Below are 144,179 nucleotides of genomic sequence, written 5' to 3'. Positions count from 1 at the left end.
CACAGAGCCCTCTGCAGCTGCTTCTCAGGGGGTTGAGAGTTCAAGATTTTCAAATCCTTGTAAGAGTATAGCATCCTTTGTCGTTTTCTTCTTTTTTTTTTTTTTTTTTGCCTTGAACACTGATTCCGTAATGGGATGAACAGGACTACACATGTAAAATAGACAGAATAATCTTGGACTGGATGTGCTACTCTGCGGGAGGCCCGCGGTCCCTGCAGGGGACCCCATAGGAGGGCAAACCCCGTAGTAGTGCGCAGGGAACCGCAGGCCCGCCTTGGGGAGGGTGGGTGGGCGGGGCCGGACATCCAGGCCACCCCCCCCTTCTGGCTGGGATTATAGGGGCGCACTTCCTCCTTGGCGCCCTCTTTGCTGCTGCCCCCTTGTCCCCGTCGGTCGCTCCTGGCTGTCCTCGCCAGCCTAGTACAGGCCCCCGAGCCCCCTCCTTCTCCCTCACTTCCCCCCGACAAGCTGGACGCGAGGCCCGCAATTTCTCTCCGAGTTAGAGGTAAGGGATCATTTAAGCCTCCCCCCTGAGCCCAGTCCTCGGAACTATCCGAGTCGACAGGGCTCCGTGGTTTTGCCACGGGGGAGTCCATGATCCGCGTTTGTTGTAAGGTCGGGCTTGCGTCGTGTAAGGCGCCGGATTGGTGCCTTTGCGGGGGAAGTGTTGTTGTTTTGGGCTCGAGGCAGGGGAAGGCGTCTGCAGTGGCGGGGATCGGCTTGTGGGTCCGCCGCCACTGGCTACGGTTGGGAAAATAGTTGTAAATTGTGTAAATTAAGTCACCACTGGTTGTAAATTGTGTAAATTAAGTCACCACGTGGCGCTTCCACGTGGGTGTCTCCGGAGCGAAGCAGCAGCAAGAAGGGCGGCAGTGGCGGGGATCGGCGTGTGGATCCGCCGCCATTGGCCATAGAGTGACGATTTTACGAAATAAGTATGGGGAAAGATTGAAAACGGTAAAGTCAGCCCAGCGCTTAATATGCGCGAACAATGGTTAATTTTGACCATCCGGCGCTAAAGAAACGAGGTGGTCTAATAAGGCCAATGAATTGATTATGTTTGTTTGTATAATGTCCCGGGCCTTCCATCGCGTCGGCCGTGCCCCGCCCCCCGGCCGTGTAAAGCCGCCGCACCCCACCATGCAGGGTAGTTTACGGGTGCCGCCTTAAGGCGCCAGCGCTTGGCCTGGGGAGCGGGTAATGTTAATGTCGATATAAATTGATCACCATGCAGGGTAGCTTACGGGTGCCGCCTTTAGGCGCCAGCGCTTGGCCTTGGGGGCGGGTAATGTTAATGTCGACGTTAATGTCGTATTTTGGTATAATGTCCCGGGCCTTCCATCGCCCGCTCTCCCCCCCCCCCTCCCCCGGCCGTGTAAAGGCGCCACTTCAGGTGCCTTCACCCCCCCCATGTCGGGTAGTTACGGGGCCCCTTTGTGCGTTCAGTGCTTGCAAGTTGCCGCCTTGGGCGCCATCGCCTACTCGCCTCGGCCGTGTGGTGCGCCGCTTTCGGGCGCCGTCACCCCGGCGCTATCTTCAAGGCGGGGCTGATTAGCCCCGGATAGGTAGACACGCAGTGTGGCGCGCCGCTTTTCAGGCGCCACCACACCGACAATGCGGCTCGGCGCTAGCAGCCCGGTGGTGCGCAGCTTTCAGGCGCCATCTTCAAGGCGGGGCAGATTAGCCCCGGATAAGTAAACACGCAGTGTGACGCGCCGCTTTTCAGGCGCCACCACACCGACGATGCGGCTCGGCGCTAGCAGCCCGGTGGTGCGCCGCTTTCAGGCGCCATCTTCAAGGCGGGGCAGATTAGCCCCGGATATGTGAACACGCAGTGTAACGCGCCGCTTTTCAGGCGCCACCACACCGACAATGCGGCTCAGCGTTGGCAGCACTGGTGGCAGTCTGTACCGCACCCACGAACGGAGTGGCAGTGTATGTGCCGTTTGCAGGCGCCACAGCCCCACGCGGCCCTAGATGCGGGCAGGGTGGTGGCCGCTTTCACGCCGCTATCGCCTGCTGTCATGGGGCGAACAAGGGGGCAATCGCGTGTGAATCACGGGCAGGGCACGGAGTGGCATGGGGGGGAGCCGCGGGAAAGGTGGGCAAAGGGCCGGTTTGGCCTGTGTAAATTACAGGCGGGGCACAGAGCAGGCGTGGATTGCGTGCAGGCATAGAGGAATGCAAAGGGTTTGAAATAAGTGGCACTCGCACTAGCAGAGGCCCCCCCCCCCCAACCCTAGCAGAGGCTCCCACCTACCAAGGTAGTCATGTAGGCACTGCTCTCCGTGCACTAGCAATCTTCACGGTACAAGGTCGCAATAGGTTGTAGAAATAAGTGCAAGGTGCTCTCCATGTCATGCTACGTCATGTAGTGTCAACACAGTCAATAGGTAAGGACGTAGATTGTTTAGTCTTGTGGCAGAGGGCGCACGTCAAGTTAATTACTTCAAAATGTGTGCGGAAAAGGAAGTAATGTCATGATAAATTGTATATTCCCGCTGGAAAGGGAAGGAAGTCATGATTAAATTGTATATTCCTGCTGCATGTCATAATTGCGTGTTCCCTAATTCCAGGCAACTAAAGAGCGTCACATACCGCGACGGGAGTACAGTGCCCCCCCCCGCCCCCCTCAAGCGGAAGGTAAGAGTCACATCGGGGGTTGGCCATTGCAGGGGTAGGGATATGCATCCTAGGGGGCCGGTGTTCATTGTCCGGACCTCCTAGTCTTGTGTAACTGTGGCGTGCCGGGACCGGTGCGTTGGCCTTACCGACAGGCTCCCAGCTCCAAACAAAGTTTGGGCTAACGTAAATGGTTTATATTCAATATTTACAGGGCCAGGACACCTACCTGACAGAGATCACATCGCTGCGTCGCATTCAAAGAACAGCGGGGCCCTCCTCTTTGTTTAACAGTTCTAACTGAAGTAAATATTGGAAGGTGATGAGAGGTTAATTTTCAAGCTTGTGCCTTCTAACGTTAGGAGACATATGAGGTTAGGTCCATTAGTCACGACGTTTTTCTTTGCAGGAAGCGGCACGATGTCGGGAGCAGGGACGGCCGTTACCGAAGCGCAGGCGGCACACGCGGCGATTTTCCTTCAGTTAGTTGAGACGAACGGGGTGGCGTGGGCCACCAATTTACTGAAGGCCAACCCGGCAAATTCATGTGTGAACAATGACATTATTGACATTATTGCTGTCGGAGACGAGGATACCAATAGTGCAGGACACGTTAGAGCGTCCAAAAGAGCTAAGGTGCCCACGAATAAAGACTTCCCGCCACCGCCTAAAAAGAAGGGCACTGTTAGCTCCGCAGTCGCTGTGGTGCATGACGTACCGAGCACCTCGTACGTGACAACCAGGGCCCAGGAGTCCCCTGGCCCATCAAGCTTGCCTTCTAACGTTTCCCCGGCGGCGGAATATGCTACCAGAAGCGATCTGGGTAAGATGATGTCCACACTGGAAATATTCATGAAAGAAATGAGGGAAAGTGTGAGGCCTGGCCCTAGCGGGGGAGGGGGTCTACCATCCAATGTGTGGGGAGTCGGTGCTGTTGAACATAATGCATCAGGAGACACTGGGGGGGGGGGCGAGAGGGCACCGGCATACCCAGCTTCTCACCCGCTCCTCCGACATACCCTGTTGACCCTCCGGGTCCGCTAGTCACGCCAGCAACTCCGGCAGTGCCCGCGACCCTGCCACCACAGGTACCAGACCCGTTAGCCCCACCACCAGCTGCACCAGCCCCCCTTGCGAATACAGCGACACCTGATTCCACGCCAACACCCCCCTCCCCAGCCTTGCCTGATGACGATGAGGTGCAATTCGACGCCCCCTTACTATCAGGGCGCTCTTGCTTGTCCTGGGAAGTACCACAGGCAGCAAAGGAATTAATATGGAGGCGAGAATTTTTAGATATCTTCTCTTTACTGATGCTGGGTCAGCAGGGGGCAGATGCGCGCAAGGCAGGTGTGAAAGAAGATGAGAAGAAAGTGAGATACCAGCCATGGCCAGAAAAGAGCATTGATAATTGGTTGGAGGCCTTTGCAATATTGTCCTCGGTCATCATGGAGAAGTTTAGCGAACAAGGACCAGCGCTGGTACAGTATGGGAGGCTCATACACAACGAGGCAAAAAAGTGGGGAGGTGTAGGCTGGTTAGAGTATGATAGGGAGTTCAGAAAAAAGATGTCTAGATCCCCCAACATGCGTTGGGACCATAAAGAGGTCCAGTTGTGGATGGACCATATGGGGTCCAGGGCGCTCCAAGGGGTGACGACTAACAGTAAGACACAGGAAAGCCAGGCGTCACCCACTGACAAAACCAGCTACTCAACCCAGCAGGAACACAAGTTACCGCCCTTTCGAGGGGGCCACAGGGGGAGAGGTCAGAGGAGGGGAAGCGGGAAACCTCCATCAGGGTCATCCACAGGGTCATTCACAGGGTCATCCACAGGGTCATGTAGATTATTCAACGGTGGACACTGCCATTGGGGGAGTTCATGTAGATTCACGCACACGTGTAGCAATTGCGGAGGGCAGCACCAGGCGGGGTCATGTAGGTCCAACAAAGGGCAGAGACAAGGCAATCACCACGGGGGCAGGGGTGGGCAACGCAAGTAATCCCCTCCCAACCCCAGCGCGCCCATCTTCCTCCCCTGGCACCCCCCCTCTCCCCCCCCCCTTCCGTCAGTCTGCGGCGTAACGAAACACCCACGGCAAGCGCATCCCTAGGATGTCCGCTAGTTTTACCAGAATTAAGCGCTGCGAAAGGCCCCTCACCGATCAAACTGGAGCGAATGATGCCCTTACTGAACAGATACCCCAACAAAATTGATGGGAGATTGCTCCTGGGGGGTTTTGCTGAAGGTTTCATTATCCCATACGTAGGTCCCCCGGCCGCCAGAGATGCAGACAACTTGAAGTCGGCCAGGGACAACCCGGAGGTAGTAAGAGCCAAAGTTAGCAAGGAACTGGAGCTGGGGAGGGTTGCTGGCCCGTTCCCGCTACCTCCACTAGACAACTTCGTGGTATCACCGCTGGGGATAGTCCCAAAGAAAGAGCCAGGAGCATTCAGGCTGATCCACCACCTGTCATACCCAGAGGGGGAGTCAATTAATCACAACCTGGAGGAAGGGGTATGCTCTGTATCATATTGTTCATTCGATGTGGCCATGGACCTTGTGCGTAGGGCCGGGAAAGGGGCCTGGTTAGCAAAGGCTGATATTGAATCTGCGTTCCGGCTCCTGCCAGTGCACCCCAGCAGCCAGAACTTACTGGGCTTCCGGCTGGGCAATGAGTACTATTACGACAGATGCATGCCTATGGGTTGCTCTATTTCATGCGCTTTCTTTGAGGCCTTCAGCACGTTCTTACAATGGGTACTGCAAAGCGTGGAAGGTGTACTTGGCGTCACCCATTACCTGGATGACTTCCTGTTTGTAGGCGAGGCAGAGTCAGAGGATTGCGCAGAGGCATTGGCGAAATTCCAGAGAATGACTAGGTATCTGGGAGTGCCCTTGGCTCCAGGGAAGACAGTGGGTCCAGCGCAGGCCTTAGTGTTTCTGGGGATAGAAATTGACACGCTATCAGGCGAGGCCAGGCTCCCAGCAGATAAGGTCACAGAGCTAGCGGCCCAAATTAAACAGGTGCTAGGGCAGGACAAGGTATCACTAGACGACATCCAGAGCCTGCACGGGAGATTAAGCTTCGCTACAAAAGTGATACCTGCGGCCAGGGCCTTCGCGCGCAGGTTGGCTAGGACAGCAGCAAAGATCAAGCGCAGGCCCCACCAAGTGAGGTTGAGTTTTGGGGTCAGGGAGGACCTTAAGGTTTGGGGGGATTTCCTCGACAACTTCAACGGATCAGTGATATGGAGGGAACCATGGACTAGCAGCCAGGAACTGACGTTGTTTACTGACGCGTCAGGAAGGGAAGGCTTCGGGGCAATACTGGACACAGAATGGTGCGCGGCGGGGTGGCCTAATGCTTGGAGGAAGAAGAAGATTACCTCTAACATAACAGTTTTAGAACTATTCCCGATTGTGGTGGCCTTTCACCTTTGGCCGGCCTTACTGTCTGCGAAAAGAGTGGTTTTATGGTCAGATAATATGGCGGTAGTGCAAGCCATCAATACTCAGTCAGCATCTTGTGCACTCGTCTTATGTCTATTAAGGGAACTGGTCAAAGTGTGTCTATATAACAATGTGGAATGCAAGGCTAAGCACATTCCGGGAGCCTTAAACACGGCTGCTGACGCACTTTCCCGTTTCCATTGGCAGAGGTTCCGAGAGGCGTGGCCCAGGGCGAGGGAAGAGATGACGCCTTTCCCGGCTCGGCTATGGTTCCTGCTGCAGTGGCGCAGCGCATCAGAGAACTAGGCGAGATGTCAGTAGCACCTAGAACGATGAGGAGATACCAAAGTTGTGTGAGGACATTCTGCAAAGTCATGGGCCCTTGGGAGCGGGAGGAATCTAGGCAGTTTGAAAAAGTGCAGGCGTTCATGGTCTGGGCAAAAGATGAGGGGAAGAGCCACTCATGGATGGCGGGGCATTTGTCCGCCATCGGGCACCATGCTCGATTGTCAGGTCAGAGGGACCCCACGACAGAGTTCACAACAAGGGCGGCACTCAGAGGCTGGGCGAGAGTGATGCCCACATTGGCAGACCAGAGGGCTCCCATTGATTATGACACCCTGAAGGGCATGATAGACGCCTTAACGGCAGTTACGAGCTCCGCTTATGAGGCAGCCCTCTTTGCAGTAACGTTTAGTCTAGCATTCTTCGGAGCATTTAGGATTAGCGAATTAGTGGCATGGTCTAAAAAAGATTCCAACTCCAGGGCCATCTCGTTCAGGAACACCCGCGCATCAGCAGAATCAGTTGAGATCTTCCTACAGTCCTCCAAGACAGACCAATCAGGCAAGGGCAGGACCATCACTTTACAGCGTTTGGGGAATGACAGTTATTGCCCGGTGGCGCTGCTGGCCGCGTTCCTGCCTCGGCGCCCTCAGGCAGATGGCTTGCTACTTATCCACTCTGATTGTTCCCCAGTCACAAAGTATCAAGTAGACCACGTGATGCAGGGGTGCTTGTTTTTGGCAGGATACATAATTGAAGGGGCCAAGTTTAGCACGCACTCCTTCAGGATAGGCGCAGCCACCACGGCTTTCAGGGCAGGCCTCCCTGATGAAACAATTAAAAAAGTGGGTCGTTGGGACTCCAACTGCTACAGGAGGTATGTCAGACCACTGAGTGTGATACTCCCGGTGAGCAGACAGTCGGTCAATAATGTGTAAATAATGTAAATAATAATAATTATGCCAAGTAACATGGTGGTTCACAATTTGGTAGCCACGTGATGTGTGTTTGTCAGTGCAGTGCCTTTTAAGTATGTCAATAAAATACAATTTACAACACACTGTGTTTTATTGCAGGGAAAGAGGTGTGGGTGTTGGGGCACTCTTATGTCACGAGACTGGCGAGATGGGTGAATGCCACCACATGGAAACACGGGCTTACCAACACCAAGATATCATGGTTCGGCTTCCCGGGGATGCACTGGGTTGCAATGTTAGGGACGCTGCGTAGATTAGTGAGGGAACAGAAGCAGAGGCCAAGCATCCTAGTGGTGCACTTGGGAGGGAACGACCTGGTCGCATTAGGCAAAAGGCGTCTGTTAGATGCAATGAGGAAAGACTTGAGCACCTTGAGCGGCGAGCTAGGACAGTGTAACATCTACTGGTCAGAGATTTCCCCCAGACCAATTTGGCATGGGGCTATATCACGGGAAGCAATAGAAATATCCCGCAGGCGCGTAAACGCGGCAATGCGCAAATTCAGCGAACAAAGAGGCATAGGTTTTATTAGGCATGGCTTGCTGCATGCCAAGTCTATTGGTTGCTGGGAATCCGATGGGGTGCATTTGTCCAAAGTTGGGATGGCGATTTTCCTCTTAGACTTGGGGGAAGCGCTAGATAGAGCCGGATGTAGATAAGGAAGGGAACTGTAGGCTAGGTAGTGGGGGTTCTGGGCGCAGCGGGTGCCACACCCAGGGCTGTGGAAAAAGAGAAGGCGACCCCCATACAGGACAGGCGCAGGAACAGGACCTGAAGCCACAGTGCGAGAGGCACAATACTGAGTCATACATAGCCAAGGGGCCCTTCTTGGGGACTTGGTTCAACGGCACCCCGTTAGTCCTTCGGGCGGTTGAAACTTGAGCAACCGGGGGTTTGCTAATAACGCCCCTCCTAGCTGGGCAAGGTGTGAGTTGACTCTCCCTTGTTCAGAGGTGGGCGGGGCAGATGGACGATAGGTCCATCGGGAGGCGTGCCTCCCCGGTCGACACGTGGCCAGGGCCACTAGTGTCTGCTTCTTTGGCTCAACTTCAGGCGCCCTGCAACAAGGGGTTGCGGGGTGGAGGGGTCGCCTGTCAGTTAACCCGTTTGTTATTTGTACCACAAATAAACCTGCAACTTTTTATTCCCAACATACTTGTCTGTGTATCATTTGGGTAGAGGGTTGTGGGGCAAGGGTACCGATGCAACTACTATGCGGGAGGCCCGCGGTCCCTGCAGGGGACCCCATAGGAGGGCAAACCCCGTAGTAGTGCGCAGGGAACCGCAGGCCCGCCTTGGGGAGGGTGGGTGGGCGGGGCCGGACATCCAGGCCACCCCCCCCCTTCTGGCTGGGATTATAGGGGCGCACTTCCTCCTTGGCGCCCTCTTTGCTGCTGCCCCCTTGTCCCCGTCGGTCGCTCCTGGCTGTCCTCGCCAGCCTAGTACAGGCCCCCGAGCCCCCTCCTTCTCCCTCACTTCCCCCCGACAAGCTGGACGCGAGGCCCGCAATTTTTCTCCCCTCCCTACCGCTCACCCGATGGAAGGGGGGAAGTCGGGAGGGGGGAATAGTAATGATGTTTTTGTCTTCCAGGTTGCAGGAGGCGTTACAGGGCGACCCCCATACAGGACAGGCGCAGGAACAGGACCTGAAGCCACAGTGCGAGAGGCACAATACTGAGTCATACATAGCCAAGGGGCCCTTCTTGGGGACTTGGTTCAACGGCACCCCGTTAGTCCTTCGGGCGGTTGAAACCTGAGCAACCGGGGGTTTGCTAATAACGCCCCTCCTAGCTGGGCAAGGTGTGAGTTGACTCTCCCTTGTTCAGAGGTGGGCGGGGCAGATGGACGATAGGTCCATCGGGAGGCGTGCCTCCCCGGTCGACACGTGGCCAGGGCCACTAGTGTCTGCTTCTTTGGCTCAACTTCAGGCGCCCTGCAACAAGGGGTTGCGGGGTGGAGGGGTCGCCTGTCAGTTAACCCGTTTGTTATTTGTACCACAAATAAACCTGCAACTTTTTATTCCCAAACATACTTGTCTGTGTATCATTTGGGTAGAGGGTTGTGGGGCAAGGGTACCGATGCAACTACTATGCACCTTGCAAGGAGTGTCAGCACAGAGGCCTAGGTTTTTTTTGCCTGCCTGAGTGGGGTACCACATGGGGGGTTGGCAGTGGCGGTTCGTCCATTGGGGGCATTGGGGCGTTGCCCCACTAGCCATGGACGACCGTCACTGCAATGTCAAGCATTCGTTCACCACTGTCAAAGATAAAATTATGAGCGCAGTGCGCACTCACATCACACAGTCTATAAATCTTAATCTACATACAAAAGCCCGACGACAGAATCATGAGTGGACGTCATCGCCGCGTTTGCGCGGGGGGCGGTCCTGCGGCAGTGTGAGTGGCAGCCAGCTGAGCATAAGAAATAGCAGCGCGGCAGGCATGGCAGCAGCAGTGTGCGCATTTTGGACAAGTCATTTTTATGACTTGCCCACGCATGCGCACACACGCAGTAGCCCCTTCCCTCCTCCTCCTCCCCTAGCACTGACACAGGCAGGGACCCGGGTCCCTCGGGTCTCATAATGGGCAGCATTAGCCCTGCTCTTAGCCAATCTTAGCGCAGTGGCGCTGTTAATGCTGTGCCAGGATTGGCTGACTTAGCGCGCAGACTGTGTTCATGATGGTGGTGCCGCCGCGCGTGGGTGGTGGCTGTGCTCAGTGCTACCGAACTAGGGCCAATCACATGTGGCCATTGGCAAAGCCATGTAGTGGTGATTGGCCGCTGTTGGGACGTCACCGCGCCTGGCGTGCCAGTGGTGCCACAACAACTACGAGACCAGTCAGAGTCACGAGGAGAGTGAGTGGACCTCGCGACTCACACCTCATGACTCGTCGTGCCAGACTGTCTTCTTGTGTCTATCGAGTGAATCTCTTCCTCATAAGTTAAAACGTAAGTTTTCTAGTCAGTGACTGATGTCTGACTCACTGTGTACAGTTAGAATGCGTGTGTGGGTGGCTCGTGGCTGGCATCAGTACTGGGTGCAGTAACTGACTGGGTGGCATCAATCATGCATGTCATGTCAGGAGGATAAATAAACATAAACTGCAAAGTGCAAACTTAACTGATGATCGATCGAAATGACTTTTAAATTATTTTACGTGCACTGTGTTACTAGGCCTCGGCTCGGAGCCTAGGCGCTGGGCGGCATTGATTTGAAATGCGATGGGGAGGCTCAGGCGAGGCGGCGCGGTGGCAGGACTCCATCTGGTTAAGCGCGCCGCCAAACGACACTTAGACAGTAATGCCGTCATAAATAACATGTTGGAGGCGAGGCGCACAGGTAGGTGAAATACAAAAGTACTTACTGCAGAACAGGTGCCGCCGCCGGCGCCGGCCGCAACATGCATCAAATGTCGATGCCCGTGATATAACCATAACAATCAAATATGTCAAAGTTACTAAAGATAAAGGGGCCCTATAGTAACATGATGTAAGTTAAAAAGCACACCAACACGTAGCAACAAAGAGATGCAGGCTAGCGGGACCTTATGTGACCTGTGTGGCGCAGTCCACGCTGTGCGATGAACCACATGAACAGAGAGTGCAGTGGAACTGGAGTGAGGGCACTACAGGAAGAGATGGCAAACTGAGGGTGCACCGCGTGCAGCTGCATTGAAGGAAGAAAAATGTCAGCATTTTGAACATTTAATTGAAACTTAGTTCATGTTTACATTGTATGTGTTAATATTGCATAGTTGCATTCCCTAAAAGTGTTAGCTATTTTAAGGATTCTGTTCATGTATTATTTTTCATGTCTCACATTACTCTTGTACAATGCATACCTTGAACTGAGTGGCACCACTTGAGAGCGCTGGAGCTTAGGCTGAGGGCACTGCGAGTTTCTCACAGTGCCTGTCAAATAGTGAAAAAGATGTTCAGAAATCTTGATGGACATCAAATCCTGGCCTCTCAGCAGAGCGCACAGGGCAGTGGTCATGTGTTCCAGTTGCAATGTGATTCTGTGCATATGGGTTTGATGGAGGTATACTTTTTTCAAAATAATGATGTAAAAGAACATTTAGTGAATGCTTGCTACTCGTAACAAGTCATCCTTAACTTTTATGCCCTACCACTTTCAAATGTCACCAGCCGCCACTTGTGGTTGGTTATGCATGAATACTGCGCTCCAAGACGCAGCAAACTCCAGAGATACCAGTAGTGTGCAGTGCCAAAGGAGCATCAGGGCAGGAAGGAAGAAGATTGGACCCTGTGCCTAGACTTGAAGTAAACAGGACTGGGCCTGAGAGTACAAGAAACATGTATTATTAATACAAGCAAAAGTGAGAATGACTACTTAAAAGGTAAGTGAAACTGATAATTTCAAACCAGGCCACATTACCCTCTTCCCTTAATTCTCTGACGCTTTCTCTTCCACCTCTCACTTGCATAGCTCAAAAGTATGTTTGCCTTTACCAAATGTGATAACTTTAAAACTAAAAAACTGCATGGTAGCAGTTATGAGGCATACATGGAAATTAGTTGCCCGTTCAACATTTGTAGGGAGCACTGTACTTGACATATTCAAGGACGCTAACATGCAGCATTCTCTAAAATATGCAGTGGCTCATTTATAGTACACAAGATGACTTGCTTTATTTTCCACTCTTACCATATTTGGTATGTAGTGGCATATGCATCAAAACTTAAGTTTGCGATTCCCAAATATCGATTATTACTGAATCGCTATTTGGTAATCGCAAATGTCAATGCACCAAAAAATTCGCAATTTGTTTGCGATTCGGTATAATTCACAATCGCTATTAGCGATTTCGAAAATGCGATTTGTATTTTTTGCGAATCCGCTATTAGAGAATCGCTAATAGCGAATCCGATGCAGCATGATGACTTCACAATCAGGATGTGAGCCATCCCATGCTGTTAACTGTGTACTGAGAGTGAGGAGGAGGAGGAGGCAGACTGAAAGAGCACAGCACTAGGAAGCCTTTTGGGACAGCTGAACTTGTTCAATTAGCCAGCATGGCATCAGGAACACCTAGAAGGAGTGCAAAAGAAAGCTGAAGTTCAGTGAAAATATGTTGGAAATCCTCATAGAGGAAATTGTGACGAGCCATGAAAAACGTTTTTGCAAACAGTCACCGCAGGTCCCAGAGTCAGAAAAAAGAAAAATATGGCTGGGAATACAATCCAAAACCAGCGCAGTGAGGGTCACACAATGCTCCTTTCCTGGATCTGCGCAAGTGGTGGTATGACTTGCAGAGCCGGGCCAAGGAAAGGGTTGCTGCAAGGCTAGCTGGTTCAAAAAAGACTGGAGGAGGACCTTCCACACAAACAGCCCCCACAGCCTTAGAAGACCTGGTGGAGTCCACCCTTCAGCCTCATGCTGTCATTGGAGTGACGTCGATTGATTTCTCTGCACTGTCCAGTACTTCCCATGGTAAGATGCATGCAAAAGACCATACAAAGCTAGAATTACAAAACATACTCCATAAGTCTGATCCGCCTTAGTGTAGCGAATAGTACTCCAGACAATATTTTACTTGTAACACACAAATGCAGTCAGCAGCTCAAATTGGAAAGGCAAGTGGGTAGCAAACCAGCATAGGTACAATCAATTGTGACAAGCAAGTTTAATATCTACACACATTGTGTTGATAAATAACTTTAATTAACAATACGATGTGCAAGATTATATAAATGTCAAGACATGCAAACTGAAATTGCACTGTTGCACCTGTGCAGGAGTCAGATGACAGTGAAGGCCATGCCCCCCCGGAGACTCAGCCACAGTCAGGAGAAGACATCGCAGTGTCACCATTGCCTGCACTAGAAATGGAAGGGGAGAGCTAACCTGACCCTCCAACAGCACAGTCTGGACAGACACCCGCATCTGGACCACGTGTTCAAGTGCAACGTAGGAATGTCAACATCAGGAAAGCGCAGGGCAGGTGCACAAATGAGAGCTGAGGAAGGCGACAGTTCAACGTCCTTTGGTGGGCTGAAGAACGCAATGTTCAGGGTACTGCGCCTGCAATGCAAACACATGCGTTCAATGCAGGCACACCTTTCATCTTTTGCTAGGAACATGGGAGAGATGAGTGACAGCTCACAACAGCAGTGCAGGAAGGTCGGAGGGAAACCAATTAACACTTTGGTGACATGACACAAGCACTCAAGGAGTTATGCAAGGTGATGCAGGAAGAGCAAGTGTCCCACCGCAAAAGACACCATCAATTTCTTGGCCGCTTAGATGACTACACTAGGGCCATCAAACGCCTGAGCACTACAACAGCACAACAGCACAACTGTCTCGACGTGCTGTAGGCATGCAGGTGAAAATGACACATTCCTGCAATGATGTGGCCAGGGGACTGATACAGATCACCAATGCTGTGGAGCAATTGCAAACTACTTCAGTTCCTGCCAGTAGTTTCATGGGTGGAGGGGACAGTGAGGATTCCTCCAGCCTCAGTAGCAACATGGCCCCGGGGAACGAATGCAGGAGGCACAGCACAAGGAATACTTCAGCATGAGAGGACTCAAACAGAGATGTGTCAGAGCACCCAGAACGGGCAACGGGAGTGCGTGGCCGCCGAAAATAGTATGGTATAGGGCACAGGAATGTCATTTGGTGAGGTAACCATTATCCACATTTGTCTGGGCTGATGTACAAGTACCATGGAAAAGTTATCTTATTGCGTTCTGACTTACACATTGCACATCTTATGTTTGGTATGTGTGCATTAACACAACCTGAATTCTTTTTCTTTAAATAAATCATAAGGGCAATAAAGCCATGTAGTGTCTCGTATCATCATTACCCACCTTAAAAATAATTCTGTGTTATTTCTGCACGTCCATGTTTTCCTTCTGCTGCACTTGATGTGCATGCTGCTTGTTGAGGTTGTAATGGCTCATCGTCTTCGTCGGGTTCACTATCCGAGAGCTCCAGGGGTATGCCTCTAGCAGTTGAAATGTTGTGCAACATGGCACAAGTGGAAGCAATTTTACTAGTGTCTGGCCTGAACTGCAATGCCCCGCCAGTTTTATGTAGGCACTGGAAGCAACTTTTCAGTAGGCCAAAGGTCCTCTCAATCATATTGCGCATTGATATGTGCTCTGCATTGTACCACTGTTCACATGGTGTATTTGGATTCAGGTACGGTGCCAGTACGAATGAGCGCACAGCATATGCGCTGTCACCTATGGGGTAGAAGGCAATAGATTACTCACTGCTATGTCTCACAATGACCATAGAATCAGCAAAACAGAGTTACATTTGTTTATCAAGCAGGTATCCTTTACCAAATGTACCCCCAAGGAGACATGTATGTAAGCCACTGTGTCCGAAGATGTAGCAATCAGGCGTAATACCTGGGAATCTTGCCAGTATGTCTGTGATGATGTTGTTTGCATTGCAGATGACTCATATATTCAGTGAATGATATAACTTCCTATTCCTGTAAATGTACTCATTCACTGAGGGGGGCATACAGCTACGTTTGTCCCATCAATGCAACCAATTACATGGGGTATGTAGGCTATCTGGAAAAAGTCAAATTTGGTTTCCTGCAATTCCTGTGTTGTTGAGGGAAATCTTATGTGGTGGTGCATCCAGAGCAACATAGCGTCCAGGAATCCGTTAAAGAAACGTGAGAGTACTTTGGGAAACCCCTCCTGCTGCAGCTATTACCCCTGGAAGCTACCTGAGGCTAGGAGGTGCAGTGAAAACAGGACCTGCATATGGGTGGGGATGGCATGTGTTCTGCGAGTCTTCCACTGCAGTAATGGATCTAATTCAGCTATCAGATCATAGATCATTGAAGAATTCAACCTATATTTCTTAATAATCTCTTCTTCTGTCTGACCCAACAATGTAATGCTCAATCTAAAAATGCGTTCCTGTATCATCCTCCTCCTCTGTGCTGCTGCTTGTATCCTCATTCTCCTCGCCATGACGTACAGCACTGCCATTGTGAAACATTCTGAGGCCTTCTGGGGCTGTTTAGTTTTCACCTAGTTAACACCTGATTTGAATTGGGGCTATTTTGCATGTGCAAAATTGTGAATTCTAGCGTAATCGCGATTTGTGAATGTTTGATGCATAGTTTTGCGATTACCTTATTGCGAATTCGCAAATACGGATCAGCTATTTTAGGTTCGCAAATTTGGAAATTGCAAATTTAGCGTATTTCCAAAATATTCTGTGCTTATCAATGATGCATTGCTTGGTGCTAATTTGCGATCACAAACAGTAGATTTTTGCGAATCGCACTGTTTCCGATCGCAAAATTGCTTGATGCTCTGATAGTATTCCTGTAGTACTAATAAGTTATTTAGATTTCCTGAAAAAGGAAACGTGTTAATGGATAGATTATGGCTAACATCTTTTTTTGGTGCTAACCATCTGATTTGGTTCACTGTTATACATGCTCCGTATAGATGTCAAATCACCATCCACGACCACTGCTGTTATTTTTTTTACAGTGTTTACACATAACGGTGTATGATAATACTATGTGTTGTTATATGCAGACTGATCTGCAGCACTGACTTAAGGACTCTAATGGACCACCAAGAGTACCAAATCCCCTATTCCTGAAGAGAGCATTGCACAAGGATAAACTAGAGACAATCATTCAGGTGAAAGGTATTGTATTGTTTGCATAAAAATAGAAATATACATGATATATTTGTGTTGAGCTCAATAACCGCTTGGTATATGTTATCCGCTAGAAAATCACATTGGTAAAGGATTCCATCATTACTGCTTTGTATTATCTCCCTCCACTCATCCAACCACTTGTTTCCAAAGCAAGTCTTTCCTGGTCTCAAGAAAAGGACTCAAACCATAAATCTACATTAGAAGGAACTTCAGTGATGGCACACTCTGTTCCCAGCTTGATATCAGACTATGCCTGGTAGACTGTGTAATAGTGCTGTATGAAGACTTCTATTTGCCACATGATACTGGTCGCCACAGCAATTTCCTAACTTTTTTCTAGACAGACATGATGCAAACACAGTTCAATATCAAATCTCCCTCAGTGCCCATCTGGAAGAATCCGTAACTTGAGACTGTGACTGTTTATCCTGTGTGTGCACAGGTGGCAACTGTTGACCGTGATTGCGAGTACTGGGAAAACATTCTATTGGGTTTCACTTTTCTACTTTTGTACTTTAGCCTGTATCTCTTCTTTCCTGCTATGATCTCTACATTCAAAATCCAGAGAGACAGTGTCTAAAGATGCTACCATGTAAAACTATGGCATCCCATGGGGCAGAGCCAAAAACCTCCACTTTCCTCTTCACTTGAACACCAGAACAAAAATTAAAGAGCACATTCACAGATGGACATTTTTAGGTCGCAGGCTACCAGACAGCACATCTGTCTGGTTTGCTAAAGACATCTCTGGGACATTCAGAAAGTTGACCTAGGAACACATTCCGCCTGTTGCTTACCAGTGGCTTTGTGGTTTGTAACTCAAATTTTCTTCCTTTACATTTTCAGACTTTACTTGCTTGAGGCTGTTCAGTTCGAGTTCGTCCCTTGCCTTGCCCAAACCTTGTTCACTGTATTCTTCCACAAACTTGCTTTCTATAAACAGTCCTTTAAATCTTGTTTGTATCTTGTCACATTTGCTGTGCATTCAAAGACAGAGGTCAAATGTCAGGCTGTGTCTTCCTGGGAGCTTGGTGTTTGTTTTTCTTTCTCTGACTTCAAAGTGGGAGGATTTAAGTGACAATCATGCTGACTAGTGGGGGTCTACTTGAGGAAAGCTCTACAGATGTTGGTTGTTTTTCCTAGCTGTAGGATGGTAGGATCCTTCTAGCATGGTTACCCCCACATTTTGCCTGGTGTCAGTGTGTTTTTGACCTAGTCTGCTGGATCCTGCTAATAAGGACCCCAGCAACTGTGCTTTCTCCCCTAAATTGACATGGTATGTATTTCTGTACCTCCACAATTGGCTACTGGTTTACCCTTGTAAGTCCCTAGTATATGGTGCTAGGGAACCCAGGGCATAGGTACACCAGGGGTCTCCCATGGGCTGCAGCATGTATTGTGCCACCCGTGGGATTCCACTTAAACTGAGGCTACAGGACTGCCATTGTAGCCTGTGTGAGTTTGTGCTTGCACCTCTCACGATAGATATACGTTTCCTTATATCTGAGGTCACCGCAGTTAAAACCTGTAAGTCACCCCTATGGCAGTCCCTGCAGTCCTGAGGGCAGGGTGCTTAGTTACAAGTGTGAGGGTGCCCCTGCATGAGCAGGACACCCCAAGAAACCCCAGAGTCGATTCTCCAGGCTTTGTAAGTGCGGTCTGCTATTTTTAGACATATAGTGGACACCAGTCATTACGAGATGTCTAACTATATAGTAGCTGCACCGAACCCGGTCATGTTTGGTATCAAGCATGTTGGAATCATACCCCAGCACTGATTCCAGTGTTGGACAAATGATCCCATGTCCTGGGGGGACTCCTTTGTGGACCCCCTATACTCCTGGTGTCAGCCTTTCAGGGTCTGCAAGCAAGCTAGAGCTGCTTCTGAACACAGACACAATTCTGCCCTCCTGCTGCTGAGCCAGCTCGAGCAGGTTACGGTAGGACAATAGGTTTCCTGTCACAGGGAGGTATGACCACCTCCAAACATGAGTTAGTGTATTGGGTGGACTAGCAGACTGCTATAAAGGGCACATTTGGTGCCGTCCTTGCTTACTGTAGTTTGAGTCAGTTCAGGAACCCTTGGTTCCCACTCTGCCGTGAAACTGGACAAAGGACTTTTGAGTATCCTCCCTTCTGTCAAACCCCTTCTCTGGGAAGGACCCCCAAGTTAGTCCAATTCTTTCCTTAGGGTACTTAAGGGCGTACCTGTTGGTGGGTCTCTAGAGTCTCGTGAGACAAGGCTCCACCTTAGAACTACGTCACTCTTCAATCGCCTGCACACTTGGACTTCTTTGGACTTTGACTGGAACTGAGACTCCTCCAATGAAGACACCTGCTACTCCTGGACTCGCTGTTCTTAAAGTCTTCTTCATTGTCTGTGCTTCATTCAGGTTTTTTAACAGACCTGTGGGCATTAAGGACACCCGAAGAAATCTCCCTTGGAGTGAAGGAGTTACTCCCCTGCATCTGCATGCACCGCAACAAAGTTGACTGGTCTGCTGCTTCTGTCACCCTATGGACACTCCGAGGCTCAGCAACACAGGTGGTAGTTCTGTAACTCCTTCAAGGCTAGACCTGTCCTCTCAGCAATTTTGGGGCCAGTATCCCTCGTCAGAACCACTTGGACCAAACCCCTGTGCACTGTGTCGACTTGCCATTGATAAGGCTTGTTGGCTCTGCACTCTAGAGATCCTTGGGCTGCAAGAAGCTCCAGCCTCCAGCACTTTTTTCCCTCTAACGTCAGAATCCTCACTGTATCCATGGGCCCCCGTCTTTGGTGAGCTGCTCGAGGTCCTCTAGCGACTCCTGTGCCTTTGGCCTGTGGGTCCTTATGAGGGTCTTCTCTTGCTCCAGTGGGCTCCCCTGCTTGCTCAGGTCCTGCTCTGACACTCCTGCTGTTGGTGAATCCCTTGGATCTTGCTGGTCCCCACATTTTCTCCTCTTCTCTTTCCATGCCAGTTGCAGCTACCAAGGCTTGTTGGTGCTCCCGCCGGAAACCCAACCACCTATGGTGCAGGTAACCTGGTTACTGGGGCATCCACTGGTGGAGTGGCTCTCCAACCTTCTGTCTTTCAAAGGGTTTCTTCAGGGCCCTCCAGGAAGGGTCCTTCTTTAAAACTGCAGCCTCAACATCTCCATTGACTTCCATTGGGCAGGCGGCTGTGTTTGCACTCTGCACACAGCCTCTCTGGGGTTCCTGGGTACTTACCTTGGGTGGTTCCTTGTGAACCCAGCTCCTCTGGGTCTCCTGGGCCAATTCCCATTCTCCTTTGCAGTTCACATTCCACTTTATTAGTATATAGTTTGGTCCCCCTCTGGAGACCACTGTATTTTGTGCTACTTAGCTGATTGCGTTTGAAGTATTCTTGTGCATTGTATTCATACCTCTGGGTAGGTGATATACCAATGTGGCAGTGATATAGTGTTGTAATAAATAGACTTTTCATCTAAGGCAAAATACAAAACAGTATCTCCTGTTGCCAAAGTAAAATAGTAATGGTACATAGTATGTTTACTGATAGCTTCTAGAATCCTCTGTGAAGAAGTACGTTCACTATACCCCAACTTGAGCACTGTCGTTTTGGTTTTAGTAATGAACCCCTTCGCTGCTAGACCTTTCCCCCCGTGCTAAGCCTTTTTTTGGCTATTTGGGGCAGTTCGCGCTTGGGCCCCTGCAACATTTTGACCATATAAGTAAGCGTGGGCGTAAAATCCGCTTCGTTCGCGAATTTGTGGATTTTTGGCAAATTCGCGGTCCGTGAATCGCGCAAATTTGCCCAAAAATCCGCAAATTCGCAAGCTGCGGATTTTTTTGCTTGGTCGCGCTTGAAAAATACAATATCGCGCGCGCGGCGTTGACTTACTTACCGTGATTCTGAGTCTGCAGAGTTGTTTTTCTCCCGGTTTGCGTGTGCTGCTCCATTTTGGATCTTGCTGCGCCATCGTGCGAGAGTTTTTCGAACGCAATTACGTCATCGCGGCTCGCCATCTTGCACAGCGAGAGTTTGACAACGCGAGTACGTCATAAGGGCCAGCGATTACGCATTGCGGGAGTAAACAATGCCGAACGCGTAGATGCGGCGCGCAGCTGACTTCCGGCGGGAGATTTGAGCAGCTCGCTTTCCCAAAATTGCAAAAATTGCAATTCTGCACAAGAAATCCACCGCAGGAAGCATAAACATTCTGAAAATGATGATTTTGATCAGAATAACTCCTCAGATTGACATTTGGCAAGGAGGCCATCTGGGGGGCGGGGGGGGGGAAGGAAGTGCCCCAGAGTCTCCAACTTCCTGTTCCTGTCCAGCAGGCTCCTCCCGGTGCTTTGTCCATGTTCTGGTCACTTTTGATTTGGATCTGGAGCTGGAAGGATTACTTTTTGTGGCTGCTGCTGGATATTTGTATTTGAGGACTTTTTGTACTTTGGAGTTTGGATCACTTTTGGACTTGAGATTTTACAAGTAAGTTGGTGTTGTTTGTTTGGGGGATTGCAGTTGCTGTAACTACAGTTTTAAAACTTTTTTTACAAGTTTAAAACAATATATATTGTGGGTAGCCACAGTATCCAGTAGGCCCAGGGTTAGTCATGGGTGCATGATACAACTGTTTCTGTGATTTGTTTTTTAACTTAATTCTCATTTATGTCATGGAATTTTAGCTCACTGTTATATGTTGATTTTTTATTTTTTATTTTGGGGTGCCTGTAAAGCCTCACTAGCCAGTAGGCCCAGGGGTAGTGAGTGGTGCATGGACCAAGACTTTCTGTGGGGTGTCTTGAATTTAAACATCATTGAGGGCATGGATGGCATTGGATTGTGGTGATTTTTGTGTGTTTTTCGACTTTTTGGGGTGTTGTTGGGGCCTGGCCATGTGGGTGGGGGCCATTTTGAGGCCTGGTATAGGCAGGGCCTGGCCATGTGGTGGGGGCCAAGGGGCCATTTTGAAGCCAGGCAGTGTGCTCAGGCCTGCACCCAGTTTGCCATGCTTTCTTCCATTAGGCCCAGGGGTAGTGAGTGGTGCATGGACCAAGTCTTTCTGTGGGGTGTCTTGAATTTAAACATCATTGAGGGCATGGATGGCATTGGATTGTGGTGATTTTTGTGTGTTTTCCGACTTTTTGGGGTGTTGATGGGGCCTGGCCATGTGGGTGGGGGCCATTTTGAGGCCTGGTACAGGCAGGGCCTGGCCATGTGGCTGGGGGTCAAGGGGCCATTTTGAAGCCAGGCAGTGTGCTCAGGCCTGCACCCAGTTTGCCATGCTTTCTTCCATTAGGCCCAGGGGTAGTGAGTGGTGCATGGACCTAGTCTTTCTGTGGGGTGTCTTGAATTTAAACATCATTGAGGGCATGGATGGCATTGGATTGTGGTGATTTGTGTGTGTTTTCCGACTTTTTGGGGTGTTGATGGGGCCTGGCCATGTGGGTGGGGGCCATTTTGAGGCCTGGTACAGGCAGGGCCTGGCCATGTGGCTGGGGGTCAAGGGGCCATTTTGAAGCCAGGCAGTGTGCTCAGGCCTGCACCCAGTTTGCCATGCTTTCTTCCATTAGGCCCAGGGGTAGTGAGTGGTGCATGGACCAAGTCTTTCTGTGGGGTGTCTTGAATTTAAACATCATTGAGGGCATGGATGGCATTGGATTGTGGTGATTTTTGTGTGTTTTTTTACTTTTTGGGTGCTGTTGAGGCCTGGCCATGTGGGTGGGGGCCATTTCGAGGCCTGGTGATTTTTGTGTGTTTTTTGACTTTTTGGGTGTTTAAATGATGTTCCTCTGGCTTTCATTGCTGTTAGGTGCACAAGAGAACCACCAGTGCCAGGAAGAAGTCCTGCAGCGGTGTGTGCAGCACAACGTCACGTGACGTCACGTGTGGCCACAGACAAGACAACTCTGCAACTCGTGCAACTGCGGCCTGCTGTTCTGACATCTGAAGAAGATGGGCCCAAAGAAAGGTGGCCGTAGCGCCTCAGCGAAAAAAGTTGCCAGTGCCACTGCCAGTAAGAAGGAGCAGAAGAAGCAAGTGGCACCACCTACCAAGGAGACTGGTGTGCCCACCGACACCTTTTTTGGGAGAAAAAAAAACTACGCCTGCAGCAGCAGCGGTGTCCGCCGGGGACCAAGCTGGAAGCAGCACCTCCGCTTCATTGGGCTCAGTGCGACCACGCCAAGTTAGGTCCAAGACCATTAGTGCTGCTGCGGCAGCCACTTTGGTTGTTCAATCACCATCGACCAGTGATGTTGGCTCATCACAAGAAAGTACCATCCAATCAAAGCCGACGAGTGTTCAACAACCACAGCCGCAACGACAACCACAGGTGCAACTAGTACAATCGCAAGTACATTGGCAAGGAGAGGCGCAAGGAGAGGCGCAAGCAGAGGCGCAAGGAGAGGTGCATGGAGAGGTGCATGGAGAGGTGCATGGAGAGGTGCAACTAGAGGTTCATGGAGCGGCACAACTGCCTACAACGCTTGTTCCTCCAGAAGTAGGGGCACATCAGGAAATTGATATTCAAGCGGAGGTATCATCCGAGGAAGCCACTCCTCCTGAGGATGATCCATTGTCTTCCAGATCCCCAGCAAGAAAAAGGTCAAGGAGGGCTACTACTACTACTACAAGTTCTTCTTCAAGCCCCCTTCATTCTGATGACCTTGATCCTGATTGGAACCCATAAATGCAGTCTGAGAGTGAGGCACGCCATGAGCCGACAAAGGTCGCTAAGCCTAAAAGGAAGGTTCCCGCAAGGCTTCGACTTATGTGTGATGACGACAAACAAGAAGTGGTGTCTTCTGCTGCTGATGAACAGTCTGACGACGACCCAGTCATCACAGACGTCACTCCAGCCCCAGCGGGCATGCAGCAGACAGACATTTTCACCCTATCCCGAATGGCTGCTGAGCCGGATGTGGGCGGCGTGGCACTGGTACCACCACCACCACGCAGCTAACTACAACACCAACACCAGAAGGGCCGGCAGGGACCTCCATCCAGCTCGACCTCCATTACCTCAAGTAGTGGTGCTGTAAGTGAACAACAGAAATAAATTCAGCCACGCCCATCCTCCACTTCATCTGGCATTAAAAGTCAAAGTAGCACCTCCACCACCAGCAGACATCTCCAGCCCCAGTTTGGGACTTCTTTACTGTTAGCGAAAAGGCGGAAAACATGGTCGTTTGTTCGATTTGTAAAGTATTAGTTAGTTGGGGTAAGCTTGGTACCAACTATGGTACCGGAGGCCAGAGAGGTCATCTCAAAAAACACCACCCTATCCAGTGGTATGCACACCTAAGTAAGATCCAGGAAGTCCAAAATAGAACTGATCCAAATGTATCCATTCACATTGCATCTGATGCTGACGAGGGGCTGATTGTGCAGGGGGGAAGTCAAGAACCGACCAACATTTTTTCTGGTACACCCAGTACCCCTGGCAGCAGCACTGCAGTGGTAGCGCCCACACCCTCTACCCCTGCAACATGTATGAGGCACACTAAGAGTCTGGGACAGACACCAATGCAAAAAAGTACATCAATGAGCCTAACTGGTTTGAAGTCTGCATCATCATCATCATCATCATCACGTAAAACGGTCCAGCCCACCATTAGAAGCATATTTTGGTCTGAGGCGCCATTTGAACGCAACCACCCAACGGTACATTTGTATAACGCAAAGCTAGCTAAAATGCTAGCGCTGGACCTTCTGCCTTTTTCTTTCGTGGAAGGGGTGGGTTTTCTAGAATTTGTGGCAACAGTCTGCCCTAAATGGAAGTTTCCTAGCCGGTCCTATTTTGCCAGAGCTGCGGTTCCAGCACTACATCAAAATGTGCTGGAGGTGATTGGGGCAGCTTTGCAGAAGAGTGCTGTTCACACTATCCACCTTACAACAGACATGTGGACCAGTTGCCAAACCCTTGATTACATGTGCATCACTGCACACTGGGTCTCTTTTGCAGGGGTTAAAAAGAAGCTATCTGCAGGTGTTGACACAGATACAGTTTTTCAAGCTACTCGGAAACATGCAACAGTAGCCATGTTTGCCATGGAGAAAAGTCATACTGCACCTAACCTTTTGGAGGAGTTTGATAGGAAGGTCTATGAATGGCTGCATCCAAGAAATCGCATAGTTGGTTATGTTTCCACGGATAATGGCAGTAATATAGTTAAGGCCATGCAGGATGGTAACTACTTCAGAGTGCCGTGTTTGGCGCACAGTATTAACATCGTGGTGCAAGATTTCTTGAAAAAAGAAAACACAGTCATCAAGTTACTGACCACCTGCCGAAGAATCTGCACACATTTCAGCCATTCTTTTAAGGCCCGGAAGCAGCTGTGGAGCATTCAACATGAACGTAGACTGCCAGTCAAAGGACTCATCCAGGAGGTGGCAACACGTTGGAACTCAACTTTTTACGTGCTTGAGCATCTGTCTGAGCAGTGGGGGGTAATAAATGATTATGTCTATAAACTGGGTTCTACTATGAAAGACATGAGGCTAGAGTTGGAGGAATGGAAGCTAATTGCAAGCCTGACAGACATGCTTCGTCCTTTTGAGGTCTTCACACGTTAAGTCAGCATGGAGGACTGTTCTTTGGGCAAAGCTATTCCATTGTTGGTCATGCTAGAGCACCAACTGAAGGCGGTGTGTTCAACGTTCCGAGATGATGCTGTAAAGCAAGACGCATATCAGTTGGCGGAGAGGTTATTAAGCCGCCTAGTTGACTATGAAAGGCTTAACAACATACATACAGAACAACATTACATTTGTGCCACTATTCTGGATCCACGGTACAAAAAGGCAGTGGCCAGCAAAGCATTCATTCCTTTTGATGAAGCAGATGTTTCAAAGTACAAACATTGGCTAGCTGTGTCAGCCACTCGGTTCGAAAAAGAGCGGCAGAAAATTCAAAGGAGCCGGCAGAAGTACAACTGAATCAGCAGGCCATCCGGCGTCAAGTTCCACTTCCGAATCTGTGACCGAAGGGAGTCACTTTCCCTCACAGCCGTTAACGAAACCAACAGCAACCGTATCATCACCCTCACCTGCACCAGGCCCAGCCATAATATTGTCGGAAGCGGATTGGCTACTCATCAAGGGTTTGCTCGTTCCAGTGCTGCAAAGGCCACAGATGGTACGCAAAGTGGAGCAACCATGGAGAACCTTGAGTCGATGGTGCAGGCCTATCTGGATGACCCAACAGAGGTCTTTGTTAATCAGAACCCATTGCTGTATTGGTATAGGAAAAGGCCTCTATGGTCACTGATCACCAACCTGGCTCTAAATTATTTGTCTTGCACACTCGCAAGTGTGTCTTCTGAACGTGTTTTCAGTGCTGCTGGTGCCATTGTAACTTCAAAAAGGACCCGCCTCTCGCCCAAAAATGTGGAGAGGTTAACACTGATCAAGATGAATCAGCACTTCATACTCGTCGTCCGAGGAGAGAGTGGCGTGTTCGCCGTTTTCGTCGTTTTCAGCGTTTTCCTTATCGTTTGTGCAGTGAGTCAGAAGCCGTGTGCTTCGTTTTTTGCTTCCTTTGCTTCCTGTGGCTTATTCTCATGATTGTGAGAGAATTCTTGTTTGTTTATTCCGAGTTGTATCAGATAATAAAAGCAACTCGCTCTTCCCTTTAGTGAAGTTTTCTTGGTGCAGACTGTTAGGTGTTATTGTATGGTTGTCCTTGTGATATTAAACAAGGTCTTAGTACCGAGTAAATGCTGCTGGCAATTATATTAGTTCCAGACTACCTACTAGGTTTATTAGGTGAGCTTATATACCTAGGTCATTAGTTCAGCCTTATCGATAGCCAATAGATTTCTTATGGTTTCTTCTTCCTTCATACAGGAACTAAATAAGAAACGCTTTACAGCTCATTTGTACCCTCTCTGCATCCAGATATTACAGTCTACTGCTTATACCCTGCAATTTGAAAGGTATTCTATTAGGGCATCAATAATCCTTTGAATATAGCTCAGGGAAGGGACTATAATAACCTTCTGCTTTCTCTTACTATAGTTCCGGACAGAGAGAAGTAAAGTCTGAATACTGCTCCCGGTGAAGATTGCAGAGTGCGGTTTCTTTCCCTACAACCCTTGTTTTGTTCCCCTGTTTTCCCCCTCATTACCATTTGGGGGGTAGCGTTATATCCTGACCCCCGGGGGTGATAGGGGTACAGCAGGGTGTCTAGTATCGAGACTCCACGACACTCCTGAGACAATAAGGTGCGTGCATGACAGTATCCTTTGCCTTCATAATATTTCTTATAGTAGCCATAGTCCACGAAACTAGTACTTATATTTAGAATACTTTAGCACTGCTTAGGCTACAATTTATGGCACTGTTCTGTAGCGTACTATCTATCGTACTGTTTCTAATGCTACGCTCAGGCCACTCAATGTTTCATTTCCTTTTTTTTCATATGCTGTTACTGCCAGTGTGTACCACTACTACTACCAGCACAACAATGATATTACATCCGTCGAGGATTCAAGTCAACAACCAACCTTAATCACCATTTGCCATGCAGGCAGCCCTGTGGCTACCCCTATGCTCAAACACGAATCACAGGTAAGATAAGCATTTTGGAGAGGTAGAATAATGGGCTCGGACTGGGAGGAGAGCAGAGACCGCCAGTACTACTAGTAAAGTACTAGTAGGGCTACTGAATTCACTAACTCGGTTACTGGCACTTTGGTACATTTCGGGACTAGATGTTTCATTCATGCTGGTAAGTTGGAAGAAACCAAACGTCCAGTAACCACCGCCCACCCCCACACAAAATAATATGAACGTGTATACTATGTTTGGTATGAAAAATAATTATTAAGAAATATATTCATGTAGTCCAAAAATAAAATTAATTAACCCAACTCACCCCCCTGCCTAACCCCAACCAATGTCCAAAAGTCCAAAAGTCCCCTTTCCCAAACACCCAATTCCCACCCCCTACAGTCTTTAGAAAAGGGGCAAGGGACAGTCACTTCCTCCGGTGGCGTAGTGTGGACAGCTGTTGCTGCACGTCCCGCAGCTCTTTGCGGAGGTCCCGGAGCTGGCGCTGATGTTTTTCGGGCAACCGCTGCAGGTACTCCACTCTTTTACGGAGGCGGCGCTGACGTACCATCCAGGCTGTGGGGGGGGGGGGGGGGCAGCTGATTGTGTTGCTGCTGTGCGGCGGTGGCGGGAGGCTGTCGGGCCACGGCTCCGTTTGGCTGGAGGCTTCTGGCTGGTGGACACGGGGGCACTGGAGGAGTATGCAGTGGTTGCTGTCTCCTCCTCCTGCTCCCGAGCCCACAGCCGCCGATACTCGGCACAAATAGCCTCCAGCTTACGGGCCCTGGCCCGGACAGCCATCTCCTTTCGGGTGGGCTTTTTTGGAGTAGCATCTATATGAAGAAAGAAAGAAAAATACTGTAGCTAATAGTCTTTAACATAAAGTCAAAATAATTCAACGGAAAGTTGACTCTCAGTAACACCAGCAAGTAGCAAACACAGTATACCATTTTGGCATGTATCTTTCTGCCGTCTTTGTAGGCCTGTGACATTACTGGGAGTTTCAGGAATTCCACTAGCATGACTAGGGATGGACTCACTAATACATACATAGTCAGAGAGTACTAAAAAAAGTCTTCTGTTTTTTTCTCTTGTTTTGCAAAAGAAATTACTGGTACGTGAACTTGTGGTAGCCGGCATGGCAGCTCACTCAGCTTGCACCCAAGAAAAACAGACACAATCCATTATGACGCAGACTCGCAGTACTTTAAGCAGTACATGCAGGTGGGGATAGGAAGCTCTTACTTTTCTATAGGGGTGGCTCTGCCACTGGCCATACTCGGTTACATCAAGGGCTACTGTTCAATGTAATTATATCTTTCGCACTGCCCCCCCGGGCCTTGACTACTACAAAAGAAGAATGAAGATTATTCAATTCTGGTCATATATCTTTATCCTGCCGATCACATGATCTTTGGTTATATGATGGATGCCTTTAGGTGCTTTGTTTTGATAGATTGAGTGAACTACAGCGATAGTCCACCCATGACACAGCTGAAATAAAATTATTAACATAGGGAGTGAGTGTGGTACCCATAATTGGCTGAGGAAGGGACTTGAATTGATATAATGTTGTCAACTATACAATCCATACACAATAGATGCTGTGCTTGAAAAGTAAAGTACTGTACTGTTAGTCAAGGCAGGGAGTATTTGTGAACAATCACAAATTCTAGTATTTGGATTTCTTTAGCTTTGCTACTCTGGCACGGACATGCTGTTCAAAGTAACAATCTTCATCCACTCAGCGTCTGCTCTTCTACATCATACACCTCTGCTATCGATGAGGAAAGAGAAGATAACATCCAGGCTTCCAAAGTAAGTCTATCATTCTTCTTAATGTCTCAAATGTACCAAGTTTTCTTTTTCTCAACAACCAACTAACACCCTTTTCATTATAATTTGGAAACCACCGCCTTCTTCTCTTGACTTGCATTCAAAAACACCATTCTTTACAGTCATAAATGTTAAGACTCGCTCGTCCTTCGTTTCACCCTTCTTTCAATTTTCGTCCTTCACATTCCTAAAGTACATCTGATATGACTTGGCTTCACGATAAAAGTTTGCCAGCTGAGTTGAGTCAAATAGAGGGGGCCATTTCTTACCCGAGAAGTACCGCCGCTAATGCTATTACAAGTCAAGGTTGGAACAATAAGATTCCAACCCCACTGTTTTCTTTCAAAAGAGGAAAGAACTTACGAGACTGGTTAGTACATACACGACCTCGAGGTTCCTCTAATACTGCACATAAAACCCTCTAGAATATGCCAGCAGTACAGGCACATTTCCCCTGTGGCAGCTGTTCCGTGTGCCTACAAACAAAACACACGACTGAAATTGACATCGGCACCTCTCGCCCATGGAGACAGTGCAAACACACCAATTGCAACAGCGAGAGAGTGATCTATTTGATCACTTGCCCATGCCAAAAGCGCTACGTAGGGATGACGACACGTAAGATCAAACAGCGTATAATGGAACACAAGAGCACCATCCGTTGCAAGAAACAGGCTACACGCCTGACAAACCATTTCTTGGAACAGAAGCATAAACCTGAGGAAATGTGCTGGACAGTCCTTGAACAGCCGTATATACCCTCACACATCAGTGACATTGCCACCTTCCTATTTAAAAAGGAACAACGTTGGATTTTTAAATTAACAAGTGACATCAATGGTCTGAATGACGCGATTTTATGGACCACTCTTTGACTGTTGTGATCATTGTCACTGTATCTCGACATTGGGTTTAATATTGGTCTCCTATATCTCAGACATAATTATTTCTATATTTTACAACTAAGTATAAGTATGGCTTTATGGTTAATGATCCAGATATAGAGACCCGAGTGTCCATCTTGCTAGTTCCAGATATTCTTCTCTTCTTTACATCAGTTCAAGTACGATCTCATAATACAAAACTTGGGAGGTCTTTTTTGATTATCGATATTGTATTAGAATGAAATATACACAACACGATACAATATTCTTAAGCCATCTCGCTCCATGCATCTAAATAAGGAGTAGCTCTGGCTCAATAGGTAGTGACTCGAGCTCTGAGCATTAAGTCCTAACTTTTGCCGGTTCGAGCTAGCTATCAGCTTACATTTTCGACTAATATTTTAATACTTTGTATTTTGCTGAATTATTTCTACTAGGGGTGTCCTAGCATCAGTCACAATGAGTTGTTACAATTTTCGAAGGTATACATATGATATTATTCTCCATTCACATATACGCTCTCATTCACATGAGGTTCATAAACTACACTTCCCAAGAGTACTAGCGCCGCCTTGTGCAAACTTGCGCTTCTTGAGAAACACGATTGGTGGATGTGAGGAGTACACCAATCTTTCTATCTGTCACCTATAACCATTGGTGGCCCTTGAGCCACGTGATTCCGTTACAACTTCGAAACCACAGCTGTGATGTATTTTCCAATTTACATCAGTATTTAAACCGCTACCCCGACCGGAACCTCACCGCCGGTGATTCTCAGGTTCCGGTCCGGGGTAACAACGGAATAGGTAAGACAAAGCCGCTCGAGTGAGGAGTTTGTGTTGTTCTCGGTTTCTGCTCGCCACAGGAGTGGTTGGGAGCCAACGCCCTGCTGGGGATTCATTTGCTGCAAGTCCGGCCGCAGTGGAGGTGAGAGGCGGAGGCGAGCGGGACTGCGAGGACCAGCAGTCCATCTGGCAGCGCCAGCTGGTTCCTCTTCCCGCTGCGCCTCGCGCCCCCTCCCAGTGCCACGCCCCCCCGCCTGAGTGAACTTAACTCCTCGCGGCCCCCGCTTCGCGGGTGCCGCTCGAGTGAGGAGTTTGTGTTGTTGTAAGACAAAGCTGCCTCTCCCTCTTTTTGTGGTTCCCCTTATTTTGGTACTCGTTTATATGATTCATTAGTCATGAATCTCGATACTGCCAGATACAACTTGTCAACGCTGGAGGTATCGCTGTAATGCATGTCCTTTGTAAATTAGATAACTATTTACTTGCCACAATGTCATAATGTTCTGCATAAAGTAAAGATCCTTTTTTCTATCTAAACAACACATTTTCGATTCCCTCTGCATTGATATGTGATATTTTTAAAACATGAAAGGGTCATTATAGGTGGCAGCTTCATTTTATTTTTTCTCTGCAGAGCGTTGCCTCACGCCCTGAGCTGTTGCCAGGAGCGGTTATCATCTTCCCGATTTTCAACGGGTAAGGTTCACTCTCTTTAAAAATTAAAACCTAAGCTCAGTAATTTACTAATATTTTTGTACACATATCAAGAGGAATGCGTTCTGTGTGTGTGTTTTCACTGTTGAAACAATGTGTTTGCATTTCACCTTCATACATCTCTCCTATTTTTTTCAGGAGTCTATACCTAAATCAAGGCTGACAATCTGCAGCTATATAAAGATATAAGGTTGTATTTATTTTTATTTACTTCTCACTATACGTGCAGTAGTCTTTACTATCTGGTCCTGAAGAAAGCCTTAGTTTGGCTGAAACATGTCGACCGCAACAGTGCGTCCACACATCCATTAAGGGCGTCTATGCACTTTGTTTTATTTTTGAGACCAAAGGATATCTAATAAACATATTTTTCCTTTTGGTCATCAAATTTTAATATCCCTATCACCACACTGCACTATCACATGCACCATATCATGTTTTATTCACAGATTGTATCACTAGATCTGTGAGTACCTTCTCTCTTCCAACTAGAGGGTACGGTTGAGGTTCCCAAAGGATGACAAATATCACTTCGGTGACTGATGGGAATCTACTTCTCTTTGAGACACTTTTATCATTTTGGTGTTGACTCCTGTCTGGTGTTATTTATTCCTTGTTTTCAACTTTGACAAACACACACTTTCAGTTTTCCAGACCCACGGATTTTGGTTGTTATTACGTATTGACAGGGGATTTATCCGTGCAGGTCTTTAAATGTCCCTTGGACCCTCTTCCCTACTCGGTATCTTACACCTAGGGAAACCTAGCAAACCTATACATTTTTTAAAACTAGACAATTAGGGGAATCCAGGATGGGGTGACTTGTCTGGCTCTCACCAGGTTCAGTAACCCAGAATCCCTTGCAAACCTCAAATTTGTAAAAAAAAACACATTTCCTCCCATTTCTATGATGGAAAGTTCTGGAATCTGCCTGGATCCACAAAATTTCACCGATCCCACTTTCCCCAAAATATTCCAATAGAAATGGTACCTCACTTGTGTGGGTGGGCTTAGTGCCCGCGACAGGAAATGGCCCAAAATGCAACATGGACAACTCACATTTTTACAGTGAAAACTGACCCTTTTTTGCAAAGTGCCTAGCTGTAGATTTTGAACCCTAGCAATGCCAGCACCTAGGGACACAAAGCAAACCTATGCATGTGTGAAAACTATACACCCAGGGAAATCCAGAATGGGGTGACTTATCTGGCTCTCACCAGGTTCTGTTACCCAGAATCCTTTGCAATCCTCAAACTTTATTAAACAAATTACATTTTCCTCACATTTCTGTTATGGAAAGTTCTGGAATCTGTGTGGATCCACAAAATTCTACCCACCCAGCATTCCCCAAAGACTTCCGATAAAAATGGTACCTCTCTTGTCCGGATAGGCCTAGTGCCCGCGACAGGAAATGGCCCAAAATGCAATGTGGACACACCATATTTTTACAGTGAAAACTGACCCTTTTTTTGCAAAGTGCCTAGCTGTAGATTTCGAACCCTAGCTCTGCCAGTCCCTAGGGAAACATAGCAAACCTATACATTTTTAAAAAGTAGACACCCAGGGGAATCTAGGATGGGGTAACTTGTCTAGCTCTCACCATGGTCTGTTATCCAGAATCCCTTGCAAACCTCAAACTCTGGGGGAAAAACACATTTTCCTCACATTTCTGTAATGGAAAGTGCTGGAATCTTCGTGGATCCACAAAATTCTACCCACCCCGTATACCCCAAAGTCTTCAGATAAAAGTGGTACCTCACTTGTGTGGGTAGGCCTAGTGCCCGTCACAGGAAACGGCCCAAAACACAATGTGGACACACCACATTTTTACAGTGAAAACTGATTTTTTTTTCAAAGTGCCTAGTTATGCATTTTGAACCCTAGCTTTGCCGACACCTAGGGAAACCTAGCAAACCTATACATTTTTTTAAAACTAAACACCCAAAGGAATCTAGGAGGGGGTGACTTGAGTGGCTGTCACCAGTTTCAGTAACCCAGAATCCCTTGCAAACCTCAAACCTTGTAAAATAAACACATTTTCCTCACATTTCTGTGATGTAAAGTTCTGGAATCTGCATGGATCCACAAAATTCCACCCTTGTCGCATTCCCCAAAGTGTCCCGATAAAAATGGGACCTCACTCGTGTAGATGGGCCAAGTGCCAATGGCAGGGAAGGGCCCAAAATATATTGAGGAGACATCAAAATTACCCATCACAAAACGACCTGGTTTTGCAAGGGGTTTTTGGCCCCGTGCTCGGCGGCCATCAAGAGAAACCTACCAAACCCACATGGGAGTCCAGGGAGGTATGGCGTGTGTGGATCCCCCAGGGGAGTCCAGGGAGGTATGGCGTGTGTGGATCCCCCAATGTTTTTCTACCCAGTATCCCCTGCAAACCTCAAATTTAGCTAAAAAAAAAAAATGTCTACATGTTGTGTGGGGCCAAAAATCCCAGTGAACGCTGGGTGGTAGGAAATTTGTGTCAGATCGGTGATCCCACAACTTTCCCACACAGAAATTTGAGAAAAATTTGATGCTTTCTGCTAAATTTGAGATTTGCAGGGGATTCCGGGATTGGAAAACGCAAGCCATACCTCCGTGGAGTCCCCCGGGTGTCTAGTTTTTGGAAATGTGTGGTTTTGGTAGGTTTCCCTAGATGGCTATTGGGCCCGGGGCAAAGATTTGGGCCTTTGCCTGTTGCGGGTACTTGCCCCCCCCCACGCGAATGTGGTACCATTTTTATCGGGAGACCTGGGGAAACACTGGGTGGTAGGACATTTGTGTCAGCCCAGTGATCCCAGAACTTTCCCACACAGAAATTTGAGAAAAATGTGATTTGTTTCAGCTAAATTTGAGGTTTGTAGGGATTCTGGGTAGGAAAAAGTTGGGTCTCCATGCAAGCCATACCTCGCTGGACTCCCCCAAGTGTCTAGTTTTCAGAAATGTGTGTGTTTGGTAGTTTCCCAAGATAGAAGCCGAGCCAGGGGCCAAACACCCAGGTGACCCCCTTGGCAAAACCAGGTTGTTTTGTGATAGATCATTTTGATGTCTCCTCAATACATTTTGAGCCCTTGCCTGTCGCGGGTACTTGGCCCACCCATGCGAGTGAGGCACCATTTTTATTGGGAGATCTGGGGGGAATGTTGGATGGTAGGAAAATTGTGGTTTTTCTGATACCAGAATATTATGACACAGTAATGCAAGAACAATGTGTGACTATAGTCACATTTTGAGGTTCATTGTGAGTAAAAAAAACGTGTTGGGATCATTGAGAGGCACACCACTCAGAACTCCCCATCGTTTTGGGTTTGCAGAAATATCTAATGTTGGTAATGTTTCCCTAGAGACAGACTACACCTTAGCACAGAAAGACAGATGTGACAAATATGACTGCTATCCATCTGTTCCTCAACATACTGGTTGAATTTGGCACGCGGGTGAGTGAAAGGTTCAAAATGTATATTTTATTAACAAGAGATTTCACAAAAAGCAAATGCACTGTTAATAATTAAAAGGTTAAAAACCTGAACCAATGACTCAGCTCATGAGCTGGAAAGCCACAACAAGGCACCAACCTCTTTCCAGGCCATTCACACACCTTTCGTACTTGAAACACACTTTCACACCACCAGCTGCGGCCCCAGTACATTACAACACTCACATCAACAGACAATTTGGAGACAATGTACACCCTGGCAGAGAGAGACAGAAAAGAGAAATATTACTTCAAAACGAACAATTCCAGAAGTACACACACATACTGGTTGGATTTGGCACGAGGGTGAGTGAAGGTTCAGAGCGTAAAATTCTATTAACAAGAGATTTCACAAAAAGGAAATGCACTGTTAATAATTAAAAGGTTAAAACCCTGAACCAATGACTCACAGCTCGTGTGATGTAAAGCCACAGCAAGGCACCGACCTCTTTACAGGCCATTCACACACCTTTCATACGTGACACACAAGACCATTCACACCACCAGCCGCGGGCCCAGACAGCACCATTCAAGGGCCCATCACTTTCATACGCCCACATGACTGACACAGCAATCACCCCGGCTGGTGGTTGACATAGTGTGTGCAGTGGTGTTTGGCTAGCAGAGTGTGTAATGACCAGCAGCAAGTCACTACTCACACACCGCCAGCCAAACGCCAGCCCACACACACTACCAGCCAAGCGCCAGTCCACGCACAGCACCAGTCAAGCGCCAGCTCACGCACACCACCAGCAAAGTGCCAGTCCACGCACACTGCCAGCCAAGCGCCAGCCCACGCACACAGCCAGCCAAGTGCCAGCCCATGCACACCACCAGCCAAACGCCAGCCTGCGTACACCGCCAGCCAAGTGCCAGCCCATGCACACCACCAGATAAGCACCAGTCCACGCACACCACCAGCCAAACACCAGTCCAAGCACATTGCCAGCCAAGCGCCAGCCCACGCACACCGCCAGCCAAACGCCAGCCCACGCACACCGCCAGCCAAGCGCCAGCCCATGCACACCACCAGATAAGCGCCAGTCCATGCACACCACCAGCCAAACACCAGCCCACACACACCGCCAGCCAGGCACCAGCCCTTGTACACCACCAGCCAAGCACCAGTCCATGCACACCACTAGCCAAGTGCCAGTCCACGAACAATCTTTTTTTAACAAGAAAGAAAACTCAAACCAATTGCAACTAGATGCAAAACTATGGGCCAGATGTAGGAGGCCATTTACCGACCGGTAACGGCCGATTTCGGACGTTACCGACCGGTAAATGGATATTTGTGATATAGGGGCATCATTTTACAGATTCGGTAAATTTACTGAATCGGTAAATTTACCGAATCTGTAAAATACCGATTCGGTAATTTTACCGATTCGGTAAATCCAAGATGTAGGTAGCACTGTTTACAGTGCTACAGGCCTTCAGAATTCGGTATTTTACCACACAATCCTATTGTGCGGTAAAATACCGAATTCAGATGTGCATGCACATCTGTGCATTCAACCTATGCCATGTGACAGACAGACATGCCCTTAGGGCATGTCTGTGTGCCACATGGCGCACATGCCTGTATTTGGGGTGCTAGAGGGTGTCAAAGTGACACCCCCTGCACCCTTGCTGGAATCGGTATTTACCGATTCGGTATTGCCCATTGATTCCTATGGGCTTCAATGCCCATAGGAATCAATGGGCATTACTGATTCGGTATTTACAGAATCGGTAAATACCGAATCTTAACGATTCGGTATTTACCGATTCAGAAATACCTACATCCCTCCCCTCTATTTTACCACTTCTTAAATACCGAATCGGTAAAATTCGGTATTTAAGAAGTGGTAAAATAGAATTACCTACATCTAGCCCTTCAACTACAAACACAACAGTGGTAACTAAAGACATCATTCTAATGCCAACCGTGAAACTGAACAACAAATAAAAAACCAGACAGACCAGGCAGTACACTATTAGACTCATAGTTGCACACAAAATCTCTTTTGAGTGTGATACAATCTGAAACATGTGGACACACACACAGCCCAGAATTAGAATGACCTTCAGCACAATGTATGCAACTCTCCTTCTGCATACCTCTTCACAAACAGCAGGGACGTAGCTACCTGTTGTGCCGCCCGTGGCGGTCACTGTGTTTGCCGCCCCCCCTGGGGCCGCATGAAGAGTGAGGGAGGGGTGATGGCAAGTCCTGCAACGGCCGCAAGTAAGGGGGGGGTTGGCCGCAGCCCTGCCCCCGCACCCCCTTGCTATGCCACTGTCCAATTTCAAGGCAAAAGAAACATTTACCTCTGTGACACCACCATCAGGCAGGGCCAGACTGGGAACCACAACCGGCACTGGCAAAGCGCTCGGCTGGCCCCCCCTCCCCACTCGGGGGGGGGGGGGATGGAGGTGCCGCCGAGCTCTTTACCGGGGTCGGTTTTCAGATGATTTTGGTACAGGGCCGATTTTGCAAAAACGGCCCTGTAACAAAAATGGTCCCCAGGGGCCCAAAACTGGCCCCCACCCATGAGGCACACCGGGGGATTATGTTAAATGAGCACAGAAATCCAAATTTTTCCGCTCATGTGTATCCATGAGCTAGACTTGTCGAACAAATAGGCTTCAGATTAATTTTTTATAATTAAAGTCTTTTACTGAATGTTGTAAAATGTATTTTAATTGTTTAATTAATTTATGTTTTTTAACAGAGATTATATGTTGTTTATAATTTAGGTTGCCTTTTGGCTTTTCCTGAAGAAGGCGCTGGTCGCCGAAACGTGCGTCGAGAAGATACATTATTGTGCCACATTTTTTATATTGTGTTCTTCATTCATTTATTTTTGTTTTCTGTATATGTTGTTGTATATGTATTGTATGCCCCTGTTAGGGTCTATTTTATTCTTTGGCTTCATTAAACGATTGTTTTTAATAAGTTTTATGAACTGATGTAATGTCAATAAAATTGTAGTACTATATCTTTGAGAATGGTCTTAAGCCTTTAATCCTTTTCTTGAGACAAGCGTTTGCAATTGCCTAGATATATACCTACACACATGATTTTACCCTGATCTAGGAATTGTCTAGTCTTTATTGCTCAGGGGGCCTTTGTTTCATTCGCTATAATGCACACCGGGGGATTGCCCGGTGCCCGCTATAGCCAGCCCGGCCCTGATTGTTTAGTCTCAAAGAGAAGTATAAGTGGGTCAGACAGTTTTAAAACATTTATAAGGCACCACTCACTCTCTACTCATCCCCCAGGAGGGGACAACTCTGCTGTGTAATCGCTGCATAATTTAAATCTACAATATGTTTGTGTTGCAAAAGAAACTAGTTTTTTAACTAGAACAACATTTTTGCAGCATGAAATTGTTGACGAGTCACATTTGACCCTCTCAACTCCTGATGAAGGAGAGAAGTTAGTGCACAAGAAAAATATTTTTAAAATAATGCACAAGACACTCACGGCCACCTAGAGTCATTTGTCGTGTTGGATTTTACCCCAAATCAGGACACATACACCGTGGGTAATGTATGTGAATCCTTGTGAGCTTGCAATTAACACATAACTGCACGTCACGTGTGCATTTGCTCCATGCTCAGCGGCAGACCCATGTGTGGGGGTGGTGGGCGTACTGTGTACATCACTCTCACTGTTGGGGCGAGGTCGCGCAGCACTGATGGCCCGTGGTGGCGGCCTTTATAATTTATTTGGGGACACTGGCACTACTGTCAGTGATGGACAGTAGTGTCAGTGAGTGTCCCCAAATAAATTATACAGGCCGCCGCCATGGGCCACCAGTGCCTCATGGCTGCCGCCGCCAAACAAGTGCCGCCTGGGGCGGACTGCCCCCACCACCCCCCCTAGCTATGCCACTGACAAACAGACTCTACATCTCTTACAAGGATTGTTTTTTTGGGGCGCGGTAGGAATTAAATCGGGAAAGTGGAGATCTTTCAGTCTAGCCACATCCTCCACCACTCCAACTCTAGGAACACTTGCCTGTTCCACTACAACAAGGCTGCCTATCACCGACTACTGAAACTGAACAAAAGTCATCTTTGATGCTGGACAACACTCCTTGAACACAACAAAAGCATTAAAAGTTGCTAAATTGAAAGATGGATGGCCAACTTCTTATACCAAATGTAAGCCTTACGAATAGCAGTGTAAGGTTCCAACCTCTGATCTACTCTATCAACACCACTCATGTGCTTATTGTAGTCTACAATGCACACAGGTTTGCGCACTTCGCAACCTGACCCCAAACAGTCACAGGTGAAGTACTTTCATCATGGATGGTAGTAAGCATGTACACATCCCTCCTGTCCACAAATTTCACAGCTAGCAGTTCATCACTATGCAAGGCACTGCACTGTCCCCTCTGAAGCTTTTTACAAACAAGCTCTTTTCGGTAACCTTTAAGGTTAGAGCGGATTGTGCCACAAACAAGAGTGTCCATTTTGAAGAATTCCTTAAACAATTGCACAGCAGTGTGGAAGTTATCTAGGTTCAAATGGTGACCTTTGTTAAACAGTCCTCTAGCAAGTTCGCACACAATTTTCTCTAAAACTCCTAAAGTAGACGGACAACCAGAGAGGACAATAGTGGAATTCCGACCAGTGCACACCCATAAATTATAGACATATCCTGTCCTACTCTCAGACAACATATGCATCTTTATTCCATTACATGCCCTCTTGCTATGAATGTACTGTCTAAAAACCAAACGACGCTTGAACAGGACCAAAGACTCATCAATAGCTATTTCTTTCTCTGGAGTATAGATCTCTGAAAATCGATCTACAAAGTGATCAAGAACAGGCCAAATCTTAAAAAGACAGGGTGATCTCGTGGCAATGCCAAAGCATTATCAACAAAATGCAGCATCCGAAACACAAGTAAAAATACCGATCACTACTCTTAATTGCAGGAAATATTGCTGTTGCCATCAATGGACTCAGGGCCGGCCTAAGGCATGTGCAAGCTGTGCACCTGCACTGGGCCGCCAAACCCCAGGGGCCACCACGCCAATATATCCTTAGATACATATTTGCGAGGCGGTCCCTGGCAGGGATTTGGCGGCGTCGGGCCCCCTACCTACACTCCCTGCTCAGGGCCTCCGTGAGCCTAGAGCCGGCCCTGATGGACTGGTGGGCCAATATTAAGCCATGGACGGCTTCCTTATCAAGCCCATCAAATAAGTCAAACCAAAAAACGTATTCATCTCATCCAGATTTGTGGGAGTCCACCGGGTAGCTCTAGAGTGGGGCCTAAGTCTGTCACTGTCCCTCAAATACTGTTCAGAATACAAATTAGTCTGCTCAACAATTTCAGCCAAAAATACATCATCCATAAACAACTGAAAAAACTGTATAGGAAAAGATTTTTCACAATTCACTGTACACCCTGCATCACCACTAAAGGCAGGCAACACCGGCTGCACCATGTTGGATCAACCCAGAGTCCAGCACTTCCAATAGGAAGCCTTGCAGCCCAAGGCTGCAATCCAGATGCCTCTTGCTGCACCATCAACACATCAGTGTCCTCCTCTAAAACAGGCACTTAATCCGCATTGAGAGTAGATTCATCCGCACTGAGAGGATCTTCATTATCAGATGATTCCTCGTGGACAGAAAACTCACTGCCAGAATCTTGCACTTCCTCCTCTCTCTCAGACGCACTGTCAGTCTCATAATCATAGTCAGAGGAAGATTCAAGAAGCATACCAACCACCCGCTGAGCAGTAATTCTGCGGCTAGCCATAATGCTTACTAGCAAAGATGACTTGTAAAACAAGTCAACAACAACAAACACTTTGTAGAATAAGTAATAAACAAAATGTGGCTTTATCAGAATGACCTATATACTCCAAAACTATATCACTCACTTGTCAGAAGCAGATAAACTCAGCACCACCTACTCTGCACAGACACAGCAAGGACCAACAATATCCCACTAAAACAGAAAAAGAAAAGAACATTACACATAAGTAGGCTTTCCTGTTTTCAGTTTCTATGTTTGGTAAATTCAGGCGGGGGTTTTTCAGTGTTTTCCAGTGATTTCAATACCTTAAAAACAGTGGTTATCAGTGGTTACACATTTTCGTGCCATTAAAAACAACAGAAACAGTGTTTTTCCTGTGTTTATGGAACGTTTTGCTTTTATTATTGCTTGCTTTCTGCAATGATAGTGAATGGTATATAGGCAGTGTACTACACTGTTTATGGTGTCCAAACAGTTTTTTTACAAATCAAACTTATTGTAGTACAACATACAATGCTTCTTCAGTGAGTCTTTGATCATGAGCACTCGCTCTTTCCTTCCCATGTAAAATGCCATCTGTGTAAAGGCCCTCTCAACATTGCCAATTGAGACGGGCAACGTCAAAACAGGCAGTACACAATTTGCTAACTCTGGCCACTGACATAGCTTCCCATGCCAATACTGGCGCACCTGAAGATTGTGATTCTCTGGGACAGGTGCTGTAACAAATGCATTGAGCAGGGTGTATATGCCCTCAGATTTTTTGAAGCAGCACTTAGCAAAGTCCGGAAAAAATTCACCCTTATGGAAGGGATCTAGAACTTGTGCAGATTAGTAGAATGAGCTATGGGATGAGTTAGAGAGTAGTGGTAGCGAATATAATGAGAGTGGTAAAGGGTAGTGTATTGGAGATGCTGAATTAGGAGTAAAGAAAGAAATATAAAGATACATAGCTACAAGTAATTTATATATTTTCTCTATAGTTTGTTCATTGGGGTCTGTAGGGCAAAGAGAGGCTGGGGCTACCCAATTAAGCGTACTATCTAGTTTAGAAATTAGTGTGGGGCAGAACTGTCTGTGCAGAAAATCAGTTAGTTACGGGGGTAAAAATGTCTTACACCGCGAGCATGAATGCCAACCCAGTACCTAGTATGGAAGCAAATACTCAGTAATGCTGCCGATGTGCCAATGATTGACAGTCTGCATTTGCTAAAGCAGGAGTGTCCACCACAGGCTGAAAAGGCCAGATCTTGAAAACCTCCTGCCAAACTTGCTTGACACTGACCCAAAAATTAGGTTGCTCCCGCTCTGAGATTTTCTTCGCTCCAGTGAGCTTATTATGAAAGGAAATCTATGGCCTTCCCGAAGTTCCTTTTGTATAGTTTCGTAGCTCTATTTAGAGTGGTTTTTATTTTGTTTACAATTTTTTTTAATCCATGATGAATTGATATTTGTACCACTTTATTCCCAGCACTCCGCTTTACTTTCATCATCTAAATCTTTGGAATACCAAGGTGTAGGTGTTTTTGTTTCTCATTCTTTATCACTAACTAAACTGACCTACTTATCCAGCTACTTGTATCTTTGATATTCTTAGGATAAATGTCATGATTTGTTTCTGAAAAAAACTGCAGAGACTTAGATAAACAATATTGCAAATTATTGATGTTATTTGGTCAAATTTCCTTTACTGGCCCTTTGAAATGTTGAGAGGCACAATACTTTTTACAAATGAGTGTCCTATTTTATATGTCTGCGTTAAGGATGAAGTATCCTGGTGCTAACAGAGGTTGGGAATGACTGTTGCATTAATGAGCCCACATCATAAAAGTCACAGTGTCTCTGATTTCAAATGAGTGAATTGTAGCTAATTTGCAATTATGCAGCATACATTTCAGAGAGATGTAGGTTGTTGACTCTATGGGTTGGGTGTTAGTTTGTGTGAGGTTGGACCTGTTTTGCATTGTGACAATTTTCTTACATGTCTTATGGTGGGAAGTTGGTTGTGTCTTGGAGTGATTTGGTTTCATTTGAATAAGGTTGCTCTAGTTTGTTTCTGTTATTAAATTAGTTGTTCTTGGATTTGTATTTGGAAGTTGTGATAATGGTCTGTATATGTAGTTTGCTGAAGACAAAATGAGTGCATGGTGTTGGAGCAGTCTGTAGTGGCCGACCAGGTTTGAGACTGTGCTGCTGTTCGCAGAGAGTGGAAGAAGTGTTGCGCTGAGCATGAGCATCTCAAGTAGTCAGACGCTTCTGAGCAATGCTTGGATAGTTTCCTCAGGAGGATTTTTGATTGCAGGATTAAGTTGGGATGTATCAACAATTGGGTTATTTTAAAGTATGGAGTATGAACGTCACATTTGAGAAGTTGGGGCTTTGCCGACTTTATCATCCACTTTAGAAGGAAAGTGAGATGAAGGTTCCACTTTGAGTTGCAGAGATTTTCAACATTACTAACCCCTGTGCTGACAGTTTTTTTAGCTTCGAGCAATATGGTCTTCCTTTGATACAGCTAGTATTTGGGTCGGATCTTGATGACGCTTTGCTGTGAAAAGAATCAGTCAGGCCTGTTCATGTGTGGTGTAGGCTTGTTTTCAGTATCTTATTTGAGAGAATCCAAGATGTGATTTTAAGGTCTTTATTCTCATGGACACTCTGCGTTTCTGGGGAAAGTCCTATTTTATGGTCAGGGAGGTGGTCATTAGATTGCCTTTCTCGTTTGTTACGAGAGAGATTTTTATTTTAAATCTAGGAGACTCATTCACAGCATTGGTACCAGCACCGCCAGCCCTCATTTCCTTCACCCACCCAGAAATGTCTTCAGTGTCCTCATCAGTTGCTGTAGCCTCGTTAAGTTCAGGGTTTCTCGCTGTGGATTATTTCTCTTTTACTCTACGGTTATTGACACTCCCGAAAAAAAATCCCAAATGAGCGCTAGTTTCCCGGTGTTTCTAAATAGTTTACACTCTCTATCTTTCTTTGAACCTTTGCAAAAAATAATCACTTTCCCAGAGGCGCAACCAGAGCCAAATTCCGGGTGAGGGGGGGGGGGGGGCAGGGATAAAAACAACAAAGCCTCTTTAGCAAGTGAATGGTCTTTTAAAGACCTGTGAAGTAGTCGGATGTGGCTGCCATAAGACAGATGCCAGACAAGCCAACCAGCCCAGAGCAGCCTCGAGAACTGTCTGTGTGTGCCCGGGAAGCTGTCTCAGCCCGGGGTGGCACACACGAGGGAGGGGGGCGACGGCAGGGGGGGTCTGAAGCCCTTTAATGCCCTATGGGCGTTGCGCACCTGAGAATTCTCCAAAAGGAGGTGGATATCCCTCCGGGTGAAGACTAAGTAGCTCTTGTCCCCAGATACAAAGGGGCCCCACCAGAACTCAGCATGATAATAGCTCTCGAAGCATCAGTCTGAGGTCCCGCACACAAACAGACCACCTGTGCACCCTAGCCCAATCCGCACTATTAGCAACACGGAAACAAACAATGGAAATCCCTCTTAAAGAGCCAGTGCAGGCAGCTGGCAGGTTTCCGTTGTTCTAAACTTCCCAGAGCGACTTTTTCAGTACAGTTCTGTTTTGTACTGCTTTGGCTCCATCAAGTGGCCAAGCAGTGTAAGAATGTGTAAAATCAGTGATACTTGGCTTAAACCAGGTCAGCTGATTTTTAGGTGGTAGGGTACTGTCGGGTACAATCGGATTTAACCGATTTCCGGACAGCCTACACATAAGACAACGCAAAAGACATTGCAAAGAATTTCACGCTCAAAACACAAACTAAATATGCTGCTTGCTGTTATGACACCACTTGCAAACAATTCACTAATTTATGCTAATAATAATTATTTGGAGTAAACACAACAAAAAATGTATTTCTTACCAAATAAATGCAACTACGCAAACATGCATATTGCCCACTGCTGAAACTGCAAACAAGAACAAAAAGCTTTGCACTAGAGTAAATAGGAGAAATAAAACATTACAATCACATATGCAAATAATGAACCAGTCCACACACAATCCATCCGCCAAGCTGGGGGGTAGGTGGGCCTAAAAGCATACGGCCGATCTGCCCCCAAGGAGGGCATAAACAGACAAAATATTCACCCCTGTAAAAGGGGACCGGCCCTTGCCCAAGGGGCAGCTCCCCAACAACATTAAAAAAAAAACCTGTGTCTGGTGGATTCTGCCCCCCTTAGGGACAGATGGGCCTGAAAACATAGGGCCTATCTGCCCCCAAGGGGTGAAGAAACTACCACAATATTCACCCCCAGAAAGGGGAGCAACCCTTGCCCAAGGGGTAGCTCCCCACAAACATTTCTATAAAAAAATAAAATCACCGGTGGCCTAGTTGGCCATCTAAAATATTTTTGGGCTGATCTGCCCCACCCCCCCCAGGGACCCAGAAACGGCCACATAAAATGCCCCTCAAAGGGGAGCGACCCTTGCCCAAAGTGCCGTTCCCCACAAACATTTATAATAAAAAGAAATCCCTGGTGGCCTAGAGGTCCATCTGAAATCATTTTGGAACGAACTGCCCCCCAGGGGGGCAGAAACGGCCACCTAAAATGTATTACATATATATAAAAAACGAAAACAAAAAAAATCCCTGGTGGCCTAGTGGGCCATCTAAAATTATTTTGGGCCGATCTGCCCCTGTAGGGGCGCAGAAATGGCCACACAAAATGTCCCCCAAAGGGGAGTGTCACTTGCCCATAGGGCTGCTCCCCGCAAGCATTAGCAAAACAAAATAAAACAAACAGAAAAAAATCCTTGGTTGCCTAGTGGGCCATCTAAAATTATTTTGGGCTGATCTGCCCCCCCTCCCACCCCAGGGGGCCAGAAACAGCCCACAAAAATGTCACCCAAAGGGGAGTAACCCTTGCCCAAGGGGCTGCTCCCCGCATGCATTTCAAATTAAATAAATAAACTAAAATTAAAAAAAATCCCTGATGTCTAGTGGGCATTCCTGCTGCACAATCGCATGATCGTGCAGCAGTAATGCTCAAAGAGACATCGGAGGAAAGGAAAACCCTTTCCTTTCCTCCGATGCCTCTTTGATTAAAAAATCCCCCCTCCCCGAGGAGAAACTCACCTTCTCCTCCTGGACGCTCTGGAAGCCATTTGCTAGGACGGCTCCAGGCTATCCTGAGCACCGAAAGGTATAAACCAAGGGTACTAAACAGTTCTGGGAGATCAATGTTCGAGAAAGATTTGCTGACGTAATTCAGCCAGGGAATAGAGAGCCTTTTATCCTTGCTAGGGCAATCCATTATTACTGCTCTTTTGAAACTTACCTCAATATTACTCCACACACTAACCCAGAGCAGAAGGTGTGCCAGTTTAATACTATCTAAAATGTATTCCAAGTTCAAGTCATAAAGTGCAGAATAAAATTAGCACTCGAGGGTGGGAGATTCAGTATGCCTTTCAGGTTCTATTTTCCTCAAACTATACGGCAGTAGAATAATGGTATCCCCTATACCCTTGCTCTGTATGTAGCAGTACAAACACATTGCATTTTATACACTTTAAGATAAGGGGCGATAGTAGACCTACCATTCTGCTTAACTAAATTAAAAGGAGAGCCTGCCTCTCTTCCAAGTCTCAGACGTGCTGTATTTACTTGTGGCTGCAAAGAATTGCCTGAGTTGAACACCATGCCAAGTAGCAGAAGTTCCAGACTGGACTGAGATATTTTTCACTTTGTTTTGGAACTGTCAGAGTTTGCCTACCGGGCCCACAAGCCATAATATGTGATTTCCAAAAATTAGTTTTCGTATCAAGGGTGCTCATAAATGATATGAAGTATTCTACTAACTTATGCAGTGCACAGGGGTTCTAGCCAACAAACCTGTGTCGTCGCATAGTGCCAGTAGAGCAGAGTTGGTGATTTTTGGCACATCCCTGGTTGAACTGGTTAGATGAATATTCCGATCATTAATATACAAAATAAGTAGCAGGGGTGCCAACACGCACCCTCGGCGTACTCCACTAGCTACTGGGATAACATCTGAGAGTTCCATTGACAGTTCATAATGTACCCCAGCTCCTAACTTTTCATGTAGACTGTGTAAGAAGTTGACTAAGGAGATATCTACCCCTAATTTAATTAATATCAACCACAACTTATTCCTATCTACACAATCAAAGGAGTTTGACAAATCCATGAAGGCCAGGTAAAGTGGGCAGTGCTTAGCGACATTGTATTTACTCAGTATCAGATGTAGATTCAAGCATTGCACCACTGTGCCTAGCCCTGGACCAAAACCATACCTGCAGGGGGATAGCGTTTTATTATCCGTAGCCCATGACTGTAATCCGTTGAAAATGTCCCCCCCCAAAATCTTCACAGAGCTGTTGACCAGGGATATTGGTCTATAACATTTAGGTGACAGTTGATGTACTCTGCGGGGAAAGACGCCAATTTGTAGGACATTGCCTCAAACAGCAGTGAGTCGAAGGCACAGGAGGGGAGGGGTGAATAGTCTTTTCCACAGGCAGAGATAGATTCTCTACAAATATTATGAAAATATGCAACGTGTCTCTTGCATAATTGTTTGGTAACATTCTAATTGAGATATTTTTAGTAAATGCGAAGTAGAAACTTTGAAATGTACAAAAAATAGTTGTCTCGTTTTGTGTCCACACCTGCTCCTGGTTTGTTTTGTATACTGTTTTAAAACCGTTATGTGCATAACTGAAATACACGAGACCACCTATGAATATGAGCACATGGTGCTTTTGTGATTTATTTACTTTTTCTGTTATCTAATCTCTTGTTTTGTTTTACTACTCACGGTAGGCATGTACTTTATTTTGTCAAGGTGGCTAACACTACATTGTAGCCATGTGGTCTCTTTATTATGTGATTCTCATTCTGTGCCATTTCCTGCTGTCTTCTTTATGACATTAAATCATGTACAGGTTAAGGTGCAGATGAATGATATCAGTTTCCAAGCGCACATGTAAAATATGAAATTATATGGCCATCTCTACATTGCCTATTGGCTGTGTCTACCTCCCTCTTGCTAAGCATGTTCCAGTGAGATGGATTGCTACTACAGAATGTATACTTTCAGGGTACATTAATGAATGTGCTCTTGCCTGTAGTTGGGTCAAGCGGGTGTTATATTGAATCAATATATTTTCAAATAGAGGGCTAGCAGCAATTGTAAGAAATACAATTTCCTGAAAAGAAACAGTCAAAGAGAGAAAATGCAGATTGAGTGACAAGTGTTCATTCCTTTTTTTGCTGCTTCAAGTGAAATTCCTAATGGAAGCAGGGTAATGTTGGCAGCATTTCGTATTTGCTGTACATGCGAAGGAGGCCATCTTGTTTTTGGAAAGCTCCAACCGCCGGAATATTTCAAGTCCTCGAAAAGCTTTCTACCTTCTCCATGTCTTCTTTGCCTACTGGTGTCATTTAAGTCAAGCTTTTATGTAGTACTGAAGGTCCACAAATCTTTTTTTTCTTTATTCAGGAGCTGCAGAACTCCAACCCCTGGGTCAATAAATTGTATTACATCCCCTTTGTACTGAACGCCCTACAAGCCTGGGCTTTCCATATGTAATTGCAAGGTGCTATTAGCCCAGAGCCCTCTCAGCTGCTGCGCCATAGTATTGCTGAGCGCTCCATTTCCCCCCTGCCATTTGCTTCGCACATATCATACTGACCACGTTGGCCAGAGGCAGCTCTGGGTTTATAGCACTACCCAGCATTAATTTTTCCCCTCCTTCTTCCACACTGAGCGGCATATTTTAAAAACATGTCAGAGCGCGAATTTGCGCTAAATAAGGCAGCGCCACGCTCTGACATTTTGAAAACACAGGGATGTGCCGTATTCACAAGAATACAACGGACCCCTGTGCTTCCCCTAGCGGTGGTGCAAAAAAAAGCTGCCTAGCGCCAACAAAGGCACTCTACCGCTATGTTGCAAGGGTAGCTGCGCTGCAGGGATGATTGTTTATGTGCAGGAAGGTACACCTTCCTGCAAATAAACAATCAATAATGGCAATTTGCTCTTTCTATGTGTACTGCAGAATGCAGCACACATAGAAAGAACAAAAATTAGGAGAAATTAATATTTTCTCCTCTTATTGTCATTCTAACACCTGGTATTCAATGGCGTTAGTTTTTGGTGCTGCCTCAGCCTTGTAAATCTGGGGCAGCGTCAAAAAGCAATGGGTGTTGTGGCGGAATGCCCACCGCAACACTCATTGCACGCCCCATTGTCGCAGAGGACTGCGGCAGAAAGGGGCATATTTACAAGGTGGCATTAAGCCTCGCTAAGTAGCTTAGCGCCACCTTGTAAATATGGAAAATGGCGTTACGCCACCTGAGTGTCAAAAAAAGTGATGCTCCGGTGGCGATGGGGGCTTGTAAATATGCCCCTGACACTCACCGCCTGTCTGTAGCACCTGCATGGCTTCATCCTGCATGTTACCCTGCCCGCTCTCCTCATTCGCCGTTATGTCACTTGCAGCCATGTGTTCACATTTTAAGTTTCTGCTAAAAAGTCTGTATTCATTTTTACCATTGCCTTTCTATCTATATCTGCTTTAATTTTCAGTAAGACTGCTCCAGAACACATTTTAAAGGATGTATATCGTTACTATGCATGCTTTTACAACGCATGCCTTTACCACTCAACTTTTACAACGCAAGTCGTTAAAACGACTTGCGTTGGGGGGTGCTGGATAGTGAATAGTTTAATTTACTATTCCAACTCCTGTCCCCGGGGATAGTAGGCAAGGTTTTGGATAGTAAATTAAACTATTCCCTATGCTACAGCGCCCCCCAGCGCAAGTCGTTGTAACGACTTGCGTTGTAAAAGTTACGTGGTAAAGGTAGTGCGTGGTAAAAGTTGCGTTGTAAACGCTGTTCCCCCATTTTTAAAGTACGTTCCTCTTATAATTACTGTCATTTGCTTTTAACATTCAATCTTTCTGACTCCACTCCTAAATTTATGCAGTTGAATTTAGATGATGGCATTACTTAAAATCCTAGACTGCTAATGTGTTTTATTGTATCTCTGAATAGTCGCATGCTGTCATCTCTTTAGTTTAATACATTGTTTTGACCAAGAACTGACAAGCGGCAATTGTAAGAATGATGCTTTATCTCTTTAGCGCCTGATATCTCCCCCCCCCTTTAATTTGCCCTCTAATAAATATAAATTTTACTTAGAAAGTGTAATCCCAAAATGAAAACAAATCTTGCAGAACACAAGGCTCACCCTTGTCATCCGTAAAGGTGTAGTATGCAACTGGTGGTCATGCAGTTTGAGGCACACTGTCACAAATATATTACTAAAGGATGGTGCAGTAGCGCGCTATCATTACTTACATAGCACATTTGCACTAAAATGGACATTACGTTTTCACAATCATGCAATTCTACTGATAAAATTATAAAGCAACATTTTGCCCACTCTTTTTTTTCTTTAAAAAGAACTCCCTAATGATAGTCAGGCTCGCACGCGTAGCTCGCGACGCAACACTCATTTGCAACTTTTATGCCTCACCACTTTCAAATCTCCCCAGCCGCCACTTGGCAAAAGATTTCTCTTTAGCGAGCTTGAAGCTCCCGCAATGGCTGTCCCATGGTGGGCTATGTAGGTGAGACTTAATATCTACATCATCACCACAAGGAAGACAGACGCAATAATAAAGTGCTCCACAGCACTGCAGAGGGGATATATAAAATATTCTTGAATCTGCCAGCACCAGACAGGCTGACAACTATGAACCAGTGGTGGCAGAGCTGGAAGCACAATTTAACCCTCTGCTCAACACAGATCATGAACATTTCGTCCTCTGACAAGCAAAAGAAAATGAAGGAGAGTCTATTGACAGCTTCTAACTAGAGTCCAATATGGCTTTCGCAAAGGCCTGGGTACACTGGACCAATGCGTAAATCTGGACCTTTTAATTAGTAAATATACTGTGGCCAAAAGTGGCAACCTCTTTTTATGTTTTGCTGATCTGAGCAGCGCCTTTGATTTGGTTAACCATAATATTCTCTGGGAGGTTCTGCTTGACGCCGGGGCACCTAGGGAAATAGTGTACTTTTTAGCTAGATTGTACGAAAAACTCTCATGTAAAGTCCGCTATGGCACCCTTGGCGAATGTACCCCGTTCTTTAGAGTGTCACGGGGCATACGTCAGGGTTGTGTTTTAGCCCCGCTTTTATTTTCCCTTTTTATTAATGGTGTCGACCGATCATTGACTGACATCCCAGCAGATGCCCCTTTGATTGATGGTAAACCTGTTCCGCTGTTACTTTATGCGGATGACGCTGTTCTTTTATCGCGAACACAGTTGGGCCTACAGCGCCTAATTGATACTTTTATGCAGTTCATTCAAGCTAGGCGGCTTCGTGTGAATAAAACTAAGACATATGTAATGTCATGTGGTCAGGCAGCCAAGCAGGTAAAGCACACTTTCTTCCTTGATAAGGAAAAGCTAACTTCTGTAAAGTCCTTTTGTTATCTGGGAATAACATATAATAATAGAGGGTCTTGGAATGCGGAATTTGAGGCCGTAAAAACAAAAATGCAACGGTCTACCAGTAGCATATTTCGTTTTGCCTCTAAACTCGGCTCACGAAGTATTCTAGATATGATGAACATTTATAATGTATGCTGTGTTTCCTCTGCTCTGTATGGGGCAGGGGTATGGGGTCACTGTGAGGGTATTTTTTTGCAGAAGGAGGAAAACAAGTTCTTAAGGAGGATGTTATGTGTTCCCCCTTCTGCCTCCATCCAGCTGATCCACGAAGAAGTTGGGATCGAGTATATTTCTGACTTAGCAGCAGTTCGGCCACTCTTATTGTGGCGTTCTATTTGGGCTAAGCCAGAGACTCGATTCACCAAGGACATTATCCTTGACTGTATAGGCTTGGATCACTCCTCACGTGTATCATGGTTAAGATACATTCATCGTTGGTATCTACTTCTTTTTAATATTGATGTGTTTCGTGAGCCTGAAAAGGTTGTCTCTATTTCAAAAAAAGAAATCAAGATAACGTTTCTTAATTTTCGTAAGGCTGAACGAGACAAAGCCGTTGGCAATCTTGTTACTATAAAATTTTATAAAGACCTAAATCTAGCTCCCGGACTACAATCCTATCTTGTATTTGTGACTCGCCCTTCTCACCAGTACGTTTTAACACGGGTCAGATTGGGCATAGTACACCACTTGGTTGCTTTTCCAAATACAAAGACTAGTTCAAACATCCCCTGTCCATGCGATAGCACCTCTAGGCAGAGTAGTTGCCATTTTTTGCTTTTTTGCTAATTTTATCAGTGCTTTAGGCTAAAATACCTTAAACCTATCTTTATCAAATATAACATTTGCACTACACAAACAGCATTGATATTTTTATCTTCATTAGAGAACGAGGAGACTTGTTTTTTTTTGGCTACTTTTATTCTAAAATGTACAGCTGCCAGGAAAAGTATTGTATTATAATGTTGTCTACTTACCTGTCTGTACTTATGCTCTACAGCTGCCAGGATCTGTTTATGATGATATTACTGTTTAACGCTCCTGTCTGTATAGATATGCTCCCACTTTTAAATTTTATATCAATTTCTGTAATTAAGGTATTGCTAAACATGAAGTTGACCACAGTATTGATTGATTATAATAATTTTTAATGTACAGTTCCCCATGAAAAGTCTAGTGAGTAACTCCTACTGATCCCCAGCTAATGTAAGAATGTTTGTATTTTATAATGATGTTGGCCTATAGAGGTGGGATCACTTCCAATCTGATGCACTTTAGCCTTCTTTTCCTTTTGGTATAATTATATGGTGATTTTTTAATATTTCAATCATGTATTTCTGCTTGTATGATTTGTATGTACAAATCGAATAAAAGCTTTTGAATTGAATTGACAGCTTCTATGCTCGCATTAGAGAGCTAGCAAGTACATGTGTAGATGATAATGTCAACAAAGAAGTGTTAGTGCAGTAGTTTAAGGTTGCTGAGCAGCACTCCTATGATAATGGATGCTCTGTAAACCCAGAATAAGTCTCATCGAAATCCTTACCATGTGAAGATCACATGACCTGTCTGATGCCCAAACTACCACAATGGAAACAGCCATGGCAAAAATGGAACTTGAGTGAAGAAGGAACACAGCCCTTCAAAACAGAAGCAACTCATACTGTCCACATCAGGTCAACAACTAAGATACGCCAAGTATTGGATAGAAGCAATACCAGTGATCTATGTGCATGTGGGCATGTGGATATCGTGGAGGAAAACACTTCTTTAGTGCAGGACAAGACATGCTCATGAGGTGGCCTTTAGAACAACTTTGGAAGAGTGCAGAGGAGACGGAAGGAAAGGGAGGTTTCTGGCAAATGTGAAAGCAACTTCCTCCAATCATGACATGCCGGCACAATGGCTGTATGCACTGGGCAAAGCCCCAGGCCTCCAAGAGTATTGCCCAAAAAAAGAAATAGAAGAGGACGAAAACATCTTTCTCATCTCCACCACTGATCAGGGGTCGAGAGGCAGTAGACACCGCCAAACTGCTAAGTCACAAGCCATAAAGATTGTTGCACACATAGATCTGGGGCATTGGTTAATGTTATGTACAATACACAGTTCAACTTGCTCTGACCCAGGCTCACCTTACTGATCATTGCATATAGCTGTCATGACCCACTTCCAGTTGCAGGAGGCCTCACAAAATTTGTGCAGCACGAAACTTAAGTCTTGCAGAGAAGTTTGTTAATTGTCAACGATGGCACTGGCACCCTCATAAGCTGTACCACAGCAGCTATTCTAGGCCTGATCTCACTTGCATCCTGTGTCAACTCAATCCTCAGAAAGTTCTGTGATCTCTTTGTGGGGCTTGGATTTACGAAAAACAGACCTGTCAATCATCACATTGATGACACCATCAAATTGTTGCTTTACTCCACAGAAGGGTCCTGTTTCATCTCCGAAAGTAAGTGGTACTTTGAGATAGAATGATTAAATAACCAAGAGAGTAACTGGACTCCCACCATGGGTCTCTCCATCGGTAATAACCACTAAACACAACTAGCTTAAGACATCTGTATCTGCATCCACCGGAGAATTCCCAATGCTGCAATAAGAAAGGAAAGACACATAACCCCCAACCTCGATGACATACTGACAGACTTAAATTTGGTCAATGTGATTTTTTGAGTTAGACTTGAATACTGGATATCATCAACTGATGCTTGACAATGACAAATGCAAAAAGAACAGATGATGGACGGGATGCTGAATAAGTAAAACATTCACCTCCAGGCACAGATCTCGGTTACAACCATAGTTTTTTTGTACACCACACCATTCCAGTTTAGACACAACAATATGCAAATCAGTCTTGACCCTGCTCCCCATGGGAACAGTCTAGCCTGAACTGCCAGGACAGGTCCTCTCTGGATCAGAATCAAGCATCCCTCTACTGGTTTCAAAGTATCACCACTCATCTGCCAGTCTAGCTTGAATCTGGTGGCGCAGCGACGCGACCCACGTATGGGCATACTCTTCCCACTTAGAACGACAGATGCAAAAAGAACAGACAATGGAAAGAATGCTGAACAAATCAAACATTCACCCACTGTTACAGATCTAGGTTAAATTCATGTTTTTTTGCACATCACACCATTCCAGTTGAGACCCTGCCATATGCAAATCAGTCTTGACCCTGTTCCCCATGAAAACAGCACAGCCCAAACTGCCAAGCCAGGTCATCCCTGGACCAGAAACAAGCATCCTGGGACCGGTATCGGTGTATCACCCCTCATCAGCCAGGCTAGCTTGAATCCAGTGGCACAGTGAACCAGGGGCCGACGTCTGGGCATATCCAGTGTACTTAGGGCAAGAAAGCAAAAGACAGACAAATAATGAATCAAATGCGATACAAATAAAACATCCACCCCCAAGTCAAGAGATCTGGGTTAAATCCATTGTTCCTTTGTTCACCATGACACTCCAGTTTAGACTCAGCCATATGCAATTCGGCCTTGACCCTGCTCCTCATGCGAACAATCCAGCCCGAACTGCCAAGCCAGGTCCTCCCATGCCATTTAACACCTCTTTATCAGGTTGAAGGGTGTTGACTGAAAGTTGTAGGTATTGTGATCATGGATTCCCACTTTGGATAAAAATGGACAGTAGAGCCGCTTTCATTATATTAGCCGGCGCATTCATTATTCTGTGATAATAATTTACAAAGGCCACCATATTCATCACGTTTGGGCCACCCATCCAAGTTCAACCCTATTAGGCAACTCTGAAGATACGAAGGAAGGCTTAAGGTTCTTTTCTAAGCTTTGATTTGATATTTGTCCAGGGTATGTACTAATTGACCTGGGTAAGCTTATTGACCGTAAATAATCTCTGGCAACAGAGTGGCTGCTAGAACCCATCTTATTGAACCAGTCAACAGGCTTGCCAGAGAGTTGTTCGTTTTCTCACACTAATGATGGTTGCCTTCACTTTTGTAATGGCGTGTCTCCATTGCTTTTTATGCCCACCTTTGGTTGTGAACCATACACCCAGGTAGTTGTAAGAGTCGGCATTTTCGTTTTTTAACACCCCAGGTTCCACCTGTAGTTTTACTTCTTGACTGGGTCTCGGAACCTTTTGCTGACATTTTATTCGCTGTATTGTAATTGTAATTGTGCAGTGCAGTGTATTAGGGGCTCTCTGTAAATCAGTTCTCGAATGGTCCAGAAGGACAATCTCATCAGCATATTTCAGTATAGACAGCTTGGTTCTGCCGATCTTCGGAAGGGATACATTTGGCATGTTTCAATGCAGAGCCCATGTCTGCCGGGTAAAGATTAAATAAGAGGGGCACAAACCCTTCCTTGCAGAGCCATAGTAGGCGTAAGATCCTTCTCTCACATTGCAGCCGAGACCTGGAAGAGCTACCGGCAGACATCAGACACGCCCCCTCCCTGAACACCTTGAGGAAGACCCTCAAGACCTGGTTCTTCGACTAAACAGATCCTCGGACCCCCCCTCAGCGCCTTGAGACCCTCACAGGTGAGTAGCGCGCTTATAATTCCCTGATTGATTGATTGCTTGAGGCCGTTGCCAGTCATGATCTCCCTATAGGCGGCCATAGGTGTTCATTAGACTCTGACCAGGTGGCCGTATATAGAGATGTAATAGCTAGACGCAGGGTGTTCAATTGTCTCCACTAAAAGGGGAAGCAAGACTGTTACTTGAAATGTAACACTATTTAAGAAAATACTGCTAATGGAGAGAATGGACATTTCTCTAGAGCAAAGGGGAGTGGCTAACAGCATGCAGTGGGACAGTGAAGACCTACAGCTGCAGAAAAGTTGGAAGATGCCTCTGAAAGTAACGGGCAGCCTCACAGAAATCCCCTAAATTCCTGGATGGGGACCAGAGAACAATGCTAGATCCTTGCTGCCTTAGAAACAGGCAACCACAGACCCTCACAGAAAATATTATGTATGCCTTTTATGGGTTTTTTTGTTTCTGTATACAGTTTTTTGAGAGATGTAGTGTTCCAGCACAAAGTAGGACAACGCATGCACAGTAATAATGGGTCTTTAACGTCACTGCTATTATAAAAGGGAGCTTGGTGCGCTCGAGTGTCAGTTCCCATACCCCAGTTCTCATGTCTGACCCTCTTTGCTGTGCCACTAATCTGCACCTGTGACCGGGCTGAGTAATATCCCAGTTGGCAACACAACCACGGATGGCTGAAATGTCATCTCCGGGATCCCATCAGTGTATGCTGCTGTAGGCTGGGGTGTGTACGTATGTGAGGAGTGTGTGTTAGTGTGGAATTGAAATGGAATGACAGGTCAGGATGTAAGTGTGGCATTACTATGGGGATATGTGTATGTCTCCATTCACATGCAAATTGTAACTAAGATGTCAGTTTCAGTAAAATATGACGTGTATTGGAATTGCACAAATTGTACTTATTGCACTTTAAACATGTTTGGTGCTGTTATGTACATATTTTTAACTTTTGTATAACTAAAGATGTATCAGACGATATTTCTTTATAGACTAAAAGGAAAAAAATAAATAATAAAATGTAGTAAAAATATAAACAGAGGTTATGTGTTTGTATAGCAAATGGTGGCCCATAGAGCTGAAAGTAGCCTACAGTAAAAGTATAGAGGTCAGGTGGGAGTTTTTGCAGTGTAGACTAATCTGCACCTCCACAGTGATCTGGCCATTAATTGCACGTGTACTTGTCTGGCAGGCACTGTGTCTGATTTTTGTTAAAAAAGATGCAAAAGTTGACAAAAAGATGCAAAAGTTTCTGAAAGTGGGATAAAGGTGTCAAGAGTTACTGATAGATGGCGAAAGCTTGAGACATTATGGACGTCCTGCCAACCCTACTTTCAACAACAAGAAAACATTGTGTGATGTTATAGCTTTAGTTTCAGTTGAAGGACTTGAAAAACAAGCATTTACAATGCAATGGTCTCGGCATTATTAAAGGTAGAGCTATTGGCATTGCTCATGACATTTTTTTTTTTTAAATCATAAATAAATGGCATTGTCATTTACATTGCCAATAGCTTAATCGTTAAATAAATGGCATTGTCATTTACAATGCCAATAGCTTAATCGCTTGCAAATGCATGAGCTCTTGCATTTACACCCACACCGAGCCACACACACAAAGCCACACACACACACATAGAGCCACCCACACAGAGCCACCCACACAGAGTCATTCACATAGAGCCACCCACACACACAGAGCCACCTGCACAGAGCCACCCTCACACAGACAGAGCCACCCACACATAGAGCCACCTACAAAAAAAGCTATCCACACAGAGCCACACACACAGAGCTACACACACACACACACACACACAGAGACACACACACACACAGAGCCACACACACAGAGCCACTCACACACACACAGAGCCACATACACACACACAGAGCCACCCACACACACACACAGAGCCACCCACACAGAGCCACCCACACACACACACACACACACACAGAGCCACCCACACATAGAGTCTCACCTATAACTGAGTCTGCTTCTTGGAAAGCGGGAAAGAGGCGACCCTTTGATACCGACTCATGTACAGGGAGGGACATGTATGGGGATAGAGACTGGTATGAGGGACAGATAACTGGTGTTAGGGCAGATATTGGGGAGGGGTGGATACTAAGTGACAGACACTGGTGAAGGGGAACAGACACTTGTGAAGGGGAACTGACACTGGTTAAAGGGAAACAGACACTGGTGAAGGTTAAAGGGAGCAGACAGTGGTTAAAGGGAGCAGACAGTGGTTAAAGGGAGCAGACAGTGGTTAAAGGGAGCAGACCGTGGTTAAAGGGAAAAGACAGTGGTTAAAGGGAGCAGACAGAGGTTAAAAGGAGCAGACAGTGGTTAAAGGGAGCAGACAGTGGTTAACGGGAACAGACAGTGGTTAAAGGGAGCAGACAGTGGTCAAAGGGAACAGACAGTGGTTAAAGGGAACAGACAGTGGTTAAAGGGAACAGATAGTGGTTAAAGGGAACAGACAGTGGTTAAAGGGAACAGACGCTGGTGAAGGGGAACAGACGCTGGTGAAGGGGAACAGACGCTGGGGAAGTGGAACAGACACTGCTGCAGAGGGACTGGTACTAGTGCATGGGAACAGGCAGACACCTGTGTGAGGACAGACACTGGTGTTGGGGCAGACATCAGCGGTGAGGGTGGACACTGGTGGCGGGAGACAGAAATTAGTGTAGGTGGCAACAGATGTACGGGGAGGGACATGCATGGGGATAGACACTGGTATGAGGGACAGATATTGGGGGAGGGGTGGACACTAAGCAACAAACGCTGGTGAGGGGGAACAGGCTGGTGAATTGGGGTCCTGTACTGTTTAAGAAAGAGAGAAAGAGATGAGCTGTGGGACAGGTGTGGGAGCGAGTGAGATAAGGGAGATGAGACAGGCGACAGGGCTCCCCGGCATACTAAGGGGGGTGGGAGACCGTGAGGAGGAGACAGAGTGAGACATGAAGAGGGGAGGGTGCGCGGGAGAGAGAAGGGAAAGGAGATTGAAGAGAAAAGAGGGAAGGCCAGGAAAGAGTGGAAAGAAGAGTGAGCAGAGAAAACACGAGCGAGAGGAAGAGACACGGATAAAGGAAGCAAGAATCAGGGGATGAGTGCGCAGAGTAATGAGACACGGAGAAGGGATTTGTGCGAGCTCTGAGTGGGATCAGCGCAAATAATGGGGGGCAGCGGGAGACGTGAGGGGGTGGAGACAGGCGACAGGTCTCCCCGGCATACAGAGGGGGTGGGAGACCGTGATGAGGCGACAGAGTGAGAAGCAATTTCATCCGCATTATAGGAAATTCTGTAGCTATAGCTGACAATGTATTTGTCGGAGACAGCAGCCACACCTCTTCTTCGTGCCTGACAGTTAACTCCGCTAAATAGAAGACACGTGTTCAGGGAGGAGCAGGGGCTGCCGTGGGAATGGGGGATAGGAACTTTAGACCAGTGGGCCCTGCAGATCCTTTGACTGGGACGCTCTGTCCCATTCAGCAGAAAGCTTTCGCTTGTCAAGCTGTGCCTATGCACTCTCCCCTCACAGAACCATCTTGATGAAAGAACTTTCTGGACAAAAGATGGCGATAGAACAAGTTCTCCTCTTGCAAAGAATCAAGGAGGTCCCTAAAAAGTGCAGAAAACCGTTGGCCGACACCCACGGTCCACTACTATATGAGTAGAGAGGCTGTTACTTTAGCTCCATAAAGAGGATTTACCTGCATTCATCTCTGCCGAGGATTTGTTCATTTTCGGTAGTGTCATTCATGCTAAAAATTGAACAGTTTTGTGGCTTTCTCTTTCTTAACGCCTAGAAAATTGGGTTGAATGAATGTCACTGGCGCCATTTGTCCCATTTATGGATCGTGTTCACTTCCGATGTTGAGGTCACGTGATTTGAAACCTTGGACAAGTTCGTCATGAGGAATACGTGGAAATATTCACTGACAGTCCTTTGCACACCCAGTCATATATAATGAAGGTTTAGAGTGCATACTACAAAGTCAAAGACTTATAAAGACGCATTCGACAAACACACGGCGTGACATATAGAGGTTAATTTGAAATCAGCGAATGAATGATTGAATCAGGCGCACAACACCCATTGGACTCACCGGGCTTCCGCCCCCCCCCCGTCTTGTGTGGCAGCCCGGGATGAGACAGATCCCGGGCACACACACAGCCACACCCGAACGTTTCACAGGTCTTTAAAATACCATTTGAACGTTAATTAGGCCTTGCTGTTGTTTCACCCCTTGTTGGAGGCCCTGCAGCTCCACTCTGCCTACTGATTAAAGGTTCAGCCCCCCCCCCGAAATTTTTTCTTAGCCCCCCCCCCCCCCCGAAATTTGGCTCTAGTCGCGCCTCTGGATTGAATGATTGACATCTTTGGTTAAAATGAAAAAAAGCCTCAAGGAATGTTACATCAACACTATATTTTACATCAACACTATTCAGGCAGAGTCCCGTCCTCCCTCAAACCAAACGCCATCTCAAAAAAATGAACAGTCTGCGCAATGCCTCTTGGAATTAAAATCAGGGCCGTTCTGCGGGCCTTGGATCCAGAGGCAGTGGGGGATCCTTTCAGGCACTGGGGATGGTGGGCACATATTTGAGGAGGAGGAGGAGGACTGAATCATGAAAGTGCTGAAAAGCAAAGATATCCCGGCAGGGAGAGGCGGTGCCGCCCGAAGCTCCTGTGTTTACATGCATGACCACTGCAGCTTGCCACCTCATGAGCGCCGAGGGCTTCCCTGCTCCTCAGAGGGTCTGCCGCACGAGGAGCGCCGATCCTGTGTTTACGTGTGCCCGCTGCCGCATGCCACCTCACGGCACTCCCAGTCGGACGCCCGCCGCAACCCTCAGGGTCGCAGAGCCTGCTACAGTGAGGCCGCTCCGGGCTGTCTCAGCTGCCGGGTCACACTTGACTTCTCCCCCTTCCTTCCTCCGTGTCTGCCGAGTGCAGCAGTTTCAAGCACGGCCCCTCGGACCTCCAAGGATTTTCACCAGTGAACTATAACTGGGTGAGCTATACATGTTAGGAATGTTAAAGGGGGGTTAGACCGGTTGGTGGTATTTGGGGCTAGCTCCAAGAGTGAGTTGGACTGGCTGCTGGGGTGTTCCGGGGTGGGCTGGGTCCGTTGAAGTGTTCAACGGTGAGGTAGACCTTCTGGGCTCTTTGGGGGTGAGTTATAATACATGGGTGAGCTATACCAGCCCGGAGTGTTCACGGAAGAGTTAGAGCCGCTGCGGCTGGTCACCTGCGAGCCGTACTTGCCGGGGGATGTTCAGGGTGACGAGTTAGAGCTGCTGGGTTGTTGAGCGGTGAGCCAGACTCCCTAAAGCGCCCGGAGACGACGGTGGCATCTCTGAGACCCGCCTGGTATATTTTAAATAATTGTTAACAATAGATACACTAACAGCTGCACCTTCAAGCCAGACCTAAACAGTGCCTTTTTTGCGCTGCCCTCTTTTACTGTGTTACTGGATTTTTAAACACAAAAAACACAAGGCTAAAGGGAAGTGAAGGGTTCTTTTATCATTCGAATAACCGTGGTCTGACTGCGGCTGCATGGTCAGGGTCATGAAAGGTGTTGTAAAAGTTCAATAATCCCGAGGGTCACGAGACGTGGGTACAAAACATAGATACACTTGTGACGAATTAAAACTCAGACCGGAGGGTCAACAGTAGATCCAGGGGGCAACGAAAGACAGGGCAACGAAAGGTCAGGGGTTGAGTTGCTGTGCCTGGACGATTCCATTCGGATGAGGACAGATTTCAATGTATTGATTTCTACTGTATCATGTAAACATTTACACTTTTTGAGAATCTACAAACTCCCCGATATGACGACTAAAACATACACTGCATAGTTAAGCAATTGAACCAATGGTGTGACAAAATTGATATTTTCATCTCTGTCTATAAACGCGGAACGCAAAACACCACATCCAAAGGCAGGCTCTCTGTTCAGGCTTCCTATAGGTTGTTCCATACTCCATTCAGCAGCAACACCACAATATGTGCTGAAACCTCTGAGGCTATACCTGGATGCTGAGAAGGGGCAGGGGGAAGCCAGACGCCCGCCCCCTTGTCATTCTGGGGCAGCGGCACGTGTTGTGCGCTAAACTCTTGCCTTATGCTAACACCTCTCGCGCCAGTTCTGTCCTCCCTGGATATCAGAGCAGGACCATGGCGTTCAGAGCGCCACTGTTTCTTCCCACTGTGACTACACTAGCCCAGTTGAAGAGTATCCTGTCAGAGTCACTGCTCGGTTGTGGAATGCAGGAATGAACACCTGAACCCACACACGCCCTTCTGACCACTGTGGGTGAAGCAACATTCCGCAGCATGGAGCGGAGCGGTAATGAGGCGGCAGCACCAGAGAGAGCTTCCCTCGCGGCCGTACATGCCTTGGCCACACGCCAGCCTCACCCGGCGCAGCCTCACAGAGGCGGGCGCGGGGGCTGCGCGCCGGGAGTCTCAGCTGAGCGGGGTTTAGCAGCCATGTGACTGGATGCACGGAGGGAGGGGTGACAGCAGGCAGTCCGTCAGCTCGTTATTGCCATGCACTCTGCTGCACATGCATTCGGAAACTGGAAGGGCTGGTGATGCCAGACGCCATGCAGGAAAGCAGCTTCATCCCATGCACACCACACTCCGTACAATATGAGATTCCCATATAAATCTCACATCACTGCAAGTGCCCGTTTTATGAACTGGAACATGATACAGAAAACATGTTTAATTGTCGGTGAGGGGTGACTAATGCTTAGACTTTTCCTGGATGGCCCATTAGTCCATGCAGTGATCAGGGCGCCTTTTGTCTTCCCATCACTGCTGTCCCGTTGAATTCTTTTTCACATCGTTTAATCTGAGCGCGAGCACTTCTGCTTTTTACCCCCTCGCAACACCCCTTTAAAACAAGACAAGAAAAACGCCACACAAAAAATATGGCGGCCGAAAATTTTCGGATTCGGGGGCGTGTTTTGCCGTTCTGAGTGACGGATGACGTCGCAGTCGAAAGAACGCAAAAAAACACTCCCCCGAATCCGAAAGAGACGGGGCTTGAACTGAGAGATGCCCCTCTCATCCAATGGCTGGCCTCCGTTTAGGGAGCCAGCCAATGGAAGAGAGAGGCGGGTTCAAGCCCCGTACTAAAAATCATTAAATCTCCGACCGGAGACTGCGCAAGCGCAGCCTTTCGGTCCTCGACCTAAAAATGATTGGTACATTCGGCAACCGAACCACAAGTTACCTGCTGGGCGTAGATCTCCGATGAGCCACAATGGGAAATGATTCAATGCAAATGCACCACGGGTTCGGTGTTGATTACTGGAGCTGGTATGGTTTGGAAGCGGTACCACTCGTGTCTCCACTTTTGGTTTTCTTCCCTTTTTTCCTGTTATAAAAAACATCCTGAATAGGTAAGAATGGATCCACAGTGGTCAGTTAAAATATTTTGAATTGATTGAGCGTTTTGAGCAATTATGGGCAAAATACATAGGACATCCAGGCATTTAGAGGACTTGTCTTGCTCCAATTAGGATTTCTAGGCCAGATCGGGATCCCTTTCAAGAAAAAGAGCAAGAGGACAGTCTATTCTATTAGACTCTTACAAGCCGTTTAAAGTTGTTCAAGAAGGAGAATAGTGGTTGTGGTTAATGTTGAATTTAGAGAAACCAATGGAGTTTATGTTGGATATTTATTTTGACATCGCAAAAGCAGCTGGTTTTTCAGAGGGAGCCATCATGGCTGCAAGAACTAATGTGTTTTTTAGAGACTAGACTACTGAGCATTACCAGAAGAATGATGCCCTATGTATGGTTTTGGAAGGCATTATACTCTTTGAACCTGAACTGGATGAGAAGTTAGAGGGTTTTTTTTAAAAAGAAAAGAAACATTCTCATCCTTCAGACAAAATCAATCTTCTTCTACTTCGTTATCTGCATTTAAAACAAACAAGTCATCATTTAAACAACCTTCAAGATTGCAGTATAACCAAAGCGAGAAAAGAGAGAGGGGCAAATCTTTAAAAGACCCAGTCTGAGAACCCAAACAGATCTTCACCACCTGGGAAGTTACAGAGTTCCTCACTGTGCAGGAAGTGGACAAGTATTGCTAGTTGTAAGAAGGATTGCTCACATCCTGGAAGGTTAAAATCAATCTACTTCGGAATCTTTATTCCTGAAAATAGTGGAAAGAGGGTGTCTTATAGAACAGACCCGTGGAGCAGAAACTTAATAGCATGCCTCCTACAAATAGTGTTCAAGGAGGTTTGTGCCAGATTCGGGAAACCCTACCTGGCCCTGTTTGCAGCTCACCATAGCTCCAAACTAAGGAGCTTTGTGCACAGTTTTATCTCCAAGGCCATGGGGTAGGGTGCATTGATTATTCATTGGCCTCACAATCTTCTTTATGCCTTCCTTCCCTTTCCTCTGATTTCCTGCTTTCTGATTTCCTGGTTTCTGTTGAGGGTTCAGAAAGAAGGGGTAGAAGTAATAGTGTTGGTCCCTTTTGTGGCCGAGGAGAAAGTGCTTCCCCTTTTCTCTGTCAATGTCCCTTTTCTTTGTTAGGCAATTTCCCTTGGTCTCTCTCCTTTGATAAATCAAGACTTCTTTTCCTTTGTATCACTTGGTTGTTTTGGTTTGGGAATTGCAAGAATTTGGCTGAGGCATAAAGGGGAATCTGACCATTTAGCAACTATGATTCAACAGTCTATACGTCCTTCTATCCTAAGGATGTATTTGGCCATAGATGAATTTTTAGGGATGGTGCTCAGAGAAGCACTTTAAAAAAAATTGATTTTGACTTTGGAATGGAACGTCAATTTGTATTGGATGGTTTCAACAAAGGTTTACCATTGGCCACCTTAAAAAGCTCTGCAGGTAGCAATTTATGCTTTTTGAGAAACGTGGGGTTTTCCTGGCAAATGGAGTTTATGATTTACACTGCTAAGACGTTTCTCTAACTCTAGACCTGTTCTTCGTCCTTTGTCACCACCTTGGGATTTACCAATTGTTCCTAGGGGTTTGCAAGGTTCTCCTTTTGAACCTATGGCTTCGGTAGAATTGAAATGGCTTATGCTGAAGGTGCTTTTTCCTGTTACAATCACTTCATCTACAAGAATTGAGAAGTTACAGGCTAGCTATATTGTTAAAATCCTCAGGTTTAATGGTTTTGGAGGACGGAATTTTGTTACAGCTTTTTGTTGGGATTTTAACCAATATTCCTTATTTAGGTCACAGGCAACAGGATTTTTTTTACCTTCTTTTTTTCTAATCCTTCTGTCAGGAGGAATGTTTACTTCAAACCTTTGGGTTAGAAGCACAGTGCTGATCTATTTGGATCGCCCAAATATGGCAGCAAGCTGCATCAATTGTGTGTTACTTTTGGTGGAGTGAACCAGGGTGATAAAACGTCTACAATGTCCATAGCAGATGGATTAAAGGCACCATCTCGATTGGTTATGAGATTTCTAAATTTCCTCTTCCTGCTGAATTTCTTGGTGGATCGTCGAGATTCTTTGCAGCTTCTAGGGCTGAGATTACATGAGTCATGAGTGTATTTGATGTTTCAAGCAGGGACCTGGGCGACTACTCTTTTTTTTTTTTTAACCATTACGGAATTCAGTGGGTGGTCATTTCTAATGCTCCGGTTACTTCACAGCAGGGGCGCAAATAGGTCTTAATTTCGGGGGGGCTAACATGGCAAATGAAGGGGCGTGGCTAATGTTAATCAATGGGGCGGAGCTAAAATGGCAGATAATCAGGATCGGTTAATGCCCCCTCACACCTTAAAACCCATACCCGCCCTGAACCCTTAAATTACCCCTGGCACCCCAAAACCCATACCCACCCTGAACCCTAAAATTACCCCTGGCACCCCAAAACACATACCCACGCTGAACCCTAAAATTAACCCCTCACACCCTAAAATCCATACCCGCCCTGAACCCTAAAATTACCCCTGGCACCCCAAAACCCATACCCATCCTGATCCCTAAAATTATCCCCCCGGCACCCCAAAACCCATACCCACCCACACCCTAAAATTACCCCCTGGCACCCCAAAACCCATTACCACCCTGAACCTTAAATTACCCCTGGCACCCCAGGAACCATACCCATGCTGAACCATAAATTCACCCCTTGCCCCCCAAAACCCATACCCACCCTGAACCTTAAAATTACCCCAGGCACCCCAAAACCCATACCCATGCAGAACCATAAATTCCCCTCTGGCACCCCATAACCCATACCCACCCTGAACCCTAAAATAGCCCCCTGACATCCCAAAACCCACACCTGCCCTAAACCCTAAAATTACCCCTGGCACTATAGAACACATACCCACGCTGAACCCTAAAATTAATCCCATGCACCCCAAAACCCACACCCACCCTGAACCCTAAAAGTATCCCCCCCTGGCACCCCAAAACCCATACCCACCCCACACCCTAAAATTACCCTCTGGCACCCCAAAACCCATACCCATGCTGAACCATAAATTCCCCCTGGCACCCCATAACCCATACCCACCCCGAACCCTAAAATTGCCCCCTGACACCCCAAAACCCACACCTGCCCTGAACCCTAAAATTACCCCTGGCACACCAAAACACATACCCACGCTGAACCCTAAAATGACCCCTGGCACCCCAAAACCCATACCCACCCTAAACCCTAAAATTGCCCCCTGGAACCCCAAAACCCATACCCGCTCAGAACCCTAAAATTAACCCCTGGCACCCCAATTTGTAACCCACCATGAACCATAAAATTACTCACTGGCACCCTAAAACCCACACCCACCCTGAACTCTAAAGTTACCCACTAGCACCCCCCCAAAAAAAATGAACACTACAAACTTACATTACAGTTGCATATTTGGAGGGGACTGTCCTCTTTGACTTCTATGCATGTAAGTCAAGAACAACATTCACAGTAACCTAGATATGCAGACAGTAGGTAATGCTGTGCTGAAAAATGCATTAAAGTTACTGGAACTTCCATAAAAAACTGCTGCCTGCTCTTCTAATGCTATACTGTGGAGTCTGGCTGATCAGCAGCACTGTGTCCTGGCATCCAGCCCCTCGAAGGTCTCAGAGTAGATAGGTCTCCTGGATTCTCCTTGCCTGGGTCTCCTCTGCTTCTTCGCTGCTGCCCTTGGATGCGAAAATAAAAAGCTCCATGGCCCTGTTCACCATTCATCTAGTGAGCAGTGCAGTGGATGTGAATTCCATCCAAGTGCACAGACAGCAGGGTGAAAGGGCTGGCCAGTGCAGGTGATGCTTTTCCTTTGAAAATTAATTTCTGCTGGTGTCATAGCCCAGGGTTTGCTGTCTGTGCACTTGTATGGAATACACATCTATACAAGTGCACAGACAGCAAACCCTGGGCTATGACACCAGCAGAAATTCCCATACAAAAGAAAAGCGTCACCTGCACTTGCCATGCCTTCCCCCTGCTGTGCACTTCACACCCCATGCTTACAACCCATCAAGTGCTTAGGTGAAATCCCTACCTTCAGGCAAGGATTTCACCTCGTCGGCGCCACTCTAAAGGAAATCAAGAGGTGGGGGCAGGGGGTTCTCTCGAGGAAACTGTTCAGAGGCTGGCTGTCTGGCGGCTCGGGCTGCCGGGCCTCTCAAAGCATTACAAAAATCACATTCTCGGCTCCGATGCGCAGCCTTCTTGCATCATTTCAGTGCGTGTCATCTTAGCCCGGGCAGAGGAGGCGACGGGGGGGGGGCTGAAGCCCGGTGAGCCCAATGGGTGTTGCGCGCCTGCTTCACAGTAATAATCATCATTACCGGTAAGTAGTGACCTGGACACTTTGCAACATTCGATCGTCATTCACTCTTGCATTTTTTCTACAATGCCACTAGGTGGCAGCACGCGCCCACGTTTCTTTTGTTGGTGTGCTTTGTACTGAAAAAAACAGTTGAGAAAACGACACAAGACGCGAGACGTGCAGATCGCTTGCAACAACACGTGTATTAGAACTAATGATACTTTGCGTTGTAATAAAACAGTCCAAGTTGATTAAGGCCGATAAGTAGTGCAAGCTGTGGGGACATTAGGACAAAGAAAGTCGTAATCTGGAAAGAAAACGAGATTGTCCTCGCTGCTGTCTCCATTTTGGCGTATGTTGCTGCACGCATCAAGTCAGGACTGACCTTCAGTACCACCGCTTCTCTCTTTATTGTCACAATAATAATTCATGAAGATTGCTATTCTAAGCATCCTACAGGGAACTTGTGGCAACTAATTTGAAAAAGATAAAGCAAAACGTGCAGTGTCCAATGCAACAAACAGTTTTCCAGGCCAATAAAGGATGTGGCCCAACGGCCAGAGCTGCCGACTGTGGAACCGGGGAGCCTAGGGGCATATTAGCAAGACACACAAAATCTGAAGGGGTACAGGGGGAGGGGAATGGGCGAGGCAGCCCCCCACTCAAACAGTATTCAAACAATTAATGCCTCACTCATTAATACACATCCAAGTACAATCGTAGACCCGGTAGAAACACAATTTAAATGCTACCAGAAATAAATGTTATATAACATAAATTCCAAGGTCTGGACGTGTTCAATAAAAATACAATCACACAGGAACAGCACATTCACCTAGAAAAGTGTGAAGAATAGAGAGAGCACCTCACGGTAGAACAACCCGAGGGGGTTCCCGGTTGATGATTACCGGTGTACCCACTTCTCATCATTGGCAGCTCTCTCTATTGTGAAAAGACAAACGTGCACTCAACAGAAGAGTAGTGCGGACGTGAGAATAGTGAAGGAAAAACACAAATAGTGACCAACGTATCAAAACACTGATACCTGTTAGCAGTGTCAAAAGTACACTCAACAGAACCCCAAACAAACCACAACACCAAAAGAAAAATAAATCATTTGTGTAGTGGTGCTTTGCTTGCTATTACCGTTTTATTCTGATGCAGCAGAGCACTACTTAATTAAAAATGGATATTTCATATACCATAAAAGTTCCTTTCCTCAAGCCGACATGTTTCATCGCTCCTTCTATGGCGATTTCATCAGGGCATATGAGGGGTTTATTATTCTCAGTCTTTTCAACCTGTACTGGACCTGTGTGATGAATAAAACAGAGAGACGCTCAAGGCGTCAATCAGATACCCACGTACTAGGTATTGCCCCTGCAGCGTGTCTTGGCACACAGATGTGAAATAATTTACCTGGAGTGCGCTACGTCAGCACATACCAGCGTCACTCCTCAGGACACCGTGTCAGCTGTCCACGTGTCCGAAACCGTAACTCGAGCTAGTCACAGTTACCTGTTTCAAATTGAAATAGCAGTTTCAGACCACCACATTTCTAACCGCTCCAATCACTGCATTATGCACGTACGAGGTGTCTTGTTACGCTCGCAACACTCCCCACTTATGATGGACTAATATCTGGCCTCAATAACTTGGTGGCGCACCCTTATGTAGAAAGACAAATCAGACAATGATTCCGAACCCGCATTTGTCAAGGCAGCCTTCGCTACACACGCAGGTTCGGGTTCCTTACATATTCGCCCAAATGCGCTTAACTTTCATAATGCGCGACGGTCACAGGCTGCACTCAAAGTATACCGGGGACTCGCCCTCTGCCAACAATCACTCAACACAACCACGCTCTTACTGTAGCCGCGTCCCTCCGGCGCTTCCGACGGTCCACACACACAGCCTGTGTGCGCGGCCGGAAGTACTGCGGGGGCGGAGCCCCGCCCCTCACGCTGCGTGTGGCGGCCATCTTAGAACGGCTTCCCATCGCGACCTTCCCACCCAGTTAATATTTAGTATCAGATCGAGGCATGGAGTTTCTTTAATTTTATGATTTTATAATATTCCCCTGTCGTTGGACACAACTTGAATCACAGGTACCGGCCCATATATGCTATACTATGCTATACCAGGGGTGCTGAGGATTAATCGTCATCTCACATACAATACTCCTTCTACGCTGTATGATTCCCCAATAGACATAAATAGACATAAAAATACTGCTGGCCCTGTGTAATGCCTTCATACATGTGTAGGTGTCCCTAAGTGTGAATTTTAGGACAACAAACAAAGTTCAAAGGAGGGGAAAACCAATAAGGGTAGATCCTCTACTAAGTGTCACTGGGGTGCATGCCTGGGATGAAAGTGAGACTATGGACAGAGAGGCTGGTCGATGACAGGGCCCTGTCAACGCCTACTGATTTTGTTCCACTCAATATTTTCATTGAGTCCCTCACGGTCTGCCCTCTCCAAATATATCCATTTTGCCTCCTTTCTTGCCAAGATATTTTCCAGGTTGTGTGAGTCGCCCACCACTTTTTCCAAGACAGTCCACTTCAGCTCCCTCGGGTCGTGTCCTGATGTATTAAAGTGTTGGACCAGCCGTGTGGTCAATTTCTTAGCCCGAATGGTGCTCAAATGTTCCTGAACACGAATTTTTATCTTCCGGGTTGTGAGGCCGATGTAATATAGGCCGCAACTACACATCAATCTATATATGACATGAGTCGTGTTGCAGTTGCTGAATCGGTTGAGGTGCCAGATTCTGCCACCGCGTAGACTGACAGTCTTAGTTGCTTCTGTGAGCCCACAGACCGAACAACATCCACAGGGATAATGCCCAGCAGGTATGTTGCCAGTGTTAGCTGGACCCCGATTCCGTGTGTGGACCAGTTTGTCCCGTAAGTTAGGGGCTCTCCTAAAGGCAAAGCGCGGAATGGGCATCTTATTTTCCGCTGTATCAAGAATGGACCAATTTTTCCTTATAATTTGCCTGATTTTACTGGAAAGGGGATCAAAAGTGGTCACCACTGGTAAGCATACTTGTTTTTCTTTCTTATTCCGCTCCAGTAGTGCTTCTCTTGGAGTATTCAGGGCCCTCTTCCGTGCGTGTCTTATAACTTTAGCCGGATACTCCCGTTGTTGCAATTTGGTGGCTAATTCAGAGGACTGTTCTAGAAAGGTTTCGGTGGAAGAACAGTTCCGGCGGTAACGCAGAAACTGTCCCACCGGCAGGTTGTCACGTAGCGACCTCGGATGGAACGAGTGGTAGTGGAGAAGAGAGTTGCGATCAGTGGCCTTATGATGTACACTAGTCACCAGCTTGGAATCAGTCACAGTGATATCTACATCAAGATATACTGCCGAGATGTTACTAATAGACCAAGTGAACCGGAGACTCGGGTCCACCTGGTTGAGCCACTGTAAAAACGTCTGTAACCGGTCCTCTGTACCTGTCCAGATACAGAGGACGTCGTCTATGTAACGTTTCCACAGAGAGATATTCTCTCTGTAAGGATTGGACTCATGGAGGACCACATTCTTCTCCACCTGACCCACATAAATGCAGGCCAGGCTCGGACCAAATGTGGCCCCCATGGAAGTCCCAGACGTCTGCAGGAACAGTTGGCCTTGGTACTCAAAGAAGTTTCTCGTGAGTGCCACCTCAATACACTGTAAGACAAAGGTTTGAGGTGTGTCGTAAAACCACTCCATCTCCCCCAGGGCCCGTGCTGCTGCCACCAGCGTGGCGTCCTGGGGGATGCTGGTGTACAGTGACTCAATGTCAATTGTAACCAGTACTTGGTTGGCAGGGTTAAAGGATGTATCTTTCAGAATATTCAAGATATCCGTCGTGTCTTGAACATACGACTCTTGGGTCACCACCGCCTCCCTCAGAAAGAAGTCGGCGAACTGGGAGAGGGGTTCAAGAATGGACTGGATCCCGGAGACGATGGGGCGTCCCGGGGGCGGACGTTGGGGCTTATGGATCTTTGGCAAGATGTAAAATGCCGGCACCCTGGGATTGCTATTGATGATGAAGTCCGCCTCTTTAGGTGTGATCCATTTCTTTGTCACTGCCTCTGCCACCATCTGCTTGATGATCTTTGCAAGTTCCGGTGTGGGATCTCGCACAAGAGGCTGGTAATTGGTGCGCACTCCTAAGAGTTTGAGAATTTCAGTCTCGTAGTCTATGGTGTTGAGTACTACCACTGCCCCACCCTTGTCAGCTGGCTTAATGGTTATAGCCGAGTTTCTTTGTAGAGTGCCAACTGCCTGCCATTCTGCTTTTGTCATATTGTGGCCCAGATTATGTCCGGTGGTTTTTTCCAAAGATTCTATTTCACTGATGACACGTTGTTCAAATACTGCCACCTCCGGTCCTACAAGTGATGTGGGGGGGCAGAAATTTGAAGGCCTCCGGAGATTGGTATCAAAGAGAGAGAGCGGTGCACTATCTTTGTTCGCAAAAAATTTATGAAGTTTTATTTTGCGCATCAACTCTGAGACCTCGGTCCTGCATAGAAACGGATCATGGTTCGGTGTGGGGACATACCCAAGTCCCTTGTTAAGAACGCTTTTTTCAGTGTGTGTTAATTCGTAGGAGGATAGATTCACTACAATGTCAACAGCAGTGGGAGGAGGTGACTGATTCATTTCCCCTAATTGCGGAATGTGTTGGCCCTGCTCCGTGTGATCCGAGGCGAGAACGATTGCCATGTTTGTTGTGTCCCCCTGCCTCGTCCCTGTGGTTGGCCCCTTCCCCACGGGCCCCTCTCTGGGGTTGGCCTAAAAAAGACCTAAGTAGGGCTCCAAGGTCCTCGTCAGTTCTGCTTTCAGAAGCAAAATTGACCCTGGTGTTTGTGGGCACGGTTGGGCGTGCTGGGCCCTCCTCGTCCTCGCTGCTCGTATTATCGAACCGCCAGTTGTTGGGGGTTCGTCTATTGCCCCCTTGTCCCCTATTGTGTCCTCTCTGGTTAAATTGTCCCCGCCTCTGATATGGTTGGTTTCTTATAGGTTCTGGTTGCCTATCATAGTATTCATCCTCTGTGTAGGGAAAAGCCCATGAGTGGGTGTATCGTTCAAGGTTCTTTTTAAGGCCCTTAATCTTTTGATTGACCATGTATGTTTTATATTCTGCCAAATCAGACTGTATGCGAGAAAGCTGTTCCTTGGCATCAGTGAGGGCCTGGTTGTTGTTAAGGCTGTCCTCCAACTCCAGTATTTCAATGAGTAGTGCCTCACTTAGTCGTTTCGCCGTGTTGATTATCAAGATCAACCAATCTCGGGTGCATTTATTCGCAATGTAACTCCAATCCACCCGAAATTGTTTATCCTCTAGAAAGATTTTAGGCTCAAGACGCACTATCAAACTAGGTGGTGAGGCGCCAGCTCGTAGATACTCAGTCATAAGCGCACCTTTTATGGTATATGAAATATCCATTTTTAATTAAGTAGTGCTCTGCTGCATCAGAATAAAACGGTAATAGCAAGCAAAGCACCACTACACAAATGATTTATTTTTCTTTTGGTGTTGTGGTTTGTTTGGGGTTCTGTTGAGTGTACTTTTGACACTGCTAACAGGTATCAGTGTTTTGATACGTTGGTCACTATTTGTGTTTTTCCTTCACTATTCTCACGTCCGCACTACTCTTCTGTTGAGTGCACGTTTGTCTTTTCACAATAGAGAGAGCTGCCAATGATGAGAAGTGGGTACACCGGTAATCATCAACCGGGAACCCCCTCGGGTTGTTCTACCGTGAGGTGCTCTCTCTATTCTTCACACTTTTCTAGGTGAATGTGCTGTTCCTGTGTGATTGTATTTTTATTGAACACGTCCAGACCTTGGAATTTATGTTATATAACATTTATTTCTGGTAGCATTTAAATTGTGTTTCTACCGGGTCTACGATTGTACTTGGATGTGTATTAATGAGTGAGGCATTAATTGTTTGAAAAAAGCATATTAGCAAGAACCTCCTTAAAATTATCGCCGTTTTAGCGGCAGGAAACTGCCGCTAAAACAGCGATAATGGGCTTGCTAATATGCGTTATAGAATTCCAAATAGAAGCCCAGGTTAGATGTGCGGTACATCTAACCTGGGCTTCTAATCTAACCTGGGCTTCTATTTGGAATTCTATAACGCATATTAGCAAGCCCATTTTCGCCGTTCTAGCGGCAGTTTCCTGACGCTAAAACTGCGATAATTTTAACAAGGTTGTTGATAATATGCCCCAGGTTCGAGCCTCGGCGTCTGTTCAACATCCTGTGATTCTGGGCAAATCACTTAATCTCCCCGTGCCTAAAACTGAATGTGTCTTTGTGTAAGGTTACTGGTGCTCATAAAAAGTGCTCCAATACATTCGGGTCGAATTCGTACTATATAAAACCACCCCAAAAAAATAACTCGCTTTACAATTGGTTCAATAATGTACACCACACTTACGTAGGTGAGTCAGAAACTTCTGCGGGCCATGGACAAAAATGTCATGCTGTGCCTACATGTCAGTATCTTTTGCCTTGTGCAGTGCTTGAAATGGAGAAATAGAAGTGCAGGTACTCTGTAACAGAGTACCTGCTTGTTTCTGAGAAGCGGTACAAAAGGGGGTGGTGATGGACGGAGCATCTGAACCAATCAAAGACTCACACCCAGTCAACAGATCTGGGTTTGATCCATCACCGTTCTTTAGCCCACTCTGCCACCCCAGTTCAGACATAGCCATATGCAAATCAGTCTGACCCTGTGCCTCTTGGGAACAGTCCAGCCCGAACTGCCAAGCCATGCCTTCCCTGGACCGGAAACAAGCTTCCTAGGACCGGTTTCTGGCATTCCAGCCGTCTTCAGCCAGACTTGCTTGAATCCAGTGGCAAAGTGAGCAAGAGACTCACGTCTGACCATACCCTGCCAACTTATGGCAAACAAAGCGGTACAAAAGGGGGTGGTGATGGACGGAGCATCTGAACCAATCAAACACTCACACCCAGTCAACAGATCTGGGTTTGATCCATCACTGTTCTTTAGCCCACTCTGCCACCCCAGTTTCTGAGAAGGACTGGTACTCTCCCATTAAAAGTATTACGTCACTCTTGAGAAGTGCCGGTACGCTCTTTCTCGAAATAAAAAAGTGCCAGTACTCCATACTGGACAGTACCGGCCCATTTAAAGCACTGGCAATGTGGAGATTTAAGGCTTGTTAATTGCCACGAGCTAGCAGGGAAGCCAGGGCCGTCATAACAGCATTATAGGCCCCCGGGCAAAGCAGTTTAACTGAGTCCCGCCTACACAACCACTCACAGGAATAAAAATGTTTAACAGAAAATTAGAGTTATATTCTGGTCTGCCAGGGGCCCCTGTTCCCGAGGGGCCACTGGGTAACTGCCCAGCATGCCCATGCGTAAAGAGGGCTCTGAGGTAAGTGTGCTTCACAATTTATAAACACATTTTGGAGCACAAGATCGGACCTAAAATTTTGCACATCTGGGGTAATAATGCTGTCTTGAACCCCCTCGCCCCATCTGATGGCACAGCACTCACACAACACTCATGTCGCTGGATGAAAGGAGGAGGGGTGTCTGTTGTGCCGACTGCATCCTTCAACTCAGGGATTTTAAGTGGGATGAAAAAAACTCGGGAGGGGGTCTCTCAAAGGGTCGTGGCGATGTAATTAAGGGCATGACTAAAACTTAAGCTAAACATCTGTGCTTAGCATAGTGCGCAGCCTGACTGGTATTTTGCTGCTTATGTCACTGCATCCAGATCTATAATACAACACTTAATATTATTTACCTATATGCTCCTTTTTGAAATCATGCATGAGCATTGTTGGTTGAATTCATATCTTGGAACTTTTTTTGTCCTATTTATACATTGGGGACTTCCCTTTTCATGTTGTACAGTATTGACAAGGATCCTAGCCATGGTCTCATGTCCTGAACTGGAACAGAGGAGACAAGAGATGACAAACCAAGGAAGTGTCAGTTGCAGCTTCATTGAGCTAAGTATGTTAGCATATTTAACATTTAATTGTAATTTTGAAATGTTCAACAATTTAGCTGTTTGTGTTTTACTGAATCTTTTTTTTAAACATCTTTTTATTGAATTTTTCAGGTTAAACATAGTATCAGTAGCATCATTACATACAGTCTTTGGTACATATTGGTCTCATTTGCACTCATGGTTCTAGTAGGTTCAACAGTTTAAGACATCTTTATAACTTATCATGGCAGTTATTACTACAGCATTTCAAAGGTCAGGCATCCACAAAATACATTTAACATTGCCCTATTTCCAATGGGTCCGCATTCGTCATCAGTGTTCCAGCTCCCCTCTCATAGCTAGCGACATATCCGCTATGAACAAATCGGCCCTACATGTTGTATCTGTTCTCTCTTCCCTTCTGAGGCCTATTTACCCTACGTATATCACCTCTCTGTTAGCCCTAAGGAACAGCTATGTGTGCCTGTTCTGGGTCTTGTGGGTGTGCCAGTAGGTAACACGTTAAGGGGGCCCAGATACATTTGGGTCGAGAGGCGCTTGGTTACAGTTCAGCATATACAAAGAGGCGTTCCTGACAAGTCACCATGTCAGTTATCCAGTTTTTGAATTTGGGTGCTCGCTCTCTCCCCCAGCGGCACACCACCTGCCTCTTGGCCATTAATAGAGCAAGGGCAGTATACTTGCGGTGCACTGCCTGCAGTGGTTTAACATAGCCCAGTAGGGCCATCAATGGGGTGGGTTCGATCCGTTCATTAATCATTAATGCCAAGGCGCCAAACACCTGCTCCCAATATGCGTGCACTCCCGGACATTCCCACGCAACATGCAGAAAACCCGCCGCCGGGGCATGACATCTATCGCACCTGTCCGATTCCCTTAGGTGGAACCTGTGTAGCCTAGCTGGGGTGTAGTACATCCTATGTAGGAATTTATAGTGTATAATGCGGAGCCTACTGCTAGCCGACACCCTTTCCATCTGTAGACAGCAGAACTCCCAGTGGTCATCCGTTATCTCCTTCCTTAGCTCCTCACTCCATCGAGCCGTGGAATTCGTGACTGGTAACTCTCTCTGTGTGTCGACTATTCTATAAATGGTCGAGACAAGGCGCTTGGGCTTTATCTTCTGAAGCATCCCTTGCAGCCATGCCAATATCTGCGGCTCCGCCGGGAAGTCTGGGGTGAGAGATCGTATCCCCTGCCGCAGACGAGTGTAAAGAAACAAGTCAAGTGGGGTGTGATGTGATCCCTGCAATATTTGCTCTGCCGTTCGAAAGCGCCCATCCTGATATAGGTCCCCCCATGTGCGAATGTTAGTGCGTTCTCTAAATTTATGAAATATCGTTTCTTGAAGAAGGGGCATGTTGGAGTGGTAGGAAAGTGGCAATAATGGAGAGTACAGGAAGGAGGTTTGCATCATGCTCCCAATTCTCTGCCGTACCACAACCGTACATGTGACAGTGGTAGGCACACTCTCTCTCGGGCCAGTCACCTCGTTCAGTACGCCCTCAATAGGAACAGGGTGTGCCAGCCAGTGCTCCGCCGCTACCTGAGGGATGTACCGTGGCTGTGTCACCCAGAACCATGCATAGTGAGCCTGCGCACAAATATAATACAACTCAAAGTTCGGGATCCCAAATCCTCCTCGTGAATATGGCTGTATAAGGACATTCCACTTTAGTCTCGGTTGCTTACCACCCCACACTAGCCGCATCATCTCAGACCTCAGTGTCTTAAAGAAGAAAGCTCCCGGGAAGTATGGAATATTTAAAAGGAGATAGAGCAGCTGGAGGAGTATCACCATTTTAATAAGCGATGCTCTTCCTGCCATGGAGAGGGGCAATGTAAACCAGCGAGTCACACTTTCCGTTATGCGGGTTATTGTAGTGCCATAATTTACCCTCATAAGTTTCTCCCTGTCCTCCGTTACTCAGATGCCCAGATAGCGCAGCTCATCCTCACACCATTCCAATGGGTAGTCAAGTGGGAAAGGGGTCGTAGCAGCCGTCAATGGAAATATACTTGATTTTCCCCAGTTAATCTGGATCCCTGATAATTTTCAAAACACTATGAATTCTCTAAGGATCGAATTCAAATTCTGCTGTGGGTCTCGTATGTACAGGGTGATATCGTCGGCATATAATGATATAAGTATTTGACGCATATTGCATTGTAGTGCCTTGTCCTTGTGATGCTGTCTCAATTTAGCTGCCAGTGGCTCTACCGCTATGGCAAACAGCAGGGGAGAAAGCGGGCACCCCTGTCGGGTGCCTCTGGTGATTGGAAATGTATGAGACGTCCGTCCGTTTATATGCACCCTGGCAACTGGCGTCTGGTACAGCAGTCTGATCCATGACAGAAAAAGGGGGGGGAATCCCATACGCGACATCACCCCAAAGATGTAATCCCATTCGAGTGAATCAAACGCCTTAGTGGCATCTAAAAATACTGCGGCTAAGGGTAGGTCAGGCGAAACATTGTTTAGGATGGCAAAAAGGGTCCTCAAGTTATGGGACGTGGCTCTTCCAGGGACGAATCCCGACTGGTCTGGCAGGATGAAGTTTTCCATAAGGAGGCTCAAACGTTTGCAACCACCTTAGCTAGTATCTTTGTATCACAATTGAGGAGAGATAATGGCCTATATGAATTACAGTGCTGGGGCGTCTTTCCTGGTTTGAGTAAGGAAATTATCAGCGCCTCCCGCATAGATGCGGGAAGGACTCTAGCCTCGAGCGACTCTTCATATACTTCTCGAAGGATGGGAGCCATTAAATCTATGTATGTTTTGTAGAATTCCACCGGAATGCCATCTTTCCCTGTGGCCTTCCCTGACTGCATCCCCATGATGGTCTCACAAACGGTCCAAGGCATCCCCGCGTTGCGAGGAATAGAGTTAAGTATAATGTTGCATGAAAGCGTTTAAAATATTTGTCGTGTCTTGACACACCACCCCACTAAGGTTTTCAATTTCTATGACATATCCAGAATATCGGGGCTGTCCGACTAATTGTGCCAAGACCTTGCCCGGTCTTTCCCCTTCTCCGTAACATCTGGCCGTCCAGTATTTACTCCTAAATCGCGTTTCCCTCTGCACCGTTTCCATATATTCTGGGAGTGTTTCCTGTAAGTGTGCCTGAGCGGGGGCAGACGGGACACAGCCATCTCCAGTTCTAGGGCTCTAAGCTTAGCCTCCAATCCCTGTAACGTGTTGGTTATATCCTTGAGCACCCCCACCCCTTTTGATATGCAAAATCCGCGTAATGTGACCTTGAATGCTTCCCATATGGTTTCTACTGCATCCACCGACCCCTTATTTCGTACAAAAAAATCTTGGACCTCCTCCCTTAACTCTTCCTGAAAGACCGTGTCCAGTAAACTAGGTGCATACATTCGCCATATCCTGCGCGGCGCCTCAAACTCAGCGCAAGAGAGAGTAAGCACCACCGGGGCATGATCTGAGTACGTCCTGGCCAAATGCCGCACGCTGGTTATCGCAGGGCCTAGCCCCCGGGACAGAAGCCAATAGTCTAATGTTGCCCATGATGCCATCTGCACTGTGTAGTGCGTCCCCTCTCGCGTCTGTGCATGCATATGTCGACACGCATCCAACAGCTGATACGTGGTGATCGTATCTTGTATCACCTCGCGGCTCTGGTGTAATGGTGCGAAGCGGAATGTGATCTATCCATCATTGGGTTGTATATAACATTAAAATCACCACCCCAAATGATGTGACTAGATCCCACTTCAAATATTTTGACCCACAGTGAAGTGTAGAATTCCGGGGCATCTACATTAGGTCCATAACAACAGGCTAGTGTAATAGAAACAGCCCCCAGTCTTCCCCATATCAAACAATAGGGACCCTGTGGGTCCATGTCCTCTCCTGCTAGGTGGAATGACACCCGTTTTTTTATTAGGATCACTGTTCCCCTCGCATAAGAGGAGTAGGAGGAGAATACTCTATGCTCCGCCCATTTGCTAGCAAAATTGTGACGCTTGCGGAGTGAAATGCGTTTCCTGCAACATTGCTATATGTGCTCTATGCCTGTCCAGATATGCCAAAATATGTCTCCTCTTTCTGGGATCCCCCAGCCCTCGAACATTCCATGTTATAACATTCAGGGCCTCCACCCCAGTCTCAGCCATCTTGTCCAATGTCTGCTATCCTATCGCCCATGTACCAGTTAGTGCTGTGTCGTCCATGTACCTCATCCCCTACTGAACAGGAAATCCTCTCCCGATGCCCAATTACAGCCGTGGTCGGTACCTCAGCAGTTGTACTACCCACGCAATCCTGACTTATAGACCACATGCAACACATCAACCATATGTCTCCCCCCTACCATCCTCCCACTGAAGCAGCCCCAACTTGCCAGTATTAGACTCCCACCCTTCCATCCCTCCCCACATCCCAAACAAAAACAAAGACAAAAATAACCAAATGTAACACTGCTATTCCTTCTAACCTTTTGCAGTGCACTTTACCGGGGGACAACCAATGGTGGCCATGTTTAGGCAGCATCACAGAAACCCCTCCTCCGTTGAGCCCTTTCGAGATGGAGCCAGCGGACCCTAAAGGGGGAGGGGGTGCCCGGTATATAATAAGTGTAGCTCAGTGCTCCCATCAAAGCGTCTTGCAATTCTGAACCTGGCGCATAATCCCGCCTCCACTACCAACTATCCGTATTAAACCTGTTAATACTCAAGTGTTCTTGAGAAGGATATGTTTAACTGCGAGTCGTCTTCAGCGCCCGTCGAGACAGATTGTTGTGAAGCCGATATGTCCTCCTCAGGTCGCTGTGTGCTCTTCACGTACTAGAGAAACTCTTCCACTTGTTGCAGAGTCGCGCCGGGTAGAGCAACGCGTAATGGATTTGCGCCTTCCTCAACTTATTCTTTACATCCAGAAACTTGCGCCGCTCCTCCTGCACGATGGGTGTAAAGTCCGGATAGATGGAAAATGTATTTCCATCATATGACAGGGTCGGCTTGCTTCTTGCTGCGCGCAAGGCCACATCACGGTCCCTGTAATTTAACAGTCTTGCTATGATGGGTCTTGGATTGGTTCCTGGGGGCGGTCGCGGTCCAAGTGATCTGTGGGCACGTTCTACGATAAATTGGCTTGAAAAAGATTCTGCCCTTTTGCCGACAGCAGCATTTTCTCCACATATTCTTCCATTTTACCAGTATTTGTGGATTCCAGGATCCCAAAAACGCGTATGTTATTGCGCCTGCTGCGTGCTTCCAAATCCTCATTCTTGGAGGCTATGACTCTTAACAATTTATCCATGCGTGCAATCTGTGCGGTGTGACTAGCCGTCGTGTCTTCTGAGTCCGAAATACACCCTTCTGCTTCCTTAAGTCTATCATCATGGCCCTCTAGCTTGTGCGCAATTGCGTCCATACGCGAGGACATGCGGTCTACTTTATCAACAATGGTGGCGAAGCCCTGCCGAACTTCTTGCAGTATGCTCTGCACGTCGTTAGGCCGAGTAGCAGTATCATCTCGAGCGATTCCTCCTGCCTCCAGGCCGTGATCTTCTTGCACGCTACGTGCACTTTTCTTCACCTCGAAGTTCAGTTTCGGCTGTCTTGTATCTGTCCGTCCCATATTGATGCAATGGCCGGGGGACACCTCCAAGCCGAGTCCCATACTCTCCCACCACAACACTCAGCGGTCTTGTTGAACTACCCTTCCTGTAGCCAATGATCTTGACAGAGGGGCTTGTGCTGACCCCTGTTTATGTAGGGCCTCGCCCGCGTTGTCACACGAGCTCCGTCTTAGTCGAGAGTCACTCCCCAGTTAGATATATGTACGGCTCGCCAGTCTCCTCGTGCCTCTCCCAGCCAGCCTGTTCACCACCATCCCTTGGTGATATCGCTCGGCAGTGATTTTGCCAGCCGTCTCCAGTCCTCTCTCCAAGCTTCTCCTCCGCTCCCAAGTAGTCACCCGATGGGGGGCTATAGCTCTTGGATGCCCTCACCTTGCGTAGTGCCTCACTGCTAGTGGAGTGGTGGTCTGGCGATCCCTCCAGGGGTGTGCGCTCTCTGGGCCAATTTGTGCCTTGTCCTGCTAGCCGTTTCTAAAATGGCGACTGCACTCTCGCCATCCTGGAATGGTGTACAGCCTGGGGGTCTATCTGGCTTAACCATTCAGTGCAGGGCCCCCCCGTCGCTGTCACCTGGGAGCCTGGCATGAATTTCACACCTCAGTGGCCTCAATAATCAAGTAGCAGTCCGTGAAGGAGGGAGGGGTGCTGTAACAATGGGCCCCAGTACCACAGTCTATACCGTCAATACTGTAGGCAGCAATTACTCCCCACAGTGGCCTCCATGCAAGCGAGCAGTTCGTTTAGGCGGGGGGGAGGGGTGCTGTGTGTGCCGTTCCGCCAATCTTCTCGGCCAAGCACGATCCTGAGCCCCCACGCCCCGGTAGTCCACTATCAGCGCCGGGCGTTCAGCGCACCTCCCAGCGCCAGCGTCACTCGCACCCGGCAGTGCGGCTCTCGTTCACGCGCCACCACTGCTCGATAGCTCCTCAAAGCCTCACAGGGCTCCGCTGCTTGCCCCCACCTGCCTGCAGTCATCTCAGCCACCTCCTGATAGCGTGTCTACAGGGCCACCATCTCCTAGCCTCCAGCAGTCAAAGGCGGCGTAGTCCGACAGGGGCCTTCTCTCTGCCTATTCTCGCTGCGCAGTCTCTCCGGGCCCAGTTCATCGTCACGCAGCCACGGCCTCTAGTAGTGCCCCTGTCCGCATCAGCTAGTCCTCCAGGTCCACGCCGCTCCTCGGGCAAATCTTCCACTGTACTTCACAATTGTTTGATAGTTCCAAATTACTCCAAATTTTCAACGGGGTCGTCGGAAATGTTGCTCTACCATCTAGCTAGGTTTCGAACTTCAGATGGGGCAAAAAGCAGGATAAAAGAAAGGATAAAAGCTCCGGGCTGCAGAAGCCTCACGCTAGTGTGGCCATCTTGCTAGTGCGCCACCAAGCGCCCCCGTGTTTTACATAATCTTGCATAGTTGTATTGCATTCTCGAAAAGTGTTAGCTATTTTCAGGATGTTGTTTCTGGTTTTTTTTCATGTAGCATATTACTCTTGCACAGTTCATACTTTGTAGTGACTTGTGTTCAGGTGTTTATAATGGGCCACAATTGAGAGCTCTGGAGTTGAGGCTGAAGGCACAACGAGTTAAGAATACATGGCCATCCAATTCTTGGCCTCGCTGCAGAGCGCAGTGGGCAGAGATCTCATATTTGAGTTGTAATTGTGATTCTGTGCAAATGGGTATGATGTTGCCTCATCAAGGAGGTACACAGTGTTGTGTTTACCTGGCATGACAGCTTCGAGAGAATGTGAGAGTGTAGGTATTCTAGAATGTAATGAGCTCAACTGGAATGTACTGAGTTCAGAGTGTGAGCAGTGCAGGCGGAGACAGTTGGAGGTGTATTAAGAGCTGATGCCATGGGTTTGAGCTTTGAGAATAAATCTTCAAAAGCACATCTATGTGGTGCATTTTTGGACTCAACACACAGTTTTCAAAATAATGACAAGGTAAAAGTAAAAGAAAATGTGGTGCTTGATCCTTAAAAGTAATCCTTAATTTTTGCGCCTCACCACTTTGAAATGTCACCAGCCGCCGCTGGAAGAAGGGCCCCTGAGTCTCCCATATCTGACAGATATCCATTGACGCTGGACTGAATGGTGGTCCCTTGAAGTTTTGGGGGCTGTTGAAGGGTTGGGGGCCATCCTGCGCCACGCCCCTGCATGTATGTTGCCTTTATACAAACAATTCGTTATTGCTATGATTACGTACGGTAATCCCCATTACTCTTAGTCCTACTCGTCCTCGACCCAGTCATCACTCATGAGGTATTCCACACACGACAGGAAACAAAACAGGAAACGCTTTCTGACTCCACCCACCCTCCTCTCAGGTGCTATAATACACCCCACCACCAGAAACAAATCCTGATGTACCAAGCACCAAAGGCCTGGAAAGGGAGGGCGGGCGGGTCGTATGACTGGGTCGAGGACGAGTAGGACTAAGAGTAATGGGGATTACCGTACGTAATCATAGCATTACCTCTACGTCCCTCGTCCTCGACCCAGTCATCACTCATGAGGCATACCAAAGCAACCCCACAAAGGCCTTTGGCACACCACAAACAGAAACAGAACAGAGACCAAGGAGTGCAGCAAGACACAGTTTATTAACAAAACAGAAATAAACAGAATCAAACAGATGGGGGGATCCCCACAGCTTGCAACACACCAGAACCAAAATTAGGGCGGCTAGACAGAGCACAATTCAAACGATAATGTCGCACAAAAGTGGACTCGGACGCCCAGGTACCCGCCCTACAGATCTCCTCAAGGGGAACCCCATGGAAGGCAGCCCAGGAAGCAGACACACCCCTGGTAGACCTCGCCTGAACCCCAGACGGGCAAGGCAAACCAGAGCCCTGGTAAGCCAACAAGATCACAGCCTTGATCCAGCGACCCAAAGTAAGACGAGAGGCAGCCTTACCCCTACCAGCCAAACCAAAGGTCACGAAGAGGGAGTCAGAAGACCGAAACCCAGCAGAACGATCAACATAAACAGACAACGCCCTTCTCACATCCAAAGAATGAAGCAAGACATCAGAAGGAGAGGAAGGAGAAGGACAGAGAGAAGGAAGAACCAACTCCTGGGAGGAATGGAAACGGGAACGAATCTTCGGCATAAAACCGGGGTCCAAGGAAAGGACCACAGCGTCGTCCAGAAACCTCAAAAAGGGGGGAGAACAACGCAAAGCCGTAAGCTCCCCCAATCTCCGAGCAGATGTAACAGCCACCAAAAAAGCAACTTTGAAAGACAGGAATTTCAACTCCACCGACTCCAAAGGCTCAAAGGGAGGGGACTGCAAGGCACCCAGAACCAAAGAGAGATCCCAAGGAGGAACCGGTGAGCGGACAGAAGGAGCAGAAAGAGAGAAACTCCTAAACAGACGGGAAACCAGCAACCCGTCCGAAGGAAGAAGAGAAGCCGGATCACGAAAGGCCCGAATAGCAGCCCACTGACCCTTCAAAGTGGACAAAGCATAGTGTTTTTGAAAACCCTCCAAAAAAAACTGCAGAATAGAAGAAACACCACAAGAGGTAGGAGACAGATCCAGGGCAACACACCAAGAAGAAAAAGAAGCCCAGTGTCTCGAGTAGGAGGACAGAGTGGACTTCCGACGAGATGCCTGCATCACAGTGATGAGGTGGTCGGGCAGACCCCGGACTCCAAGAGACAACCGTTCAACCTCCAGACCGCCAAGGTGAGAGGAACCAACAGGGAGGGAGACGGGGAACACAGCGGAGAGGGGTAGCGGGGCAGGATCCACGGAGGGCCCACCGCCAGACCCAGAAGCAGAGGAAACCAGGAGCGGCGAGGCCAATAAGGAAGAACAGCCACCACCTGAGCCCCCACCCGACGAACCTTCAGCAGGAAAGCAGGGATCAGAGGAAAGGGGGGGAACGCATAGAGGAACCAAGGAAGCCAAAGGACAGACAAGGCATCCACCCCCCAAGCCCCCGACTCCGGGGTCCTGGAACAGAACAGGGGAAGCAATGCATCGGACCGGGAGGCAAACAGGTCCAGAACTGGAGTCCCGAACCTCCGGCAGAGCAACCGGAAAATCCGAGGGGCCAGGCACAGGGAGAGAGAGGACGGGAACTTCCGACTCAAGGAATCGGCAACCACGTTGTCCACACCCCGAATGTGCACAGCAGAGAGAGCCACCAGATGACACTCGGCCCAACTCGCAATTGCACAGGCCACCAAATTCAGGGAGAGGCAGCGGGTACTGCCCTGGTGGTTGATGTAGGCCACAGTCACAGTGTTGTCCGACCTCACCAACACGTTGCACCCCAGAAGACGATCCTTGAGAAGGCGAAGAGCCCTCTCCACCGCAGACAGCTCCCTCCAATTGGAAGAGCGGTGCGACTCCGAAGGAAGCCAACGCGCCTGCACCGACCAACGTCCCAGAGTCGCACCCCAACCGAAAGCGCTGGCATCCGTCGTCAACACCAAGGGAGCCGGAGGATGGAACCACATGCCCCTCGACAGATTCGAAGAGTCCAGCCACCACTGGAGAGCAGACACCAACTCCGGAGTCACAGGCACAGGAATCGAGAAGTCCTGGACAGGAAAGGAGACCCAACTCTGAACATGCCACAACAGAGGTCGAAGATGAGCCCTGGCCCAGGGCACCGTGAACACGGTGGCAGACATGTGGCCCTGAACCACCAGCCACTGCAGCAGAGGAGCCGAATCCCGGGAAAGCAACCTCCTCAACAGCAACTGAAGACGCAGAATCCTGGACTCCGGGAGAAAAACCATGCCCAGAACTGAGTCGAACACGGCCCCAATGAAAGTCCTCCGAGTGGCAGGCTCCAGGTGACTCTTCGGCAGATTGACCAGGAACCCATGATCCTCGAGCGTACGCATGGTCAAGGAAAGGTGGCGAGACATGACCTCTGGAGAAGGAGCCTGCAGCAGCCAGTCGTCCAAGTAAGGAAAAACGGACACCCCCAGGAGATGGAGATGAGCCACCAAGGGAGCCGCCACCTTGGTGAACACCCTGGGGGCGGACCGGAGACCAAAGGGGAGGACGCAAAACTGCCAGTGACGACCCTCCAGGCAGAAGCGCAGGAACTGCTGATCCCCCAACGCCATCGGAACATGAAGGTATGCATCCTGGAGATCCAGAGAGGTGAACACCCAGCCCTCCTGGATCAATGGGATCACCCTCTGCAAAGTATCCATTTTGAAAGTGATCTTGCGCACAAACAAGTTCAGGGCCCGAAGATTGATGACAACACGGAAACCCCCCGTGATCTTCGGGACCACAAAGACAACCGAATAAGTCCCCAGACCACGTTCCAGGGGGGGGACCGGGACAATCGCCAGTTTGTCGAACAGGACCTGAACACCCTCCAACAATCCCAGACGACGAGACGGGTCCGAAGGCAATGGGGTCACCACAACACCCGAGGGAGGTGGGGGAGACAGGAACTCTATCCGGTAACCCCTGGACACAACATCCAGTACCCACTGGTCGGAGGTCGTCAACAACCAAGCAGGGAGGAACAGCCGCAGTCTCCCACCAACCGCGGGCCGACCACCAGCGAGATCGGGCACCGGTGCGGCGTAGTCAGGAACGAGGAGCGCCAGACCCACCATCCGGCTGGGGCTTCTTCTGGAACCTCCGAGGAAAGGACCCACGAGCACCACGCTGGCTCCTAAACGAGGACTGCTGAAACCTGGAAGGCTGGCGAAAGGACCTCGCATTAGAAAAGGAGGATCCCCTATGAGAAGGGGCAGGACGGAAGGACAAAGAATGCTTCCTCTCCTTGAAAACCTTATGGAGCTTGTCCTCCAGTGCGTCCCCAAAAAGAAGAGTACCTGAAAATGGCAACCGCAAGGCCATAGAACGCTGCGCCGCATCCGTCTTCCAACCCCGCAGCAACAAGTTCCGACGGGCAGCCACAGAGGAACCACAAGACAGAGCAGAAGCCCGGACTGAGTCAAAGGCAATGTCTGAAAGGAACTCCGATTGACGTTCCATAGACTCCAGCAACTCCGGACAAGTGCCCCCCTCCTGCATAGTAGAAAACAAAGTCTTGAAGTCAGCCAACAAAGACTGCGCAACATAAGCACCATAAACACCCGACCGAAGAGCCAGGTGAGAGCCAGCATAGGACTTCTTTAGAGCAGAGTCAATTTTCTTATCTACTCCATCCTTCAGGATATTATCATCAGCCATGGAAGGCCGACCCACCAGGGAAGCAACAATAGAGTCCACCTGCACCGAATCAGGCAGGGCAACCTCCGAATCCTGCAAAGGATACAGTTTCGACATGAACCTTGGCAAAGAAATATGGTCCGGGTCTTTCCACTCCTTAAGAAGGACATCCATAACAAAGGGGTGGATGGGCATGGAAGAAGACACAGGCCTCCGAAACTGCGGTAGAACAGCATCCTGGGAGGTACTGGCCACAGAAACCTCAGGGAAGCCCATATTCTCCCTAACATGACCAAGAATATCAGGCAACAGCTCCTTCGAAACGTACTTGCCCTGCAGATCCACCGCACCCAAAGCGGACTCATCAGAGGAAGCAGAGGAGGAGATATCAGAATAAAGGTGAGCAGGGGACTCCGAGCGACCCCCAGCACCCTTTTTTGAAGCCTGGAGCTCGGACAGCGTCTCCAAAATCAGCAGCTTCAGCCTCTTCGAGTCACCCAGACCAGCACTCCGACCAGCAGGGGCAGAATCACCACTGTCGGAAGAGGATGACCCAACAGGAGAGACATGCTTTCTCTTCCTATGGTGTTTCCCCATAATGAACAGCAAATACACAGCAAACCAGCAAAGCAACACAGCAACTCTCACAAGTAGTACTGAAGAAAGAAAACGAAATCCCGCCATAAATAGGAGGAAAACACTCACCCCACAGCTGCAGCCCCTCGGAAACCGAGGAAGTAGAAGGAGGCGGCAGAAAAACGAGCCATCCAGGAGCACCGACGAAGGAAAACACCCCGAGTCACCAATGCGGAAAGGAGACGATGACGTCACCGCAAGGATCCGTGCAGCCAATCCAGGAAGGAAGCCAGGGAACCCGGAGCCCACCCGGGTGCCCGCGCAAGCAAAAATGAGGCTCCGAGGACGAGAACGGTATCCTGCGTCCAGCCCCTACAACGCGGCTTCAAGCACAGGAAGAAACGGCCCCCGCGAAGGGAGGGGCGGAACTGGAGCCAGGAGGTGAGCGCGCCCCGCCCAAAAGGACCGGAGAACGCGGGCAGCCAGACCGCCACCAACCGTCCAGGAAAGCGAGTGCTCCACCACACGGCCCACACCCCAGTGACCGGCAAAGGGCAGGGCGCGAGGGCAACAGCCCAAACGAGCGCGGAGACAAGGAAGAGTCCAGGAACCAGGGGTAAACCACGGGGACCCGAGAAGCCCCGCAACCCAGGGTCCCCGCCATGAGCGAAGTGCAGGAAGCCCAGCAGCCTGCCTCCAAAAAGGTCCCACGTAGGTCCATGAGCACCCCCAGGGCCCAGCAAAGGAGGAACACCACAGGACAACCGAAGCAGGTAAGTGCCCGGCACTCACCCAAGCGTCACCCATCAGCATCCAACCGACAGGAAACAAAACAGGATTTGTTTCTGGTGGTGGGGTGTATTATAGCACCTGAGAGGAGGGTGGGTGGAGTCAGAAAGCGTTTCCTGTTTTGTTTCCTGTCGTGTGTGGAATACCTCATGAGTGATGACTGGGTCGAGGACGAGGGACGTAGAGGTAATGGTACCTGTTCCGCAGAGAGATTCAAAATATTTACCCTGCAGCGGTATAGTTTATACTTCCCGTGCTCCTCACTGAAACCTTGTTTTATCCCCGTGCTCGATCGTTCGTTGAAACCTACCTACGTGCGTCGATCTCAAGGCCTTTCGCACAATTTTCGAACCGTTTGCTGTACTACGAAATGTTCATTGTTGGCAAGAAAGCCATCTACGAATTTCTGAAAAAGAAGGAATTGCTCGTCAACCTGAAATTCCTACCTACACATAAACGTAGATTACATGTAGACAACTACAGAGTGCACGTCAACTTTATAATGAAACAAACCACGCAGTTTTTATTTCAGTAAATTTTTATTGAAAAATTATATTTACATGGTGCAGAGGATATACAGGATATACATGGGAGATAACTCGGCTATACATTGTTCTTGCATTTTATTATTCGCCCACTAGGTGGCGACATAAGACAAGCTATTGCCAGCTCCTGTGGTTTGGCACCGTATAACTAGGGCTCCCGGTTTTATGGTATTTTTTTTTTCACCATTTCCGTCTGTATTTATCCATATTTATTTTTTGGTCCTTTTTTCTGTATTTATCCACATTTATTTTTGTCTCAAGTAAATGACGTTGTTGGAGCTAGTATTTTTTCACATTTATGCGATAGGGGCTATGTAGAGATTGTAACGCCTGCACACACTTAGAAGGTTACCAAACAACATTGAAAACACTGGAAGACATAACATTCTATTTTAAGCAAAAAGTGTGCATTTATTGTACTGACATCTGAGGCAGATTACGCAGGTATCGTTAAACAGCTCGTTCTAAGAGGGAGTGATGTTGGATGCAGCCTCTCTTTTGACAATGTTTGAAATAATTGTTATTCAGATGGCATCAAACACGCACTGTGGTAACAAAATCTCTCATGAAAGTTACCTCCAACCTTTGTGATGCAGAGAGCAAGCGCAGCGTTAATGAGTAAGATTAGAAAAGGAATAAAGAATGCATGAAAGCATGGGAAATTACTTTTTTTGCAAGGGCAACATCAAGAAAGGAAAGAGACTGCGATCCACAACTCTCGACAGAGATGGCAAATTGCATAGAATTAGCTGGCATTCCACGTGTAAACATTTAAAAAAAATAAAAAAGAGATTGTGTGTTTTCTTTAAACAAGGTCTCCATACAGTCTGTACACTGGCAGTATGTTAATTTTTTAATTTCTCAAAGCCTGTCACCTGCTGTTGAGCACAACACTACCTGCTATCAGTCCTCTCTGCCTTGCCGCCACTGATTGTATTCACAGGCTACCTTGGTTGCGCTGACCCCAGCAGGCACCGCCAGATGATGCCTAAAATTCTATCAGTGAGGCGGCCTCCTAATGCACCCATTAACACCTCGTGCTCGGCTATACAGCATTACTAGAATGGACACAGTGCTGCTTTAAAGGTTAAGGGGCAGATTTATGTTAACTGGCGCATCCCCAGGGATGCGCCAGTTAACATGCGCCACAGTGCGCCACAGCTCCGCCACCCATGGTGCGCCGCATTTATGATGCGGCGCACCATGGGGCAAAAACGGCACAGATGCATGACGCATCTGTGCCGTAAAGGTGACGCATTGCTGGAGTTGCGTCGCAAGCGTGACGCAGCTCCAGCAAGGCTCGGGGGTGCCCCATCTCCACAATGCTGCGTCAAGACCTACGCCTGCTTCAAGCAAGCGCAGGCTTTTGACGCAGCATTGGCCTGAAAGTGACTGAGTGAAATCTTATAGATTTCACTCAGCCACTTTTGCGAGGCGCACCTGCCCCGGAACGCCCACCCTGCGCCGGAACGCCCACAAGCGGCACAGGGCTTTACAACGTGACGCATCTGCCTAGATGCGTCACGTTGTAAATCGTTCGTAGGGATGCGCCACATTTACGCCGCCTTGCGTGACGCAACAGCGGCGTAAACGTGGCGCAAGTGCCTCATAAATCTGCCCCTAAGTACTTGCATTCCTTACAGCGTCCCCGACCCCTTTAACATGCAACATCTATTACCACCAGCTGCTTTGTGCTTCTACCTTAGCAGTTCTCTTAAAGGAGCCCAAGTGATGGAGATTAGTAAGAGGAGCGTGGCGCAGTAACCCTTTGCAGGAGTGAGGCTGTGACGCACTGTTTGTCAGTATTTTCCCGTTTCTAAGCTATAAATACAGACAAAGGAAAAATAGTTTCCCGTCTGTATTTATATGTAAATATTCGTTTAAACGGATTACCGGGAGCTTTACGTGTAACGTAGAGACAACGGAGGCATGTCGAGTAGCTTCTCGCCCACAACACGTTTTAAGTTTCATGGGTCGTTGAGCTGTAAATAACTCAGGCTTTATTCAAACATGCGAGCAAAGCATATGGGGGAACTAGAAAACATGGAAACCCAGAATCTGGAAAGAAACAAAATGTAAGAAGCTCTCTAAAAGTTGAGCTAATCCTAATAATCTTAAAATGAACTTCATTTCAGAGTCCAGGCAAGCTAGGATAACGTCACTTACGTGTACCGGCCAAAGTGCATTAAAAAGGCACATATTGGCACTGCGATCCATTGAGGGCGCGTTTAGAGCGTGTGCTGGTGCGGTCTAAGGTGTGGCTAAAAAGAACAAAATATTCTGTAACTATTTGTTGGTCTTTCACCCTCAGGTAACTGCATATGAAATCATGCACACCTGTAAGAAGTTACTGGTTGGGGGTGGAGGAGGACGGAGGGGTGAAACCTTACACAAGCAGCAGCCACAATCCTTGTCAGGGTGAAGTCACAAGGAAAGCCCAAATTAACCTGTGCTCGATCCTCCGATAGCCCGGCACAGAGCAATCAGGCTTAACCCCTTAAGTGCTGACGTCGGCCGTTGGACGTCGCGAGCACTACCTTCGTAGTGCTGCGCATGTCCAACGGCTGACGCAGCCCCGCCCGTTTTGCGGACCCAGGCAAGAGGGCAGCAGGTCCACACAACAGGGCAGCAGTCCTTTAGTGCAGCAGTCTAGCAAAATGGCAGTCCCTTTCAGAATTGTGACAAAAAATCTGACTCTACCATTAAATAGGACTTTTAATTACAATTCTTAAGACACCAAACTCTACCCGTCTACTTGCTCCCAATAGAAAGTTATCACTTATTAAATGTAATACGGTAACCTATGTGAGAGGTCAAGGGACTTACCCAAAAATTAAAATTCCCCCACTTCAAACCAAAGCTATTTTGGCACCAAGCAAATGAAGCGACTCAACGCGGTCCTCCCCAGAAGTGCTCTCTTGTCTCTTGTATCCAAGCATCTAGCCATACATTCTTTCATCCACCTGCTGATATCTACCATTTCACCTTTACATTCTGTCATCCACTCGTTCTTTCATCCACCATTCAGTCTGTCACCATTCCGTCCTTCCAACCATCCATATTCAAACCTATCCATCCATCTCCAAACCTATCCATTATCCATATGCATCCATCCAACTACAGTGATCTACCCAGCCCTCTTCCACACAATTGGGGCAGAGATAGCGAATCTTTACTCCCTGGCTATTAAGCCAGACATTCAAACTCTTTTGCCTGAAGTTTGTTAGTATATTGCTTTCCTGCAGAGCAATCTTGGACTTGGGCCCCTCTTTACAAACATAATGAGTTGAAATTGGACCAAGTTGAGACTGCAGTGGCGGAAGCTCACAAACGTGTTGAACGATCCCTATGTATCATTGGACTGGAACATCTTGTTTGACTCTATATTGTTATAGTCATACAATCTTCAGTTTCTACACAGTTTGATTTTCTATTACCTGTTCTTCTTTGCATACTGGAGATAACTCTATGGGATTGCAATTTTGACACTGTTGCTTTTGACATGTCAGTGGGGATTGGATTGTGGGGAGGCAGGTGGGGCCTGCTCTGGGTTGTCTTGGGAGTCCCTTGACCCACCCACTACCAATGACTCAGGGATTAGATATAGTGAATTTCCCTATAAATAGTAGATGGCATCTGTGTCAAATCAATAATTTCCTTGAACATGCAGTGTCTTAACTCCCCAATTAAACTCTGGGCTTTGCTGCAGTGGCTCAAGCATAAGCAAGTCGACGTGGCCTTCCTGCAGGAGACCCACCTTTTAAGTAAAGATGTCAAAATGCTCTGTTCCTATTAGTTCCCTCTACAATATAACCCAAATAATAGAGCTAAGTTGAGAGATGCAGGGGCTTAGATATTGTGGTGCTCATAAAACTAGCTCCATCATGTGAAAATGCATAATCATGTTAGAGAGATCTCTGATAAGGAAGATGTCAGACATTCCACATCAGCTGGGATTCTAGGAGTCTTCTCCACTTTTACACTAAGTCATTTAGTCATTAAGTACTGGACTTAATGAGTCTGCACAACTATCTTGGGACTATTTCCACCAAATTTTACAGAGGAGTTCAGATCATTGGAGGGGGATATATTCAAGGACAATCTCCGCAAAGCTATCAAATGGATGCCTAGCCACAAATCCCCAGACCCTGATGGCTTTATGGCCTCATTCTACAGTCAGAGGTATTTTCCTCACATCAATAACCGGTACTGATACTATGCTCACCTCTTACCTGTCACTTCTGTTGAAACCAGATAAGGATGCACTTCTTTGAAGTTCATACCGACCAGTTGGACTTACCAAATTGTGATGTGAAGTTCATGCAAATTCACTACTTATGGCCTATGTTGATTTCTGCTCATCAGTCTGGTTTTGTGAAGAAGAGACAGACTGGAAAGAGCACAAAACTGGTGAACACCTTTATGGAGGTGGTGGAACACACATCCCAGCTGATTGTCCCTCTTTCACTGGACACAGAGAATGCCTTCGACAGGGTTCATTGGTCATATCTCCACAAGGTAGTACATAAAACTCAAATGGGTCTGAAAATGAAAATGTATACTCCAGCATACTACCCAACTCCCTACCACAGTGTTTCCCAAACTGTGGTCCGCGGACCCCCAGGGGTCTGTGACACATTCCCAGGGGGTCCATAGGCAACAGTTTTAAAAGCACAGAAACGTTTCTTGTATAATTAGCAGCCTTCCAGCAACATTAAAAGTGTCAAGAGAATGCCAGTGATTAATGTAGCTGCTGGAGCTGAGGAGAGTTTTGTTCAGTGGCAGCTTTGATTGAACTAATGTAGCACAGAGGGTTAATGTGCCTACTGCAAAGAACGTGTATTATGCATCTTAAAAAGCAGTATTTTATGTGCATAGGTTCGTGGTTACTGCTTTTGTCACAGAAATTCTTTTGTTACTGTGCACTTCATAAGTGACAATCATAATCTAGCAGAGGGACCTATAAACTGTCATCAAAGAGCTGCTTGCAAACTGCATGGTACCAGTTATTAACTTATATTTTTCCCCAGTTATTCATTATCCTGATGCTGCTAAAAAGATTTATTTGGGTGGAAATGCATTTTTTATGTTAGTCAGTGCTATCCACTGTGTTATGTTCTGAATCCTGAGTTTGTGCTTTTCCAGACCAAGCACTTTTTAAACATTTTATATACACACTGATTTACATGTATGATTCAATGTCTCTATATGTGTGAGATGCAAAGTGCTCTGACATCCTACAATGGTATGAGAGATGCTATAAAACAAATGAAATACATGTGACAGAGGGGCTATTACTTAAATATAAAATACTTAGTGCCAGATGTGCGATCTGTTTTTATATGCACAACGGGTTCACGAACCCGTTTATGCATGCAAAAACTTATTGAGCCATTTACATAGCCTATTTCGCGAGTCGCAATTTTTTGAGACTCGCTAAATAGGTTTTGCAACTTGCTATTTGGAAGGGGTATTCCCTTCCAAATAGGGAGTCTCAGAACCATGTACAAATGTTTTGCTGTCGCAAAACAGTCGCAATTACCACCTACTTCAAGTAGATGGAAATGCATTCGCAAATGGGAAGGAGTCCCCAGGGGACCCCTCCCCCTTTGCAAATGCATGCAAAATAATTTTTTAAGGGCAGGCAGTGGTCCCAGGGAACTCTGCCTGCCCATAGAAAATAAAACTAAAACGTTTCATTTTCTTTTTTCTTTTAAATGCATGGTAAACAGGCTGCATTTTTTTTTAAACTGCTTTATTTAAAACCGATTTTTGAAAAACAAGTGCCACCCCCACCAATTTTCAGTGCTCTTTACTGCGAGCAAACAAATCAAGAAATGAATCACCGATCTGTTTGGTATATTTATTTTTACCTGTTGTTTACTAAGTTCAACGTATAAGCTTCAACGAGTTGTCCGAGGAAGACACTCAACATATAATTAATACTAGACAAAAAAAGAGAATATATATAACAAAATTCACAAAAACAATTTTGAACAAGGAAAAACAAGGAAAAACACACAATTAGTGTAATACATATTTCATAGTGAATGGTCATTTAGCAACATTCATTTCATAGTAACATTCATTTCATAGTGAATGAGATTGATCGGAACATTTGCTCATCCAAAAACAATATGTACTCAATGAAGGAGACACGTTCTAGGAAAACAATGGGAGAATGCAGACGAATTAATCAAATAGCCAGTTAGACCAAGAAAACAATTATGTATTCTCTATGCATTCCTCCAATGATGCCGACGCGTTTCGAGTCCGTGAGACAATTTAACGGACTCTCATCAGGGCTCATTCAATCTGGATCTAAAAGTGTGTGTTAAAAACAAAAAAGAGAGCGACATGTCACCATTGTGTTCAGTATCCGGGTGACTGCCCCCACTGCCCCTCTAGGCCCTTTTAATACCTGAAAGTGGCTCCGGAGGCCTGATCTCGGGGATCTGTGTACACCAAAACTTGTAGTAGGACCTTGTTATCTGTAAGATAACATAGAACTTAAAATGCCGTCAGGCATAGCATAATCATTGAAAACACACGCGGGGAAACCCGCGAACCATCAAGAAAGAAATCATCGTATTCATACCTGGGACAGTACCGGGATAAATCCCTGCCCCTTTCTTATTTCAAATGGCCCGTCATTCCTTCTTTAGACCTGTAAAATGCGAACCAAAGTAGCCGCATTAGGCTAATGTACCGATTCACAACATTAAGGAAGCGCAAACGATATTTCAGAAACAAAGGTTTTGCAGCCGCCTACCTGGAGACTCAGCGTTTTGTCCGTGGTCTCCGGTAAATGGGCGTGCTGTTCGTTCTGGTGGAGGCAAGAGAGCGTAGTAATGTGTTAAAAGCCTGCCAGTAGTCATACTATTTGTATTTCAGGCGGGGTGAGTTTTAAATCTCAGATGTTAAGTACAAGTTTACCTTAGCTTCAATTTCTGTGGATCTCAACCAAATCAGTAATCCTTCGTGCGTTAGGGTGAAGCAGGTAGTGGCAAAGTGGCATTTAATCCTATGTAAATGTCTGTAGCCTGTTAAGCAAGGGAGGAAGACTCATCAGTCAACGTCTCCATTTGCGCATAAGAAACCGTGACATTGAATGTTGTATGGAGCACTCACCAGCTCAGTAGGCGCTCCGTTGTCAGTCTATTCAGGTTCGATTCCGAATCAGTACTGCCATGTTTGGGGCGGAGTTATAAACCTTTATTTAGCGCTTAGAATTCTGGGACATGTAGTTTCAAAGGAGGTAAAAAGGATTAAAGCCTCGATACTTCAGACATGGTGTTTAGTCCAGTTTGGGCACTGTTAAATCGCATAATTAAGTACGCCTCCTTGCGCAGGAGGGTTTCCTCGATATCAACAAGACCTTTTTTAGTGGGCATTGTATACAACACAGTCCAGGAGAAATCAGTTTCTGTATGTGATTTATCAAGAAAGTGTTGGACCATTGGTGCACTAAGCACTTTATTTTTGATACGAGATCGATGCTGTGTTATCCTGGTGTTCACCTGCTGATTGGTCTTCCCTATGTACAATTTAGGGCAACCGCAGGTAATGGCGTACACAACATTTTTGGTCCTGCAGTTGGAGAACCCTTTATTGGTCCATTTGACCTGCTTGTGTTGAAATTCAGAACCTTCTAGGCAGGTCCCACAAGACACGCAATTACCACATTTGTGGTGCCCCTCAACTGGTTTGAGGCCCCATTTGGATAAGAGGTCTTGCTTGGGTTTGGATGTGGCAATGTCGGCACGTACCAAGTGTTGGCCGATACTTCTGTTTTTTCTGTAGGCAAAAATCGGCCTAGGGAAGGGACACTCCAGTTCTTCCAATAGGTGCCAATTCTTTAGGACCATTTGTCTGACGCGATGTGTGTCAGGACCAAAAGTTGTGACACAGACCATCTGTTCTAGTTCATTTTTTGTTTTATTCTGCAGTAAGCTTTCTCTTGGTGTATACCGAGCCCTTTTATATGAATATTTAAGCATCTTTTTGGGGTACCCACGGGTAATCATTTCATCACAGAACTTTCCAGCGTGATGGTCAAAGTCCTCCAAACTTGAACAATTTCTCCGTATACGGAGTAGTTGTCCGTATGGTAGGTTACTTTTCAAATTGCGCGGGTGGGCACTCCGGTGATGGAGGATGGTGTTTTTGTCCGTTTTTTTACGATAGAGTGAGGATTTAAGGCGCCCCTCTGGACAGGTAATTTGGACGTCCAAAAACGTCATCACAGTTTTGCTCTGTTCAAGGGAAAATGCAATATCCTGGTGTTTATTATTAAGCCACTGGTGGAAGGCCATCAACTCGGCGTGGCTCCCCTGCCACAGGAGCCACACGTCGTCGATGTACCGTAACCACTGCTTAATGTGTTTCTGGAAGGGATTGTTGTTTTCAATGAACATTTGTTCATATTGTGCCATGTACAGAATGGCTACCTCCGGCGCATAAGGACAGCCCATGGCTGTCCCTTTGATTTGCATGTAGAATTGGTCAGTGAATCGGAAGTAATTCTTTTTCAATGTCAATTCAGCCAATTTTACAATGAATTGAGTTGGTACTCTATGGGGTCGTTCCCTGGTGTCCAAATACATCTCGATCACCTCAAGTGCCTCGTCTTGAGGGATCTGTGTATATAAGGACGGTCACGAAATCGTTTTAAGACCTTTTCAGAAACATCCTCCTCATCTGACTCCTCTGGGTCTGATTCGAAGGGCAATTCCAATAAAAAACAGGTGTCTTTTTTAGACAAAAACCAACAGGGCAAAACAAGACACAAAGTACCGTGGGAAATGCGCACGCGCAGGAACCACTACCAATCATAGGGGCTCCAAATAATATTGTCAATTTATCTACCAAACAACTTACTCAGGACGAGGCAGCTGTGCTTAATTTGGGCCTCAAATTTGTTCCTAGCCAACAGACTGATTTTACTAAACTGAAGATGGAGATGATTGCTTTTTGCCGCAAAATACGCCTTCGGGCATTTTTTGCCAACCAACCTCCCACTGTAAACACTGAAACGACTGGGTTGAGGAACAAGTCAAACTTCATCCCACACCAAAACATTCCCAAGCAAGTTCTTGCATATGAGCAAGTATTATTGTCCTCCATCAACAAATTTGAGAAACAAAAAAAGTATGTCCCCTCCAATGTGAGTAAAGGACAAAGACAGGCACTTAGGAACTTACAAGAAGATCATTCCGTCCTGATAAAGCCTGCCGACAAAGGCGGGGCCGTGGTACTGTGGCCCAAAGACAAATATTTAATGGAAGGCCAACTGCAGGTTGAGAATACAACATGGTATAGGAAACTGCAGGGAGACCCTGTTAAAGAAATCCAAGGATTGATCATGCAACTCATCCAGGATGGTAAAGACAGTGGGTTCGTAGGAGTAAAGGAAAGTGAATTTCTTGTGAAGAAGTTCCCTAGAACCCCTGTCTTGTACCTCCTCCCGAAGATCCACAAAAACTTGACTGACCCCCCGGGACGACCAATCGTCTCTGGTTGTGACTCGTGTTTGGAGCCTATTTCCAAATACATTGACTTCTTCCTAAAACCCTTTGTCAGTGGGGTAAGGTCCTATCTCAAGGACACTACGGATTTTTTAGCCAAAGTTGAGGGCATGGAATTTGATTCCGAATCTGAAATTATGGTCACAATGGACGTGACGTCCTTATATACACAGATCCCTCAAGACGAGGCACTTGAGGTGATCGAGATGTATTTGGACACCAGGGAACGACCCCATAGAGTACCAACTCAATTCATTGTAAAATTGGCTGAATTGACATTGAAAAAGAATTACTTCCGATTCAATGACCAATTCTACATGCAAATCAAAGGGACAGCCATGGGCTGTCCTTATGCGCCGGAGGTAGCCATTCTGTACATGGCACAATATGAACAAATGTTCATTGAAAACAACAATCCCTTCCAGAAACACATTAAGCAGTGGTTACGGTACATCGACGACGTGTGGCTCCTGTGGCAGGGGAGCCACGCCGAGTTGATGGCCTTCCACCAGTGGCTTAATAATAAACACCAGGATATTGCATTTTCCCTTGAACAGAGCAAAACTGTGATGACGTTTTTGGACGTCCAAATTACCTGTCCAGAGGGGCGCCTTAAATCCTCACTCTATCGTAAAAAAACGGACAAAAACACCATCCTCCATCACCGGAGTGCCCACCCGCGCAATTTGAAAAGTAACCTACCATACGGACAACTACTCCGTATACGGAGAAATTGTTCAAGTTTGGAGGACTTTGACCATCACGCTGGAAAGTTCTGTGATGAAATGATTACCCGTAGGTACCCCAAAAAGATGCTTAAATATTCATATAAAAGGGCTCGGTATACACCAAGAGAAAGCTTACTGCAGAATAAAACAAAAAATGAACTAGAACAGATGGTCTGTGTCACAACTTTTGGTCCTGACACACATCGCGTCAGACAAATGGTCCTAAAGAATTGGCACCTATTGGAAGAACTGGAGTGTCCCTTCCCTAGGCCGATTTTTGCCTACAGAAAAAACAGAAGTATCGGCCAACACTTGGTACGTGCCGACATTGCCACATCCAAACCCAAGCAAGACCTCTTATCCAAATGGGGCCTCAAACCAGTTGAGGGGCACCACAAATGTGGTAATTGCGTGTCTTGTGGGACCTGCCTAGAAGGTTCTGAATTTCAACACAAGCAGGTCAAATGGACCAATAAAGGGTTCTCCAACTGCAGGACCAAAAATGTTGTGTACGCCATTACCTGCGGTTGCCCTAAATTGTACATAGGGAAGACCAATCAGCAGGTGAACACCAGGATAACACAGCATCGATCTCGTATCAAAAATAAAGTGCTTAGTGCACCAATGGTCCAACACTTTCTTGATAAATCACATACAGAAACTGATTTCTCCTGGACTGTGTTGTATACAATGCCCACTAAAAAAGGTCTTGTTGATATCGAGGAAACCCTCCTGCGCAAGGAGGCGTACTTAATTATGCGATTTAACAGTGCCCAAACTGGACTAAACACCATGTCTGAAGTATCGAGGCTTTAATCCTTTTTACCTCCTTTGAAACTACATGTCCCAGAATTCTAAGCGCTAAATAAAGGTTTATAACTCCGCCCCAAACATGGCAGTACTGATTCGGAATCGAACCTGAATAGACTGACAACGGAGCGCCTACTGAGCTGGTGAGTGCTCCATACAACATTCAATGTCACGGTTTCTTATGCGCAAATGGAGACGTTGACTGATGAGTCTTCCTCCCTTGCTTAACAGGCTACAGACATTTACATAGGATTAAATGCCACTTTGCCACTACCTGCTTCACCCTAACGCACGAAGGATTACTGATTTGGTTGAGATCCACAGAAATTGAAGCTAAGGTAAACTTGTACTTAACATCTGAGATTTAAAATTCACCCCGCCTGAAATACAAATAGTATGACTACTGGCAGGCTTTTAACACATTACTACGCTCTCTTGCCTCCACCAGAACGAACAGCACGCCCATTTACCGGAGACCACGGACAAAACGCTGAGTCTCCAGGTAGGCGGCTGCAAAACCTTTGTTTCTGAAATATCGTTTGCGCTTCCTTAATGTTGTGAATCGGTACATTAGCCTAATGCGGCTACTTTGGTTCGCATTTTACAGGTCTAAAGAAGGAATGACGGGCCATTTGAAATAAGAAAGGGGCAGGGATTTATCCCGGTACTGTCCCAGGTATGAATACGATGATTTCTTTCTTGATGGTTCGCGGGTTTCCCCGCGTGTGTTTTCAATGATTATGCTATGCCTGACGGCATTTTAAGTTCTATGTTATCTTACAGATAACAAGGTCCTACTACAAGTTTTGGTGTACACAGATCCCCGAGATCAGGCCTCCGGAGCCACTTTCAGGTATTAAAAGGGCCTAGAGGGGCAGTGGGGGCAGTCACCCGGATACTGAACACAATGGTGACATGTCGCTCTCTTTTTTGTTTTTAACACACACTTTTAGATCCAGATTGAATGAGCCCTGATGAGAGTCCGTTAAATTGTCTCACGGACTCGAAACGCGTCGGCATCATTGGAGGAATGCATAGAGAATACATAATTGTTTTCTTGGTCTAACTGGCTATTTGATTAATTCGTCTGCATTCTCCCATTGTTTTCCTAGAACGTGTCTCCTTCATTGAGTACATATTGTTTTTGGATGAGCAAATGTTCCGATCAATCTCATTCACTATGAAAGGAATGTTACTATGAAATGAATGTTGCTAAATGACCATTCACTATGAAATATGTATTACACTAATTGTGTGTTTTTCCTTGTTTTTCCTTGTTCAAAATTGTTTTTGTGAATTTTGTTATATATATTCTCTTTTTTTGTCTAGTATTAATTATATGTTGAGTGTCTTCCTCGGACAACTCGTTGAAGCTTATACGTTGAACTTAGTAAACAACAGGTAAAAATAAATATACCAAACAGATCGGTGATTCATTTCTTGATTTGTTTGCTCGCAGTAAAGAGCACTGAAAATTGGTGGGGGTGGCACTTGTTTTTCAAAAATTATACACGGTCCAGCCTACCCCACGTCCCGGGGCCTATCTCCTTAACTTTCAACATTATTTAAAACCGAGACATGGTGGCCTACAGAGCCCAGCAGGCCACCATCCCTGGGAGGGCTGGCATTCCCAATGGGCTCGCAAATTGCGAGAGGCTCATTAATATTAATGAACCCCGCAATTTGCGACCCCATTGGGAATCCCAAACAGTGTTAAACACACTGTTGTGCATTTCATTTAGCGACTCGCAATTTGCCACTCGCAATGTGTCGCCAATTGTGAGGCGCTAAATGAAATTGTCGTAAATCTGGCCCCAAAATCCTTAGTACTTTGAGTATTTGTTTTGTGTGCACACGTGTGTATTTTTTCGAATTACTGTTTTCATTTTGAAATTTAACTCATACAAATTGCTTGGTGGTCCCCGGCTTCCAGTGGTGACTCAATGGGGGTCCTCAGGAGTCAAAAGTTTGGGAACCGCTGCCCTACCACCAAAATTAAGGTAAATGGAGAACATTCTGATTCCATCACATTATCGTAAGGAACGAGGCAGGGGTGCCCTTTACGTTAGCGCTTCCTATGGAATCATTAGCTACACAAATGTTGGGAAATCCAAATAGTTATGTCCTGAAAGTGGGTCCCATAGCACATAAATTGGTGCCATTTGCCCATGACTTTATGTGTTTTATAAGGATGTATGACGGTACGACACGGGCTATTACCACGCGTACCGTTACAACGTGTGTTTTACAACGCAAGTCGTTACCACGACTTGCGCTGTAGGGTGCGGACTTAGGAATTTTTTAATTTACTATTCCAACACCAGTCCCCGTGGATAGTAGGGAAGGTGTTGGAATAGTAAATTAACTATTCCTTGTCCTTGAGTGCCCTCCAGCGCAAGTCGTGGTTACGACTTGCATTGTAAGAGACGCGTTGTAATGGTAGCGCGGGGTAACATCCGCGTCGTAAAGGATGTTCCCCGTTTTATAACTGACCCTGTGAATCGTTAGGGTCCTTAAATTGGAATTAAACTTCTTCAAATTATCTGGTTGTAAGATCAATTACACGAAGTCTCAGGGGATGGGAATCACTAACCCACTTCAGTCAGGACGAGAATCAATGGAACACCTTGGCTTCACTTGCAGCAACACCCATATTAAATATTTAGGCATCAAACACCCTCACAATTCAAAAGACATATTTTATTGCAGTGGTACTCCTCTCCTTCACATTCTCTACAAAGACATATATCCCATGTGGCGGTCCAGACAGATAAACGTGGTGGGCGGGGCATCGAAGTCGACAGATGACGTAATAGGTATAATTAAATAAATAAATACTACCTATTCAGTCATCTGTTGACTTCCACCCTTGCCGCGCCATGCCCCGCCCCAGTATCCCTGGGTCAAGTTGGAAGTTTGCTGGTTGGGTAGGATAATAAGCCTCAAAATTAGGTTTATGCCTTCCCACAGTGGAGGGGAGGGGTTGAATTTCCCAATGTTGAGATATATATCTAGGCTGCTTAAATAGGCCCAGCTCCGGATTGAAACTACGATCTGGAGGCGAAACCCAGAGTGCACATGCAGCAGGAAGGTGTCTCCCCTGGGGGAGGCCCTGTGGTCACATCAGACGTTCTGCGTTGCTCTAGAATACGTGAAGTGTGCCCGATAGGAGAGGAGGAAGACATGGTTGATCCATAGTCATTACAAGTAGAGTATTATAAGAAATTATTTTAAGTAATGATGACATAATGCACGGTGGACTGTTGATCGCCACCTTTGTTCTTGTCTCCCCCTCTTTTCCACCCTCACCTTTCTCTTTACCCCTCTCTTTCTTTTCCGTCTCCAACCCTTTTTCTTCAAAAAGGCCTTGAATCACTGCTCCTACGCTGTTTGAGATGTTCTCACTCCCTGTGCTTTCTTTTGAAAAATAAAATTATTCAAATAGTGGGAATTTCCTTTAGTTGGTTTGTGACCCTTTAAAGAATAATGAGTAAAGTAAAAGAAGACCAAGAAGGGATACCAGGACACTAGTCCTAATAAAATAATGGGGGCGGACCAATTATCATGTGTAGTTCACAATGTTGTCATAGGAAATGACGTCACACAAAGTTAATTCTTGCATTCACAATAATACTCACTTGAAAGGTCAAGTGCCTGTTTCCCAAAAACAATAGATTTACATAATCAGAGGTAAGTGTGAAAATAAAGCATAGATTTTGTGCCCGAAGCCCCCACCAACCCTAGAAGGAGGGAGACAAGTGTAGATGAAAGCTCAGAGGCACAGGAGGAGGTGTTCTTTGTGGCTAGAGCTCCTGGCTTTGGCACTGGAGAACCAATCTTGAATCCCAGCCACGGTCTAACAATCTGGACAAATTACTTTTAACTACCCTGTGCCTAAAAAAAAAGAGTAAATTCTGCTTTTAACATAAATCACTCCAATGCCCTTGGGCCAAGTTTGCTCTTTATAAAACTGCAGCACTTCATATTGTAGATAGCGCATTCTGGGGCCTTGCGCCACCAGCTGGTTACTTTTTCCCATATTAAAAGTGACGCACCAGTGGTGCATTGGATTTGTAAATAAGCCCCTCTGTGTTTTAGGCAGAGGCCATGCTTGTCCTCTTATCGCCTATGCCTGTCAGTGGCCTTTCACATGGTGCATCTTTCCACATTCCTAAAAATCTGTTTGTAAAGAATACACCTAAAGAGAACTCCATCCGGCTCATTCTTTACATACCTAAACAATCAGTGTCCACTAATAAGTATGTTTGACATTATCTCCAGCTCCTACCCTCTTCACTAAGGAGTTTTTCAAGGATCCATCCCCACTCCCACTCAGACTGCACATGCCATCCCTGGGCACTCATCGAAGAAGTGTACTTTCTTTTACCCCTCTTGCGCTGATGATACTCAGCTAATGAATGAAAATCTCCTCCCCGGGAGGACATATCTTCTCCATGTGCTGAGATTCTAAAGGGCAGTCAGTCATGGATTTCTCATCATCAGTGTTAGTCCTGGCATCTTTTGATGTGGTGTGCCCAGACTTTTTGCCTTCTGACCTCCTGTTTTGACTGTGTGCTGAAGTCCGTTTTTGCTGGTTTTAGGACTCTGTTCACTTTTTCACTGCTGACCAGTCCAAAAGGGCATGTGCTTTGTGACTAAAATGTTTTGGCATTTGTTTTCTCCATGATTGGTATATTTGATTTACTGATAAGTCCATTGTGCAGTGCACTACATGCGCTCAGGGCCTGTAAATCAAATGTTATTAGTGGGCCTGCAGCACTGATTGCGCCACCCACATGAGTAGCTTTTTAAACACGTCTCAGGCCTGCCACTGCAGAGCCTGTGAGCAGTTTTCAACTGAATTTTAACCTGGCATGTTCACCTACTTGCCAGGCTCAAACCTTCCATTTATTACATAGAAGTCACCCCTAAGGTAGGCCCTAGGTAGGCTCATGGACAGAGTGGCATGTTTTTAAAAGGTAGGACATGTACTTTTGAGTTTTACATGACCTGGTAGTGAACAACTGCTAAATTTGTTCTCATTACAGCAAGGCTTATCTCTCCCATAGGTTAGCATTGGAGCTGCCTTGTAGTACTTTACAAGTTTAACTTCCGATTGGGAAAAGACAGGAAGAGTAGGCTTGGTGTCTTTGTGCCTGTCCCCACACAATGAGTTGCATACACCATGTAGTGTGCCTGGAGCCAAGGCAGGGAAGGACAGGGTCTTGTGCACTACAACGAAGACTCCCTATTTCAAAGGCTGAAATGGGAATAAGCACAGGACCTCTGACACCATATTCTCAGAACACTTTTGGAACTAAGGACATTCTACCAGGAAGAAGAGCTTTTGTTCTGCCAGGAGGGACTGCCATTTTGCTGATTGCTTTGCTGTGTTGGTCTGCTGCCTGTTACTTCTTGCCTGGGAGTGGGAGGACTGGACTGGACTCTCTACATACTGCATTTCTAAAGGTTTTCCAAGGGCTTGCCTCCTGGTTCTGAAGTTTCAGGGATATCAAAGACTTCACCTGCATCTTGTTACCAGCACCTGGGCTCCTCTGCTGTTAGTCCTACTTTGCCAAGTAGTATCAAATCCAGTCCTGGGCCCCTGGAATGAGTGGTTGGTGCTACAACCCAAGAAACCAATGCATCGACACTGAAGCGTTGTTCGGAACTGGCACATTCCTTGCGATATCATCGTATCGTCATTGCCTGCACTGAAGCCGTAAACACCGCTTGACAACAGTGTGACTCAATGACCTCGACTTACAACGCATCCCCAATATGCAGATGCAGCGCCTCTGAAGCCCTGCTGCCATGTGACTCTTGGAGACTGCATCCCCGACATCTGCGAAGCACACTCCCAGACACATTCCTAGCCCTGTGCAGATTAGCGCCAGCGCATTGCCTACAGTCCAGCGGTTCAACATCAGCACATCAGAACAGACGTATGGCACTCTTGACATCGAAGCATCAACGACATTGCCCAACTTCGGAACCAACACATTGCCTTCGTCAGCATCCAAAGACTGCAAGTGGGTATTGGTGACTCATGTATCCGCCTCACGCTCCATCGCGGTTAGACTGAACTTTTGGATTTGCTCAGGTCAAGCGTGACCTGATAACTCCAGTTGGAGCTATTGATTTCTACTTGATTTAATCTTGCAAAATTCATATCTTGTCTTGTGTATGTTGGATTTTTGGCACAGTGGTCTTGTTTAACTCAGATAAATATTGATTATTTTTCAAAAGTGGAGTGGAGTACTTTTGTGGTGTTTTCACTGTGTTAATGCGTGTGTGTACACCAATACTTTAGATGTTGCCTCCTTAGTTTAGCCTGTCTGCTCTGTGCCAAGCTACCAGAGGGTGAGCAGAGGTAAACCTTTAGTGTGTGCAACACTTACCCTGACTAGAATTGTAGTTCCTGCTTGGAACCCCAATTTCTAACAATCATCTTAAGCTTAACCCATTTAAAATGGCGTTCCTGCTGATCTCTCCAATTCACTGTTGCATTCTGGAATAATGTTGGCTAAATTCACTTGTACTTCTTGACTGCAGTCCTTCCTTCACTGAAGGTACTTAATTTATTGGCCTGATGCCTGACACAAATCTAAACCTCCAGGTCTACATTAACTCTTCAGACAAAGATGCAGCCTTCCAACTTAGATTTCTGAGTTCTAAAAAATATATATTCAAAGATGAGTTTAAACTACAAGAATCCCTAGTCTTAGACTTTGGCATCTCTCTACTTTTAGGCATTCCATTTCCTTGCTTAAGGTAGCCATTCATGCACCTGGTAGACTAATTCCTGGAACTAAACACATTTTTTAAAGAACTGTATTTTTATTTTGCATATGAAAAGAACAAAAACAAAAACAAAGTGGCATTGGTACAGTGTATAAGGCATACCATCGGATCAACAGTGGTACATGGAACAGGAAGCAGCATCCGGTAAGAAATGCATAACGGGAAACAATTGCCCTTCTAGACATAATTCAATGAATAAGGAGCCTGAGACATGTACCCAATACACACAACATATCCTAACATTATTAATTCTCACTCCCCTGATGAGGGAGAGGTTTCTCATCCTCATCTGAGCTGCTCCCCCCGCTGGGACCCGTATGCTGCGAAGAGGAATCCCCCTCCGCCAACCAAGTAGTGCACAGTTCGCACCAGGCTGTGAGGTACCGTCCTGTAGTCCCTCATCCCTTCGGGCAAGTTTCATATGGGCTTCTTCGCAGACATCTTTAAGCCAGGTGCACACTTCTGGGCCTTGCTGGCCCATCCAAGTTATAGCTACCCTGCGCCTAGCGAGCACTAGCATTAATTGTAGGAGTTTATACGGGAGCTTCTTTTTCCTGGACTTCCGGACAGTTGCCAATAAGCAATACAAGGGCTCCAGCTGCACTTGAATGCCCGTGGCCGTGACAACCCTGCTCACCACCTACACCCAGAACTGTCTAACCATTGGGCAACTCTACGCCAGATGTAAAAACCCCGCCTTCTCCTCAGTGCATCTGGGGCATCTATCTCCCCTGTCACTCGAAATGCGTTTAAGGGCTACCTTGGTTAGATAGGTGCGGTGTAAGAAGTTGAAATGTGTTCATTTAAACCTAGCATTGCCAGAGACTGTGCGTGTGAGAGAGCCTATGTATGCCCACTATTTCCCTTCTAACTGGACAGCGAGATTTTTCTCCCAGACCGCCCGTGCTGGCAGTCCCGGAGGAGTGGAATCCTGTTTCATTGCTTTGTGGAGTAGAGAAATCAGTTTGCGACCTGTACCGCATGTTAACAGGATATCTAAAGTGTGCGTAGGGGGTGGAATGTCCGGGTACTGTGGCCAAGTGATTTTTACCACATCCTGGATCCCCCGATAGTGTAGGAATTGGCCTTGTCCGCGGTTGAAGGTCTCCTCCGCTTGTTCATACGTGATGAAGGTCTCGTTAGGAAATAGGTTGGTAAGAACGTCACAACCCCACTCCCTCCAGTGTTGAAAGGACATATATTTACCCATATCCCTGAAGGGGGCAAGTATCCAGATTGGCAGCTCACTGTGAAAGGGGCCCCTCCGCAAAACCTTCTCAACAAACCGCTGCCATATACTGGCCGTGTTCCTCACTATGTAAGGGTACAAAGTGTCCAACCCCCTGCCCTGCATCAGTGCTTCCTGGAGGTCCTGAGTATCTACCTTTCCAGCGAGAAGGCGTTTCTCCCAGCTGTCCACGTCCGTCAGCCAACGTGCCGCCGGTTGTAATTGGGCCGCATAGTAATACAAATCGAATCGTGGAGCTTCAATACCTCCCTCGTCATAGCTACGTACAACAGTATGCAGAGCTACCCTACTACATCGTCCCACCCAGAGCAGGGAAGTGAGTAGCATGTTCAATGTTTTAAAGACTCACAAAGGGAACGGGCATAGTGAGTTCTGGAGGACGTATAATGTCCTAGGTAGCATCACCATCTTTGGGATGGCCAGCCGGCCCATCAGCGAGAGCGGAAGAGTATTCCAAAACTTTACTGATTGCCGCAAGAACGTAACTATGCGGCCCACATTTTGGTCCAGTACCTGTATGTCAGTCAAAGCCACCCGCATTCCTAGATAACGAAAACCCCCCTTCTCCCATCGCAGCCCCAGGTCTGGAAGATCCCCCAGTGGCACCGCCACCAGTCCCGCCACCGGGAAGATCAGGGATTTAGCTCGGTTAAGACGTAACTCAGAGACCTCACCAAACCTCTCTAGCTGGTGGAGCAATAACAGTAGTCCATGACGGGGGGAAGCTAAATAGAACAAAGCGTCATCGGCATCGAGGGAATAAGATTATTCGTATCCCTCAGTCTAATCTCCCATCGCTCCATTTCGGTATGAATTTGGACCGCAAAGGGCTCAATGGCCAGGGCGAACAATAAAGGCGAAAGTGGACACCCTTGGCGAGTGGCCCTTCCCAGTTGCCAGTCTTCCGACCGCACGCCCCCAAGTTTTACCCAAGCGCGGGGTGCGGTATATAGAATGCGAATCCAACAAAAGAACTTAGGTCCCAGCCCCACACCGCATAAGACCTTGAGTATATAGCCCCAGTCTACCGTGTCAAACGCCTTGGCAAGGTCAATGGATACCTAGACCATGTGTTGATCCGGGTTGCGTACCTCATGAATGACATGATTAAGTCGGCGCAGGTTCATAGCTGTGTTTCGTCCCGGTATAAACCCATATTCCTTGGTGTATGGGTGGATAACAAACTCTCTTTCGACTACCACACCAGGCGGGTGACAGGCACGTGTTTTGGCATCCTACGTGGTCTACGGAAGACCCTGGATACCCTCCCTTTTGCATTCAGAAAGATCATGGTGCATGCCCTGGTGACCTCACGCTTGGACTACTGCAATCTCCTGTATCTGGGTGCAACGGACAAGTGCATACGGAGATTGCAGGGTATCCAGAATGCAGCTGCAAGACTTGTTCTTACGTTACCTAGGAGAGCGTCTGTAAAGAAAGCGCTTGCCTCCCTGCATTGGCTTCCCATTAGGGAGAGAGTGAAGTTCAAGACTATGTGTGTAAGCCACCGGATTTTACAGAAAAAGGGCCCTGTGTACTTACACAACCTTCTTACTCCCTATGCACCTACTCGACTGCTTAGGTCAAGTGGTAGAGGTAAGGTGCACATCCCTAAGATCAGGAAAGCTCGAATGGGTGGCCGCTCATTTCGCTATGTGGTGGCCCAGATGTGGAATACCCTCCCCCAGAGTCTCCGGCTGGAGGAATCTGAATCCATCTTTCGCAAAGGTCTGAAGACCTTTCTATTTCCTGTAGGTTAATTTGCTGTGCCGTTGACTATTTCTGTTGTGGCTTTCCGGTCCTTTGGCTGCCACCTTAGTGCGGGGACACACTGGGTCAGTGTAACGAGGCGCTCTACAAACTCAATTAACATAACATATCATAACATAACATAACATATTGGTCCTCATGGCCCAAATGTGGCATGTAAGGTGCCAAACGCATGGCCAAAAGCTTGCATAGACGTTTTACATCTGTATTAAGCATAGTGATCAGCCGATATGCCGAGGGGTCATGAGCACCCCCTCCGGGTTTCAGAAGCATGCATATTTCCCCCTTCATCATACTTGGTGGGAGAGTTCCGCGATCAAATGCCTCGAGATAAACCTGCATCAGGAGTCGGAGAAGAATACCCGCAAACGCTTGATAAAATTCCGGAGGGAACCCATCGCTACCCGGGGTCTTGGCTCATGGTAAACGCTGTAGAGCGGATTACACCTTCCTGATTGTGAGGGGTTCATCGAGCTCCCTCTGCACTGTTTCAGGGATGGATTGTAGGGTCAGGTCCTGTAGATAGGGGAGATATGTCGCTTCATTGATCTTGGGTTCTGCAGTATAGACAGTCTGAAGATGGGACTTTAGGACCCACAGTATCCCCACTTTGGAGTGAACCAAGCCACATGCTGGCTCCCTTAAAGCCCCAATCATGGGAGGCGCCTGTTCCCTCCGGAGAATCCAGGCCAAGAGACGGTTCGATTTATCCCCTTCCTGATGAAGGCATTACCTATAATGTGTGAGGGGGTATACAACCTTTACCACGCATTTTTTACCACGCAATACCATTACAACGCTGGTATTACAACGCAAACCATTACAATGCATTGCGCTGGGGGGCACTCTAGGATAGGGAATAAGTTTAATTTTCTATCCAACACCTTCCCTAGTGTCCACGGGGACTGGAGTTGGAATAGAAAATTATACTTACCACTATCCAGCACCTCTAAGCGCTATGCGTTGTAAAGGTATGCGTGGTAAAAACCGCGTTGTAAAGGTATGCGTGGTAAAAGTATGCGTTGTAACGTCATACATCCGTGTGAGGGTATATTTGTCAAACCTGTCCAAAATGGCATGTATGCGTTCCCTAATGCCATGTTCCCTATTGCTGCTCTCTGCGTCTGGGGTTTCGCAAGATTGCGCTTCCAAGAGGTGTTGTTCCTCCTCCTGTAGCTCTCGTTGGAGCTGTTTCATAACCCCCCATGTCAGTCCCAAACAGGCCCCTCTCACCACCACCTTCATGGCCTCCCCTCTGCGTGGCCCGAGTCAAGCCCGGTGCGTCCCAGTTTAAATCAATGTAGTCAGTCATGGCTACTTCTAACTGCTGTCTCCTTACCGGGTCTTCGAGTACCGCAGCCGAGAACCTCCAGGTTATCCACGTCTGGGTTAGCGATTAAGAGTCTATCTAAGCGACTATAAGTGTTATGTGTGGGTGAGAAATAGGTATAAACTTTCTGAGTTAGATGTCTCTGGCACCATATATCATGGGCTCCTATATTCCCTATAACCTCTTGGATTTTCATCGTCATCCTCGCTTTAGTACCAGTGCGGGGAGGGAACCTGTCATGATAGGGATCTAGGACACAGTTAAAATCCCTTATCCAGAACAGTGGTACTTCTAATTCCGATACCAACATCTCCTGGAGGGATTGGTAAAAATCGGGGTCATCCGTGTTTGGGGCATATATGTTCATGATTGCTATATCCCACCCGTCTATCTTTGCTCTTCGGAGCAAATACCTCCCCTGTATGTCAGCTTCTACATACTGAATAGCGAACTGAGTCCACGGGGCCACCCATACTAGGACTACCCTAGCATATGTGGAGAAGGAAGATTGAAAAACCTATCCACGCCATTTCTTCGCTAATTTCTGAGCAACCCTTGTCAGGAAGGTGAATTTCTTGCAGGCATGCTATGGAGACCCGGTGTCTGTGGAGATAGGACAGGACCCTGTATCTCTTGGTGCACGTACCCAACCCCCGCACATTCAAGCTCAACACTTTAAACCCCATAGATGGTAGAGGAACCGCTCTCCCTGTGTTCCACGCCCCGCACTGCTACGCTGATACCGTGGGCCAAATCCTGTGCATGCCAAAAATAACAACAACCTTAAACAACACCCTAAGAACCCCCACCCCCCTCCCACGAGCATTGTACTGACAACCATATAAGCAGAAATGCCCTTCCCTTGCTGGTGCCAGGACGTGCACAGCTGTCCCATGGACGCAACGGGGGCCAGAACTACCATAGAACAATAGGGAAAACACCCCTAGGACTAGCTCCCAACTCAGTCCAGCCACCTCAAAGCGTATATCACTGTCTCTAATTGCCCAGGAGTATACGCATGAAGCCCTCAGGGCATTGCATTGAGTAGTGTTCAACCACAACTTGGCAACTTCAGCACACCTCCCCCTTTTGTTTTTTCGTTTGTTATTTGTGTTGGTTCGACCACCCCGAGCCCCCTAGAGGATAACAAACCCCAGCCCTTAAATGTCAGACTCCCCCCACCACAGCAGTATGAATAACGAAAAAAAGGATATCAGCCTCAAGGCGAGACCGAGTAGGTTGTAAGTGAGTTCATGACAGTTTCGGGAACCGGATCAGTGGTTGGCTGGAGAGTTTCTGGTACCAGTTCCTCATCGGAGTAGCTGTCACAGAGAGTGTGGGGGGGTCGTCAGCATCAGAAGACTCCATGTGGAGGACGCGGTCGCCCCCCACCGTGATTCGCTGTCTCTCCCCAGGGGCGGCATCCACTGATCGATTCCTGCGCCTCTTACCTCGTCTCCTCCTCAGTCTGGACCCTCATGTACTCCGGGCCCCCCATTCACCCTGAGGGAGGGCATCTCCCTTAATTTCAAGCAACTCCCATACCTCCTCCGGGGCGTCAAAGAAATGCGCCTTTCCTTGGGATATGACCTTAAGTTTGGCGGGGTACAGTAGCATTTACTGCATGCTGAGGTCCCGGAGTTTCTGCTTGACGGCAAGAAAGGATTTCCTCTACTCCTGCACCTGGCGGGTATAGTACAGGTAGATAGATACTTTGGCATTGTCAAAGGTGAGGTCCGCCACTTCTCTCGCCGCTTTCAAGATACAGTCTCTATCCCGATAATTCAGGATTTTAGCGATGAGGGACCTCAGGGAAGCACCCGGCCACGGCGGCGGGACCAGCGCCCTGTGGGCTCTTTCTATCACGAAGACCTTGGACAGACCTGTGGGGCACAGTTTTGTGTGTATCCAATTCTCCAAGAATCGTTCCGCATTACCCATTTCCGAGCGCTCTGGAATACCCAGGACCCTAATGTTGCTGCGGCGTGCCCTCCCTACCGCCTCTTCTGCTCTGCGCTCCAGCGCTCCTGTCGTGGTGGTGAGCTTAGAGACCTGTTTCTTCAGGGAAGCTACTTCTCCCTGCAACTGTACGATATCCCCCTCCGCCGTAGAGACCTTATCTGCTACTTTCCTCAGTTCCACCCGCAACAACTTTACATCAAAGGAGACTGTCTCTATTTGTTTCTCTAGGGAGTGCGGGACCCATGTATTGCCTGCAAGAGCTCTGCCCGATAGGGCTCGTCGGCCGTATCGCCCTCCCCATCCAAGCCCGTCTGATGCGTGATTCGCTGCGAGGGGAGGCGTTGTGTGGTATATTGCATTATGGTTTTGGATTGAGAGGCATGGGGCAGCCTGTCCTTACCCATCGTGTTGGCTTGTGAAGATCACTCCGGGGTCTGCAAGAGCTGGCAAGTTCAGAAGCGTTCCAGGTCCACTCCCCACAATATGACCACCCCGCTGGCGAACCAGAGGAAGTGCCGAAGAAGTCCCACGGGAGAAGAGCCCGGGCCCGACCACAGCTTGCCGCCCTCGATCCCCTTGGCCCTCATTCACCACAGTATAGTAGAGAACACATTCGCTGTGGGGCCTTCGCAGCAGGTCACCATCTCCCTAGTACACGTGGTGTCGCTCCCACCAGGAAACCCCTGATCAGAGACACAGGCTTCTCCGCATGACTGGGAAGGGTCCCAGGAGCAATTGGGGGTAGTATCATAGACCCTGACCCTCAGGTGCGACGCAACACTCCCCGGAGCCGCAGGGCAAAGCAGGAGTCAGCGCCCCTTGGGGAAGCCCCAGGTGACAATGGGCACTCCCTTCTAACAACAGATACCTGCATAATGAAAATTTCATATTTCAGAAAGAAAAATATATTAAAACAATCCCTCTCTGAGGTTGCACTCACGTTATGAAACTCTATTCCGCTGGCTAGCAGCAGAAATATCTACTTGTAATCAGTTCCTGGGCTACAGTTTTACATTCTATACATATGTGTATTCTGCATTGCTGTTTTATTAATTGTATTTGGTTTTGTGTAACTGAAAGTAAATACATTAACATTAATGTCCTATGCTCCTTTTTTATGTATGTTGTATACATTTTGCCTGTTTAAGTTTATTGTAGTAGTAATAGCTTTATTTCGATATAGTTCATATCATAAAAAGCAATACATGTATATTAAAAAAAAACCTGTAAAAAACAGTGCAAAGCAAAACATGTATGTTGAAAAACAGTAAAACCAGTGCATAAGTAATAACATACAATTCAGACAGCAAGTTACATAAGAAGTTGCATAACAACAATCTAAGATACATATCAAGCAAGATACGAGAGCCTGTTAAATCTAATGCGCCATGCCCAGCCTAAAAATTTCGCCAGTCCACTTGCAAACAGGGGCCGAGGGTCCGTTTTTAAAATTCTTAAGGCCTCCTTATGGGATCTAGTCCCGAGTTCTCTGCAGAGTGGCTTCAGCCATCTGCGGCGAGGGGCTGCATAGGCCGGGCATTCGAACAATAAGTGCGGAACTGTTTCTATTCTGTTCAGGCAACAAGTGCAAAAGGGAGTTTGTCTGCGCCGGAACCTTCCAACTGGCAGTGCGTTTCCCCACTGGAAGTACGCCTACCCTAAATTTAAAATATAGAGCCCTGTCCCAAGTAGTTAGGATAGTATCCAGATATGGTTCACAGAAATGCACCTCCTTGACCGAGAGAAATTCCACCGTGGACCTGCACAAGTTGGCATTACTATTCCTGCCATCAATCACCCAACTCCAAAATAGTTTATTCAAAATTGACTTGGGCGGGGCGGATCTAGTAATCCAGGTGTCTTCAAGGCCCAGGTCAATGAGAAGGCGCTTGACTTCCCTTAGCCAATGGACCTTAGCCCAGCCAGGCATTAGGAGGATCTCTTTTAAGCCTTCTGCGCAGCTGGACATTTCTGGGAGTCTCCAGATACGTGCCCACAAGAGTAGTGGGCGCAACCTCGCCTGATCACTAATAGGACGGGTGCCCATATCCAAGAGAAGTGGAAGAGTTGGTGTGCTGTGAGGGAGGCCCATTAAGTCCTTATGCAATTTACTTTCTGAGCGGGCCAACTGGTCCACGTTCTGTACACCCCATAGTTCTGCCCCATAGAGAGCTGCACTGACACCTTGTGCCCTGTAGATATCGAGAACCGGTGCAATTGGCTTGAGGGAGGAGGCACGTTGTTCCTTGAGGAGGGCCCCCTTGGACTTGTTACTTGGACCCTTAGAAAGAACTAAGTTACCCACTGGGTTACTGGGTTCCTTGCCATATAAATCCGCAAAATAAATAAATGAATGAATAAATATAAAGTTGAATAAAAGGTCCCATGGTGCAGGTGTCCCGTTAAGATTGTAACAGGCACCTGTTTCTTGCTCCCAGGACAGATCCTGCCCCCATTTAAAGCCACACAGCGTCATTCCCCTAGCAGAGATTGAAGGATCATAAACAACTGACTGGTTGGGGGCTGGAGCCTTTAGGTACCTTCAGTACCCTCTTACAGATCTGAGAGGGTGCATGGTTCCACCTTCATAGATGTTTGTGTGATTACTAATCCCTTCAAGTGCATCTAAGTGCTACAGCGCAAATGTGAACACTCAAGAGACGTGATCATTCACCATACACTTTGGGGCATATTCACAAGGACTTAACTCTGATTTATCTCCACCTTAATGCATCAAAAGTGGAGATAGAACTAACACCCCATTCACAAGCAGGTGCAAACAGCAGACATCATCAGAATTCCCACGATAACAGCCACAAAACACTACTGCGGACACCGCCAACTAACCCCAATGAGATGCAGAGTAGGCGTTCCTGTGCAGAAACACACAAAAAAACAACAACACCACTTTCACAATGACCTGACAGATCCGCGAAACGAACCAAAAACAGGCGATAAGCCACGTTAGCCGCAGGTATTTAACACCTGCCTCAAGCAGGTGTAAAGACGGACGACTACCTGCAGTAGGGAATAGAGCCCCGCACACAGCCATACCCGAAGAACAAACGACGCCATGGAGCTACTCATCATGCAGCTCGGAGCCCTAACAGGGCCACAACAGCCACCGCCACCACCCCAAGGACCCCCACCACCCCCAGGACCCCGACCCGCTCACCCCCGGACCACCACAGAGGCAGCGCTGAGTAAGACAGCAGACCTACCGAAAACGCACCACTCTCACAGACCTAATGCCCGAGGAAGTCATTGCCCACTACAGGCTCAAAAGGACACCCATCATCCGCATCATGACCCACATAGCCCACAGGTTGATGGTGTCAACACAGCGGAGAACCAACATCCTTCAACAGACAAAGCTGCTGGCTGTGCTGCACCTGTTCGCCTCTGGTACCTTCCAACCAACAACTGCCAGAGTCTGAGGGGTCTCACAGCCAGCCCTATCAAAGTTCATCACACCTGTCCTGGATGCCATCCTCAGCTTCATATCCAGTACCGTCACTTCCCCAACGCTGCACAGGAACAGCTGGAGACAAAGCAAGGCTTCTACGCCATAGCTGGATTCCTAGACGTGTTGGGCGGCAATTGACTGCACACATGTCCCACTTGTGCCCCCTGCGGATACTGCACACCACTACCGCAACAGAAAGCATACACATTCCATCAATGTGCAGGCAATGGTGGACCACCGGGGACTCTTCACCAATGTCGTCGCCAACTACCCAGGCAGTGTGCATGATTCCTTCTTCTTCCGACAGTCCGTCATCAACCAGGGCTTCCAGGATGGCACATATGGAATGTGACTGCTCATTGGTAAGTAACAAATCAACACACCACACATCCCAAAGCCTCCAAAGCACAATGCACAACTGTGGGGATGCATACGTGAGAAAAAGTGTTCTTCTGATCGGCATCATTTGTACCGGGACTCCATTGCTTTTTCATTGCCATCTCGTGTCAAACACTTCCACACGACCCACCTGGTCATTTCTGCTGATGCCTGAGGAAATTCTAACTGACACGACAAAAACCATCTTGCAGACTGCATTTCTGCCCAGGAACTGTCACACACCCAACCCCCCTGTTCTTTGCAGTTCAACTAAAAGCCACAAGTCACTCACACCCTGAGTAAATAATTTATTTTCCATCTCCTGCTCCCAGACTGGTAAACATCCTTGACACAGTGATCAGGTTATCTGGACAATGGTCTGACTGCTGGACCTTCATCAGGGTGATTAAACAATGACTTGAAAGACCGGGCTTTGATCAAGGTAATTGAACAATGACCTGAAAAGACTGAGCCTTGATCAAAGCCGAGTGAACAATGATTTGTGTACCAAGCCTTGACCAGGTCACCATCTACAAACGTTGTCTGGATCTGGTTATCAACTGCAAACACTGCCCTGATTAAACAATGAACTAACAGCCAACAGACTGGGATGAAAAAGTATAAAAGGCTTGTAAGATACAGAGTGAGGTAGCAGCCTCCTCTGTCTTGTCTCTGACTTGCTTGGGACTCTGTTCCATAGCCCGGGCTATTGAATAAATCTGGGTTCCTCCTGCAGACGAAGGCTCCTGTGTCTCCTTTTACTATGTATGAAGGGTATGGAAGATTTGGGTGGTTCCCCCGCCGCTGGGACCCAGTAAGTGGGTTATTCCGGTTCTTCAAATGGAGCCTGAACAGGGACTCCACGAGCACGAAGGTCAGGCCCGGTGGATGTGAGGGGGTGCACGGAGAGACTCCGACAGAGGTACCGTACCGGAGGGATTCTTGCAATCCGGTAAGCCGAACGACTCACCCGCTGTTCCTCCCCACCCGTTCTGGGCCACTTGACCGTGTTCTCGCTGAAGTCCCCAAGCAAATAATTTCTGGAGCAGGACACAGCCCTACATCTGCAGAAGAGAACTACCCCTGTAAGGTAAGGGTGGACTGACCACCCACCAAGTCTGTATGATTCTGTTATTGACTTTCGCAAAAGCCAAGCTGTTATTGACTTTTGCCAAAGCCAAGCAAGCTAGGTGAATTTTTGAAAACCCGCTGGTGTCTGTTATCCGTTTTTTAGGTCTCGACCTGCGTAGGCTGCGCTTGCGCAGTTTCGCTGACGAGAAATTTTGTGTTTCAGTATGGGGGCTTGAACCCGCCCCTCTTCTCCATTGGCTGGCTTCCTAAACGGAGGCCAGCCATTGGAGGAGAGGGGCGTCACTCCGTTCAAGCCCGGATTCGGGGGGGTGTTTTTTAGGTTCTTTCTATCCTCTTCCCATTGGCAGGAATTTTACATTCCAGCCAATGGGAAGAGGAGAGAGAGAAAACACGCCCCCCAGTCGCAAAATGGCGGCGCGTTTCTCCGAGGCATTTCTGCCTCGCCTCGGAGAAACATGGTGGCGCTTGTTAAGCTTTCCGTGGCTTCTTTATTTAATTATTTAGCCGCGCATTGGCTCTACTGCCTATTTCACTCCCCTGTCCACCTCCATGATTTGTTAAGCCTTCCGTGGCTTCTTTACAAAACATCGGGGCTGGCTGTAATCATGCAGCATCAGTCACGCCACCCCATCGCTGGTTCTTTTCCTTGTCCCCTGTCCTTTCACTTCTGTGTCCTTCGTTTTCCTCTCTTGTTAGTAAGAGGCTGGAGCTGTGGTAAGAGACCCAGGAAAGGGACGGGGCTAAATTCGCCGGCTCGGGCAGCTGTTAATACAGGCTGCAGGTCCAACCGGACCGTCCGACCTCACTGCTTCTGGCTGCTTCGACAAGCACCCGAAGGCGGGGCCGCACTGGCCTAAGGAAGATTGGGGGCGGATGCAAGCCTGAACTGAGACTGACCGGAAGTGTTATCCGAGAGTCGCAAGTGGAGGTTCTTGTTATTAGACTTTTTTCTTGATGCCCATCAATACAAATTTCAGGCTGCCAGCAGTGAAGGGAAATGTGCACTGTCTCTTGCGTGACTCTTTTCCGGCTCCTTCGTCCTTTCATGTCACGCCCCCTCATCCCAGGTTAATTCTTGCTGCCCTCCCTCCCACTCCAGCCGGTCTAGGAAAGCCCTCGGGCAGAGAGAGGATGGATGGAGAGCGAGAGGAGGAGGGGCAGTGGGAGGAGGGACGAGACATCACCGGGCTCTGCTGGTGAGGAAGAGGAGAGCCCTGCGCAGTCCGATAAACTCTTCCCAGGCCCGGACCTAGCCCACCCGGGGGGAGAGCGTGGGGACGCCAGGCCATTCCGGGGGGGAGCCCCCACCGCACACCATGGAGACGGAGTCCCCCAGACAGGTACGGGGTTAGTGGGCTGGAGATACTTTGAGGGAGAAAAAATTGAGTATAACTTGGGTGGGTGGGAGCTAAGGCTAACCCAGCTACCTTCAGGTTGTGGGGTGAATTGGAGGACGGGGTTGGAAACAGCCGAGCGGCTGAAGAATGCTTACACGCGTATCGTGCAGGGGGCACAAGCGGAGCGCTTTTTCAAGGGTGCATCCATCGATATACATCTTTTTAACTGGCCTCCCTACCCACGCTCCTTCAAGTTAACCTTGCTCCGTTTTTTTTTGTTTTTAATACGGTATTGAACCCCCGCTTTCCCTCAGCTGAAATATTGCTCTTCTTTGCACCCCCGTTCTTTCATGCCCCCACGGACAACCCATAATAGACCCCGTCCCCAGGAAAGGAGACCCCAGACTGTGAATGCCTCCGCGGGACCACTAAAACCCGACTCGTCTCCGAGTCCAGAAGTTTTAAGGGAAGTTGTGAAAGTGCGTTCTGTAGCATGGAGAGACAGCGCAAGACCTCCTAGAGGAGGTGAAGAGACCCTCACTCGGACAGACAGACCTGGGGACCAGCACTCACCCCAGAGCCTCGGGAAAATACATGTTATTGGGACAGACTGTCAGTGGCCGCAGTGCCAGCATCTCTCTGCCTGGAGTGAGTGCCACGCACAGACCAATGTAAGACCTACCCAGTGGCATTCAAATGCCCGCTGCAACCCCTGCCACAGCCCCTTTCTTCCCAGGCACGACCTGTGAACCAGCCGACAATCCATTGCAGGAGCGCAGCGTACCTACCGGCAACAACAGCGGGCATCCCCGACCACCGGCGACACAGAGGCCTTCCAGAGGCGGGGGAGCCCGCCCTGCAGCTGCCCCAGCAGTGAGTGACACGAGAGAGTAGTGGAGGGTGGCCTGGGCGCGGGGTGCTGCTGGTCTGGCAGGCGGTGGACCGAGAATCTGTCAGTCGTGGTTTGCGGGTGCAGGGGCCCAGGCAGTCTGTGACTTGTAGGTGAAGGGGCCCAGCAATCTTAACTTGTGGGTGCAGGGTCCCAGGCAGTTGTGACTTGTGGGTGCCGGGTCCCAGGCAGTTGTGACTTGTGGGTGCAGGGGCCCAGGCAGTCGTGACTTGTGGGTAAAGGGGTCCCAGGCAGTTGTGACTTGTGGGTGCAGGGGCCCAGGCAGTTGTGACTTGTGGGTAAAGGGGTCCTTACAATCGTGACTTGTGGGTAAAAGGGGCCCTGGCAGTCTTGTGGGTGCAGGTGCCCTCGTAGTCTTGACCTGTGGGTGCAGAGGACCTTGCAGTTTTGAGGTCAAATGTGCATGCAGCCTAGCTGGAATATGTTATGTGTAAGTGTTTGTTGGTTTAGGCTTTAAGGGCAATTGCGGCGAGTGTCAGATGGGTACATTACTTAGTAATAGATGGTTAACGTGAAGAACATTGGCATAAGATAACGGAAGTTGGCACTGACAAATATGCTTAGAAGTCTACTTAAGTTATGGCGATTGGGCTGTTAGCAAGTGGTTGGTGATAAGTGTGGGTGCAGTTTGTGGTAGGTGGCAATGTGAATGCTTGGTGCCGATTGAGAGGTGGGGATGTTGAGGACTGACAAAGCGTTAAGTGTGAAGTGATGAATGTTGGTAGTTAAAAGTGGACAGGCGCTCACTCTTAATAATTAATATAAGTTATGCATCGACTGGACCAGGTGATACATCTCAGTTGTTTTGGAAAACATAGCTGGATCTTATTTATTAAACAAAGTGTATATATGTGCTGTTGTATGGCCCAAACTTAGACTAAAGGCAAACCTCATGAAATAATCACATAAGATCAGGATCTGCTCAACGGGTGGGGTTTTTGAAGTTGGTTGTTTATTTAAACCAGATTTGTAAGTCTCTGAATTTAATTTATGCTGTCTAAAAAGCCACGAGTAGCATGGTGTAGGCTGTTTATTTGATGGTAATGCAAGTTTAACCTACGTTACCTATCCCGAATAACTTAAGTTCCCGCACATTTCATGTCAATGAACAGGACGCGTTTTTCTCATATGTAGGATTATCCTGTAAGTACTACTTTCGCTATAGGTTTGTATTTCCTTGTAGCCTCCAATCCCTAGCTATGTCATTCTCCAGAGCAGATACGTATTGCTGTGTGGCTCCGTGTGTGTGTGTGGCTCTGTGTGTGTGTGGCTCTGTGTGTGTGTGTGGCTCTGTGTGTGTGTGGCTCTGTGTGTGTGTGTGGCTCTGTGTGTGTGTGGCTCTGTGTGTGTATGTGTGGCTCTGTGTGTGTGTGGCTGTGTGTGTGTGTGGCTGTGTGTGTGTGTGTGTGTGTGTGTGTGCGGCTCTGTGTATGTGTGGCTCTGTGTGTGTGTGTGTGGCTCTGTGTGTGTGTGTGGCTCTGTGTGTGTGTGTGTGTGGCTGTGTGTGTGTGTGTGTGTGTGTGGCTCTGTGTGTGTGTGTCTGTGTGTGTGTGTGGCTCTGTGTGTTTGTGGCTGTGTGTGTGTGTGTGTGTGGCTGTGTGTGTGGCACTGTGTGTGTGTGGCTGTGTGAGTGGCTGTGTGTGTGGCTCTGTGTGTGTGTGTGGGTGTTGAGTAGTCACGAGAGTCACTCCAGTCGCTTCCTCTTTCTGCCGCAAACTCCCAACTCCCTCAAGGATCAACTAACACAATCAGGATGGAAACTCTGACTATGTCAACTACTCCTCAAGGGAAAGGGGAAGTGGAGAGAGGAACAAACAACAATAACAAGCACTGGTTTCAGCTGCAGTTTCTCTGGGAAGTGTTCTAGGCCGTTGTTCTCTTTTGCGCAATGCTGGTCTCACGCAATCCTGTAGTACAGTGCAACTTAATCAATAACTTAGCTTCTTTTAACAACTAAATCTCCTAAATATGAAATAACTCTTTTGAAAATACTGACCATTAGAATAAACAGCCCTTGTTCACACTAAACTGGGTCTGGAGCCAAACGCAGCCAATTAACTTAGACTGACTCCTGAAAATGAAGTTGAGATTAATCAATACTGCATTTAAAATAAACTTGGAAATTAATATGTTAATTTGTTAGTCTAGTTTAACGTGAAAAAACTAATGCAAATGCTCATACCTGAAAATCCCAGTTATCTTCTGATCAAGGGGATTCTGGAATTTAAGAAAGAAAAAGGAACAAAGTCAGCAACCTACTAAATAGATTACTAGAAAATTAATGTCAAGCTTTTTCTTAGAAACCCCAGGGTTTGGTTACATAGAATTCTAAACAACTTAACCTTGAGTATCAATAAAACCTCTCCCAGTTGTATTCACAGATACATACTGAGAGCAATCAAAATGCTTTTGCCAAGACTTGTTTAAGTTTTGCAGGCTGTCTCGACTCAAATAAGAAATTGTCACTGATAACCCAGACAGCTTGATCTTGGTTTATTTAGCCCCAATGCAGTCACAAAAACTATTTACATCTGTCCTTTTTTAAACTAAATCTTACTATCCCTTTTCTGTTTTCAGTGTAGTTCGACGGAGAAGACGAAATGCCGGTCTGCCTTTCGTCGAGTAAAAGATGTTGTCATCAGCGCTCGTCGCTTTTCAGGAAATCCTCGAGTCTTCTGCCCGACGGACGGGAAACAGGTAAGAAACCTCGAACAGGAACTCAAGACGAGTTAAGGTGGCAGGGATTTGATGAGGGAGTCACAATTGTAAGGGATCTAACTCAAATGAGGGCTCAGGGTCTTTAACGGGTCTGAATCAGGATCGATGCTGCAGTACTGAAGCGCTCGTCGTAACGTCAACAAGAGGCGAAGCGCAGAGCCGTTGGCGAGGGTTCCTTAAATAGACTCCCCTCACAGCAGTTCCAACATTCCAATAACCTGCGCGTGAAACCCTCTCAAAATGCTCACGCGCAAGGTTATTAACGCTGATACAAGATGCTTTCAGGCATCAATCAACAAACATTGGTTAAAGCAAATGATAAATACAGAAGACTGAAATTGCCCTGTAATTTACAAACTTTCCAGTAAAGATCAAATTACAGCAAATTAACAATTTACTTGATCATAATGATTTTCTAGAAATTTGAACAGAGCCAAAACATTACAGGATAACGTAGGAAGACCAGTTGCGATGGGAACACCCTTAACAGTTCTCCCCCCCAAAGGTCGCCTCACGGGTCTGGGTTTGTCTGGATGGAAAGCATGAAAAGTCCTAATGAGTCTAGGGGTGTGAACATTCTTTTCTGGTTCCCAAGATCGTTCCGATGGATCATATCCTTTCCAGTGAACCAGGAAAAACAGACTACCCCTAAACCTTTTAGAATCTAAAATAGCCTTAACCTCATATTCAAGATGATCACCAATTACCACAGGAGGTGGTGGATTATCTGGTCGGGTAGTAGGTTCATAAGGTTTCATAAGAGACACATGGAATACAGGGTGAATGGCATATTCATCAGGCAGAATTAATTTAAGAGACACTGGGTTCAAAATGTTCTCAATTTGAAAAGGCCCAATAAATCTTGGTTTTAACTTTCTGGGACCTTCTAATTGAATATTCCTTGTGGATAACCAAACCAACTGACCCTTCTTATATAACGGTGAGGGATTTCGATGAGAATCTGCAGTCCTTTTCATTGTTACCTTACTCTTAATCCACTGTTTTCTAGCCTTTTCTTGGATGTCTAACAATGAAGTTAACCTATCAGTAACTGCAGGTATGGTCTGTTGCTCTTCAGGTAAAAGAATAGGAAGAGATCGAGGATGTTGCCCAGTTAGAAAATAGAAAGGAGAACAACCTAAGGCTGAATGTGTGGTATTATTATAAGAAAATTCTGCCCAAGGCAAAACTTCATCCCAATGACTTGATGAGGTAGCTAACAGACATCGTAAACCCTGTTCTACATGCTGGTTAACCTTTTCTGTTTGCCCATCTGTCTGCGGATGGAAGGAAGAAGACAAGGCCAATTCTATTCCTAGTTGTTTACTAAGCTGTGACCAAAACTTCGAAATAAATTGAGGGCCCCTATCTGAAATTATCTTGGTGGGAAGGCCATGAAGTTTTACAATAGTAGATAAAAATATCGTACTAAATTCTGCTGCAGTTGGAATCTTTTGCAAAGGAATAAAATGTCCCATCTTAGATAACAAATCCACCACTACCAAGATAGTTGTGTACCCATTGGATTTAGGAAGGTCAGTAATGAAATCTAAACTAATAGTATGCCAAGACTGTGGAGGAATATATTCATTGGATGAAGCAAACCCATTGGAGCTGTGTGTAAAGCCTTCTGTCAAAAACAAACAGGACAAGCGTTGACAAATTGCTGGATAGCAGGAATCATTTTATTCCACCAAAAATTGCGCTGATACAACTCCAAAGTCTTATTAATTCCTAGATGTGCAGCTGGTGCCAGATCATGATTCCATTGCCTTACCTTGTTTTGTAAATCTCTAGTTGGAATGAACAATTTGTTGTTATGAAAGAAAAGACCTTCTCTGATTGAATTATCTTTCTTAGATAACCACTCTTGAATATTACAAGTCTTTAATTCCCCCTTAATTGAATCTAAGAAACTTTCAGAATGAATTTCAGCAGCAAGTCTCTCCTTGGGAAGAATACTTGGTGGTTCACTAACCAGATTGGAATTGTTTTCACAAACTAATCGTGAGAGACTGTCAGACAACAACTGCTTGATCCCTGGGCGGTATGTGATTAGGAAATCAAATTCACTAAAAAATTGCAACCACCTCATTTGTCTGGGAGTGAAAGCCTTAACAGTGGAGTAAAATTGCAGATTTTTATGATCCGAATATACAGTGATCGTATGTTTAGCCCCCAAGAGATGATATCTCCATTCTTGAAACACATCTTTTATAGCCAAAAGTTCCCGTTCAGCAATTGTGTAATTCTGTTCAGCTAACAATAATTTCCTTGAATGAAAAGCTATCGGATGTAAATGACCAGTATCAAGATCTTTTTGAAGTAACACTCCACCAATCGCAGTTTGTGAAGCATCAGCTTCTACAAAAAATGGTCTATCAGGATCAGGATGAACCAAAATCGGAGCGGAGGTAAAAGCCTTTTTCAACAAAGAAAAGGCTTGGTCTGCTTACTCAGTCCAGGAGAAGGTTTTTCCCTTCTTTAACAGCTGAGTGATCGGTGTAACGATTTCAGAAAATTTAGAAATGAAGCGTCTGTAAAAATTAGCAAAACCAAGTATCCTTTGAGTGTCTTTTATTGAGGTTGGAATTGGCCAAATCAGATTTGCTTCTACTTTCTTGGGATCCATATGGATTCCCTCAGGTGACAAACAATAGCCCAAAAATTCCACCTCTGTGGCGTTGAAAACACATTTTTCTAATTTTGCGAATAAAGAGTGATCCCACAATCTCTGTAAAACTGATTGAACATGCCGCACATGCTCTTCTGTATTCTTAGAGTAAATCAAAATATCATCAATATAAACTATGCAACAGACATCCAACAGATCGTGTAACACTTCATTAATAAAATATTGAAAAGCTGCTGGAGCGTTGCAAAGGCCAAACGGCATGACTGTATACTCAAAAAGACCGAACTTCGTGCAAAAGCGATCTTCCACTCGTCGCCTTCCTTAACATGAATCAAGTGATATGCCCCCCTAAGATCCAGTTTCGTGTAAATACTGGAGCCTTTAACTTGATTGAGTAGCACAGGAATTAAAGGCAAAGGATATCTGTTTTTGATGATTGCTTTATTGACTGCATGATAATCAATGCACGCTCTCAAATCCCCCGTTTTCTTTGCAACGAAGAAAAGTGGTGATGAGACTGGTGAAGTTGAGTGACAGATGAACCCAAGATCTAAGAGTTCATCTAAATACTTTCTCAAATATTCATTCTCAGGTTCAGTCAGAGCATAAATTCTACTGCATGGTAGAACAGCTCCAGGAACTAAGTCTATCCGACAATCATAGACTCTCTGAGGTGGGAGTTTGGTAGCTTCAACAGGATCAAAAACTTTTGAAAAATTCTGATACTCTACAGGAAGACTACTAGTTTCAGAATTCAATGTTGCACAAAAAAGAGGCATTACTGGATCTTTTGTTTCCTGATAACAATGTAATTTACAGTAAGAGGACTCTAATGTAACAGTTCTTTTAATCCAATCAATCTTTGGGTTATGTAATTCCAGCCAAGGAATTCCCAGAATAACTCCAAAGGTAGGTGCGTCTATAAGATCAAAAACCGTATTCTCAGTATGTCCGTTGTCAGTTATTATGGTCAATGGTTCAGTGTTAAATTGTATTAGACCAGAAGATAAAGCTGAACCAACGACAGCTCTCACTGGCTCTGGTTCCTTCTTTGGAACAAATTTCAAATGTAATTTACGAGCAAATTCTAAATCGAAAAAATTCCCGGTGGCTCCATAATCTAAAAGCACAGGAATACTGTGTCTTTGTTGTGAAGATAAAATAAAAACCATCCGAATAGTAAAGTGCTTAGGAATGTGTGTGGTTACATTAGTGGCATACTGAGAGATCTTTGAGATAGTATCACTCGAAGAAACGATCTCAACTTTCTTCGAGAAATCTAGTTTTCCGACTGAGATTGAGGAATTGATTCTATCACTAAGGTCTTCCTTTTAACTGGTTTAATTGTACAATCCTTAGCGAAGTGCCCAGGTTTACCACAATACAAACACAAGTTACCCTTACGCCTATGTTCTTTTTCTTCAGGAGTTAAAGGTCCCTTAATTCCACCTATTTGTATAGGTTCTACCAAGGAATTTTTATCATCTAACTCTTTCTTATCTACTCGAAGATGTTGGTTTCTAAAATCACTTCTTGGTTTCTCACTTCTACGTTCTCCTAGCCTGTGATCTAACTTAACCACGAGATCCTGGAATTCTTTGAAGTCATCATGTAAATTTACAATATGTGCAAGAGAATCCTTCAGGTCGTCTTTTAGCCCTCTATAAAACAAAGATATTCTTTTCTCCTCAGGCCAATGTGTCTCGGTTTAAAGTCTATTAAAAGTAGTTATGTAAGAAATGAGATCCCTAGTACCTTGATGAAGACTCAGAAGCTCATTATCTGATGCCTGAATAAACATATGTTTAGCAAATAATTTGGACATGGCAATTTTGAAATTTTGCAAATTATGAAGCAGTGGATCATTATTATCTACCAATGGCATTGCCCAGTTGGCAGCCACCCCCCTAAATAGGAAATTATGAAAGCAACCTTTGCCGTGTCAGTAGTAAAAATCTGAGGTTTACACATAAAATGCAATTGGCATTGACTAATGAAAGTTGCATACCTACTACTATCTCCAGAAAATCTTTCTGGATTTGCCAACGGGACAGGTGTTGGAGTAGCTACAGTGACTTGGACTGGTTGACTACTTGACTGATCTCCAAGGGTGTGTGACTGATGAGTATTGGTACCAAGCTTAGATGGAGTTAAAATAGGTTTTCTATCTACTGTTGGATCTCTCCAAACCGAAAACCCCGCCCAAGTTTCATCTAATTCTTGACGAAGCAATTGATTCTCCAATTGCAACCCCTCCATCTCCACATTTAATTTCTGTACTAACTGAGTCAACTGAGGAATATCCATGAGGGTGAATTTCTGGACTCAAGTGGCACTGTGTGTGTGTGGCTGTGTGAGTGGCTGTGTGTGTGGCTCTGTGTGTGTGTGTGTGGGTGTTGAGTAGTCACGAGAGTCACTCCAGTCGCTTCCTCTTTCTGCCGCAAACTCCCAACTCCCTCAAGGATCAACTAACACAATCAGGATGGAAACTCTGACTATGTCAACCACTCCTCAAGGGAAAGGGGAAGTGGAGAGAGGAACAAACAACAATAACAAGCACTGGTTTCAGCTGCAGTTTCTCTGGGAAGTGTTCTAGGCCGTTGTTCTCTTTTGCGCAATGCTGGTCTCACGCAATCCTGTAGTACAGTGCACCTTAATCAATAACTTAGCTTCTTTTAACAACTAAATCTCCTAAATATGAAATAACTCTTTTGAAAATACTGACCATTAGAATAAACAGCCCTTGTTCACACTAAACTGGGTCTGGAGCCAAACGCAGCCAATTAACTTAGACTAACTCCTTAAAATGAAGTTGAGATTAATCAATACTGCATTTAAAATAAACTTGGAAATGAATATGTTAATTCGTTAGTCTAGTTTAACTTGAAAAACTCATGCACATGCTCATACCTGAAAATCCCAGTTATCTTCTGATCAAGGGGATTCTGGAATTTAAGAAAAGAAAAGGAACAAAGACAGCAACCTACTAAATAGATTACTAGAAAATGAATGTCAAGCTTTTTCTTAAAAACCCCGGGGTTTGGTTACATAGAATTCTAAACAACTTAACCTTGAGTATCAATACAACCTCTCCCAGTTGTATTCACAGATACATACTGAGAGCAATCAAAATGCTTTTGCCAAGACTTGTTTAAGTTTTGCAAGCTGTCTCGACTCAAATAAGAAATTGTCACTGATAACCCAGACAGCTCGATCTTGGTTTATTTAGCCCCAGCGCAGTCACGAAAACTGTTTACATCTGTCCTTTTTTAAACTAAATCTTACTGTCCCTTTTCTGTTTTCAGTGTAGTTGGACGGAGAAGACGAAATGCCGGTCTGCCTTTCGTCGAGTAAAAGATGTCGTCATCAGCGCTCGTCGCTTTTCAGGAAATCCTCGAGTCTTCTGCCCGACGGACGGGAAACAGGTAAGAAACCTCGAACAGGAACTCAAGACGAGTTAAGGTGGCAGTGATTTGATGAGGGAGTCACAATTGTAAGGGATCTAACTCAAATGAGGGCTCAGGGTCTTTAACGGGTCTGAATCAGGATCGATGCTGCAGGACTGAAGCGCTCGTCATAACGTCAACAAGAGACAAAGCGCAGAGCCGTTGGCCAGGGTTCCTTAAATAGACTCCCCTCACGGCAGTTCCAACATTCCAATAACCTGCGCGTGAAACCCTCTCAAAATGCTCACGCGCAAGGTTATTAACGCTGATACAAGATGCTTTCAGGCATCAATCAACAAACATTGGTTAAAGCAAATGATAAATACTGAAGACTGAAATTGCCCTGCAATTTACAAACTTTCCAGTAAAGATCAAATTACAGCAAATTAACAATTTACTTGATCATAATGATTTATTAGAAATTTGAACAGAGCCAAAACATTACAGGATTACGTAGGAAGACCAGTTGCGATGGGAACACCCTTAACAGTGGGGATCTGTGTGTGGGGGGCTCCGTGTGTGTGTGGGGCTCTGTGTGTGTATGTGGGTGCAAATGCAATAGGTCTCGCATTTGCGAGAGATTAAGCTATTACTCTCTACTACTCTCTAATGCTTACCTATTGCCATTGTAAATGACAATACCATATATTTATCGGTTTAAAGAAAAAAACAATAAATGAAAAAAATGACATTTGCAATGCCAATAGCTCTAACTTTAACAAAGACGAGACCATTGCATTGTAAATGCTTGTTTAAGCATGCCAGTCAGTAGTAAGTTCAAGAAATTATGTTGTTGTATGTGTACACAGGACTCCCAGCTGGAGGCGGCTTGTCCGCTTCCTCCAGAAGGTACCCCATGCCATACGTTGTATGTTCCCGCTTCCTCTAGAAGGAACTCCAAGTTATGAGATGTATGTTAAATATGGGCCATATGCTATCATGTTTTCTTCCTTATGGGTACAATATATGAAGCGAAGCAATGTTGAATTACAGTGACCACAGTTTGGCTCCTTTGAGCTCCAGGCCCTTTCGAGCCTGGAGGAGCAGCTGCTTCGAAAACGGTCTTGTCAAGCCATGTTTGACACCACCGCATTGTGGAGGAAAGAAATAGATCAAAGAATGAAAAAAAAGCAAGCGTTGAATAAAAAGAAAGAGAGGATGTCTATGGCTGATCATGCAAAAGCGCATTTAGAAAATAAGGTTCAGGAAGGGGTTGAAATGGTGGTGGTCTGACCATGTGACTGGAGTTATAGTTTGAAAGGTAACTAGTTCGGTATAAGCAAAAATGACATCTAGGATATGTCCTGCGATGTGTGTGGGTTTATAGACAATTTGATGCAGAGTCAGTGTGTCGAGGCTAGTGATTATTGTTTTTGGAAGGGTCATATTGGGTTTGTTAAACCAAATGTTGAGGTCACCCAGAACGCGTAGGTTGAGTGTGTGGGCATTGGCAGGATAGTGCACCGCATGCACTCAAGTGCCCTAGATGCGTTGCCTAGGCACTGCCAACTTTTACTATCTTGTAAAGAACATCCCATGTGTAAAAAAAAAAAAGCCTTGGCTGAGGATTACAACTAGCAGCAGCTTTAAATGCATGTTTCTGACAGTGGAGTGAAGGGCAGAAAGAACTTTAAAATATCCCACTTTCTGGTTCTGTAGCTACTTTGACAGCAAGTGCACATAGCGCCTACTAAATAGAAAGGATGGCGCTTAGAACAAACCATTTTATGTAATTTCAACATCGCCTACTAGGCTGTTATTTTCCATAGTTCAGCGTCTAAATGTGTCAGAAGTAAATAATGCCATACAGACCAGTCACATTAGTTGCAACTAATTTGTAGCCACGTTTTCTGTTTACTGTTAAGAAACGGATTCGTATCCACAGTGCTGTTTGCCTGAAATACCTGTTCAGATAACAGCCTCCTCAAATGTCATTCTTCATGAGATAAAAAGCTTAAATTGTTTTTATTTTATCAAATCCCTTTATGTCTCTTTGTTTGACTTAACTACAGAGCTCTCAGTCGATTTGCATATGCCCTGCCCTTCTAGGGGGTTCCAAAGGGTATATATCCATTAACAAGTTCCCTTCAGGCCGCCTCTTTAAAGTAATTTCAGAGGCACAAAGAGCTTGTAGCCCTACCCGGCCCTGATAGTTCCTGCATTTCACTGCCCAGACGGCAGTCAGGGACCTGGGGTTTCGTTGCTCCTACTATGGCACGTGACGTGTGTCTTTACGTCACTGGTAGCAAACGTGTGTCTGCGTGCACCACACTCACAACAGAGCACTCGTGCGGCGCATTTTTGGCCGTAGGCACGCAGTTCTGTGAAAGGGGCGGGCCTGGGCTTTTTGTTTGGTAACTCACTGGGAAAGTGTAGGGGGACGGTGAATGACAATGGGGGCATGCCACTAACAGCCGCGAGGCGTTCGGAATACACGCTTGAAAGGGATTAGCAATGGATGCCCCTGGAGGAATGTGTGGCATCGGGTAGTGTATAGGTAGCAGCAGGGCGCAGACTAACCTATTCACTGCTTTTCCTCAAGTGCTCAAGTTCAAACGGCCGACCTTGTTCCTTAGGATAATGAATATCACAAGAAGTGCAGATTGCAGCCACATCACAGTGCGACAGTGTAGTCATTGTTTAAATAAAATTAGCTTGGCGACAGAAAGACTTCCTAGGTGTGAAGCTTAAGGAAATGCTAACCTCCCCTCACTGTCCAGGTCATATCGAAACCTGTAAATGCATTTCCTGTGCTCACCACATGTATAAGAGGCAAATAGAAATATATCGGGGCTGATAGGTGACAAGGGTCAAAAATAGTTTTCAGAGATAGACTAATTTTGCAGAGCTTTTACTGTATCATTTGACTGAGGGTTCCAACTCAGTTTTGCATTGCAATGCATTGAACACAATTAACAAGCTAAGGTCACTACAGAAGACAAGTTGTTTATTTGCATAAGATAAAATTAAGAAGGCCCTTTTTACGTACAAAATAGGGAGGCTCCGTCGAAAATAGAGCTTGGGCATGTACGTGGTCATCTTTCAGCGTAGAACGTGTGACGCAATTTCTCCGAGGCCCTTGTGAAAGGGGTTACAGCGTGCCTGATCCCTTTTGACACAGGCTGCGCCTTCTCAAACTAGATGACCTGAGTCCCAAAGGACAGGCAGGAGGTGTGATATGGTATGAAGCTCGACCTAATCATTTCAGCCCTGAGCACAGATAGATTCTCACACCGGGACTGAAAAAAAAATGAAAAAAAAGTGCTTGAAACTAGAGACAGAGCATAATGAATGAACTAAAGCGGGCAGACTAATACAATAAAAATGAAACTGTTTGTTTGGAAACCACATTACCTTCCACTAAATATGTATTTAACCATCGTAAAAAAATAAATATTTATGCATTCCATGTACTGTAAACCTCTGTATCTATTAACCAATGTTATACTGTAAACAATATGTTCTTTTATACACCAATCAACAGCACATGCTTTACTTTTGCCCTGTGCTCTTACACCTATCCTCTGTACAGTGCACTGAAACAGCCTTGGGTGGAGTTTGCGATCTATAAGACAATAACTACATAAGTAATTTAAGATGCAAACAAAATTACTTGGGGCCAATGTCCCAGAATTCTTAAGTGCCTTGAGCTACTGTAGTGCTAAAATGCCCTTTAATGATGTATGTACATGTTGGGGTGCATCTTTCTGTGTAATAACCACAAAGGTTTCGGTCATTCTGCTATATATCCGTGTCCCTCCTGCAAAATTGAAGCATTCCTCAGGGTCCCAGTAATGAGAATATGCTTTCCATCTCTATTCCATGATACCTCACATGCTATGCTTGCGAGACATGTCATGAGTACTTTCCTTTGAAATTCATAATAGTATTTTCACGTGCTTAGGATCAATGAAAACGTTATTTCATGCAATGATGGATTAATAGTGCTCATTTGTGTACTAAATCAGAAATAAAGGCCTTATCAGTACTGGAAGGGTGCTTAAATTCAGGTAATGTATAGCTCCCAGGTGAACCCTAGGTTGGCTTCTTTGTGTGTCGTCATAGCCTATTATGGATATGCTGCTAGTTATGTGGAAAATGTCCTGGTCTGGCTATACCTGCTACAGCAATTTTGAGGCCTAAATAGCACCCCGCATATACAGTTTTGCCCACTCAAGGATAGGATTATCTCCCTACGAATTCGTATTCGGTAGACCAGCTAATGTAAGGGGCGTACCAAGGCCAAAGAAATTGTCTGATGTTGAGTTCCCAGTATTGACTGATTACCTGTACCAGTTAACTGATCTTTTCGTACTCTTTATCATCAGGTACACACTACTATCCCCGACAAAAGCGAAGGCCCAGGTCACACCCTTCAACCAGGTGACTGGGTGGTGATGCGAAATTTTCAGCGTACCAAGTGTCTGGAGCCCCGCTGGTCACACCCCCGACAGGTTCTACTGGCAACCCGCACCGCTGTGAAAGTAGAAGGTCAGAAGAATTGGGTGCATTAGTCGCACTGCAGGCGTGTGCCTCTGCCCCTCCCTTATGATCAGTGGATGAGGGAAGGACTAGGAGGCTCAGAAACAGAAACAGTCCCGATGTTTGTCCCATTCAGCGATGCCAGACTGCATTCTACATCTACGGAAGCAGAGAGTGACAGCATACTCAAAGGAAGGGTGGAACCCTCCCTTAACTCTGCTCAACACCAAGAACAATTGTTTCCCGACCATACTGTTCCTTCTTCCAACCGATACAACTTGCGCCACCGAGGGAAGGCTTGCCCTTGACTTCGCCAAGTACCTACAGGCTGTAAGGCTGTGATCTTCCCCGGCTGAGAGTAGTGCTGGTGTGTCAGACTGAGGTAAGCCATAAGGGCCCTTGGCACCTGCGCCCAGTGAAGCAACCACCAATCACAGACAGCCACTAGAGGTCCCTGGCTTAGCACAATGGCCTCCATCCAAAACACCCGAATCCAGAAACAAGATGTCAGCCTCCGACATAGTAAATGCTTTATGGTCACCTTGGTGGCGCTGTTTGTCTCCCTCATCCTGTCTATCCTTGGTTGGCTGTTACTAATCTACCATCCTGTTACCTCACCAACTCCTACCCCGACTCCTGCAGAACACCAGTATTACACGTTACCAGCCCACAAATTACCCCACCGTGTAGAATTCTTCAACAACACCTTCATCCAAATGTTGCATCATCACCAGCTGATCATGAACACTTCCAACTGCTCGGTGTGTGGACTGATGCCACATTCCATGATACACCCTGTGCCATTCTTCCCCTACTCCTTTTCCATCTCTGGGTCTTGTCTTGCATTGTGGATGTTGATGCAGGAGGCCTACACTGTCAATGGTACTGCCAATTCGGCCCTTGGAACATTTCGGGATGACTCCTGGCGGAACAGATCCGGCCATGCCAATGCTCCTTTTTGCCCGACCAGCTCATCCACAACGCTACTACCACCAGATGAACTCGGTGAGATGGTAGTATTCAACTCAACCAATCGACGAACATTTTCCAGATTCCGCACAAGAAGGATACTGCCTGATGAACGAGACACTGTGAATGTCATAAATGTGCAAGGCTGTGTCTGCATTCATGGCCTAGGGACTAAGAAAGTTGGTACCAGTACGTGTGATATCACAAAAACTTTAAACTCTACATCTCCTCCGAAGCTGGTGGCATCCCCCAACACCTATTTCATCTGTGGCACTGCCGCCTACATTTGGCTCCCCCGTAACTGGTCTGATACCTGCTATCTAGCCTTCCTCCTTCCACCAACGTATTCTACCCATGGAGGTTACCACCTGTCAATGAAGGGCGCTCTGCGCCACTCACGTAGGGGCGTCATATCAGCCGAGGATACAGCAGGCCAGGAAACCGGGAACTTCTTTAAAGGTTTCATTCCTTTCTGGGGCCCCATGGCCAACAGTCGGGCTGTACGAGGACTGACCAGGGTCCTTGAAGCCACCATCACAGTAACAGCTGGTGCCCTCTCCAACATCACAGCAGAGCTACAGGCGGACCGCCTCATAACGCTTCAGAACAGAATGGTCCTAGACGTCATCCTTGCTGATCGTGGTGGTGTGTGTAAATTGATCGGCTCCAGCTGCTGCGTGTACATCCCAGACAACGCACCAACAGTGTACGATGCCATCCAACGTCTGCATCGCCTTTCTTCCGAAATTCATCTGGATGAAGGCAACTGGTCCCTCACAGGCTGGATCTGGGGCCTCCTTTCCCAGTGGGGGTGGAAAATCCTCATCTTCCTTGCCTTGGGAGTAACTGTCCTGGTCTCCTGCTGTTTGTGCTTTCAGTGTCTGCCAGTGCTCTGTACAATGTGTGTCCAGACCATCAAGCCTCCACCCTCTAACATTCACAACACCAATATGAAGATTATGCTCCAACAAGAAACGGATGGCCTTATGAACATTGACATTTCTTAAAGTATTTGCGACTCAATGGCAAAAGGAAGGTCTGATGAAAAGTGTTCTTCTGATCGGCATCATTTGTACCGGGACTACATTGCTTTTTCATTGCCATCTCGTGTCAAACACTTCCACACGACCCACCTGGTCATTTCTGCTGATGCCTGAGGAAATTCTAACTGACACGACAAAAACCATCTTGCAGCCTGCATTTCTGCCCAGGAACTGTCACACACCCAACCCCCCCTGTTCTTTGCAGTTCAACTAAAAGCCACAAGACACTCACACCCTGAGTAAATAATTTATTTTCCATCTCCTGCTCCCAGCCTGGTAAACATCCTTGACACCGTGATCAGGTTATCTGGACAATGGTCTGACTGCTGGACCTTCATCAGAGTGATTAAACAATGACTTGAAAGACCGGGCTTTGATCAAGGCAATCGAACAATGACCTGAAAAGACTGAGCCTTGATCAAAGCCGAGTGAACAATGATTTGTGTACCAAGCCTTGACCAGGTCACCATCTACAAACGTCGTCTGGATCTGGTTATCAACTGCAAACACTGCCCTGATTAAACAATGAACTAACAGCCAACAGACTGGGATGAAAAAGTATAAAAGGCTTGTAAGCTACAGAGTGAGGTAGCAGCCTCCTCTGTCTTGTCTCTGACTAGCTTGGGACTTTGTTCCATAGCCCGGGCTATTGAATAAATCTGGGTTCCTCCTGCTGATGAAGGCTCCTGTGTCTCCTTTTACTCTGTATGAAGGGTATGGAAGATTTGGGCGGTCCCCGCCGCCGGGACACAGTAAGTGGGTTATTCTGGTTCTTCATACGTGACCAAACCACATTCAACATGTCAAACTACACGACCACCTACCAGATACGACCACACTACTCCATGGTCATCCTGGGCTACCCCTGCACCCAATACAGACATGTCATGGCACACCAGCTGAATGCGGATTGCAGCCATGACATATTTGAGACACTGCTCTGTCCACATGATCCTGCCCCAGTCTCCCACAGGTCAGCGTCCCGTAGTGGTGGACCCGTGTTGCCCGCTGTGCATCTGGGACCACTAGCCCTGTGTGACTTGTGTCATCACCCCTTGTAGTTCTGACATTGCATTCCTGAGTGCCTGATGACTGTTGGTGTAGTTGCCAGCATCAGCTACTCCCTGCGGGCGGGCTTACACTCACCCCACACACAGCCAGCACAGGCCTCACTGGATTGGTGGGCCAGCCACCACATCCTGCCGAACCAAGTATTGACTATTTTCTCCCTGCACTCTCACAGGTGATCAAGGATATGCACTCTGCCCTTGAACGATGACACCCCTCCGAGACCTGGCCACACCCGCACAGAGGCAGTAAAATGCAGCCCACCTACACACCAGGGGCCTCGTTGAACGCACATTTGTCGTGTGCACGTCACGTTTCAGGTGCCTGGATGGCACAGGTGGGAAGCTCCTGTACAGCCCAGACACCGTGTGCAAGCTGATCGTTGCATGTTGTGTGTTGCACAACATCTATGTTCGCACCAGGGCCCCATGGATCCCAGTTTCAGAGGTACCGGCGATGATGGTGGTGATGGGGCAGGTGTCCCACATCCCAAAGCAGCAGCGGCAGGAATGGCCCGTAGGAATACCATCATTGACACTTACTTCTCATGAGCATGTTACAATGTGACCATCCATGGCAATCATGCGACAGTAGGAGATGTCCAAATGCACTACATGTGTGAATAAAACAGATTTGCAGGTTACAGGTTGTACTTGTACATTGTCATGTTACATTTCCCTGTGATTTCAGATGTGATTTGCCAGGTTGTGCACATTTGCTGAACCAGATGTGTCCTGTGTTCAAATGTGGTGGGGGTGCTGTTTGTACCGGGATGTTGTCAATGTCGAGGTGCACTCCTGCTTATGTGCGTGTGCTGCACGGTGGGAGTGTCACGCCTGCGGCTCTGATTTACCTGCCACTGGTCTCTTTCATGCGGTGTGCCTGTCGGTTCTGTTCTTCCCCGGTGCTTGGATGTTGTGGTGTACATGTTATTCTCTGCAGTTGGCCAGGGTGCATCCGTGGTACTCCGCAGTTGATGAATGTTGTTCTCTGGCATTTTCTGTATGCTGCTCTTGTGCTTTTCCCCGCATTGCGCGGGAGTATTGCTGCCCTCGCGCTGGTTGTCACTGTTTTGTTTTTGCACTATTGCCCATCGCAGGTTTTTTCACGTTGGGGTTTGTCTTTTTATCTCTGTCGCGTGGTTGTGTCACGGGCATTGGCCACGGTTTCAGAATACTATTGCATGCTACCACGGTGTTGTGAATTCCACGTTGTCACTGAGATGTTTTCCTGTGATAGGCTGCGATGTTGAAAGTTGTATTACGCTACTCTTGCGGTAATTATCACGCGTTCTTGTGAATATACCCCTTTGTGTACATTTTGTAATGGCATTCCCGAGGCATGAGTGTGCCACAGACAGGTTATTCCCCTTCATAGTGCACCATAGCCAGTCTGCATTTCGATATGGCCCAAGATGTATTTAAACTTCCAAGTTTAGTTTCCACTCTGGAGAGTTTTGTGATGTGAGGGGCGTCGGAGGGTGCAGAGTGGCAAGGTAGGAGACGACACACCTTGACGAAAGTGTGACTATAGGGCAACATGCCCACACTAGTCCTGAGTTTGAAGAAGCAATAATGAGACTCAGGTATGCATTCTGAGTATGTCTAGTAAAGGCATATATTGCCATATACCTATCCCTACCATCAGCTTAACTAAACTAGGAGGGAGTAGGACTGTAATAAGGATCTATATCCTGAAGAAGGGGAATGACCCATAAGGACGTTTTGAATTTGCTGAAACGTGTTGGTATGGACAGATAGGTTAATGGATATGTAGCTCCACCTCTATACACTTTTATCATATTTTTAACCCTGTCAAGGGGCGAAATAATAAATAATTATAGGGGCACCCACTTAGACAGTTTTAAATATCTTCTTTTATGCAATAGTGATCCCTCTTTTGAACAAATAGTTTTCTATGAAAATAGGCGCTCCACCCTGAGCGTTGGTCTGCGCCAGTGTGTGTTATAGGCCCTATGATGAAGCATGCCACTACCAAGTGGGTGAGTGTGAAGAGAGGCCGCTGAGTCTCTCGTATTTCACAGATATTCATTGGCTTTGGTCTGAATGGGCCCCCTGGAAGGATTGTGGGGGCCCCTCAAGGGTGGGGATACCTTGCACCAGAGGGTCTGCAGGGGCTTGCCTTATGCCCCTGTGAAAGGAAGTAGCCAGAAAATTAAAGTACCCCCCAATTCGATATGAAAGCTCCGATAGCACAAAGCAAGCAAAGAAAGTGAGCTGAGCGCCCTAGGAGGAGAGCTCTCCCGTCTCTTCCATCCACGCCTTTATCCATTCTTACATTCATTCATCCTTTCAACCCTCCATATACCCACTGATGTCCACTATTTCACTTTTTCATTCTTACATCAATTCATTTTTTCATGCATCATTCAATTTTACCTTATTCCATCAATCCAAGCACTCTGCCATTTACCGATTCAGCCAACCGCTTTGCCATCCATCCATTCATTCTGCCATCCATCCATCTAACCTACCATTCATCCATCCACTCTGCCATCCATCCACCTATTCACCCTGCCATTCATCCATCATCCTTCCAGCCACTCTGCTATCCATCCATCCACTCTGCCATCCTTTCACTCATCCATCCATCCATTTGTTCATCCTTTCACCCACTCATCCATCCAATGTATCCCTTTTACTATCCTTTCACCGGTCTATCCCTCTATCCATTCTCTCATTCAGCCACCCATTCATCCACCTACTTATCCCTCCACCTTTACATTAACCCTTCCTTCTATTCAACATTCCTTATTTCCCTTCTCTGATTACCCGTTTTTTGTTTTTCCTTGCTCCTGCTTGCTCTTATAGTGTTGCTATTTTCCTTCTTAGTGTCAAATATGTGATTTAGTCTGTCAAGTCGCAGACGGAAGAGGCTCATAAAGGGCCCCACCCCCACTGGTGCTGCCAAAGCTGTGGAATCCCGACGCCCGTGCCCCTGTGGCCAGCATATTCAGTTGAGCATGAGAATTTCAATTTTCAGAACAAAAGCCCCACAGAAATAAATTGTTATATGGGTTTCATGGGAACAAGGGATCAAGTTCAAGGTTTTTCAAAGTAACCCTAGACAAATTACTTGCCTAATATTAAAAACCGCTTCCAATTACTGTGCAAAGTCCACAAAAAATAATGAATTTCTCAAAGCCAATAATGGCAATGCTAGTTGCTTAGAGTGTTCATATATTTGTATAACCTACTCCACTCGAGAGTTATTGGTGCTTTGGACATTTTCCCAGATAGCAACTGTATTCCCAGATATCAAATATAAATATGAAATATTTCATAAAAAAATGATTGTGTTCACCAGTCAGCATTCACTTGTGGCGCTCTTGCAAAAATAATACTGTATTCCACAATATCCTGTTTAAGTTAGTCTCATTTTGGTTCTAGCCTCTTATTTAGATGTTGACTGTAATTTTAGGCTGCATTTAGGCTTACAATAGCAACTCAATATATTACGAGTTCTGTTTTCCAGTAGCTGTTGGTTAATGGAAAACACATCCGAAAAGATGAAGAATTCACTGGTGCTAACCTCATCTCTAAAACAAAGGTTTAACAAGCATTTACAATGCAATAGGTCTCGCAGCATTAAAGTTTGAGTAACTGGCATTGTAAATGACAATGCTTTGCATGATTTAATTTGCAATTGGTATATAAACATTGTTAGTGAATTGTTAGCTGTTGCTTATGCTAAGCAAAATTGGCAGTAATATAGAGTGCTTGCTTGTTATAAACATGCTGATTTAAAGCGCTCTGATACCTGCGGGTAAAGTTTGCGCTATATAAAAGTGAAAACTAATAAATAAATTTAAAAAAAACCTACCTGTACCACGTCCGTTCTTATTCTTTGATGCCACATAGCTTTGGGTCCCTGTATTTATTAACTGCACCCGGCTGTGGGAAACCTCCATGGCAGGAACAACGTGTTGCGGGGCAGACACGGGCAATGTAGCCACTGTCCTGTGGCTGCACCGCGGGGTAACAGTGTAGGGGCAGGAATGCAGGCAGTTGGTAGTGCTGTGCCATAGCAGTGTAGTTCTCTGTGTATGCTGGGCATGGGGGTTGCTATTGGCTGACAAGAAGTGGTGAGGAGGTGCCGGTTCGGTATGCCTGCTTCCTGATCTTGGGCAGGCGACAGTTAAAAAAAAATTAATAGCTTTGTCATTTACAATGCCAATAGTTATAACTCTCGCAAATGTGACACCTATAGCATTTGTAATGCAATATGTGTTGTATTTACGTGACTTACATGTATTGATATTACAAATAACAATGTTTTTTAATTTTTTTTAATAAGTAATACTTAAATAAAAGTTATTGTAATTTATAATGGCAATAGCTTAAACTTCTGTAAATAACATTTGTGAAGATTATGTTCAGTGTATTTTATTGTGACGAAAATCCAAGAACTGGGACCATGTAAACCTGTTAGGAATCCCTGATATCAAAGTAAAGCATGTGCAGATATAAATAACTGGATGCCACTGATTCAAAGGATGACTCTGTGCAAATATAAACAGGGAGATGAGTCTGACATAAAAAAATGTGCAGCGTGGTAATTCTGCAAAAATCACGATGGTCGGCTATTGAAGACAAAAACTGGTAAACAAAACACAAGGAAGGTACTAAAAGTCTGAAGAGAAAGGAGAGAGAGATGTCAATAACAGATCTCTCTTTGGAACCTAATAGTGTCCCATTTTATACCCAGACCACACAGTTGATCTAGAAAGTTAACATTGTTATACCCAAAGACATGAGAGGTAGAGAAGATACAGAGTCAGAGAAAGAATACCCATCAGCCCACTCATAAGTGGAATCTCGTCATCTGGGTATATGTTGGCAAATGGTCAAGGTCAAGGTCAAATAGGCTTTATTTCGACATAAAAAATATCTTAAAAAGCGTACATACATGGTAAATTCAGTTAAAACATTACTAGATAAAAAGCATAAAAAAAACCCTTAAAAATAGGCCAGAAACAGACCATAAGTTAAGATCATGATTAAACAATTTGCCTAAGTCTTTTTGACCGTATTCGCCATGCCCAACCTAGGAACTTCGAGGTGGCGCATGCGAAGAATGAACGAGTGTCTGTAAGTAATATTCGTAGTGCCACGTTACAATGTCTGGTGCCCAAGGTGAGACACATTGGTTTAATCCATTTCATACGAGGAACCTTGTAGGCAGGGCACTCGAAAAACAGATGAGGGACAGATTCACGGCGCTGAGGGCAGAATGGACACCATGGCGCAGTCTGGTATGGAATTTTCCAATGGCATGTGAGCTCCATTACAGGGAGAAGACCTACTCTAAATTTAAAATACAGGGATCTTTCCCATGGGGCAGAAATAATATCCAGATACAATTCTCTAATGGGGACATCTTTGAACTCCACAAAGTTTCTGGTCGACTTACAGGTCGTTGAGGAAGAGTTTCTTTTGTTTGCCACCCATGACCAATAGAGTTGTTTTAACATGGATTTAGGCGGGGCTGACTGTTGGTGCCATGCTTCTTCCAGCCCCAAATTTGCAAGTAGAGCCTTAATGTCCCTTAGCCATTTTACTTTTGCCCAGCCTGTGGAATTAATTATCTCCCGTAGGCCATCCGCATAGCTTGAGAGCTCTGGCACTCTCCAGATGCGGGCCCACAGTAGCAGGGGGCGTAATTTTGCTTGATCTTCAATCGCCCGGCAGCCCATGTCCAGTTGCAAGGGTAGAATAGGGACAGAAGGGCCGAGAGGCATTAGGCTTCTCAGAAAGGCATTCTCGGCTCGGGTTAGCTCTTTCATGTTTGACATCCCCCAGAGCTCTGCCCCATAAAGAGCTGCGCTCACTCCTCTGGCCGAGTAAATGTCCATTACTGCCGCTATTGGTCTTGTAGATGCTGCTCTCTGCTCTTTCAGCAGGGCCCCAGTCACTCTTTTCAGGCTCAACAACATTTTAGTCAAATGACAGTCCCATTTCATAGAGTCCACCAAGCGGATGCCCAGGTAGTCAAACATCTTGGTTCTTTCCAGTGCAACGGACCCCAATGTTGGAGGGGGACCGAGCTTTTGTGGGGGGTTCAAAATGAGATACTTAGTTTTGTCTGTATTGATACAGAGACCTCTCTGCTTGCAAAAATTGTCAAATCCGGAGAGAAGCTGCTGGAGGCCCATTGGAGATTTTGACAAAAGTAAAGTATCGTCAGCAAAAAGCATGGTAGGGATTAAACGACCTGCCAGACGGGGTGCATCTGCTGGTGTCTGGGTCAAGAAGTCCACCACCCCATTTACATATAGGGAGAATAGGGTTGGGGCAAGTACGCAGCCTTGCCGCACACCTCTATTCACCTCTATTCTTGAGGTCTTTTGTCCATTTGGCCCCCAGCGTATTTGGGCGTAGTTATTTTCGTGGAACCTCATGATCAGATGGAGCAAGTAGGGTGGCATGCCGAGGTCACACAGCACCTTCCACAAGTTGTTTCTAGGCACCAAATCAAAAGCCGTCCGGAGGTCGATAAAGACCAGATATAAGGTACCCTTCCCAATCGTGACGACCTTCCAGTGGATCATAAGCAGCCTTAGCGTTTGTTCTATTGTTCCTGTACCGGCTCTGAACCCAGCCTGAAAGTCCGAGAGTATCTTATTTTCGTCTGCCCACTGCTGAACCCTAGATAAGAGGACCTTACCCGCCACTTTTTGGGAGCAATCTATTAAGCTAATCGGTCTATAATTAGCTGGGTCGTCTCTTGAGCCTTTCTTGTGCAGAGGGACCACCTCGGCAGCCATCCAAGAAGCAGGGAGGGGGGCGCCTGCCATAGCTGCGTTTAGTAGCGATGCAATTAGCGTACCCCATTCGCCTGTGTCCATGCGGAGAAGGTCGCCAGGAAGGCCATCGGGTCCAGCTGCTTTGCGGGGGACCAAGGATTTTATGGCAGTTTCAGCCTCTTTCCTGGAGAATAAGCTCTCCTCATAGCTGCCATCACCTCGATGGATCTGTGGTAGTGGAAAGTCCATCGTTTCTACAGCAGGTGCTGTATACAGTTTTGAAAAGTGTGAATACCACAGATCTTCGGTTATATTGCATGTAATGACAGTGTCCAAAGGTCTGTGTTTCTTTCGTAATAGGTCCCAAAAACCTTTTGCATTTTTTTCTGCGCTAGCTACACGAAGTTCCTGCCAGAAGGCATCTTCCCAGTCTCTCCTGGCTGCCTTTAATACAAATTTGTAGGACTTGCGTTTGGTAGCTATTGCTGATGCATCACCACTCTTTACTGCCAAAATTAGGGCTCTCTTTCCAGCACGGCACGCCGAAGAGTACCAGCCTAATTTACCCTGTCGTTTATCATGGTTTTTGTTTCCCTTGGTGTTTAGTTTAACCATGAACAAGTCGCCTATCGATGTCGAAACCTCGCTAAACATAGCTGAAATCTTGTGCGGGCTGGGAGGATGACTTTCCAGATTTTCAGAAGCTGCAGCAATAACGGCTCTGATGCAGGATAGTTTTTCTTCGTCAATAGCCACTTTGTCCCATTTTAAACGTCTGAGGCAATTTGAGGGGACCACCCCCCCCGATGACCTCTGCTCAGATGCGTCAGGAGCTCCAAGGAATGAGCCGCTGTCCCTCCACCAATGTATTAAGGATAATGAAAGTGCATTATGATCGCTTTCCAAGGAGGGCAGAACTATCATGTCCTCCATGTGGGCCCACAAAGGAAAGTTTAAAAGGATATAATCTATCCTAGATGAGCGACCCACCCTATTGTACGTGTGTGCCCCCTGTAGGTCTGACCGTGTTCTCCCATTGGCTGCTTTCAAGCCATATTCTAGTGTAAGGGAATTCAATTGGACGATTTTAGAAGTCCATCTTTTGACAATTGG

The sequence above is a fragment of the Lissotriton helveticus genome, chromosome 9 (genome assembly GCF_964261635.1).
Source record: "Lissotriton helveticus chromosome 9, aLisHel1.1, whole genome shotgun sequence".
Taxonomy (NCBI): domain Eukaryota; kingdom Metazoa; phylum Chordata; class Amphibia; order Caudata; family Salamandridae; genus Lissotriton; species Lissotriton helveticus.
The sequence above is the reverse complement of the archived record's forward strand: the minus strand, read 5'-3'. Positions refer to the sequence as shown.